This window comes from Camelus dromedarius, chromosome 9 (assembly GCF_036321535.1).
Source record: "Camelus dromedarius isolate mCamDro1 chromosome 9, mCamDro1.pat, whole genome shotgun sequence".
Classification (NCBI taxonomy): domain Eukaryota; kingdom Metazoa; phylum Chordata; class Mammalia; order Artiodactyla; family Camelidae; genus Camelus; species Camelus dromedarius.
Genome location: NC_087444.1, coordinates 17,483,394 through 17,626,523, shown reverse-complemented (window position 1 = coordinate 17,626,523; position 143,130 = coordinate 17,483,394). Strand labels below are relative to the sequence as shown.

Here is a 143,130-nt window from a genome sequence, read left to right as displayed (position 1 = left end):
CCCGGCCCTGCCAGGCCATCATTCAGCATGGGCAGGAGAGGCCAACATCCCCCACACGGATGGGCTGAGGTGAATGAATGGGACACATCAATGATGCTCGGGTCCATCCTATTTGTGGGCTCTGATCATGGCCTGTGAACAGTGTGGACGGCTGTGACTCCGGCAGTGGGGCCGCAGGAGACCTGCTCTTTCGCCCCATCCGCCCTGACCGGGGAGAAGTGCTGTAGGCACAGCACAAGCACTTGATCTTTAAGGACAACTTCAGATTTCATTGGAGGCTTTTCCCTACTTTCCTAAGTAATGCTATTGGGCATTCCTTGTGAAGTTTGATAAACTATTTTGCCTTTTCCCATGCAAATGCAGAGAATATTGAGCATAGTTTAATAAAAGCCATTAGTTGGGAAAAGAGAGATAAAACTACATGATGAAATTAACCTGTGATATTTTAAAATAATTTTACTGTGTGATTCAAAATAGCATTTGAGGGTGGGTTTACTGGTTTTGATCATTGTTTCACATACTAAAGTTTTTAATTTAAGAGGTGTTACCCTTCAGACCATGTGAATTATCAATAAATCTTATTAAGAATCCTAATGCAGTGATTAATGATGAAGAAACTCTGCCTGGAGAAAATGGGAAGGGCACACAAGGCAGAGAGCAGTGCTTAGGGAAAAAGCCCGACAAGCTCTACAAGGCGCAGGTGCAGGGCTGGGGTCAGGAGGGGCAGCCTGTGTCCAGGGAGGATTTGTTCAAGGGGGTTGTGGGAAGTGATGTGCTGAAGAAAGAGGGGCCAGAGGGAGCAGGAGTGTCAAGGCAAGGTGAGGATTTGAGTTCATGTAGGGAGGTTGAGGAGGACAAGTTTCCCCAAGCTGAGTAAGACTGGTGAGACCGCTGATAGTGTGGAGAGACAGGATCAGAGGAAGCCGTTAGAAGGAGGTCGGATGAATCACTGATGAGATTCAGACAGAGTGCTCTCTGTGGAAGACAACGTGGTAACAGACACAGGAGAGACACGTTTAAGAAACAGTTCAACAAAGCTTGTTGAGCAGGAGGGTCTTCAGGGGTAGTGAGGGGGCAGCCGCACAGCAATGTGCAGCAGGCCCCGTAGGCCGTGACCCCACCTGAGCCTGCCCTGGACTGGATGAGCTACTTGAGCTCTTTGGTTAGCCCACTCTCTGAGAATATGAACTCACTTCACAGTAGAATTGTAAACATGTGTGATTAGGAGCAGTGCCTGGTGCCCCTGGAGGGGGGTGTAATACAAGGAATGTGCACTGTGTCATCTCCCTGAAGAACCAGACGTCCTGATTCTGTAGCACTTCTGGACACTGAGCTTCCAGTAAGGCCCTCAGACCTCAGCTACACTACTTACAGGTGCCAGTACCCACCAGCCCACCCAGGACACATGTAGCCATGGGACGTATGCCTGTGTGCTGGGTGGACGGGTCATCAAAACACACGGGGAATGGAGTTGAAAAGGCTCCAGAAGTGGGAAGAGTTCTCATTACTTGGTCCATGTGCTATAGGCCCCAAGTCCCATTTCTAGTGGAATTTGCAGCCTTTGGGCCCCACTTCTCTTGTTATTTCTTTATTCTAATTAGACATCAACAATTCCTCGTCCTCCCTTCCCTGAGGCCTGGCCAGAATCTTGTCTCTAGGGTACAAGGAAGGGTCGCTAATAACTGAGTAATGGTCGTGACCTCACCTGCCTTCTAGTACCCTCTGGACCCAAGTGGGTGATTTTTTATCTCAGCGACGTTCACCAGGAACCTGCCATCTGGCGTCCGCAGGCACAGCCTTCAAAATGACATCTTCGTCATGTCCATGATGTCTGCCTCTGTTGTCTGGCTGATTAGGTGGTTTCCCTGATAGGCAGGAACAGCAGAAATGGGTGTTGTGTGAGGGGCTGACAAACGGAAAGTTGGATTGGTCCTGCTGAACTGTCCTCTGCTTTCAGGTGACTCCTGGGAGGACCGTCGCCAAGGGCCTTTGAGTTTCCAAGGGTCAGAGATGGAAGCTTCACAAGCACAACTGCAGACAAGCACCCAGGTGACCCATCACCTGCAGCTGCAGCGGGACCAGCAGTTTGACTGTGGTGACGGCAACGCCAGGCTCGGCCTTCCCTCCACCGTGTGGGGCTTCACAGCCAACACTGACCAAGGGCTGCCCCTGCAAGGTAAGTAAGAAAAGGGGTGTAGGGAGCTCTAGTCCATGAGCTGCTCGTGCCAGAGCTGGGGGTGGAGGAGACAGTGAGGCCTCTGCCATGCTCCTTTCAGGTCCACGGAAAATCCCCAACGCTCTAACAGAGGGAAGTGAGCAGGAGCCGCAGATTTAGGGCCAGCTCTGCCCCAGGTCCTGGGTTTGCAAATTCCTGGTTCTTTAACGGGACCAAGTTATTTATCTTGTGAGGTATTCCCTTGTCATTTCCCTTATCTGACCACCGGGAAGTTAAATCTACCTTCCGTGGTCGTTGGGAGTGTTAAGAAACATAGCTCCCAGGGTCCGTGATTCGGTAAAACCTGCGTCAGCACACCTGTGACTGTGTGATGTCTACCCGTGTATCCTGCTGGTGATGTAACACTTACACAATGATTGCACGTGCATTGTCTCAGCTGAAGTGCAGGACTTTTGATGGTCTCCACTTTCTCTAGACTCCGTCTCCCCTTGCTTTCTCAGAATGGCACGTTTGCCAGAGTTCTCTTCTCATCGCCCATCCTCAAGCCAGTTTTCCCCTGTCACGTGCTCTCAGTAACAGTGCATTAGTAATGTTTAGTAGCAATGTGAAAACTGCCCACACACTTCAATCGTCTGTTGACTTTTCACACGGAGGTAATTCTTCTGTTTTTAGCCCTTTATTTAAAATAAAGAACCACCTTCATAGATAAGGTGAGCCACTCAGTTTCTTCTATGATGCTCCATTTAATTTGTCCTCTCCACTCATCTCCATGGCCATGTCCTCGGTTTTCTTATCATGATCCGACTCTTCTCTGATTTTCTTCAATGAGCTTTCATACCCTCACATGCATTTCATCTGGGACGTATTCATCCTTACCCTCTACTCCTCTTAGTATCTCCACCCGGAGACTGGGGCCGCCTGGTGCTCATCTGTCAGGCGGTGGCCTCATCTGAGAAATAGGGAGAGTGGAGGTGAGAGAAGAAGGGGCACCACTGGCCACCGTGCAGAGAGCTCATGGGAAGTGCTCAGCGGGTGTTAGGGATGCGTGGCCCTGACAAGTGCCATTAGCCCTTGTGGGATTTCATTGTCTTGCCTTCCCTCTAGTCTCTTTTTCTTGACCTTGGCTTCCCACATTCTCGGCCAGGACTCAGCCCCACTGGCTCAGTCACTCTCTCTCCTGCACACTTACCCCAGAGGCCTGAGTTTGAATCCAGGCATCACGACAGATTTTGCTGCAAACGCTACTTTTAATGCCCTTTATTCTCATAATCCCCCGGATCTAATCGTTCATGTTACCACCAGAGATTCCCTCGCTTATTCCTCTGATGTCTATTTTTCCTTTTTCAATTTCAACTCATCGGAGGCTGTTAGAATGATCCATTCAATATCTCAACGCCATCATCCATTGCTTCCCCTGTACACACACACACGTGAGTGTTGTATTTTTATCACAGCTTCCAGGTCTTATTTAGCTTGAGTATGATAAACATTATATATAGTGTATGTACAAATATATGGGAAGCATATACTGATACACATCTGTAAACATTTCCAGTTTCAGACTTCCCCAGTTCTTTCTTTCCTGAAGTTTACTTTCAACATTGACTTTGCTTGCTTTCTGCAGTCACTTCTGTCCCAATAGTACAACCTCTGACTGCCCTGATTGCCTTGCCTTGTCTTTTCTACCTAGGAACTTTCCGTTTTCGTCAATTCTATTTTTCTTAAAAAACAGTTTTTTGGCAGTGAGAACATGTTTGCCTCCTGGCAGTCTTACCAGCACTGCACAGTTTGGGGACGGTCAACAAAAGAGAAAAATACCAAGGTGTCTCCACTGGCTTCACCTGGCAGGGACGTTCAGATGGCCTCTCTTGTTCCTGGACACGTTCCTTACTTGATGTTCCTCTTGGCTGGAGGAGGAAGTCATTGTAATATCCTGAATAACAATGCATCCTGTTTTCTGTGGTTTTATCTTCAGAGCTGGGTTTGGATGCTTCCATCGGAATGAAGATCCCTCCCAAGGTGGAGGGCGAGGGCTCAGCTGCCAGCCAGCATGAACGTCAAGTCTCTAGCAACAGTAATGCCTCCAGTGTCCTGAAGCAGAAGATTCTGCGAAGAAAACTGCTGCGCAGCAAGTGGAGAATAGCATGCAGGTTCCCTGGCCTTCAAGCGTAGGGGACAGAGGTAATCACATCTAGGCCTTCCATGCACGTCTTCCCTGTTGCTCCTCATCTAAGATTATACCTCAAACTCCACTAGTTTGTCCTCTTTGTTGTTCGTTCACTTAACAGTTGATCCTCCCTCTGTCTGCTCTTTCCTCTGTTTTCCGTGGGAGTTGCCACCCTGCCAGGCCCTTCCTTCCCCATTTGCTGTTTCTACTGTGAACTCTGCTGTGTTCCTGCCACTGCTGCCCTGGTATTCCTTCTCACCTCTACTCCTAGCTACAGGGAAGCCCGGCCCCGAGGTCCTCCTCATCAGAAGAGCATCATTTAGGCCCCTGAACACGGGGTTCTTTGCCTGAAATCACACACTGTCTTGGTTTCATTGCCTTTCTTTCCCGGCCCTCCCTCCCTCCACTCCACTGCCTCTTCCAGAATCATTGTCTTAACGATTCACATGCACATGGGTTGGCTTCTGCAGAACACACCTAGGACAACATTGACTCCTCGACGTCTCCACGTGAATAAAAAGTGATGTAACTGAGGAATGAGAACCCTGATTACAAAAACTAAATAAGAACCTCAGGCCTAGGTGGGAATGCTGCACTGGCCTGGGGTCAGGTTTCTCACCTCTGGTGGTCAGCTCTGGGTTAATGTCCATGGGGCTTCCAGGGCCTCAGTGGAGCCGGCATTAGGTGGAGGACAATAGATGGCAACCTAAAGGGACATTGACCTAAAGCAGAGACAGAGGCCAAGTGATTGCAGAATGCAAAGACAATGACGTGCCTAGGGTTTCAGACCTCTCTTCCTTTTACTCACATGACTCCTTCTACATGTTCAGTAAAGTGCAGAAAAAAATGAACTGAGTTGGAGTCTTAGGCCAAGGAGTCTAGGAAAGCATCATAGTGAATTAACTTGGGGCAGATTTATGAAGACAGAGATATACAGGACATAAGATCAGTGGCTCAGGCAAGGGAATTTCAGAAGGCAAGTGATTAACTCTAGACTATCCAAAGGAAGGTGAGAAAATGTTTATGGCCAGTGGGAAAGGGGTTCATGGTGGAAGTAATGAAGCGACGGAAAGAGAATGGTGTGAGGCAGTGCAGGGCTAGTGGGTGGCTGTAAATTCTGCCGTCACGAATAACCTGGGTGAGCTTGGATCTATGTAACACGAATGGCCTGACCCAACCCCTCGACACTGTGATTCTGAAGTTCTGGGGTGAGGTTTCGGCATCAGTATTTTTCAAAGCTCTGCTGACATGCATGTAGGGGTTAAATGGACTATGGATTTGGTGGGATATCAGGAACCAGGATAGGGGTGTCCCAAGGATCCTTGCTCCAGACAGCAGTCTGTTTCTGAATGTATATGAGGGATGCTCAGCACATCCCTCCTGGGACATGTAAGAAAGGTATCACTTCGGTCCAGATGAAGGGGAATCAAAAGTCAGTTGGCTGCTGAGGAACCAGTGGGGGGATCTGGCTAAGACTCTGCAGCAGCTTTGAGCTGGCGTATCCCCAAGCACAGGTGGGGTGAGGACAGGGGTCCCTAGATTCTGCACCACAGTCTGCACGTTTGCTTCAGGAGGTATTTCTTCTAACTCGTGGATCTCCCTTTTCCCTTCAGCACCAGCCTCGGGCTCCCCCTTCAGCCCCTCCTCTCAAGAGGATCCCAGCCTGCTCCTGACTCTTGTCACCATGTGGTCATCCCTCCAGGCTCAGCCGTCAGCAGAACCCAACGAAGACCCACATTTGATCCCTCTGTCTCTCTCTCTGTCCCTCTCTCTATCTCTCCTATGTCTCTCCATCTCTCCCCTGTCTCTCTTTCACAGTTAACGCATTATTTTCGGTACTCTGAAAAGATTTTGCCAATTTGAAGAAACCACATCATCAAATTTACCTTTCCCACTAGATGTAAACTATCTGCAACAGAAAATCCGGTTAAAGTCCAAACTGAACACTGCAGGGATGCTTTGCTGAGAATCAACATCACAATCACCAGCCACAATCCATGATTTTTACTCCAAAGGACTGATTTGATGGGAGAAATCCCAGGCATCAGTCCCCAAATGTGACCCAGTGCTAAGTAGACCAGTGCTTTGCTGGATGCACAGCTGTGAGAGACTTTAACGCTTGCTTCTGTGAATTGCCATCCTGCACACACTGGCATCTGGAGCAGCTGGAAGAAGGCAACATGTCAGCCTGGACAATCTTTGCCACCAGATGGGCTGTGCTCGGTGCAGGTGGCATTAACCATGCAGTGTCCGTGCTGAAAAGGTTTCGCTTGAGTTTCGTCATGAGGTAGTTATCAGACAACTGCAGAATCTACACCACTGAACAGGACAACTGGCCTGTGTTTTTCAAACAGGCAATGCCTCCACAAATTAGATGACAGAAAGGAGAAGAGATGTTCTGGGTTCCAAAGAACTAAAGAGATTTTGCTGCTATATTTCTTTAGTCCTTTTGAACCCAAACCCTCTCCTCACCTTTCTGTGGTTGTCTTTAATGGGTTTGACATTGACTTGTGTGCAGAACACAGGTCAGTCGTCTGGCTCAAAGGTCTACATTCTGCAGTTGTCTGACCCCTTCCTCATCATTAAACTCAGGCCAACCCGTCTGCCAATGATGCCACTTACTGAACGCTGTTTGCTTCCTGGCACAGCCCCTCTGGAGAGTAAGCACGTCCACTTTGCGTGTCACCACTCTTGTCCTCTTAGCATTGAACCCTTCGTCATGGAGGCAGGAGCCAGTGAGATCCGTTCATTGGAACACACGTTTCTCTGTGTAGAATCAGTGATTTGATGAGTAGTTCTCTGAGAGTGAATAAATATCTTAATCTATGATTGTCATTCTCTAAACTGTTGCCATCCCTGATCGATCCCCGATGTGTGTCAATTACCATATTTGTGTTTGTGAAGCAGAAATTTTCCAGTGCAGTCATTCTGTTCATTTGTACTGCTGGCGTTGTGCTGTGGAAAAGACAATCCCTACCCCTTCCATTTAATTAAAAGTTCTTTGGAGTTTTACTGTGACGGTGTGTATTTTTTAAATTCAGTGTTAATTTATTTCAGTGACTGATTTAGTAGACATGGATATAAATTAATAAAAACATTCGTTTTTCTCCTCTTCATTTTTATATCTTAAACTCTCCCACATCTTTTAAGTTGTATGTACCATTTGTAGTAGAGTGCATTTAATGTGTTTGTTTTCTCTCTGTTATTTGTGCATGCATGTGTGTGTGTGTGTGTATGTGTGTGTGTTTTGTTTGGTATGTTATAAGGACTGGATAGCTAGTGTTTAACACTGCACTAAAATATTTGTCATCTTAGTCCCTTAGTATGTTGTCACATAAGTTTAATTTGAAGTATAAATTTTGAATGATACCTCTCAACTTCAACTTTTTACCACTGTCACCATCAAGGACATTATTCTAGTTTTCTCCTTCCTTCTGTCTTTACCTGCCACTTCTGATAGTATTCTAGTAGTATTTCAACCTAGTCAAATGTATAACCTTTACGTACTATTTTTCCCACCTTGTCCCCGCCCCCTCCCCATTTGGTTTTAACTTCAGAAAAAAGGAGGGTATGTGCAAGAGCTGGAGGGGGCGCCCATGGGGCCCTTTAGGGACCCATAGGTTCACAGGAGGGCTGCCCCACCCCAGGAGTGTCAGCGGCCTCCTCGCAGAGGTCCCAGGGCCCAACCAGGCTGCCCTGAAAGCAGGGCCCATGACACACCGGCTTAAATCTTTATAGCATATATTCAGTGGTGACCAGGTCTTCATATCTCAGGGTTTCGTTGGTGACTTCTTGTCGTGTAAAGTTCATCCGTCAAGTTTCCTAATGGTGGAAATGAGGACTCTTCAACGTTGGCATATTTAGTTTTCATTTTCTCTTGCTTTGATACATGGACAGCTTGGCTGAATGTGAAGGACATGCCCACAGTGACTTCTATTGAGATTTAAAGAAACATTTTCCTCCTTGGGATGTTTTGTTGAGACATGGAATATAATTTGATTTTCTCTTTCACTGGGGTAAAGGGAGTTTGAGCGCTTCACAGGAATTTTTTTCTTTAAAAAAATTCTTTCAGCTCTAATACAATGGGACTTAGAATTGAACATTCCAGTCCTATTTCTCCCAGATATCTATGACTTTCTCTCTGACCCTTTCTCATCATCTTTTATCCATTTCCTTTCTGTTCAATGCTTTCATTTTTCAATTCAATGTGTCCTATGATTGTAGACAAATAAGTTCCTTTATACGTTTTCATTTAGACTATTTTCCAAGGAATGTTCTTTTTCTTCAGTGTTTTCCTAGTTTCTACCAATTCTCATTTGGTCTTTGTGTCTAATTTTGTGCTCTGAGTTCCTTTTGTTGTGTACGTGAGCCAGAGTGTTTGTGTGTTTGTGTGTGTGTATGTGTGTGTGTGTGTGTGTGTATCTAAAAAGGTTCTGTTTAGAATATTTAAGATATAGATAGTATTTTATATGTTTCCTACGTTTTTGATTGATTCTGAGGAGAATCTTTTCATCAGCTGAAATCTCTAAGTCTGTTTTTGTTTTTCTCTAATGTCACCTTAGAATAAATAAATGTCTGCTGTATGATTTTCCTTTCCAGCAGAGTAGGATTTATCTCTGAGAGAAATAGCAGATCTAGGTGGGAAGTGCTGAATCTTTAAGGAGCTTGGTCAATTTCTTTTGTCTAGATCTTTGTCTTGTGCAATTACTGTAGCAGATGTAAGGTTTTGGGGAAAGGCATGGTGTGTCTCCTGGTTCTGAGATTCTATTTCCTTCCAGTAGGACCTTTGACTTCTACCGGTTGCTTCATTCTTTCTCTTCAACACAAACATCCAAAGAACACTACCTTCATCTAGGTCTCACCGTGGCCCCAACAATTGTGCCTCACGAAGTTTGTCATCCTCTGGTCGTCTGCACTGCCGAACCCCTTCGTGGCCATTCCCCAGTCAACAGAGCTGTAGTCCACCAGGTCCCAGGCACGCTCTGAGTTTGTCCACATGCTCTTTTGTAGGGAATTTTACCTGGATTCCCTCCCTGCTGTCCTCTCCTCTTTGTGTGCAGTCTTGTCTGATCCCTCTACTGTTGTGTGGCTCCCAGGCCTGGCTAAATACAAACTACCTGGAGTCCACAGTGTTCTGTGGCCCCTGGTTTTCGGGGGAGCTGTCCTGTGTGGAGTCATTGACTCTCTAGCTTAATCCCTAGCCCTCTGAAATAGGTGTTGAGAGATTCAGCTGCCGTCATCCAGGTGGGCCTGTAATCTCTCGTCACTCATTTTCAAATGCAGAATTTCAATAGGACTCCAAAATGGACAGAAGTATATAACAGAACATCCCCATCCTTGTAAGTCATCTTCCACAATTATCAGCTTATGGCTGAACTTGTTTTCCTACAGTCCCACCCACTTACCTTTTCCTGTATTATTTAAGTAAATGCCAGACAACTCACTTCATCTGGAATTGTATCACTGTGTTCCCCTCAGTGAGGACTCTTACTGAGTAGTGCGTCATAGTATTACTGTTGTTGGTAAATGGACTTAAAATTTTTAATATCATAAAATAGGCAGTGTTCAAACCTCCCATGGTTGTTTTTAAGTTAGTTTCTTTATTGGGTTCCATAGAAAATCCACAAACTGTAATCAGTAGGATATGTGTTAAGTACCTGTATATATGTTTCTCCTCAGTTCCTTCCTTCCGCCTCCTTCCTTTCTTCTTTCCTTCTCTCTCTCTTGCTGCTCCTGCTCTCACTATGTTGCTTGGTCTCTCGCTCTCCTATGTTAGTTATTCATTTACTGAAGATACAGTCTTGTTTTTCTCTAGTAGCCCTCAGCCTGAATTTGTTTCCTAGGTGTACATCAACACAATCTCCTGTCCTCCATATTTCCTCCTTTTTGGTGGTGGAATTCAGAGCAGTGTTATCCTAATAGAGAGAAGGTACAAGCCACATATGTAATTAAAATTTTTCTAGTAACTACACTGAAAACTAATAAGTACAGCATAATTCAGAAATAATCTTATACATAAGACACTTAAGTGTGTATTGCAACATATTAAAGGAACTTTAATTCCAAAGTATTAAAGTTGCATTCAATAGAAAAATCTTTTATACCTTTGGTTTTTAAATTTACATTTAAATGAATTATAACTAAGTACAGTTAAAATCCAGTTCCTCAGTCCTGCCAGCCACATTCTATATATGCAGTAGCCACATGTGTCTTGTGGCCACAGTTTTGGACCTGGCAGATGTAGTTTCATGTTTCACCTGTTGGCAAGACCACCTGAAAAGTGACGTGTGCTCTCTGATCAGGAGGCACATCAAGTCCTGTGTGTTTCTTCAAGAATATTAGCAGCCCTTTGATTTCAAGGCCTAGATCCATTAACTGATTGTGTGGAGCAAAATGGTGCCATTCCATCATCGTGAATTATTTACCTGGACACTTGTATAAAGAGAACTTTCCCCTAAGTAGTAAATATTGTACACTTAGTGGTACAGCCTGTAGTTTAATGAGCTAATCCCTCAGCATTCTCTGTCATCACCAATTAGTTTCTTTGCTTTTTCTTTCTTTTTTTCCTGTGCTCGTATGAAATCAAGGTTTCAATCACACTGAAGTATTTCAATGCATTGCTACAGAGTCCTTCCTGATACTCCAATTGTCCTCTCTTTCAGCAGTGAAAGTGAATTTAAGCTGACCCCTTTCTCCCTTTGGTAAGATCCTCACAGGCTTTAAGACCTTTCCTGATATTAGTAGGACAAGGTGTTTCTTTTGCATCTTTAATATTTACTGCTCCTGACCTGGACTCAGTCCTTTCTTTAAGACTCTCCGATTTCTTTATGTCCAACACAGTATTCACAGAGCAAATTGAATATCCTTGACATACTCATTGGATTTGGTTTATTTAGGCCTTTCCAGTGAACAGAGCTAGGAAATACATATTCATAGTGTGTGTATTCATGTATTCACCTACAGTCACAAACATTACAAATCAAATTCAGAACTACAGGCTTTATATTGAACCTTCTTTGTCTGAAACCAAGCAATTTAGTTTTAAGGACTCTTTGAATAGTAGAAATAGAATATCCTAGAGAGTCTCATTGCATTTCCCCATATTATATGGACAAAAGATTAAAGATATAGCAAAAATTCTGCTAACACCACAATTGAGGAAAGCAGTTTCTGGTTTCGTTACTGCCATCGGGACACAAATTATTGTGTTTTAGTGTCTTGGCATAGTTCTTATCCATGTTGTAGTTCCACAAAAGGGGTGCACCAGCTCATTTTCAAAGGCTGGAGGTGACATTTACCAATTTAATTTACTGGGGGTGGGAAGGGATAAATTGGGAGTTTCAGATTGCAAATATTAAGTACTATATATAAAATAAACAAGTTACACGGAACTATATTCAATATCTTGTAGTAACCTATAATGAAAAAGAATATGAAAACGAATATACCTATGTATATGTATGACTGAAACATTAGGCTGTACACCAGAAATTGACACAACATTGTAAACTGACTATATGTCAATTAAAAACACAAAACAAAATTTAATTTACTTTTGTAATGATAAAGAAAAGAAATGTGGTTTCCAACTCAAATCTAACCAAACAAGGTATATTCGAGTATGGTCTAGCCGTCACTACAAGATCTGCAAGTGTCTCAAATGCCTGGGGGGGAGATGGATGAGGAAACCCTGATCTCTACAGACGCTGAAACCCATGGTCTATTCTCTTTCTGGCTGGGCTTTGGATGAAACGACAAGGTTTCAGCAGTGGATTTTCAAATTTTAGCCTAACAGCAGCTTTGTATGCAATGAGGACGCAAGACTAAGAAATTCTGAATAAAATCGGAAGAAGCTGGAATAGAATCAATTAAAATGCGGAATAAAACAGGGCATTTGAATGAAACCCAGGACTTCCAATTCAGGTCTGCAACCATCAAGCCGAAAACTGAGACACAGGCTTCTTCCTGCCTGATCAGGGACATCACAGCCCCTCACACAGACCGTTTACTCACAGGGACGGACAATCGGGCGGTTACAGGACGTGCGGTGTGAAGTCCCTTGCGGTGTAAGGCTCAGGGGGCGCAGCCTCTGCCCTTTACCCCCGAGACCCAGGGTGACCCGACGAGGGGGTGGCACTGGCGCTGTCTCTGCGCCCTCGGCGGCCGGGCCGGGGCCGCCGATGTCCGGCGACGGGCACAGTCGCCCTGGTCCAGCGGGGACACTCCAGGCTGGGTGCCCCCCATCTGCTCGCTGCCGGGACGCCGCAGCCCAGAGAAGCCCGATTCCGGGACCCCGACTCCTGAGGAGGAGCCGGCAAACCGCGGGGGACGCGGCTTTGAGGCGGCGGCGGGAGCCAGAGGGACTCTGGCCGCGCAGCTTCCTTCCTGGGACCGAAACCGTCGCGTCTGAGAGCTGCAGAAAGCGGGAGGCGGGAGCCGGAGAGCACGTCCACTCAGCACGTATCTGAGGCGCGGGTTCGCTTTCCAGCAGCGGCGGAGTTGGGGCTGCGGGATAAAAGACAGTTGGGCGCGGCCTAAAGGGAAGGTTCCACCGAGACTCGAACTCGGATCGCTGGATTCAGAGTCCAGAGTGCTCACCATTACACCATGGAACCGCTGGACGGCCCGACGACCCCCGCGGAGCCAGGCAGCGCGCAGCCCCGCGGGCCCAGGACCCGCCTCCTGCCGGGCGCTCGCTCACGCCGCCCCGAGCTCGCTTCCTCCGCGACGCTAGGGGGCGCCTCGCTCGCCTTCCCTCGGCGCGTCTCTGCGGGTTTGTACGTCGTGGAGGAGACGAAGCCCTCTCGGGGATGAGCCACAGGCACGGCTTTTAGACCTGCCCCAAATCCAGCTGCTCTGCCGGGATTGCTAGAGTTTTCTGCCCTGAGGTAAAATTCTCACCCGGAAAAAAAAAACATAACTAAATACAAAAAGTGTCTCTTTCCTCTTGTTTTCAACTGTCCTCTTCCCGCTGCGCTGAGAGCTCTGACTACCCTCAGAACAGCCCTCGGGGCCTCCTGGGATTGCCCTGCCCTGGCACCCGACGTGCAAAGGGTGCAAGCCCTGCCGGCTTCCCCTGGGGACAGATTCCTCTCTCTGTTGGGAGTCGTGTTCGAACCCCAGAGGCCCCTACGCGGCGCCCCGCCAGCAGCCTGGCCGCGCCCGCCCCGCGGGGGGACGTCGGGGAAAATCAGGTGACAGCGTTTCTTCTGGGCTCTTTCCTCCCTGGATTCTTTCTCCTCTTCAGCTTTCCAGGTCTCCCCTCTCCGGCCTCCCGCGTTCCCAAGACTGAAGGCCTGGCTCGGTACCGGGTGTGGAGCTCCGTGCGGTGCCGGACGGGCCTCTAGACGTTTCCACCCTCGGGACGTTTAAAGGCTTGAGTTGCCAGTTTGAATGTTTCCAAGAGCTGCCCGTTTGGAAAGCCTTTCACAGCCTCCCTTTCTGCGGAGGGTGCAGCGCGCCGGCGGAGCGCAGGGGAGGTGGCACATGGGGGACTTCAGCCCGAGAGGCGGGGTCGGCACCTGCGGGGGCTCCGGCGCGGCGGGGAGCAGGCGGCCAGGGCCGTGGGCCCCGGGCCCCGCCATGGGGCGTCCTGTGCCGCTCGCTCGTGTCAGGGCCCCAATGTGCCCCGTCAAGACCCGGTGTGTTCATGGCCTGCGGGTCCGAAGGAGCTTCCAGCCGAGGAGGCAGGGTTTGGGGAGCAGGTTCCCTCCGCTGGCTCTGAGCGCAACAGGAGCCTATGAGCCTAGGACTGCTGATTGGAAGACTTGTGCTTCAAGCCCAGCAGGGAACGTTCTGGTCTTACTTCCACTCATTTCCTGCTTCTGAGTCTCCCCCAATTCACCAAGCCTCCCTCCTGAGGTGCTTTTTTGCTTCAGGCAGCGACCTCCTCCTGTGGCTCATAGTTCTTGTCCTCACTTGCTTTGCTCCTGTGGTGGTGTGTTTGGTGGCTGTGGAAGCTCAGTTGCCCAGGGTATTGACGGAGTTCGGCCCGGCTCGATGGATTCTCGGGGTCTCACCAGATGCCACTGGTCCCTCTGCACCTTCTGGAGCGAAGAGGGCACCTTGACCTACTTGATCAGACATCTGGATTGTAGGGGAACTGCCAGGCTAGTGGAGGCTGAGAATCACCAACTGGTCAGACTCCCAGGTTGGTGCACCCAAAAACTCAGCATTAACTAGCAATTACAGGATGCCACTGACACCAAGATTTTAGGGTGCTGCATCCTTACTTAAAAAATTAATAAACACGATTTCTTAGAACAGTTTTAGGTTTACAGATAAATTGAGCAGATAGTGCACAGTTTCACATATGCTCTCTTCTCCCTAACAGAATTTCCCCTATTATCAGTGTTTTGTGCTAGTGGGGTACTAATACATGATCAGGATGGCAGTTTTCCCAGCATGAAGCTTATCTGTTGCACTCCAGGTGTGCTGACCCCTGTCACTTCCTCAAATGTGGGAAACACTGCGTAATTTGTGGTAGTTGGGGACGGCGTTCTCAGCCTCCTCTGACAATTAATGGTTAATAACACACTAGGTTAGTATAATCAGGAGTTTAGGTAAGTTCTTGGAGGGCGTTTCTGGGGCATTTTCCTGGAAGATAAACCTCCCTGCTCCCCTTCTAAGTCACTTTGGAAAAAACTGTTGCATTCCTTTCAAGTGCCAGACTGTGAGTTGAGGACCAGCAAGGTTTAATGAGGATTAAGGCCCTAGTCAACCAACTGGGAACATTTTCTTTGAAAACGGTCCCATTCCCTGATTTCCACTTGGACGGGAGTGGACTATGTTAGTCCTTCACTGCAGAAACACCACAGAGATTTTGAATTCAGAGAGACCTGTGTGGCCAGGTGACTGCCTCTCCCAGCCCAGGGATGACAGATGTTTCTGTTATATCACCTGGCTTCCTCTTTTTCTTCTTTCTTTCTTTCTTTTCCTTTCCTTTTCTTTTTTTCTAAATAATGCACCACTAGAGGCTGAAATCTGTCTGAGAAACCAGGGTTTCTGGCCCAGGACAGGTCACCCAGCTTTTGGGAAAAAAAGAAGGGGGACCGGCACCACGAGTGTGATCATCCCTAGGCAGCATCAGCCACTTTCTCCAGTGAAGCCATCACCACTACACTTCTCACCACTTCTGATTACTGGGCTGAGAGCTCTGTGAAAGTTGAGATATTTTGTTCATCCCTGCATTCATGACTCCTGGCACTGAGTCAAGCGCTAAGGAGGTTCTCAGCAATGATAATTCACTGTTTGAATAAAACTGGTTGCAACTTCCCAATTATCTTTACTATATTCCTGTTCCAGTGTCTTGTCAGGGATGCTCCTCTGCTTTTTCCCAGGATGTAGCAATCCCCTTCCTTGGAGGCGAGGCTGCCCTACACTATCCTTGCCCTATGACACTCATCGTGGTGTCTCAGAAGACAGGATTGTCCTCAGGGATTCTTCTCGATGGTTCACTCTGTCACCAGGAAGAAGTGTCCTCAGCCTACCCTCCCATCCTCTTGGCTGCCACAACACCCAACTGCAAAGAGCCACCACATTTTGTTGAAAGTATCCACTTGTGTTCTTCTCACTGCTTTTATTTCCTCAGAGAAATCTTATCGATATTTGAACTCCCAAGTTCAACATAAGAAATTTAACACAGCTTAAGAAAAAAGAAGCACTCAACAAATATTTAAGACATATTGTGTACAAAGCCTTTCAGACTGTAAATGCAGAAGATACCATTACTATCTCTGCTTCAGATCTAAGGTCTTCCTACCCTGGCCCCTTCTGGCCATAGTGCAGAACTGTTTAAAGCAAAAATGGACATCTCCAACCCTTCTCGAAACATCATTTATCCCTCTAAGCCCACACTTACTTGGAAGGCATCCACTGTGAGGGCAGCTCCAAGCTCGAGGTTGGGGGTCCAGGGCAGAGCCTCATGGCACCTCCTCCTTCTCTTGGAATTGGTGCTTCCCAGCAGTATAAACCATCCCTGGCCCAGCCTGTGGCTTTCCCTGGCAGGTGCACAAGTCACTGTGGAGTACGTTACCCTCCCAGTCCTCCCTGCTCCACTCAGGCTGCTCCTTCAGAGTTGGATGATGCTCTGTGCATCCCTCACTTTCCCTTGATTTTTATGAGCTTAGGTTGTCATTATTCTCACCTCCTCTGGCAACCACCTTCCTCCACCAGTACCTTGCCCTTCTTTGAATTATTCTGTCTCCAAACCTGCTGATTTTCTTCCTTTCATCTCCTCCCCTCAAGTTCTGTGTTTTCAGCGTGTAGGCTCAGCTCAGGCTCCTGTAGGAGATACACAGACAAGGGACCAAGGTCAGGTCTTGCCTGCATTTCTCAGGACACATTTAACATGAATCTCAGTCCCTCATGCACTCTGGAAAAACTGAGCAGGAAGGGACCTTGGAGAATCTGTATAACAACCTTATCTTACTGATGAGAAAACCCATCAGAAGATTTTCCCAAGCTCCTAAACCACTTACTGGCAGCAAAACCACCACAAAAGCCTTGATCAAAGCTTCCCTGTCCAAAGCACCCGACATACCCCTTAGAAACTCGCAGCTGAATTTCGGGGGACATTGGATCAAACATCAGTATTTCTACTTTTCAAACAAAAATATCTGAAAGACCTTTTCTGGGGCAATTCTTTTATCACAGTTCCTTAGTCCTATTATTTATACTCCGTCAGTTTTCTATCCTGGCTGACACAATGGGACAAAGGAATATATGAATACAAACAAAGTTTATCACAGATACAGTTAAATAGTATTTATGCCATTCCTTGTCAAATGTCTGGCTCCTGTGCTAGAAGATAGTCCTCCTGAGAGAAGGCACTTGTCTGCCTTGTTCATCCAGTCTCCTTGGTGCCTCCTCAAAAGCCTGCCAGGTTAAAAAAAAAAAAAAAGAATCCTGCCAGATAAAATATTACTAAATGTCAGGTGGATAAATAACAGTTTCCAGGAATAACTAATGTTTTACCAGTCTTCTAGTCCCAACCAGTCTAGTTCCAGTCAGATCCTATCCTGGGTCTGTGCTGAGACAATTAAAGCACAGACAGAGGAAAAGCAGTCCAAGATGCAAATACCAACTCCACCAGGTACCCTTTGCTTTACATGGTGATTTCATTACAGTCGAGCATATTGATCTCATGTGTAACAGAGAAAGACGTATAATGTAATAGAGAAAGTAGCATTAACCTTGGCTGAGTAAATGCAGTATGACGCAGCAGACAGGGTTCCCATCCCTGGGCACTAGCTACCCACCTACATCACAGTCACTGTGGTGCCTGTTAAAAATCTCTGGGGGTAAGGTCCAAGAAACTACTTTTAGGCAAAAATTCCAAGGAGATTCTCATGCAAGGGAAAGGCCTATACATTAAAGAAACAGCCTGGAACAGCAGCATTTGCCGAGCATGAGTGGTAAGTCTGCACTGCGCTTGGCTCAGATGATCTGAAAGAACAAAAGTCCTAGTGGCAATAAGAATGATTCAGTTGAACAGAGCAAGTCCCTTGCCCAAGGTGACCTGTCAGTAGGAAAGGTCCCTTTTTCCAGGAGGAGTGCCTTCCTGAGGTGGGACACAAAGGGACCTGGATCCCCCCATCTGGGCTTTTAGTGCCTCTATTGTCCTTTAGGTTTCCCCCTCTAGGGGATCTCAGCCCTCAGGGGGATCATTTCTCTGTGAAGACCTGTTATTTTTTTTTTTTTCTCCTCTTGGAAAAAGAGGTGGCAGAGATCATTTCTGGGGACCAGAGTTCTGGGCTTTCTCTAAGCTACCTTTCTTTCAGGTGAGCTGAAAGAAATCATGACTGATAGAAGTCAGGATAACAAAGAGGATCCCAGAGGAGCATGAGACCAGCAGGGCAGCACCCCATGAGAGATGATCAGAACCAGGACATGGTCAACATCAGCCCTATTCAGTGGGGAGGACAATCCTGTGAGCAGGGAACCCAGCCACATCCTTCTAGACTTCTATCTACAGAATTGTGAGATATATCCACATTGTTTTAAACCACTGTTCTTGTAATCTGTTAATATGCAGCAGTAAGTAACTACTTCAGAGGCTTATCTCTACTCTCCTAATTTTTAATTACCAGAAACCTGTATGCTAATCGCTGCAAAGCAAAAAACAAATCAAAGAATCACAGTAAAAATCTTATGCTCACCTTTATATGACTGTTTCCAAGCTCTTGTGATGTGAAGGACATCGTAAAGGGCATTTCAGGTATCAGAGGAATGTTTCTTTAATGTCATGAACCTAGCTGCTAAAGAATAAAGAGTGCAATACTTAACTCCACATAACATTATCCAAGAATCCATCATCTATCTCTGTTATCTGTGGCAGATTTTTTTAATGCTCCTTGTTCTCCTGAGCTGACCAGGCAAGGTTTTATGCTGAGCACCAGTTACCAGCATAGATGAAGGAACTCAAGGAGATCAATGGCTCCAGATTCCCCCAAACAAAGTACTCTGAATGCAATTTTTCCTCTTATTTTGGCTAAAATTAAAGATCTATCTTTAAAGTCCTATTCTAATGAAAATTTAAACTTGTATGTCTCTGTTTTCCAATTTTTCTTCTGCTCAAGCCGAGTCTTGGAGACCTCACTCGTCATGGTGAGTGATCTCTCATTTTACTGAAGCCTGGGCTCCCTGTCAAAGGAAGTCAAGTAAATCCAACCTCAAATCTCTTCTGTCAATCAGTCCCTCACCCTCAAAATTCAGAACAATGATCAAACCCAGCAGCCAGCAGCATTTCCCAGCATGAGTGATAGGTCTGCACTGCACTTGGCTCAGATGATCTGAAAGAACAGAGCAGTCATGAACTAGAATAGAGAAAAAGCATATGATTTCACCTTTTCCAGGATGTCAGTTAAGCCAATGATTGTGAACTCACTTGAAGAAATCTCTCAATAAGGAGTTAATTGTTGACAAAAATAAATGGTAGGCGCAGAGGCTATTCAGTGTTGGCAAGAGGGTGGAGAAGATATGCTCATAATTGATTGGGAATATGAATTGGTAAAGCATCTTTTCAAGGAAATAGGACAGGGATTAGCAAAATTAGATATGTATGTACAAATATATTTCTAAACTGAGCAATTTCCTCTACAGGAATATATACTAGGGAAATACTTACATAAGTGATGATGGAGAAACAGTTGGCCCTCTCTGTGGGTTGCATATCCAAAAATTCAATGAATCATGGATTAAAAATATTCAGATAAAAGTTACCAGAACGTTCCAAAAGCAAAACTTAAATTTGTCGGGTGTATTTGCATAGAATTTACATTGTGTTAGGTATTTGAATAACCTAGAGATGATCTGAAGTATGCAGGAGGACGTGCATAGGTTACATGCAAATACTACATCACTTTATATAAGGGACTTGAGCATCTGCAGATTTTAGTATCAATGTGGTTCCTAGAGCCGATCACCATAGTCTACAGAGATACGATTGCATAAGATACAGAAATATATAGATGTCCCCTGCAGTATTATGTGTATAAATAAATATTGGAGCCAATTTCATGTCCATCGATTGGAGAACATTTATAACAATCCATTCATACCTCTAAAGGGTCTGCAGTTGTTTAAAAGAACAAAGCAGATGATAGAAATGCTGACAGTGATGGACTGATAAAAGCTAATGTGTATTGAGTATTTACTGTGAGCTAAGGACTGGGCTCAATGCCTTATCTGCATATCTCATTTAAAACCTAGGACAACCCATGGAGGAAGAACTAATTGACCCAATTTTAAGTGAGAAATTGAGCTGCAGAAAATTCCAGAAACTTAGTCAAGTCACACTGTTAACCAGTCAGGTTTGCACCTACAGCCTGAGAGACCACAGTGCTCTCTTTTCCCTTCCTCTCTTTAAGGGATTTCCAGTGAGAAAGAAAAATACCAGCCTGCGATGCCCTACAATGACTGACCTGACACTCACACCCTGACTTGTTCTCATGTTGTAAATAAACAATCTCAGATACAGGATATCAACCTCAGAGAAGATTTTTCTGAGGTCTTGATAAAATCAGGTAAAACAGGGCTACCTCATAATTTTGTCAGATCACAGACAAAAGCAAGGTCACTGTGCAACCTACAAAATCTCAAACATCCTCATCTTTTCATAAGGAAATGACCGTTACTTCTTAACTCCAATCACAAAGTTGCCCATGCTAACAGTATTCAACATACAGCAAACCCGGCTTCCTCCCACCTTCCACCAAATCACCCAACCAAAGCCCAAATCCTATAATAGGATTATCATAGGATTACACCCAACCACACCCTGAAACTGAGTTCCCCCTAAAACCGAGTTAATCTGCCGGGTTTATGAGTAACCTCTCTATCTGAAACGTTACTCCCCTTATTGTCCAACACCTGTTCCCTTTAAGATGCGAGAGTATCAAAGAAAAGTGGGGAAGTGAAACCGGGCAGGACCCTGTGGGGCCCTCCCATGTACAAAAGCCTTTTCTGTGTCCCCCATTACTTGTCTGTAGGGGAAAGGTTTCAGCCTCGTAGGCCTTCCCTGAGTTACAAAAGGCAGATTTAAATACTAGTTAGAGGAGTGAGGAAATGCAGAAACACAGAAAAGGCGGTCGGGAATCAATAGTGCCGCAATGAGGCAGGGTCCTGATTCCTCCTCAAGGAATATACTTGACTCTCTGATACAAATTTCTGAGTTCTAGAGGAACTAAGGCCCCCATCCAGCTGGAGGATGGAACTTCAGGCCAAGTAGAAACACGTGGATCCCAGCCTGGCTGGAACAAGAAGGCTAATGACTGAGATCCCTGTTGCCTCACCACCAACCACTAGAGGAGGATTACACATTTCTGAAGACCTCCCCACAAATTTTGCCTATGAAAACTTTGCCCTGAATACCATCAGGGAACACCGGCCTTTTAAGCACCAGCTTCATTTATCCTTGCTGGGTCCCGCAATAAACTTTTCTCTCCTCCAAACGCCAATGATTTGGTTTATCTGGTCTCACTGTGCGTTGAGCAGGCAAACTCCTGTTAGGCAACTACCCACAGGGCGTGAGTGGCCTGGGTTCCAGCGACTTAGGGGCCCCTGCCGCTGCGGTTCGAACCCGATTCCCAACAAGAGGCATCTGTTCCCGACGGAAGCCGGCGGGATTTGTACGCTTTGCACCTCGGGTCCCAGGGCAGGGCAGTCCCAGGAAGTCCCGAGCTCCGAGGCGGGAGCAATGGGCCGGCCTGCGGTTCCGTGGTGTAATGGTGAGCACTCTGGACTCTGAATCCAGCGATCCGAGTTCGAGTCTCGGTGGGACCTTTCTTTTAAGCCGCGCCCAACGGTCTTTTATCCCGCAGCCCGAACTTTTCCCGCTGCTGCGGGAAAGCGAACTCGCGCTGAGTGGACGCGCTGAGGGGACGCGCTCTCCCGCTCCCGCCTCCCTCTCCGTCCTGCTCCTGGACCCGGACCTTCGCCGTCCTCGGAAGGAGGCTGTAAGCGCCAGGTGCTGACCCCGGGCCCGCGTACCCCGTACTCTGCTGTCTCCTCAAGAGTCGGGGTCCTGGAAACCGGCTTCTCAGGAAGGCGGGGTCCACACGGGCGTGGACAGGCGGGGGAGCCCTGTCCGGGGTTTCTCTGCTGGACCCCAGCGGCTCTGCACGTCGCGGGACATCGGAGGGCCTCGCTCGGCCGCCGAGGGCACAGAGACAGCGCCAGTGCCACCCCCTCGTCGGGTCACCCTGCGTCTCGGGGGTAAAGGGCAGAGGCTGCGCCCCCTGAACCCTGCATCACGAGGGGCTTCACACCGCACGTCTTGCAACCGCGCGATCGTCCCTGTAAGTAAATGGTCGGTGTGAGGGGCTGTGATGTCGCTCATCAGCCAGGGGGAAGCCTGTGTCTTGGTTTTCGGCTAGATGGTTGCAGACCTGAGTTGGAAGTCCTGGGTTTTATTCAGATATCCTATTTTATTCCGAATTTTAACTGATTCTATTCCAGCTCATTCCCATTTTATTCAGAATTTTTGGCTCCTAAATCCCCACTGGACACAAAAAGCTGCGGTTAGGCTGATTTGAAACCTGACTCCTAGAACTTGTCCTTTCATCCCAAGCTCAGCCAGGAAGAGGCGACCAGGCCATGGGTTTCAGTGTCTGTGGAGACAAGGGGTCCCTGAACCATTACCGCCCAGGCCTCTGAGACATTTGCAGGTCTTATAGTCAAGGCTAGACCATCCTTGAATATACCTTCTTTGGTTGGATTTGAGTTGGAAACCACATTCATTTTTTTTATCATCATAAAAGTAAATTGAATTTTTAAAATGTTGCCTCTAGCCATTGAAAACACATGTGACAAATGAACCTGCGTATCCCTTTTGTGGAACCGCCGTATGGATAAGAACTACCCCAAGAGACTAAAACACAATAATGTATGTGTACCCCATGACTATAACAAAACCAAAAACTGCTTTCCTCAATGGTGTTGTTAGTGGCATTGCTTGTATTTCTTTATTCTTTTGTCCATATGATGTGGGAGTGAAGGGGATACTGTATTTCTATCACTTCTATTGTTCCTAAGAACATAAATGCCATTATTAAAGACATTCAGATGAAAGACATTCAATAAAAAGCCTGAGTTTTGAATTTGAATTGTGAATGTATGAATACATAGAAATCTGAATGTGTTTTTCATAGTTCTGTCCACTGGATAGGCCTAGAAATAAACCAATTCCAATCAATATCGCTGGAATACATAATTTAATCTGGCAATAACATTTTGCACAACCCCTCACCCCCCGAAATTCGTAGAGAAATGACTGAGTCCAGGTCAGAGGCAGTAAATATTCGAGATGAGAACATAAGCACCTTATCATACTGGTATCAGATCAGGCAAGGCCTCAAAGATTATTAGGATCTCATCAAAAGGATGAAAGAGCCATCTTAAAGTCACTTTCACTGCTGAAGGAGAATAACTGGAGTATCAGTAAAGACTACATTGCAATGGATTGAAATACTTCAGTGTGGTTGAAACCTTGATTTCATATTAGCACAGGGGAGAGAAAAGGAATAAACTAATCGGTGACCACAGAGGATGCTACGGGATCTGCTCATTAAGCTAAAGTTTTCTCTACAGACTATACCACTAAGTAACTAAATAGTTTTTAGTTTTTAGGGGAAGTTTCTCTTTCTAAAAGTTTTCCAGGTAAATAATACATGATGATGGAATAGCAGCATTTTTCTCCAATTAGTGGCTCTAGGCCTTGAAGTTAAAGGGCTGCTAATATTATTAGAAGAAACACACAGGACTTGATGTGCCTCCTGGTCAGACAGCACACACCACTTTTGAGGTGGTCTCTCCAAAATCTCAAACATAAATCTGATAAGTGTCTATAGTTGCCAGGTTCAAAGTAGTGGCCACTAGACACACGTGGCTATTGAATACATAGGATATGGCTAGTAGGACTGAGGAATTTTAATTATAATTATTTAAATTCTTTTTTGTATTTATAATTCATTTAAATGTAACTTTAAAAACTGAAGATACAGAATATTTTCCTATTGAATACAACTTTAAAACTTTGCTGGAATTATGTTTCCTTTAATGTGTAGCATTAGGTAGCCGTGTAGAAGATGGTGTTTGTTTTCTTGTGTGCTTATATTTCTTAGTTTTCAGTGTAGCTACTAGAAAAATTTAAATTGCGTATGTGCCTTGCATTTTCTTTCTGTAAGAGCACTGCTCTAATTTCTACCAACAAAGAGAAAGTATGGAGCTCAGAAGAGTTTGTTAAAGTACAGCCAATTGTACACGTTAGACGGCGGGAATGCTACAGAGCAAGCTATTCAATTCTTCAAATTAATGATTTAGAAAAAAAAAAAAGAGGATGGCAAGAGACCAGGAGAGAGCTACCTTGAGTGTGAGAGAGAGAGAGCGCGCGCGCGCGAGAGAGAGCGGGAGTGAGAGAGAAAGGAAGGAAGCCAGAAACTGAGGGGAAACATATTTGCAAGAGATACAAACGCATATCCTACTGATTAAGTTTGTGGTTTTATTTGGATCCCAAGAAAAGAAACTAACTTAAAAATAGCACGGAGACACTGTTGAGAGATGTTGAGGGTAGGGGATTATATATGTGTGGGTGGAAGGGCATGTGGGAACTCTGTAGTTTCTGCTCAATTCTGCTGTAAACCTGAAAGTGCTCTTAAAAAACTAAAATCGATTAAAAAATAACAATGAGAAATTTGAACACTATTTTATGACATTAAAGATTTTACATTAATTTATGACTAACTGTAATGTTATAATGATAACACTTTCAATAACAGTCCTCATTTAGGGGAACATAAAATTACAGATGAAGAATGATGTCTGAGATTGACTTTAAATAATAGCGGAAAAGATAAGTGGGTAGGATTGTAGAGAAACAAGTTCAGCCACAAGGTGATAATTGTGGAACGTGACTGACAAAGAGGGGGGAATGTTCTGTTATATAATTCTGTTAATTTCTGTGTATTATTAAACTCTGTATTTCAAAAAGGATGATGAGAGAGTACAGGTCCACCTGGATGACAGCAGCTGAATCTCTCAACACCTATTTCAGAGGGCTAGGGATTAAGCTAGAGAGTCAATGACTCCACACAGGACAGCTCCCCCGAACAACCAGTGGCCACAGAACACTGTGGACTCCAGGTAGTTTGTATTTAGCCAGGCCTGGGAGCCACACAACAGTAGAGGGATCAGACAAGACTGCACACAAAGAGGAGAGGCCAGCAGGGAGGGAATCCTCAGGAGGGAATCCAGGTAAAATTCCCTACAAAAGAGCATGTGGACAAACTCAGAGCATGCCAGAGACCTGGTGGACTACAGCTCTGATGACTGGGGAATGGCCAGGAAGGGGTTCGGCAGTGCAGACGACCAGAGTATGACAATCTTCGTGAGGCACAATTGTCGGGGCCACGGTGAGACCTAGATGAAGGTAGTGTTCTTTGGATGTTTGTGTTGAAGAGAAAGAATGAAGCAACCAGTAGAAGTCAAAGGTCCTACTGGAAGGAAATACAATCTCAGAACCAGGAGACACACCATGCCTTTCCCCAAAACCTTACATCTGCTACAGTAATTGCACAAGACAAAGATCTAGACAAAAGAAATTGACCAAGCTCCTTAAAGATTCAGCACTTCCCACCTAGATCTGCTATTTCTCTCAGAGATAAATCCTACTCTGCTGGAAAGGAAAATCATACAGCAGACATTTATTTATTCTAAGGTGACATTAGAGAAAAACAAAAACAGACTTAGAGATTTCAGCTGATGAAAAGATTCTCCTCAGAATCAATCAAAAACGTAGGAAACATATAAAATACTATCTATATCTTAAATATTCTAAACAGAACCTTTTTAGATACACATACACACACACACACACACACACACACACACAAACACACACAAACACTCTGGCTCACGTACACAAGAAAAGGAACTCAGAGCAGAAAATTAGACACAAAGACCAAATGAGAATTGGTAGAAACTAGGAAAACACTGAAGAAAAAGAACATTCCCTGGAAAATAGTCTAAATGAAAACGTATAAAGGATCTTATTTGTCTACAATCATAGGACACATTGAATTGAAAAATGAAAGCATTGAACAGAAAGGAAATGGATAAAAGATAATGAGAAAGGGTCAGAGAGAAAGTCATAGATATCTGGGAGAAATAGGACTGGAATGTTCAATTCTAAGTCCCATTGTATTAGAGCTGAAAGAATTTTTTTAAAGAAAAAAATTCCTGTGAAGCGCTCAAACTCCCTTTACCCCAGTGAAAGAGAAAATCAAATTATATTCCATGTCTCAACAAAACATCCCAAGGAGGAAAATGTTTCTTTAAATCTCAATAGAAGTCACTGTGGGCATGTCCTTCACATTCAGCCAAGCTGTCCATGTATCAAAGCAAGAGAAAATGAAAACTAAATATGCCAACGTTGAAGAGTCCTCATTTCCACCATTAGGAAACTTGACGGATGAACTTTACACGTGAAGAAGTCACCAAGTAAACCCTGAGATATGAAGACCTGGTCACCACTGAATATATGTTATAAAGATTTAAGCCGGTGTGTCATGGGCCCTGCTTTCAGGGCAGCCTGGTTGGGCCCTGGGACCTCTGCGAGGAGGCCGCTGACACTCCTGGGGTGGGGCAGCCCTCCTGTGAACCTATGGGTCCCTAAAGGGCCCCATGGGCGCCCCCTCCAGCTCTTGCACATACCCTCCTTTTTTCTGAAGTTAAAACCAAATGGGGAGGGGGCGGGGACAAGGTGGGAAAAATAGTACGTAAAGGGTATACATTTGACTAGGTTGAAATACTACTAGAATACTATCAGAAGTGGCAGGTAAAGACAGAAGGAAGGAGAAAACTAGAATAATGTCCTTGATGGTGACAGTGGTAAAAAGTTGAAGTTGAGAGGTATCATTCAAAATTTATACTTCAAATTAAACTTATGTGACAACATACTAAGGGACTAAGATGACAAATATTTTAGTGCAGTGTTAAACACTAGCTATCCAGTCCTTCCTACATACCAAACAAAACACAGACACATACACACACACACACACATGCACGCACAAATAACAGAGAGAAAACAAACACATTAAATGCACTCTACTACAAATGGTACATACAACTTAAAAGATGTGGGAGAGTTTAAGATATAAAAATGAAGAGGAGAAAAACGAATGTTTCTATTAACTTATATCCGTGTCTACTAAATCAGTCGCTGAATTAAATTAACACTGAATTTAAAAAATACACACCGTCTCAGTAAAACCCCAAAGAACTTTTAATTAAATGGAAGGGGTAGGATTGACTTTTCCACAGCACAACGCCAGCAGTACAAATGAACAGAATGACTGCACTGGAAAATTTCTGCTTCACAAACACAAATATGGTAATTGACACACATCGGGGATCGATCAGGGATGGCAACAGTTTAGAGAATGACAATCATAGAATAAGATATTTATTCACTCTCAGAGAACTACTCATCAAATCACTGATTCTACACAGAGAAACGTGTGTTCCAATGAACGGATCTCACTGGCTCCTGCCTCCATGACGAAGTGTTCAATGCTAAGAGGACAAGAGTGGTGACACGCAAAGTGGACGTGCTTACTCTCCAGAGGGGCTGTGCCAGGAAGCAAACAGCGTTCAGTAAGTGGCATCATTGGCAGACGGGTTGGCCTGAGTTTAATGATGAGGAAGGGGTCAGACAACTGCAGAATGTAGACCTTTGAGCCAGACAAATGACCTGTGTTCTGCACACAAGTCAATGTCACCACCATTAAAGACAACCACAGAAAGGTGAGGAGAGGGTTTGGGTTCAAAAGGACTAAAGAAATATAGCAGCACAATCTCTTTAGTTCTTTGGAACCCAAAACATCTCTTCTCCTTTCTGTCATCTAATTTGTGGAGGCATTGCCTGTTTGAAAAACACAGGCCAGTTGTCCTGTTCAGTGGTGTAGATTCTGCAGTTGTCTGATAACTGCCTCATGACGAAACTCAAGCGAAACCTTTTCAGCACGGACACTGCATGGTTAATGCCACCTGCACCGAGCACAGCCCATCTGGTGGCAAAGATTGTCCAGGCTGACATGTTGCCTTCTTCCAGCTGCTCCAGATGCCAGTGTGTGCAGGATGGCAATTCAGAGAAGCAAGTGTTAAAGTCTCTCACAGCTGTGCATCCAGCAAAGCACTGGTCTCCTTAGCACTGGGTCACATTTGGGGACTGATGCCTGGGATTTCTCCCATCAAATCAGTCCTTTGGAGTAAAAATCATGGATTGTGGCTGGTGATTGTGATGTTGATTCTCAGCAAAGCATCCCTGCAGTGTTCAGTTTGGACTTTAACCGGATTTTCTGTTGCAGATAGTTTACATCTAGTGGGAAAGGTAAATTTGATGATGTGGTTTCTTCAAATTGGCAAAATCTTTTCAGAGTACCGAAAATAATGCGTTAACTGTGAAAGAGAGACAGGGGAGAGATGGAGAGACATAGGAGAGATAGAGAGAGGGACAGAGAGAGAGACAGAGGGATCAAATGTGGGTCTTCGTTGGGTTCTGCTGACGGCTGAGCCTGGAGGGATGACCACATGGTGACAAGAGTCAGGAGCAGGCTGGGATCCTCTTGAGAGGAGGGGCTGAAGGGGGAGCCCGAGGCTGGTGCTGAAGGGAAAAGGGAGATCCACGAGTTAGAAGAAATACCTCCTGAAGCAAACGTGCAGACTGTGGTGCAGAATCTAGGGACCCCTGTCCTCACCCCACCTGTGCTTGGGGATACGCCAGCTCAAAGCTGCTGCAGAGTCTTAGCCAGATCCCCCCACTGGTTCCTCAGCAGCCAACTGACTTTTGATTCCCCTTCATCTGGACCGAAGTGATACCTTTCTTACATGTCCCAGGAGGGATGTGCTGAGCATCCCTCATATACATTCAGAAACAGACTGCTGTCTGGAGCAAGGATCCTTGGGACACCCCTATCCTGGTTCCTGATATCCCACCAAATCCATAGTCCATTTAACCCCTACATGCATGTCAGCAGAGCTTTGAAAAATACTGATGCCGAAACCTCACCCCAGAACTTCAGAATCACAGTGTCGAGGGGTTGGGTCAGGCCATTCGTGTTACATAGATCCAAGCTCACCCAGGTTATTCGTGACGGCAGAATTTACAGCCACCCACTAGCCCTGCACTGCCTCACACCATTCTCTTTCCGTCGCTTCATTACTTCCACCATGAACCCCTTTCCCACTGGCCATAAACATTTTCTCACCTTCCTTTGGATAGTCTAGAGTTAATCACTTGCCTTCTGAAATTCCCTTGCCTGAGCCACTGATCTTCTTGTATCCTGTATATCTCCGTCTTCATAAATCTGCCCCAAGTTAATTCACTATGATGCTTTCCTAGACTCCTTGGCCTAAGACTCCAACTCAGTTCATTTTTTTCTGCACTTTACTGAACATGTAGACGGAGTCATGTGAGTAAAAGGAAGAGAGGTCTGAAACCCTAGGCACGTCATTGTCTTTGCATTCTGCAATCACTTGGCCTCTGTCTCTGCTTTAGGTCAATGTCCCTTTAGGTTGCCATCTATTGTCCTCCACCTAATGCCGGCTCCACTGAGGCCCTGGAAGCCCCATGGACATTAACCCAGAGCTGACCACCAGAGGTGAGAAACCTGACCCCAGGCCAGTGCAGCATTCCCACCTAGGCCTGAGGTTCTTATTTAGTTTTTGTAATCAGGGTTCTCATTCCTCAGTTACATCACTTTTTATTCACGTGGAGACGTCGAGGAGTCAATGTTGTCCTAGGTGTGTTCTGCAGAAGCCAACCCATGTGCATGTGAATCATTAAGACAATGATTCTGGAAGAGGCAGTGGAGTGGAGGGAGGGAGGGCCGGGAAAGAAAGGCAATGAAACCAAGACAGTGTGTGATTTCAGGCAAAGAACCCCGTGTTCAGGGGCCTAAATGATGCTCTTCTGATGAGGAGGACCTCGGGGCCGGGCTTCCCTGTAGCTAGGAGTAGAGGTGAGAAGGAATACCAGGGCAGCAGTGGCAGGAACACAGCAGAGTTCACAGTAGAAACAGCAAATGGGGAAGGAAGGGCCTGGCAGGGTGGCAACTCCCACGGAAAACAGAGGAAAGAGCAGACAGAGGGAGGATCAACTGTTAAGTGAACGAACAACAAAGAGGACAAACTAGTGGAGTTTGAGGTATAATCTTAGATGAGGAGCAACAGGGAAGACGTGCATGGAAGGCCTAGATGTGATTACCTCTGTCCCCTACGCTTGAAGGCCAGGGAACCTGCATGCTATTCTCCACTTGCTGCGCAGCAGTTTTCTTCGCAGAATCTTCTGCTTCAGGACACTGGAGGCATTACTGTTGCTAGAGACTTGACGTTCATGCTGGCTGGTAGCTGAGCCCTCGCCCTCCACCTTGGGAGGGATCTTCATTCCGATGGAAGCATCCAAACCCAGCTCTGAAGATAAAACCACAGAAAACAGGATGCATTGTTATTCAGGATATTACAATGACTTCCTCCTCCAGCCAAGAGGAACATCAAGTAAGGAACGTGTCCAGGAACAAGAGAGGCCATCTGAACGTCCCTGCCAGGTGAAGCCATTGGAGACACCTTGGTATTTTTCTCATTTGTTGACCGTCCCCAAACTGTGCAGTGCTGGTAAGACTGCCAGGAGGCAAACATGTTCACACTGCCAAAAAACTGTTTTTTAAGAAAAATAGAATTGACGAAAACGGAAAGTTCCTAGGTAGAAAAGAGAAGGCAAGGCAATCAGGGCAGTCAGAGGTTGTACTATTGGGACAGAAGTGACTGCAGAAAGTAAGCAAAGTCAATGTTGAAAGAAAAATTCAGGAAAAAAAGAACTGTGGAAGTCTGAAACTGGAAATTTTTACATATGTGTATCAGTATATGATTCCCATATATTTGTACATACACTATATATAATGTTTATCATACCCAAGCGAAATAAGGCCTGGAAGCTGTGATAAAAACACAACCACATTCACAAGTGTGTGTGTGTACAAGGGAAGAAATGGATGATGGCATTTAGATACTGAATGGATCATTCTAACAGCCTCTGATGAGTTGAAATTGAAAAAGGAAAAATAGACATAAGAAGAATAAGCAAGGGAAGCTCTGGTGGTAACATGAACGATTAGATCCGGGGGATTATGAGAATAAAGGGCATTAAAAGTAGCGTTTGCAGCAAAATCTGTCGTGATGCCTGGATTCAGACTCAGGCCTCTGGGGTAAGTGTGCAGGAGAGAGAGTGACTGAGCCAGTGGGGCTGAGTCCTGGCCGAGAATGTGGGAAGCCAAGGTCAAGAAAAAGAGACTAGAGGGAAGGCAAGACAATGAAATCCCACAAGGGCTAATGGCACTTGTCAGGGCCACGCATCCCTAACACACACTGAGCACTTCCCATGAGCTCTCTGCACGGTGGCCAGTGGTGCCCCTTCTTCTCTCACCTCCACTCTCTTCATTTCTCAGATGAGGCCATCGCCTGACAGATGGGCACCAGGCAGCCCCAGTCTCCAGGTGGACATACTGAGAGGAGTAGAGGGTAAGGATGAATACGTCCCAGATGAAATGCATGTGAGGGTATGAAAGCTCATTGAAGAAAATCAGAGAAGAGTCGGATCATGATAAGAAAACCGAGGACATGGCCATGGAGATGAGTGGAGAGGACAAATTAAATGGAGCATCATAGAAGAAACTGAGTGGCTCACCTTATCTATGAAGGTGGTTCTTTATTTTAAATAAAGGGCTAAAAACAGAAAAATTACCTCCGTGTGAAAAGTCAACAGACGATTGAAGTGTGTGGGCAGTTTTCACATTGCTACTAAACATTACTAATGCACTGTTACTGAGAGCACGTGACAGGGGAAAACTGGCTTGAGGATGGGCGATGAGAAGAGAACTCTGGCAAACGTGCCATTCTGAGAAAGCAAGGGGAGACGGAGTCTAGAGAAAGTGGAGACCATCAAAAGTCCTGCACTTCAGCTGAGACAATGCACGTGCAATCATTGTGTAAGTGTTACATCACCAGCAGGATACACGGGTAGACATCACACAGTCACAGGTGTGCTGACGCAGGTTTTACCGAATCACGGACCCTGGGAGCTATGTTTCTTAACACTCCCAACGACCACGGAAGGTAGATTTAACTTCCCGGTGGTCAGATAAGGGAAATGACAAGGGAATACCTCACAAGATAAATAACTTGGTTCCGTTAAAGAACCAGGAATTTGCAAACCCAGGACCTGGGGCAGAGCTGGCCCTAAATCTGCGGCTCCTGCTCACTTCCCTCTGTTAGAGCGTTGGGGATTTTCCGTGGACCTGAAAGGAGCATGGCAGAGGCCTCACTGTCTCTTCCTCCCCCAGCTCTGGCACGACCAGCTCATGGACTAGAGCTTCCTACTCCCCGTTTCTTTCTTACCTTGAAGGGGCAGCCCTTGGTCTCCAAACTCAGTGTTGGCTGTGAAGCCCCACACGGTGGAGGGAAGGCCGAGCCTGGCGTTGCCGTCACCACAGTCAAACTGCTGGTCCCGCTGCAGCTGCAGGTGATGGGTCACCTGGGTGCTTGTCTGCAGTTGTGCTTGTGAAGCTTCCATCTCTGACCCTTGGAAACTCAAAGGCCCTTGGGGACGGTCCTCCCAGGAGTCACCTGAAAGCAGAGGACAGTTCAGCAGGACCAATCCAACTTTCCGTTTGTCAGCCCCTCACACAACACCCATTTCTGCTGTTCCTGCCTATCAGGGAAACCACCTAATCAGCCAGACAACAGAGGCAGACATCATGGACATGACAGAGATGTCATTTTGAAGGCTGTGCCTGCGGACGCCAGATGGCAGGTTCCTGGTGAACGTCGCTGAGATAAAAAATCACCCACTTGGGTCCAGAGGGTACTAGAAGGCAGGTGAGGTCACGACCATTACTCAGTTATTAGCGACCCTTCCTTGTACCCTAGAGACAAGATTCTGGCCAGGCCTCAGGGAAGGGAGGACGAGGAATTGTTGATGTCTAATTAGAATAAAGAAATAACAAGAGAAGTGGGGCCCAAAGGCTGCAAATTCCACTAGAAATGGGACTTGGGGCCTATAGCACATGGACCAAGTAATGAGAACTCTTCCCACTTCTGGAGCCTTTTCAACTCCATTCCCCGTGTGTTTTGATGACCCGTCCACCCAGCACACAGGGATACGTCCCATGGCTACATGTGTCCTGGGTGGGCTGGTGGGTACTGGCACCTGTAAGTAGTGTAGCTGAGGTCTGAGGGCCTTACTGGAAGCTCAGTGTCCAGAAGTGCTACAGAATCAGGACGTCTGGTTCTTCAGGGAGATGACACAGTGCACATTCCTTGTATTACACCCCCCTCCAGGGGCACCAGGCACTGCTCCTAATCACACATGTTTACAATTCTACTGTGAAGTGAGTTCATATTCTCAGAGAGTGGGCTAACCAAAGAGCTCAAGTAGCTCATCCAGTCCAGGGCAGGCTCAGGTGGGGTCACGGCCTACGGGGCCTGCTGCACATTGCTGTGCGGCTGCCCCCTCACTACCCCTGAAGACCCTCCTGCTCAACAAGCTTTGTTGAACTGTTTCTTAAACGTGTCTCTCCTGTGTCTGTTACCACGTTGTCTTCCACAGAGAGCACTCTGTCTGAGTCTCATCAGTGATTCATCCGACCTCCTTCTAACGGCTTCCTCTGATCCTGTCTCTCCACACTATCAGCGGTCTCACCAGTCTTACTCAGCTTGGGGAAACTTGTCCTCCTCAACCTCCCTACATGAACTCAAATCCTCACCTTGCCTTGACACTCCTGCTCCCTCCGGCCCCTCTTTCTTCAGCACATCACTTCCCACAACCCCCTTGAACAAATCCTCCCTGGACACAGGCTGCCCCTCCTGACCCCAGCCCTGCACCTGCGCCTTGTAGAGCTTGCCGGGCTTTTTCCCTAAGCACTGCTCTCTGCCTCGTGTGCCCTTCCCATTTTCTCCAGGCAGAGTTTCTTCATCATTAATCACTGCATTAGGATTCTTAATAAGATTTATTGATAATTCACATGGTCTGAAGGGTAACACCTCTTAAATTAAAAACTTTAGTATGTGAAACAATGATCAAAACCAGTAAACCCACCCTCAAATGCTATTTTGAATCACACAGTAAAATTATTTTAAAATATCACAGGTTAATTTCATCATGTAGTTTTATCTCTCTTTTCCCAACTAATGGCTTTTATTAAACTATGCTCAATATTCTCTGCATTTGCATGGGAAAAGGCAAAATAGTTTATCAAACTTCACAAGGAATGCCCAATAGCATTACTTAGGAAAGTAGGGAAAAGCCTCCAATGAAATCTGAAGTTGTCCTTAAAGATCAAGTGCTTGTGCTGTGCCTACAGCACTTCTCCCCGGTCAGGGCGGATGGGGCGAAAGAGCAGGTCTCCTGCGGCCCCACTGCCGGAGTCACAGCCGTCCACACTGTTCACAGGCCATGATCAGAGCCCACAAATAGGATGGACCCGAGCATCATTGATGTGTCCCATTCATTCACCTCAGCCCATCCGTGTGGGGGATGTTGGCCTCTCCTGCCCATGCTGAATGATGGCCTGGCAGGGCCGGGCCACATCCCACACATCTCACTTCCCCTCTCTAGCCTGACTTAATACCAACAGCCTGCACTGGTGCGGGCGGTCCAGGTGACGTAGGGCGTCCTGGGACGAGGAGAAAGGAAAGTTGTCTTACCCACATGATGCCTTTTGCAAAGTAAATCCCACAGCCTGATTCAAAAGAACACAAGTCTCAGGGCCTGTTTACAGAAATCACTCTCGTAGTGTATACAGGTCATTGGCTACAAAGTCTGTGAGGATAACTGGGGACCCACTAGGAGCCGTGTGCTCTATTCGAGGGAGTACTCACCATGTACAGCAAGCGCTGAGAAGACTCCCTGTTGGTCCCAAGGGAATGAGGCACCTCTGTCAGGCCTACAGGAGTCTGACAGGTCATGGCCAACAGAACTGGTCAAATAACATTCATCCAGTGAGTCCTGTGGGCCTTCATTCTCTTCTACCACCGGCTGCTCACTACTGAGCCTTCTGGGGTCAGGTGCGCTGAGGATTAAACAAAACGGATGAGAGAACACAGGGTCCTAGCTGGGTTTGATGGGAGTGTTAAGGGACTGGTCGCAGAAAACAAATGGAAATTCTCCACAAAGCGAGATATAACAATCCTCCTCCATCTGGGGCCAGAGTGTGCTTACAATGGGAATAGGAGACAGACAGAGCAGGAGGTGGTCCCAGCACTGAGCAGAAATAGAGCTCAGGACGAAGGAGACTGAACTACCTCAGTACACGGTAGTCAGAAGACACACACTCAGAAACTACAAGGGAGGCTTCAACTCTTGCATGAGTTTTGTTGAAATTTACATGCAACAGCTGAGGGAACAAGACTCTGGCAGCATAATCCTGTGTCTCCAATGCCTTTTCTCTACCACTGAGATGTGATATGAATTTTGGTTTTCTAAGTACTTTTCTTGTTATGAAATACTTGTCAGTGGTAAGAACAAAGAGTGAAAGGCAGAAATGAATCTTATGCTGCTTTTAATAAAAACAGAGAAGGAGAGTCCGAGAAATCCTGGACTGATTAGCACCCCTGCATCAACTGAATGCACTTACTCCATTTGAGAGAGATTATCAAAGGGGCTTATAAACGTACAGTTAACATAGACAGCATTGTTAAAGGGACACATTGTGGTTGTCTGAATGGAAGAATTAGGCATATTCAGCAGTTTCTCATTTCCCTGGATCTGACCTCACCATACATCAACATTAAATTAAGAGCCATGATTCTTCATTATGCTGTAGAGCAGAAATTGACAGAACATTGTAAACTGACTATACTTTGAAATAAATAAATAAAGAGATGATAGATAGATAGACAGACAGATAGACAGATAGATAGACAGACAGACAGATAGCAGAAAGAAAACAAAAGACCCCTGAGGCTTCAGAATTACCTGGAACATATTTGGTCTTGTTCCTCTTCTTCCTCAAGAACAGTATGATTTTCTATGGATTAATTCAGACAGGGCAAGAAACATTAAGCACATCCCCCTACATATGTCAATAGTTAGGTATCCAATACTATCATGGGAAAAAAATATCACCAGTGGCACAGGAGGATAACGTAAGAATATTCCAGGAGGCCTCAGGCTGCGCCTTCTGGACCTGCCTGGGTTCGCTTTCTTGACCCCTGGGCAGTATCTCCTCACCACAATCACCTTTTCCAGGTCTGAGTCAGAAGTGAAATGTATCTTTTCCCCACATAGTCTGTGGAATAGCCCATCTGCATTCTAAAAAGAATACTGTAATATTCAGCCTTCCCTCACCGTATGCTGGCTGCTTTAGCAGAATTTGTACACTGAAAACAACATAATGGTTGGAATCTACAAACCCTAGCATGAAAATGAGCTTTGTGCTAAACAGAAACATCAGCCCTTCATGGAGTGGGGAAACGCTGGGGTCAGCCGCACTTCATGGAAAGATACATGCAAGGTGATAGTAGGGATGTTTGTGTCCTGGTGTTCAGGTGGCTCCTCCACTTAGAGGAGACGGACACTGGGGATGACAGCAGTGACCCCAGGGAAACAACAAATCCAGAGGTGTAGTTAACACTGTCAACATCTTTTGAAGGAAAGAAATTCCAGGGATATTTTAGGGGTATGAACATGAGAACCTTATAAGTAAAAACGACATTTGATGGGAATCATAAAAAAAAGACACCTCTGTACAACTGCACAGAGGTGAGTGACATTGTCACACTTGTCTTCGGTTCAGTGACCTATCTTGGGACCCAACACATAGGCTTCACCTGGGATGAGGAAGAGAGCACCGTTCCCTAACCCGCATGATGTCTGTGCTTAAAACTCAATTCTAGGACCTAAACCTTCTCGATATAAATATACAGAGTCTGCCCACATGGCTGTCATATCTCAGCACCGCCAGAGGTGTGAAGCGCAAAAGACACCAGCTCTACCTGGCAGTGCAGTTGGAGGTTTATCACATCGATAAGAGTACTCACGGGTGACATCCCGAGCATAAGAGAGTTCCAATCCCTCAAATGAGTAGATGGCGGTGCTCCTATAAGGCCAGAAGGAGTCTGACAGGTCAGGAAGAGCTGAGTAAGTCAAATAGGACTCCTCCACTGAGTGCCGTGGGATGTCATCCTCTACCATCTGCGGCAGCTCCGTGCTGAGCCTGGCGGGTAGAGAGACCGAAGATTAGCCTAATAGCAATCAGAAATCTAGAGTCCTATCTGCTTTAGATGAACCGTTTAAGGGAGTGGAGAAGGAAGCCAAGGGGGTGATCTTTTAAGCAGAAAAAACTGACTGTTTTGGTGAGACAGAGTGTGTGTCTTTGAGGAGCAGGAGACAGAAAGGAGAGGGGGTGCTTAGTGCTCTGGCCAAATAACAGCTGATGAAGAAAGAGACTGATTATCTCTAAACTGCAGAGTCATGACCCATAACATAGACTCATGTAAGAGTGGTTTTCACCCTTTCATTTAAGTTCCACTGACTGCTACATGGAGATTAAGTGTATACTATTGGGGGCACCCTAGTGCCCCAGAAATCTCATGCCGCTAAGGCCTCTTTCTCTCTTTATTGTGGCATGATATAATTATATCACTGTTTGTGTCCACTTCTTGCTATGAAACACATGCCAACAAGCTAACACAAAACAGGCTGAAACCAGATTTGCATCTCACTCTGTAAATGACACCAGAGAGAGCAAATGAGTGCACAAAAATCACTGTATCGTAGATCACTTGTTCAACTGAATTGGGTATACACTTGAGAAGTTAATGAGAAATAGGAAACAATATATGTATCCAAATGAAAGCAGAAAACATTACAAAAAAGATAATTCCTGGTTATCAAAGTGGATCATACGCTTGTATTCCTGCTGTTTCCTGGATTAGGGGACTGCAGAAGTCACATTTCATCAACAGCGCACAAATATTCAAAATTACCTGCAGATAGTTGGCTCTACTCCTTTCACCCCATCTTGATCATTTTGGTTTTCTGTAAATGAATTAACAGGACAGTTACACTGGGCAAAACTCATTTACGTATGATCAAAACCATGCCAAAATTAGCACTTTGGCAATGTGTGCAATGTGGTAACAGGGTACTGTGGGAGAAATCTTCCAGGAGGCCCTAGATAGAACCTCATAAGAAGGCACTGGATTTGCTTCTTGAGCCCCTAGATATGTCTCCTTAATATGACAGGATGTCCTCACACTATGTCCTGAGTCTCCGCAAACAGTAACCTCATCCTTTTACCCACAGATCCTGAGGGACTGCCGAGCTACCTCCTAGAAGGCTGCTGTAATATTCAGGATTTTTCAATCTGAAATGCTGTCTCTTATTGGGGTAGATGCATTCTCCATTGACATTAGACTGATGAGCAGAATCTAAACATAGTCTAAACACTCTTCCGTGCTACCAAGAAAGAGTGGGCATTTATAAGGCTGGGTGTTCCAGGACCCTACCTTGCTTCAGAGAACACACCAAAGATGGCAGTGGTGCTTCTGTTCTGGTTTCAGAAGCCTCTGCATAAGATAAGACAAATGGAAGGGACAGAATTGGGTTGACAGAAACAACCAAAGGAGTAATATCTCCAAAGACATAAAGTAAACTGCCAACAGCCTCAGACAAGTATAGAATCTCAGGGACATTGCTTAGGAATGAAAATTAGAGCATTAAATGCAAGATAAGAGATTCATTCAAAATTAGGAGACCGGAAAGTTACTTCCTATGACACAATTGGAGAGCTATATGGGAGTCTGGCAGGACCGTGATGGATCCAGTGATTTGCCAGTGCGACAAACATGACTAGGAGTTGAGCAAGTTCATGAACTCAGGGAATGTGTCACTTTAAAGGAAATTGTATGGAACAGAATAGAGAGCCCAGAAGTAAACCCGTAGAATTACAGTCACTTCATCTTCAACAAAGAAGGCAAGAACACACAATGGAGAAAAGACAGTCTCTTCAGCAAGTGGTGTTGGGGAACCTGGACAGCCACACAGACATCAATGAAGTGAGGACACTCCATCACACTATAAACAAAAATAAACTCACAATGGCTTAATCACTTAGATATATGACAAGACACGATAAACCTCCGAGAAGAAAACATAGGTGAAACATTTTTGACATAAATCTTAGCAATGTTCTCCTGGGGCAGTCTACTCAGGCAATAGAAATAAAAGCAAAAATTAACAAATGGGATGTAATTAAACTTATAAGCTTTTACACAGCAAAGGGAACCAGAAGCGGAAAAAAACAACAACCTACAGAATGGGAGAAAGTATTTGCAAATGATGCAGCTGACAAAGGTTTCATTTCCACACTATAGAAACAGCACATATAGCTTGATAACAGAAACAACAAAAAACCAAACATGGGCACACGAACTAAAAAGGAACTCTTCACGGAAGGCATACAAATGGCCAATAGGTACATGAAAAATTGCTGAATACTGCTAATTACCAGAGAAATGCAAATCAAAAGTACAGTGAGGTATCACCTCACATCAGTCAGAACGGGCTTTATTAAAAGTTCATAAACCCTAAATGCTGGAAAGGGTGTGGAGAAAAGGGAACCCTCCTACACTCTTGCTGGGCATGTAGTTTGGTGCAGACATTACAGACAACAGTATGGATATTCCTCAAAAAACGAAAAAGAGACTTACCATATGATCCAGGAATCTCACTCCTGGGCATACATCCAGAGGGAAGTCTAATTTGAAAAGACACACGCACCCCGATGTTAATAGCAGCACTGTATACAATAGCCAAGACATGGAAACAACCTTAATGTCCATCCACAGATGACTGGATAAAGAAACTGGTGTATTTATACAATGGAATACTACTCAGCCATAGAAAAGAATAAAATAGTGCCATTTGCAGCAACAAGGATGAATCTGGACATGGTCATTCTAAGTGAAGTAAGCCAGAAAGAGAGAGAAAAGGAACACATGATATCACGCATGTGTGGAATCTAAAAAAGAAAGAAGACACTAAGGAAGTTATCTACAAAACAGAGAGAAACTCACAGACATAGGAAAGAAATTATGGTTATTGGAGAGAAAGGGGTTGGGAAGGGATAAATTGGGAATTTGAGATGTGCAAATATTAACTATTATGTATATAAAAGAAAAACAACAAATTTCTTCTATATAGGACTGGGAACTACATTCAGTATCTTGTAGTAACCGACAATGGAAAAGGAATAAACGTATATAGATGTATGACTGAAATATTATGCTGTAACCCAAAAATTGACACATTGTAAACTGACTATGCTGCAAATAAATAAGTAAATAAGTAATTAAATAAAGGCAATTTTTGGGCCTGATTCAAAACGATATGTACGCATATAGTCTACACATGACAACGAATTCTCCGAGACAAGACAGATTGTGCGGAGCAAAGATCATGCAGACTACCTGGGAAGTCAGTTCCAATTGCATCTGCTTTAACATGCGAGGAACCACAGGCTACCTCCAGAGCACATAGCACTTTCTGTTCAGGAAATGCAAATTTTCCATCAATGCACTTCTCATAGCAGTCAGAACCTTCCTGGTGAATGGAAGGCGCCAAAACACATTCATCCCGGGACTCCTGGAGCATGTCGTCATTCTGAACCTCCAGTAGATCCATGCTGTGCCAGGTGGGAAAGGGATGACAGAAAATTAAACTCAGACGATTAGACACAGAGTCAGTATATTGATGTAAAGCGGAGATACGGTTCACAAAAAGCCAGGGGGCAGTCCCCTTAAAGAGGGAAATAACTATTCTCCTATGGGTCATGCAGAGTGTGGCCACCATGGGGTGGGAGAGGCAGAGAGCAGCAGGTGCTCCGAGCACTGACCATGCAACCAGCAGTTCAAGGGGCACTTGCACTCTCCCTGTGTGCTCCAGGCATGACACCCAGCAAACACAGACGACTAAAATCTTGGCTCCCACTTTATGCATACTTTGCGTTAAACAATACAGGCAGTGCCCAAGCAAATACAGCTTTTGGAGGAATTACAGACATGTAACTTCTAACTTCAAGGAGTATTATCTCAATATTTTGATATAATTTTGATTTTGATGTTTTTTGTTTGTTTGTTTTCTTCACTTGCCGTCAAATACTCATCACCATACTGACAGCAAACAGGCAAAAGCAGATGTGCATCTCACCCTGCTTTTATGCACGGAGGGCAGAACAGCTGACTACAGGGACCCCCAAGTCTGGCTAGTGCTCCTTGGTCAACTCACTGTCCATCACTCAACTTGAGAGATTGTGAAATTCAGACACACACAACTGACACAATGGAAAGAAACAACATTTCTCAGGTGCCTAGTTGGCTGTTGAGTGAATGGATGAAAGACTCATGTTCAGCACGTTCTCTTTTCCCACATCTGAGGTCTTCTGGTGTCACCATGGACATTAACAGCCCGGAAATCTTCAGAATTACCTGGGGGACACTGCCTCTTGTCCAGCTGCTTCGTCACACTCATTCTGATTTTCTGGTAAGAAATTCAGAGACAGCAGGTCAGAATAAACAAGTCATACCTCACACACACCAACTCGCTGAACACAGGTACCACGAGGACATTAATATTCTCAGGGCAACAACAGAATATTTTACGAACGGTATTTCAGGACACTGAAGTCTTCTGAGAATTAGACAGGACTGCTTCCAAGTGCTTGGGGGAAATTCTCTGGCTGATCTGGTTAAGCTTTCTCCCAATACCCCATCGGCTGAGTCTGTAGATTTCATACTTTATTTTCCCTCAAAGTCCTAGGAATCAGCTGAGTTTCTGTCTACAATTCTTTCTACAATAATGGTTCATCCCATCAGATAATGTGCTTGCTGATATTACGGAGACATTTCTATCTGAGGGAGGATGAATTCTACCGACCTTCAAATTAAAGAGAAAATTTGGGGCTACACAGAAACAATGGGCAATCAAGGCTGGAGGAACTGCCAGAGCCCAGCCGTACTTCATGGGAACATCCAAGCAAGGTAAAGGGACACTTGGTTCTTTCCTGGTTTTCAGATTCCAACTTAGCTAAGAGAAGCCAACATGAAGACGATGAAGACTCGGGCTGAGATCACTGACACCAGAGACACCACTACACCTAACATATAGGCAAGGCTACCAGTCTGTTTGGACAGGCCAAGGAAGGCCAGGGACATTGTCCAAAAAGAACAATTCAATCGTTGTAGCTTGCAAGAAACATTTGACCCAAACGTCTGACAGACACTTCCTGTGGATGATCAGCGAAGGTGGGTGACAGGTACTCACAGCTGATTTGGGTCCCATGGCCTAAGTTGGGGTCCAGTGAGTCAGATACAAGGACTGAGCCTAGAAAAGGACCAAGGCTCCCTGGCCAGAATGATGACTGTCTTTCATATCCATCCTTTTCTCTGGGTTAAACCAATATATGTCACTAGGGTCGACATTCAGGGGAGACTTTCTTCATTGTACACAGTGTGTGGGGAAGAAAAATAGAAAGGCTACCTGGGAGATCAGCTGGAATTTCATCTTCTACAACATGGGAGCAAGCACCAGCTACATCTGGAGCATGGCCGACTTTCTCTTCATCAAATGCCAAGTGGCCTTCACTGTCTAGCCGGTTGCAGTCAGGTCCTTCTTGGAGAACTGAAGCATTCAAAACACATTCGTCCTGGGACTCCTGGAGCAGTTCCTCCTTCTCAAATGCCTCGAGCTCCATGCTGTGCCAGGTGGGAAATTGATGACAGAAAATTTAACTAAGAGGATCAGACACCAACCTGTCCTAGCTGGTTCTGATAGGGGGGCCATAGGGAATGGACACAGAAATCCAGGGGCAGTCCCCATAAAGAGGGAAATATCTATCCTCCTATGTGTCAAGCAGAGTGTGGCCACAACAGGGTGGAACAGGGAGAGAGCGGCAGGTGCTCCGAGCACTGGCCATGCAAGCAGCTGTTCAAGAAGCAATTGGACTCTCTCTGTGTGCTCCAGGTATGATGCCCAGCAATCACACTCGACTAAAATCTTGGCTCCCACTATTTGCATACATTGCATTGAACTATACAGGCAGTGTCTAAGCAAAAAGAGCTTTTGGAGAAATTACAGACACATAACTTCTAACTTCAAGGAGTATTATCTCAATATTTTGATACAATTTTGATTTTTTTCCTGCTTTCTTCACTTGCAGTCAAATATTCATAACCATACTGACACCAAACAGGCACAAAGCAGATGTGCATCTCACCCTGCTTTTATGCACAGAGGGGACAGCAGCTGACTAGAGGGACCCCCAAGTTTGGCTAGTTCACCTCGGTCAAATCACTGTCCATGACTCAACTTGAGACATTCAGAAATTCAGACACACACAACTGACACAATGGAAAGAAACAACATTTTTCAAGTGCCTAGTTGGCTGTTGAGTGAATGGATGCAAGAGTCATATTCAGCACGTTGTCTTTTCCCTGGATCTGAGTTCTTCTGGGGTCACCACTGACATTAACAGCCCAGAAATCTTCAGAATTACCTGGCGGACACTGGATCTTCTCCAGTTGCTTCGTCACACTCATTCTGATTTTCTGGTAAGAAATTTGAGACAGCAGGTCACAATAAACAATTCACCCTCCCACAGGCCAACTCAGTGAACACAGGTAACATAGAAATGTTAATCTTCTCAGGGCAACAATAGAATATGCTATGAAAGGTATTTCAGGAAGCTGAAGTCTTAGGAGAATTAGGCAGGACTGCTTCCGAATGCTTGGGGCAAATTCTCTGGCTGATCTGGTTGAGCTCTCTCCTAATATCCCATCTGCTGAGTCTTTTGACTTAATAGTATATTTTCCCAAAAGGTCCTAAAAATCAGCTGAGGTGCTTCTAGAATTCTCTCTACAATATTGGTTTGTCCCATCAGATAATGTGGTTGCTGATGCTACGGAGGAATTTCTGCTTGAGACTAGATGAATCCTCCTGACATTCATATCAAGGGGACAATTTGGGGCTACACAGAAACAATGGGCATTCAAGGCTGGAGGGACTGCCAGAGCTCACCCTTACTTCATGGGAACATCCAAGCGAGGTAAAGGGACACTTGGTTCTTTCCTGGTTTTCAGATGGCTACTTAGCTAAGATAAGCCAACTTCACAAAGATGAAGTCTCGGGCTGAGTTCAGTGAAACCAGAGACACCACCTCACCTAACACAGAGGCAAGGCTACCAGTCTGTTTGGACAGACAAAGAAAGGCCAGGGACATTGTTCAAAAAGAAGAATCAGACCACTGTAGCTTGGAAGACAAATTTGACACAAACTATCTCTGACAGACACTTCCTGTGGATGTCCACCCAAGGTGGGTGACAGGTTCTCAACCCTGATTTCGGTCACGTGGCCTGACTTTGCGTCCAGGGTGACAGATACATGAAGTGGGCCTAGAAAGGGATCAAGGCTCCCTGGTACATACGATATCTGTGTTTCACAATCCATCCTTTTCTCTGGGTTAAACCAGGATGTGTCACTAAGGTCGACCTTCGGTGAAGACCTTCTTCAGTCTAGACAGTGTGTGGGGAACAAAACTAGAAAGGATACCTGGGAGGTCAGCTGGAATTGGATCTTCTGCAACATGGGAGCAAGCACCAGCTACATCCGGAGCACGGCTGACTTTCTCTTCATCAAATGGCAAGTTGCCTTCACTGTCTAGCCGGTTGCAGTCAGATCCTTCTTGGAGAACTGAGGGATTCAAAACACATTCATCCTGGGACTCTTGGAGCAACTCCTCCTCCAACTCCTCTTGCTCAATGCTGTTCCAGGTGGGAAAGGAATGACAGAAAATTCAACCATGAGCATCCGTCACCTTGTTGTCATTACTGATTTTGCTGCAGGGCATAGGAACTATTCATGAAATGCAAACTTATCATTCCTCATAAAGAGGGAAGTAACTATCCTTCTGTATGTGAAGCAGAGTCTGGCTGTCACGGGGTGCGAGAGGGAGAGAGCAGTAGTTGTTCCGTGCGCTGCCCACATGACATGTGATGAGAAATGACACCCAAACATCCCAGTGTGGTCCTTTCGTGATCATGAAGCACAAGTGAACTGCCACAGCATGTGCTACTGCCATGTGCCTCTGTCATATGCACTTTAAGTTAATGTAGCCAAGTGAGTATGAGCGTTAAGGTATTGTAGAGCCTCAGAGATATTCTGCCTTCAATTTACGAATAAAATTCCTCTAAAGCCTTTCTCATACTAGTGTCACGTGGCAACTACAGGTTTTTCTAGACACTTCTACTGGTGTTTAATTCTTTGAGTTACTTCTTTACTGATTCCGTTGCTATCTTCCTTCCTAACAAGCACCTAAGAACTGTGTACAAACAGTTCTTTATCTCATCTTGGTGTTCATTTAGGAGAGTATGCATATTCTCTGTGTGTGCAGGGAACCCTAAAGGTGGTACATTACCTTGGGCCATACCTACAAGTGCCACAGAGACAACAGACAGCCAAGTTAAAGGGCCACTTCCCTGTTGGTTGGGTTGAAGTCAATCGATGCAATCTGCAGGTTTTCTTTTCTCACATCTGGTACATGAGACTCTCTCGCCCTCATGGGTTCATCTTTCTTCTACCCTCTCCATACTTTACCTACCCATTACCGGCTCCTAAGACTTCATGATTACCTGGGGGTGAGTGTTTCTTCTTCTAGTTCATCTTCCTCATCTTCATGAATTTCTGCAAACAAATTCAGAAATATCCAGTCAGCTTTTCCCCACTTCACCAACCACAATCCTAATGGTTGTATGGCCACGGGGACATAAATCACTATGTATGTGTCAGTGCGGTGCTAAAGTTCTAGTGCACTGTCTTTAAATGATTGGCCTGGTCCACATGTCTGATCCATCATTCAGTGTGACCCCAAACTGCTGGATGGCCATCATGACCCCTCTGCCTGACAAGGGGCAAACATTCAAATGGTCTTCTGTTCCCTATATCACTGTACAAGTGTCCACCTGCCATCTCAACGTCTACAACTCTTTCATCCATCCGGCCACTAATTTCTCCCTAGACACAGGCTCTGCACCCCTTACGGCTCTCCCATACATCCCCTGCTTTGTCTAAGAAGAGAGAAACAACCGTGTCCCACATGCCTCCATCTGACCACATCATGGGACATTCCTAAGGCCTCTGAGTGTTACCAAGGGAAATTCTCTCCATGGAAAAGGTACAGTGAAACAAAGTTCCCAACACGAGTTCGACAACATTAAGTGCCCAATCCAACCCTACAAAGTGCAGGGCTTCCCTTTTTCTGAGCTGATTCATGAACATTCCCAGATTAGTCACTGCAGTACCATCAACAGATTATTTGACCCATTTTACAGAAGAGGAAACAGACAGTGAAATAGGAAAAGCCAATCACTCGCTCACAGTCAGGAAAGACAACACTCAGGCTGGGGTCAGGCCACTTTGATGCAAAGCCCAGGGCTCTTTCTGCTCCCACAAGCTATGCCCAGTCACATCTTCCTTTCTGTGCTTTAACCCTGGGGGATGCTGTCTCGCCCCGAAGGCTACCATCCATCAGAGGGGAAGCAGACAGTTGAAACACTGTGACCTCCAGCCTGCGCATTTCTCCTCTGTCCTCCCACTCAGCCAGTCCTGGTCCTGTCAGAGTCCCCAAAATGAAACATGGACACAAGACACTTGTTAAAATCATTCCTAGTGGAGGTGAGGAGTCTCTTATGGGCCAGGAAACTTTGCATGAGAGGCTCAGGGCTATCAGAGCCTGGGGCCACTTTACCTGGGCTGAGCTTGCGGGCAAGGCGCTCTGCCAGCCTGCATCCCTCGGTCAGCTGCTCTCGGAAGCCCTGGCCCGGGTTGTTGTCAAGGTCATTGTGGGTGAGGACGTCCCTGAGTTGTTGAATGAGCAGGATAGAGTCTTCTCTCCCGTCCCATAATTTCTGCCGTAACTGGGTCAGCTCTCGTGCCTGAGAGCAAATTAGGGTATCGTATTCCCTAACATGAGAAAGAAGAAATGATGTTAAAATGCATAGTTCGACGATAGACGATTAGAGGTTTCCAAGGCAATTCTGTGAGAACATCCCCGAGGCGCGAGCCCTCAGAGCAGAATTCTGGCACATATGGGGGACCTTCCTGTGGCAAAGAGGAGAAAAATGGTATAACTGAGGCATCCTCCGTATCAGAGATGCTCCTCTAGGATTCCGTCACATCCCATTCATCTTCTTCTGGAAACTAAATCTAATGTCTTCCTAAGCCTGCTTCATCAAGATGTCTGTTGAGTGTCTCACTGAGCCATGCCCACTTCCATATAAAGATCCACATGGGGCATACTGGGCAGTGAATGTCACAAAGTCATACATGGGGTGGACAGGCCCAGCTGGTGAGAAGTGGAAAGAACAGGAGAATAAGAGAGTCAAGGGAGGATGACAAGGTGTAGTCATCCAGGAAGGGACTGTGATTCAGAGGTAAATGAGGTACTGGTTGCACAACATGGTGAAGGTTCCAAAGGCCACTGAGTTGTTCACTGGATTTGAATCTGCTGAGTTTCACGTAATGTGATGAACATTTCTGCACTCTCCTGGCCCAAAGTTGCTCGTGGCCCCACTTCAGAGAGGCCTACACCTTCCACCAGCCTCCCTGCACAGAGCCCTCCTTACCTGAACCTCTCGTCAGCTAGCACTGGCTTCTCTGCCAGCTTCTCTGCCAGCTGCTCTGCCAACTTCACCACCCGGAACTGCAGCTTCTCCCCCAGCACGGATTCAATGATGTCCTTGTACTCTTCACACTCTGAGGAAACAGAGATGCTGCCTCAGGGGAAAGCTGCACCCCCTGCTGTGGTCACTGCCTTCAAGGGAGGAGCTAGGGTCCATCCCAAGGGCAGAGGTAACTGCGGTAGCAGGCTGTAGGCAGGGATTTCCACATCTGATTCCTCAGCCTCCCCACTGCGTGGCATTCAGTTACTCCCCATTTTAGAGCTGGGGAAAGAGAAGCTGCAAGGCACAGAAGGGAACTAGACAGACTAACTGCCATTAGGAAAGGTCAGAAGTCACAGTCCCTGAGACTGACCGTGAATCATGGGCCAGTCTAACAAGACTTGCAACCTCGGAGGTGAAACACTGAGCAGGGGCATGAGGCGGTGGCTTCTTGTGTGGTTGGGGTGGACCCTAGGACTAAGGGACTGATGGTTCCCTTGTGCAGGGATTTCAGTACTGAGGAAGTACCTCAGAGGTTAAAAAAAAAAATTCATCTGGATACACTTGTGTGAAATATGTTGCTTTAAACTGTGAGGACCTGAAAGACATGAGCCGAAATACTAGGATGATTTGTGTTAGTAGAAGCAGTAGTACTAGGACCTGCGTTTACAATGTACCAGGCAGTGTTGTAAGAGTTCTAGAACAATTTACTGACTATTTATTCCATCTCAAACATGCAGCAGCACTGGGTGGACAGAGAGGAAAACCGAGGCACAGAAAGACATGCAGCGTGGATGTGCGCCGAGGGAGCCTGGCCCAGAGTCTGTGTTCTTCATCTCTGCACTGTGTGACCTTGACACCAAGGTCCTGGGGGATACCCTTTTCCTTCTTCACCTTCACAACATGGTTCTTAAATTATGATAGGATGATAAGGAAAGATGTAAAGAAAACATAGTTTATCCTTTCCCCAAAGTGCACCTCTTCACTTTCTTAAATAGCAGGCTTCACATTTAGTTTCTCTGTTTCAGTCATTTTTCATTAAGTACACCCTAACCATTGGTTTACTGAAAATCAATTGTAAGCAAATGACCCAAACCCAGAGTTGTCCAGATTCCTCCAATCATCTTGTTGTGTGTTTCCCCCGAGTCCTCAGGATTCCTTTTGTCACTACACACCCCTCCTACTGAACAGGCAACTGTGCTTCCAAATACCAGGATGACTGTGGGAGCGAAGGGCCTGCCCCACATACCGGCGTGGGTTTTCCTAGCAATGGTGTTCTCTCCCACTTACCCTCATTCTCATTTTCGCCACATGTCTCATGATCCAACTCTCAGGGTCACCTGGATTTCCTGCTGACACACATCACTGAAGTTTCACCAGCACAGGAAGAGACAGATTGGGTGATGCAGATTATCTAATTTCCCCAGAGGACATCCGGAGTCTCCCCACAGGGTGTCGCATGACTTCCTGGGACTCAGGAAGGAGACCCTGCACCCAGGAAACACAGCTTTCCGCTCACCAGGGAGCCCCTGTCTTGATGGCATCACTCATGGAGACCATGGTTTCCATGAGGAGCTGACTCATCTTTAGTTCTTTCAAAGCAGGTACTATCACCTGCTTCCCCCAGAGTGTGCTGTCACCACGTGACCCCAGTGTAACTGGCACAGTAGTTTGCCACTGCGACCTCAGGGAAGCTTGTACTGAAGGAAGTCATTAGTCCCAGACGTTTAGCCAACAGTGATGCAGGACCAAATACAATTCAGAAAAGATTCCAATTGACAGGGTTTAGCTTGTTCTAGAGAGATATCAATAGGCATCAATAAGTGGAATGTTAGCTCTAGTCTCACACTACAGCTCACCACACGCCTGGACAATTTGCTCAATGCTTTATGCCTCAGTTTGCCCATCCTCAGTGACTTGAGTGTCAAATAGCTACTTCTGCCTTTCCTGCCTTGTTTGTGGTCAGCATGACACTTATACTGACAAAGGGGTGCAAGATAAAGTCTGGAGAGTTTCAGTTTCTGAGAGGAAAGGAAGTGATCAATCACCAGGTGGTGACCACGACCCTTAGGACTTACTGTATTTCTGCAGCTGGTTGGCCAGGCAGTAGGTAGTAGCTTGGCATACAAGGAATTTCTGGGTGAGATCTCGGAAGTCCTGCTTCTGTTTGGTCAGCTCTAAGTGCAGCTCCTGGTTGATCTCCAGCACTGTAAGTTCTGCCCTCGGACCACACGAAGCGCCAAGAGATCCTGCCATGATGACGTGTGGCAGAACAGGTAGAGCGGGGGACTGGGGAGAAGAAACCCAGCATATGATGGATTAATAACAAGTGAAATCACATAAGTTTAATCAGGATTGAGGCATGAGGAAAAGCAGGAGTACTCAACTTACTGTTGGGAACAACTTGATCACCAGCTCACAACACTTGAGGATGTGGAACCACAAAAACAACGTTCGAGAGCACAGAGCTCAGGGCCACAGGCACTGCCTGCTGCGCAGACTCTAACAGGAGTGATGGAGCGGGGCCCGGAGTGCCAGGTAACCGTCTGCAGTTGCAATAACAGAACTGGACGGTGGGGGGTGGCCATGGAATCCTGGGGGCCCCTGTGTTCTAGTTGCCTAGGCCACACTGCTTGGGGTCTCGTGAAGGTTGCCACAATGGGGACACCCCCTCTCCAGCCACTCTTAATGGCTTTCTATACTTGTGCTGATAGCACCAACCTCTCTCTTCCCAAAAGTTATCCAAGCATTGCTGTCATTTTCCTTCTCCTGTGTCTATAAAAATACCAAGAGACAAATTGTTTTCTCAAAAGTCTTATTTTCTTAAGGGCTGTCATGAAGTCACACCACCTTCTCTTTAAGTGGTAACAGGCCTTATGGCTTTTTCGCAAGTGAAAGATGTCAGACTTGTAGAATGTCATGGCGTCGTTCTCTGGGTCTTTGCCAGTTTTGTGTAACTCATAAAAACTGTAGGACAAAGAGCAGAATATAATGTTAAGTGAACGAATAATTAATTTATAAAAGTCTTCTCAGTCCTGACTCAAAATTCTGTTCACTGCATCCCTGTGTTAGTTCAGATCCTTATCTCACTGGGGCAGCTTGCTGGCTCCATAAATTTCTGTCACGTTTGACATGCCAGTGTTATAAACTCCTCCTCCAGATGTGGATTACTCTAGTTTTGTTTTTCTTAATGTCTCTAAACAGTGTATTTTATAATTGTCACGTATGAATTGCATTCTAGTCCCACGTAATCGTTTTCCAAGCTGTCAAATTGATGAAAACAAATTCTGCACATGTCGTTGTATAGAGACCATGTCTTTGGGAAAGACTTGTCAGCATGATGCTGTTGTTCTATATTCATCCAGTTCACCCACATACTGAACAGACAGGGATGCAGAGCCGTGTTCATGGAACTCTGCTTGATAGCTCTCTTTGAGTTTTCCTCACGCCATTGCCCTGGGCTCCACTCCACAAATAAAACATGGTAAGTTCAAGGTCATGGATCAGGGAGGGCTGATGATCCTTAGTGTTCGTGTGTCCTTGTGCTCAGGGACATAGAAGATTAGCTTGAGAGGAGAGGGGCAGGCAGGCGGGGGAAAGTGAGGTTCTAAAGGAAGTCCTCACTTGCTCAGCATCTGTCCCTTTCTGGGTCTGGTGACACTGAGACTTAGGAGACACTCTGCAGCATCGCTCTCTTCACTTTAGCTGCTGGACTAACCTGAATTGAGAGTGCAGTGGGTGTTCCCAAGTACCCCTGAGCATTTGTGTCAAGGTTAAAGATGGAGGACTACCTCAGCCACTTAGGAAAGCTTGTCTTCTCCCTGCCCCATGCCATCCTCCCGCCACAATGCTTAATGCCGTTGGTGTGTGAGATCCAGCAGAGGCTTTACAGAAATCTATTTTGTGGTGTCTGTGGGGCCGGAAATTCTCTGTGGGAAAAAAAATGTGTCAAATTCATTCACTTTACCCTGATGAACCCAAAGGCTCACAAAAGGTACCCGGCTTCCTTGAAGTCACAAGTAGCTCCACTCCTGGTACGATGTGCTCTTCTCTCAGGCCCTGACTTTTCTCCAAATAGTCACTGTTGGCTAGAGTCAAACTAGGCTGGTCACTCTATAAAGCGATTGGCAGCACATGGACTAAATATTCAACAGCCATTTTAATCAAATATATTGCCAAAGTATCTTCCAAAATCGCATACTGTCCTTTTATACATACCCATTTGCAACTGCAAAAGCCCAAAGTCATATTTTCCTGATAAGCTGTGGTCATTGTCATCACCTTCATTCACTTTAACCTGTAAACTGAAGGTCTCTGTATTATTACAGTACGTTAGAGGCACAGATGGGCCTACAGCTTGTTTAAGTGCATGAAGAGACTCCTGTGTCTCTGTGGACCAATGGAGTTGAGCAGCACTCTTTCTCCTACATAAGTCATCTCAGATTGTTTTAAGAGAATCCTGATTTTTCTATCCATGGTAACATTTCTCTAAAGAACATATGCTTTCTGGATTGAGTCTTAGTGAGAAAATGCTTCCCATTGCAGTAAGAACTATAAAATAAATCATCAGTCTGAATCCGGGCTTTCCTTCCTGAGCAAACTCTCCTGGGACTTTGAAGGTTTTCAATGAGCTGGTACTTACTTAACAAATGATATAGATAATGATTTTTTCATAGCACTTCAAATATTGCACTAGGATGCTATGCATGTCAGTGAAGTAATGAATTCGTTTTCAATCACCTCTGTGTAGGAAGAATTTGGACAACTATTTTTGACTGGACAGAATGTACTTGTGAGTTTCCTCACACAGTACTATCAGCCCTCAGTGTGAAGTGGGTTGTGATGGAGGTGGGTCTCGAGAGTTGAAAAGTAATCTGCTCTCTCCTTCCATCACTGAGTCATGAACGCTCAGTGGAACACGTGGAGGTTGTGGCCATTGTCACCCTTGTGAAACCACCAGCCCAGCCAATCCCAGCTATGTCCCAGTGACCCATCTCATGGGAACATCCCCCTTTTCAGGCTACAAAACCATGGGAAGGATGCGAGTTACAAGGTGACTCTCTCCTTCCCTGAGTGATCTTTGAGCTCATTCACCTGTTACTGCAATGGTTGCTGGTTCAAGTGCAACAGGGTTGTTTGTTTGTTTGTTTGGACAGATCCCAGGTCTATTAAAGCTCAGTTTGTACTGCATATTCTTCCTTAGTAACCTTCTCTCTGACCCTTATCCTCAATCTCTCTATTCAATAAGACATGGGAAAATCCTGTCTGAACTCCTGAGGTTCACATTAGTTATGAAAAGACTTCTTAGAAAGAAAATTTTTCTCTCTCTTTTCTTTTAAGGATAAAAACAAGTTCTGGATTTTGTAGTCTTGCTATCTCACGGATAATACCACGTTTCTTTCTGAAGCGGAGTTTTTGCAGCTGCTCGTTCTTGGAAAGCTGGTGTCGATTCACTTAAGCCAAACACCAGGAACACCCTTCTGATTAAACAACTTGGGTTTTAGTACTTTGCAGCTGGAAAGACACATTATGGTCTGAGCCAAAGGGTGTCAGAAAGAGTCTCCTATCAGATTTGGGCTTTGCTTGGATGATATGAAGGAGGATGGGAGGAAGCAGGGTTTGTTCCATACTCAATACTGTGAGTCAGCATGGGCAGGTCTGTGACTGAAGTAAAAAAGTAAAAAATATTCCCTTAAAAAAAAGAGGAAGTTTGGGGTTTTGTAGGTTGCACAGTGACATCGGTTTGTCTGTGCCTGGACAAAATTAGGAGGTAGCCTTATTTTGCTTGATTATTAAGGTCTCAGAGTAATCTTGTCTGAGTTTAATATTCTTTACCTGAGATTGTTTATTTCTAACATGAGAACAAATCAGTTTGGCTGGTAGCGTCAGCTCAATTCAGGCATCAATTCATGTACCTAATTATTTATGAGCATTTATGGGGTCCCTGTGGGTAAAGCATGGTGTTAATTCTACTGGGAGATTCAGACTGAGGGGACACATTCCCTTCTGAACGGAGCTTAAACGTGACTCTTCCCAGGACAGTGGGTTATCAGTAGGTGAGAACATCAAACTCCGAATGGCTCCACGTGGTGAGAGGGAGATGATGAGAAGGAACAATGACTCTCAGCTCATTGTCCTCGGCACAGTAAAATCCATGGGGCTTCTTTTCGGTTTCCTCTCTCTACTTTGCTGGAAACTCTCTCCAGGTGGGAAACCGGAGCGATTGTGGGGCCCACTTGTTTGTCTTTCGTTTCTCAGGGATCACTCACTAACCTTTATTGCCTGAAGCTCAGTCTCTTGAAAATATTTGTTTCCTGTATCCCATCCAGTTTGTTGTTATCATTTTCTTTGTTTGTTTCTCTCAGGAGAGTAAATCCAGCTTCCGTTACTCTGTATTCACGTGGCACCCTTTTAACAAATCCAAGCTGGAAAATGTCTCTCAAGATTCTGAAGTGACTTTTACACAATAAAGAGCACAGCCATGACCAGGGTGAAACTGTGAACCTAGGAAACCTCTTAAAGCTTGCATTTTAAAAGCACCCTACCAGATCCAAGGACAGAAGTGTCTGAGTCTGTATTAGAGGATGCAGAAGTCCCATAGGCCCCTGCCCAAGGACTGAGGGGATGTTCCTTTGAGGTCTGTGCTAAAAACCAGTTCTCCGTGAGTGGACATGCCCCTTGAGAAGCATGTCAGCCTTGGTTACTTTAATTCCCCAAAAGGTCCCTCAGCGAAGGATGAACATGACTACAAATTGCCCAAAGGGAACGTGTTGACTTTCATGAGGTGTCTCTAAGGAAACACTGGTCCAAGGCTGACTTACGTTCCCGAGGGAGCCAGGAAGAGACACCGGATGTTTAAAGTCCCTGGGCTGCAACCAGTCACTCAAGGAGGGGCAAAGGTTCCCAGACTCTCTCTCGGGAACCTCACTGTGTTGTTCCAATAGAGACCCCGGAAAGCACTCCACCCACAAGATCTTCTCCTCTTGTGGGTACAAAACGTTCCTGTGCCTGACTTGCTACGCACCGGACACGGTGCTAGATACTACTGCTTGTGAGTTGGGGGTATTGCCTGTCCGTTATAAAAGACAAAAATACAACTGAGGAAAGCCAGTTAAGCTATCAGAAACATCTGTCTTCCCTGGGCTGGGAGAGGCCGTCACCTGGCCACACAGGGCTCCCTGAGTTCAAGATCTCTGCTGGTGTTTCTGCAGTAAAGGGGTAAGCTGGCCAACTCTCTTTCCAACAGAAAATGGGAAGTGGAACTAGTCTCAAATAAAGTGTTCCTGTTTCACGGATTAGGGCCTTGATCCTCATTCACCTGGAGGGTTGTCGATGCACACAGTCTGGCACTTGAAAGAAATGCAGCACGTTTTTCCCCAGAGCAACTTAGAAGGGGAGCAGGAAGTTTTGCCCTCTGGGAAAAATGTGTCCCAGAAATGCCTTCCAAGAGTTTACCCCTACTACTAAATATATTAAAATGGTCTCTTATTAACCATAAATGGCAGTAAAGAGTTCAAACACAGTTCCCCAATAGTAGAATTTGTGTGCTCGAGATCCCAGATTCAGGGAAATGATAGGTTTCAGCACATTCGGGGTGCAATGGATAAGCCTCACTTTGGGAAAACTACCTTCCTTCGTGATCATGGTGTCCACCCGCCCTCGCACCACGCTAATGCAAGATACTAAAATTGAAGAAGTTGTGTGAGGGAGAACAGAGCATAACGGAGGACTGTGTAATATCTGCTCAATTGATGCGTAAACCTAAACCTGTGCAGAACGTGATGTCATGGGAGAAACCTAAATGTCCATTGACAGATGCCTGGATAAAGAAATTGTGGTGTACGTATATAATGGCATACAACTCGGCCATAAGAAAGAATAAAATAATGTCGTTTGGAGCAACGTGGATGGAGCAGGAGACTGTCATTCGAAGTGGAGTAAGCCAGAGAGAGAAAGAAAAGTAGCATATGCTATCACTTACATGTGGAATCTAAAAGAAAGAAAGACACAAAAGGACTTATTTATAAATCAGAAATCGTCTCACAGACATAGAAAACCAGCTATTGGTCAGCAGAGGGGGAAAGGGGATGGGAAAGGATTAATTGGGATTTGGGGATGTGCAGATGCTCATTACTATATATAAAATAGATAAGCAACAAGTTTAGTCTGCATAGCACAGGGAACTATATTCAATATCTTGTGGTAACCTATAAGGAAAAAGAATATATGTATGTATAACTGAAAAATTATGCTGTATACCAGAAATTGACACAGCATTGTAAACTGACTAGACATCAACTTAAAAGTCAAAACACTTAAAGAGCAAGGTTGTTAATTTTTTTTAGAAAGGTAAGGATGCAACCCCCTCAAATCAAAGTGTTGGTGGCACCCTGTAACGGCGAGTTATTACTGACTGTGGAGGTGCACCAACCTGGAGTCTGAGCAGCTGGGGATTTCCACGCCCTTCCTTCAGCCTCCATCAGCATGGCAGGTCCTGTAGAATCCACATACCCCACCATGAAGGTCAAGGTGGCCTCGGTGCTCCAGAAGGTCCAGAGGGACCCGTGGCATCTGGTGAGACCCCAGAATCCATCGCGCCAGGCCCAACTCCGTCTAGATCCAGGACAACGGAGCTGCCACAGCCGCCCCACCTGCGCCCACAGAGAAGAGCAAATGAGGACAAGAACTAAGAGCCACAGGGGGAGGTCGCTGCCTGAAGCATAAAAGCAGCTCAGGAGGGAGGCTTGGTGAATTGGGAGACTCAGAAGCAGGAGAATGAGTGGAAGTAAGACCAGAACGTTCCCTGCTGGGCTTCAAGCACAGGTCTTCCAATTAGGAGTCCTAGGCTCATAGGCTCCTGTTGTGCTCAGAGCCTGCGGAGGGAACCTGCTCCAGCGTCCCTGCCTCCTCGGCTGGAAGTTCATTCAGGGGCACACTGGGGCCCTGACACGAGCGAGCGGCACTGGACGCCCCATGGCGGGGCCCGGGGCCCACGGCCCTGGCCGCCTGCTCCCCGCCGCCCCGGAGCCCCCGCAGGTGCCGACCCCGCCTCTCGGGCTGAAGTCCCCCATGTGCCACCTCCCCTGCGCTCCGCCGGCACGCTGCACCCTCCGCAGAAAGGGAGGCTGTGAAAGGCTTTCCAAACGGGCCGCTCTTGGAAGCTTTCCAACCGGCAGCTGAGTCCCTTAAACGTCCCGAGGGTGGAAACGTCCAGAGGCCCGTCGGGCACCGCACGGAACTCCCCACCCGGGACCGAGCGAGGCCTTGAGTCTTGGGGATGCGGGAGGCCGTGAAGGGGGGACCCAGAAACCTGAAGAGGAGAAAGAAGCCAGGGAGGAAAGAGCCCAGAAGAAACGCTGTCACCTGCTTTTCCCCGACGTCCCCCCGCGGGGCGGGCGCGGCCAGGCTGCTGGCGGGGCGCCGCGTAGGGGCCTCTGGGGTTCGAACACGACTCCCAACAGAGAGAGGAGTCTGTCCCCAGGGGAAGCCGGCAGGGCTTGCACCCTTTGCACGTCGGGTGCCAGGGCAGGGCAATCCCAGGAAGCCCCGAGGGCTGTTCTGATGGTCCTCTGAGCTCCCAGGGCGGCGGGAGGAGGATACAAGAGGAAAGGAACACTTTTTGTTTATTGTGTTTCTCCTGGCGAGAATTTTTACCTCAGGGCAGAAAACTCTAGCAATCCCGGCAGAGCAGCTGGATTTGGGGCAGGTCTAAACGCCGTGCCTGTGGCTCATCCCCGAGAGGACTTCGTGTCCCTCACGACGTACAAACCCGCAGAGACGCGCCGAGGGAAGGCGAGCGAGGCGCCCCCTGGCGTCGCGGAGGAAGCGGGCTCGGGGCGGCGTGAGCGAGCGCCCGGCAGGAGGCGGGTCCTGGGCCCGCGGGGCTGCGCGCCGCCTGGCTCCGCGGGGGGCGTCGGGCCGTCCTGCGGTTCCAGGGCGTCTTGGTGAGCACTCTGGACTCTGAATCCAGACATCCGAGGTCGAGTCTTGGTGGGACCTTCCCTTTAGGCCGCGCTCAACCGACTCTTATCCCGCAGCCCCAACTCCGCGGCTGCCTGAAAGCGAACTCGCGCCTCAGATACGCGCTGAGTGGACGTGCTCTCCGGCTCCCGTCTCCGGCTTTCTGCTGCTCTCGGACCTACGGTCTGGGTCCCAGGAAGGAAGCTGCGCGGCCTACGAGCTCCCCGAGCCACAGTCCCTCTGGCTCCCGCCGCCGCCTCAAAGCCGCATCCCCCGCGTTTTGCCGGCTCCTCCTCAGGAGTCGGAGTCCCGGAATCGGGCTTCTCTGGGCTGCGGGGTTCAGGCAGCGAGCAGGTGGGGGCACCCAGCCCGGGGCGTCCCCGCTGGACCAGGGCGACTGTGCCCGTCGCCGGACATCGGCGGCCCCGGCCCGGCCGCCGAGGGCGCAGAGGCAGCGCCAGTGCCACCCCCTAGTCGGGTCACCCTGGGTCTCCGGGCGGGGGTGGGGGGAGAGTAAAGGGCAGACGCAGCGCCCCCCTGAACCGTCCACCGCAAGGGGCTTCACATCGCACGTCTTGCAACCGCGCGATCGTCTGTCCCTGTGAGTAAATAGTCCGTGTGAGGGGTTTGTGATGTCGCTGACCAGCCAGGAGGAAGGCTGTGTCTCAGTTTTCGGCTTGATGGTTGCAGGCCTGAATTGGAAGTCCTGGGTTTTATTCAGATGCCCTATTTTATTCCGAAGTTTAATTGATTCTATCCCAGCTTCTTCCGATTTTATTCAGAATTTCTTAGTCCTACGTCCTCATTGGATACAAAGCTGCTGTTAGGCTAAAATTTGAAAATCCGCTCCTGAAACCTTGTCGTTTCATCCAAAGCCCAGCCAGAAAGGGAACAGACCATGGGGTCCAGCGTTTCTCTGATCCTTCTCTCCCCAGGCATTTGAGACACTCGCAGGTCTTACACTCAAGCCTAGACCACACTAGAACATACCTTGTTTGGTTAGAGTTAAGTTGGAAACCACACGTCTTTTTTTTTTTTTTATTACCATTATTAAATTAAATTTTTTAAACGTCACCTCTAGGTATTGAAAACACAATGTAAGTAAAAAGGGAACCAGTGTATCCTTTTGTTGAAGCACCAAATGGATAAGAACTATCCCAAGAAACAAAAACAATAATTTATGTGTACTCCACGACAGTAACAAAACCAAAAACGGCTTTGCTCAATTGTGTGGTTAGTGGTACTTTTGCTGTTATCTTTGTTCTTTTGTCCATATAATAGGGGAAAAACCAAGGAGACTTTCTGAGACACTGTTTCTACTACTCCAAGAGTGCTTGAAAACAAAAATGCTTATTTGCAGAGAAAGCTTGAGATAAAAGAGAGACAGTCAATATAAAGCCTGTAGTTCTGAATTTGAATTGTGGTTTTTGTGGGTGTATGTGAGTACATAAATACACAAAACTATGAATATGTGTTTCCTAGATTTGTCCACTGGAAAGGCCTAGAAATAAACCAGTTCCAATAAGTATGCCTAGGATATTCAAGTTGTTCTGTGAATACTGTTTTGCACAGAAACAAACCAGAGATTCTTAAAGAAATTACTGAATCCAGGTCGGGGTAGTGAATACTCAAGCTGAAAAAGAAACACCTTGTCCTAGTGATACCAGGAAAGGTCTCAAAGACTGCTGTGATCTTATCAAAGGGACGAAGGAGTCAGCTTAAAGTCACTCTCGCTGAAAGAGATGATGGAGTATCAGTAAGAACTATGGTGTTTTGTTTTGTTTTGTTTACTTTGCTACAGTTTCGTTCTTTTTTTTAAAATTGAAGTATACTCAGTTACAATGTATCAGTTTCTGGTGTACAGCACAGGGTCCCAGCCATATATGTATATCCATCCATGTATTTGTTTTCATATTCTTTTTCATCAAAGGTTATTATAAGATACTGAACATATTTCCCGGTGCTATATAGAAGAAATTTGTTCTTTTAATCTATTTTTATATGTAGTGGCTAACATTTGCAAATCTCAAACTCCCACATTGATCCTTTCCTACCTCCTTTCCCCCAGTAACCATAAGCCTGTTGACTATGTCTGTGGCTCTATTTCTGTTTTGTAGATGAGCTCATTAGTGTCCTCCTGTTCTTCTTTTTTTCAGGTTCCACATATGAGTGACATCATATGGCATTTTTCTTTCTCTTTCTGGTTTACTTCACTTAGAATGATAATCTCCAGGTCCGTCCATGTTCTGCAAATGGCACTATTTTATTCTTTTCTATGGCTGAGTAGTAGTCCATTGTATAAATGTACCAGGACTTCTTTATCCAGTCATTTGTCGATGGACATGTAGGTTGCTTCCGTGTCTTTGCTGTTGTATATAGTGCTGCTTTGAACGTTGGGGTCCATATAGCTTTTCAAATTAGAGTTCCCTCTGTTTATATGCCAGGAGTGGGACTGCTGGATCATATGGTAAGTCTGTTTTTAGTTTTTTGAGGAATCCCTGTACTGTTTTCCATAATGGCTGCACCAAACTACATGCCCACCAATAGTGTAGGCGGGTTCCCTTTTCTCCACACCCTCTCCAGCAATTTATCACCTGTGGAACTTTTAATGATGACCATTCTGACTGCTATGAGGTGATACCTCATGGTAGTCTTGACTTGCGTTTCTGTGATAATTAGTGATACTGAGCATTTTTTCATGTGCCTGTTGGCCACTTGCATGTCTTCATTGGAGAACGTCTTGTTTTGGTCTTCTGCCCGTGCTTGGATTGGGTTGTTTGTGTCTTTGCTTGTTAAGTTGTATGAGCTATTTAAATATTATGGAAATTAAACCTTTGTCAATCACATCATTTGCAAGTATTTTCTCCCATTCCATAGGTTGTCGTTTTACTTTGCTGATGGCTTCCTTGGCTGTGCAAAAGCTTGTAAGTTTAATTAGGTCCCATTTGTTAATTTTTGCTTTTATTTGTGTTGCCTGGGTAGACTGCCATAGGAGAACATTGGTAAGATTTATGTCAGAGAATGTTTTTGCCTATGTTTTCTTCCAGGAGGTTCATAGTGTCTTGTCTTATATTTATGTCTTTAAGCCTTTTGGAGTTTATTTTTGTGTATGGTGTGAGGGAGTGCTCTAACTTCATTGATTTACATGAGCTGTGCAGTTTTCCCAACACCGCTTGCTGAAGAGACTGTCTTTTCTCCGTTGTATATTTTGCGTCCTTCGTTGAAGATGAAGTGGCTGTAGGTCTGTGGGTTTATTTCTGGTCTCTCTATTCTGTTCCTTTGATCCGTATGTCTGTTTTTATGCCACTACCATGCTGTTTTGATTGCTGTAGCTCTGTAGTAGTATCTGAAGTTTGGGAGGGTTATTCCTTCCACTTCATTCTTCTTCCTTAGTATTGCAATTCTGGGTCTTTTGTGATTCCATATACATTTTAGGATTATTTGTTTTACCTCTTCTTTACCAATTTGAATTTTTAAGTTGCTTTTTCTTGCCTGATTTCTGTGGCTAGGACTCCCGTAACTGTGTTGAATAGAAGTGGTGAGAGTGGGTATCCTTGTCTTGTTCCAGATTTTAGTGGAAAGGCTTTCTGAGTTTCATCATTAGGTTTTACGCTGGCTGTGGCTTTGCCATAAATAGCTTTTATTATGTTGAAATATGTTCCCTCTGTAGCTACTTTGCTGAGAGGGTATTTTTTTTCTCATAAATGGGTGTTGAATTTTATCAAATGCTTTTTTCTGCATCTATTGAGATTATCATGTGATTTTTGTCCTTTCTTTTGTTGATGCCGTGTATCACATTGATTGATATGCATATGTTGAACCATTCTTATGTCCTTGGGATGAATCCAACTTGATCATGGTGTATGGTGTTTTTATGTGTTGTTGGATTCTGTTTGCTAATATTTTGTTGAAGATTTATACATCTATGTTCATCAGTGATATTGGCCTCTGATTTTAGTTTTTGGTAGTGTCTTTATCTGATTTTGGTATCAGCGTGATGGTGCCTTCATAGAATGGGTTTGGGAGTGTTCCCTCCTGTTCAGTCTTTTAGTAGAGTTTGAGATGATCGGTATGAGTAATTCTTTGTATGTTAGGTTAAATTCCCCAGTGAAGCCATCTGCTTCTGGACTTTTGTTTTCGTTTGTAGGGAGGTTGTTTTTATTGCTAATTCTGTCTCCTTTCCAGTGAACAGTCTGTTCAAGTGGTCTGTTCCTCCTTGATTCACTCTTGGTGAACCGTATGTTTCCAGAAAACGTGTCCATTTCCTCGTGGCTATCCAGTTTGCATCCATATAGTTGTTGATAGTATTCTCTCTCTCTCTTTTTTTTAATTTTTGTTTTGTTTGTATCTCTGTAGTATTGGTTGTAATTTCTCCACTTTCCTTTCTCTTATTTTGTTTACTTGTGTTCTCTTTTCTTCTTGGTGAACCTGGCCAGAAGTTTCTCAATTTTGTTTACCCTTTCAAAACGTCAGCTCTTGGTTTGCTTGATTCTTTTCCTGTTTTTTCTCTCTCTTTTATTTGTTTCCTCCCTGGTCTTTATTGTTTCCTTCTCTCTGCTGACTTTAGGTTGTGATCTTCTTTCCCTAATACATTGAGGTGATAGGTTAGCTTCTTTACTTGAGACTGTTCTTGTTTTTGGAGGATGGCCTGTATCTCAATGAACTTCCCTCTTAAGACTGCTTAGTTCTGTCGTGCCCCTCAGAGGAGAATGGGCCTGGGCAGAGCTGAGCACCCTGTGTGGAAAAGCAGATATTTGTCCAGAGGGGGTAGTTGAACAAGGGACTTGATTTGATCCCGGTGAGTCCTTTCAGTTGTCAACAGGTATTTGGAATGTCCTTTCTAGGACGTTTGCTTCATGGGTGGGCCTCTTCCTTGCATGAAAATCTCCTTGGAATTTTCATCTGAAACACACTTCCTTGGGCCTTATCCCAGGGGTTTTCAACCAGCCCCACAGTGACTGTGACGTGTGTGTTCTTTAGCTGCGCAGCCAGCCCCCAGGGATTGGAGACTGTCTGCTGCGTGATATCACGTTCACTTATCCAACAGTCTAGCGGTTATCGCTGCCTTCTCTGTTTTACATTATATATTCTTTTGTATTATAAACAAGATCAATATGATTGAAAAGGGTAATGAAATCAGCGTGAAGAGCAAACACGGTACACGGTGGGGTTGGTATCTGCATCTTGGGCTGCTTTTCCTAGGGCTGTGCTTTCATTGCTTTAGCACAGACCTGGGATAGGATCTGATTGGAAATGTGACAGAGACTGGAAGACACTGGTCAAATTTAGTGACTCCTGCTAACTGCTATTTTTCTTGCTTGACGAGTATTTATTGACTGTTCTATCTGGCAGGCTCTTGAGGAGACACTGGGGAGAAGGGGCGAACAAGGCAGACAGAGTACCTGCTCTCAGGAAGGTGATCGTGTGGCAGAGGAGCCAGATGTTTTACAGAGAATCGCATGGATATGTATTTCAGTAGTGTCTGTGACATATTTAATACTTATGTGTTCCTTGGTCCCATTGTGTCAGCCAGATTTGAGAACTGACTGAGTATAAATACTGGACTATTGAACAGTGGTAAAAGTTTTCCTCAGGAGAGGTCCTTCAGGTATTTTTGTTTTGACACTGGAAATCCATTTGTTTGATCCAATGTGCCCTGAAATGCAGCTGTGGGTTCCCAGACTGTTTGGGCAGAAACGCTTGTGGCCAAGGGTTTTGTGTTGGCTCTGCTGCCACCACATGGTGTGGAAACTTAGGAAAGTCTCCTTATCTCTCCAGGCTTCAGTTTCCTTATCAGTAAGAGAAGTTTATTCAAATTCTCCAAATTCCCTTCCTGCTGAGGCTTTTTTTTTTTTGTCTGAATGCATGATGGACTGAGACACATGTTAAATGCCCCCTGGGAACTGCAGCCAAGACCTGCCCTTGGTCCCTTGTCTGTGTATCTCCTGTGTGTCCGCGTGTCTCCTAGGAGCCTGAGCCGAGCCCACATGCTGAAGACATAGAACTGAGGGGAGGAGCTGGAAGAAAGAAAATCACTAGGCTTGGAGGATGTGAATAACACAAAGAAGGAAAAGGTAATGGTGGAGGAAGGTGGTTGCCAGAGGACCTGAGAATATGGACAAGTTGAGTTCAGGCAAGTGAAGGGAAACTGAAGAATGCACACAGCACCGTCTAGTTCTTCAAGTAGCAGCCTGAGCTAATCACGGAAGACCAGGAGGGTAACTTACTCCACAGTGAACTTGGGCACCTGCCAAGGAGATCCACAGGCTGAATCAGGGCTGGTTTATACTGCTGGGAAGCACCAGTTCCAAGAGGAAGAAATGTACATGATGCTCTGCTCCAGACCCCAGCCTTGACCTTGAAGCTGGCCTCACAGTGGATGCCATCCAAGTAAGTGTGAGCTTAGAGGCATAAATGCTGTTTGGAAAAACATTAGAGGTGTCCATCTTTACCTTAAACAGTTCTGCCCTATGGCCAGAAGGGGCCAGGGTAGGGAGACCTTCATCTGAAGCAGAGATAGTCATGGTATTCTGCATTTACAGCTTGGAAGGCTTTATACAAAACAACCTCGCAAATATACATTGAGTGCTTACTTTCCCTTATGCAGTGCCAAGAATGTGGATTTCAAATATCAGGAAGATTTTCGAGATGAAATCAAAGCACTGAGAGGAAAATCCAAGTGGATAATTTCAACAAAACGTGGTTGTTCTCTCCGTTGGGGTGTTGCGGCAGCCCAGAGGATCGGGGGGTACACCAAGGACATCTCCTCCTAATGACAGAGTGAAGCATTGGGAGGAATCCCTGAGGATAGGCAAGACTTCATCAGAGTCACCACAGGTGAGTGTCATAGGGCAAGAGAAGTACAGGACATGTTCCTCTCTAAGAAAGGGGATTTGCTACATCCTGGGAGAAGGCAGAGCATCCCTGAAAGGACAGTTGCACAGGAATGTAGTTGAGATGATGGGAGACTTGCAACCATTTTTATTCAATCAGTGAACGAATGTAGCTGAGAACATCCTCAGTGGTTGACTTAGTGCCAGGAGTCACGAACACAGAGGTGAGTAAAATATTACCCCAAATATCACAGAGCTCTCCGTCTAGTAACAATGAAATCACGAGAGTGTAGTGGTAGTTGGTTCAATGGAGGAAGTGGCCAGCGCTGGCTAGGCATGACCTCAGGGGTGGTGCTGGCCCCTCTTCTGTTTTTTGCCAACAGCTATATGACCTGTCCTGGCTCAACAACCCTGCTTATCAGCCAGATTTCAGATTTCAGCAACTCACGATACAATAACACATGGGCTCCATCTTGGCTCAACGTAGTCAACACCGCCAAGGTCTCCAGAGAACGCTGCTAGCACCGGTAGCTACTGCTGTGCCCTGGCCAGCTGGAGAAGTCAGGAGGTAATTTTAATGCGGCTTATAGATTCGTCCTTGCTGTAACGATTAGCGGTTAGCGGTTTTCTCTCTGATAAGTTAATTATTTCCCAGACTTCAAGATTCTCTCTCCATATCAAAAATAACTTAAATAGCAGTCATATTCCTAGGTTCGAAAAACTTGGTATTTTATCCTCAGTTTTAGATCAGTTTGACACAACACTGTAAAATGACTATAATTCAATTTAAAAAATGTTAAAAAAAAACTAAAAAAAATTTAGATCAAATAACTAAAGTAAAAAAAGGAGATTCCAAGTTTACAGTGAGACTGTCGGGTGGTCTGGGACTAAACTCCCGACTTTTGATATTACAGTGGTTGATAAACCCAATGACTATTGTTTCCTTAAAAACAGAACAACACTCTGTAATCCCATCCTCTGCTTATCTTGTCATGTTCCATAAAATATAAGATTTCTCCTCATGTGGAAAACCTGGATTCTAAAACAGTTGAGCTCCATGAAAGCACTGAGTGAGCCCTTGTCGGTAAATCACTGCGCTAATTGCACTGAGAGATACAGAAGGAGGGTGTATAAATGTTCACTGAAAAGAGTTTTAAAACGACAGTTCTCAGCCCTGGTTCGGCGTCGGTAGGTGAGAACAACAGCAGACATGAATAGGCTCATCCTAGTGAAAGCAAGACACGAAGATTAATGACAGCCCCTGGTACTTACGAGCTGAAGAGTCAGGGCAGAAAGCAGCCAGAGGATCTGCTCCAGAAGGTGTGCAGGGTGCCAACTATCACCGTTCACATCACAGATACTTGTCATGGGCTCCCTCCTGGTGTTCCATTTCTGCTCCTGTTTAAACTGCAGCAAATTCAAGAGAAAAGGCAGAGGGATGTACTTGAAAAGACTGAACCGTGTGGTTGGGCAATGAATCTCAACATTTTTAAGATCCCACTCACAGAGTTCACTTTTAGGGAAATTAGAGCATGGGTGAGGTTTAGTGTCGTATAGTGGGAGAAAAATTATTGCATTTAACAGCATGTAATGATTTGTGAAGGCAGTATGTACCTAGAGGGACCCCAATAATGGCCCTACCGACCTAGTAACTAAAATACCCTCCTCACTTCCATTTGGTTTTACGGAAACAGGAGGCTCTTAATGCACTTCCATTAAAGAAGCTGGAAAATGGCTCTTCCTCTAAGGCCATGGAATAAAACAGATCCCACGGTAGGTGACCTAAGGGAAGGCAGAGAAGATTTTATGACAATGGCCACAAGGCGGTGGAGGAAAATGGCTTGAAGCTTTTGTAGCTGCAAATGAGTTGGCTCCGAAAAACATCACATCTAGGAAAAACATGTTTAGCCAAATCTTGGACCTCATGGACACGAGACATTTAGCCCATGATCTGCGGTCATTCTGTACTCAATTAATCTGTATCGTCTTGGACCGACAACAACTTTTTGGAGGAGGTCAGGAATCTGCATATGAGCACACACACCTGAAATGGAAACAGTATTTTTTTTTAAAGGTGAAAATAATAAAGAAGTTATTTCTCATTTTCAAATGTTAGTCTTTCACCTTACTGAAGACTCGAATACCAAGATATTAACTATTAATGATGCTCGCCAATATGCAGATTTAAACACAGCCTAAGATGACTTTGGTAAACAACAACGTAAAGCAATTCTTCATACCGATAGCAACAATGCCATTCGAGAATGTCAATGGAAGTAGTGAGTGAAATTCGACCACGTGTCAGACACCTAACAGGAAACAGGTAAAAGAAGGAAAGGAACCGTCAGCCCGCTGTATACAGTGATATGTAACGTACTTAACTATCAAGTTCGTTGATCCCAGTTAATAAGAATAAATCTATGCTTCTACTGACTTTTGGGTCTAATCAAAAGGGCAGAGCATTAGGAAACAAGTATTTGAAGTATAAAAGGAATGGAAGCAAATTCTTTGTTCTTGGCTCAGAAGGCTCACTGTTTTTGAGATGTCAATATTCCCCAGCTTGATTCAATGCAATGCAACTAAAACTTGCAGTCCGTAGCTTTGATAGAAACTGATTGGCTGATTCTAAAATCAACGAATACGGAAATAAAAAGACCAAGCGTAGTCAAAACATTTTCTGTAAAATGAGGAGCAAAGTTGGATGGCTAGCTCTACCTGATTTCAAGAACTATTATAAAGGTGTAGTATCAAATCAGTGTGATATAACTGTAATGACAGGTCAGTAGATACAGAACAGAATAAAGAGTCCAAAAGTAAATCCATATGTATAAAGTGACTGATTTCTGGCCAATGCACAAAGGAAACCCAGTGAGGATGTTCTCAGCTACATTCGTTCACTGATTGAATAAAAATGGTTGCAAGTCTCCCATCATCTCAACTACATTCCTGTGCAACTGTCCTTTCAGGGATGCTCTGCCTTCTCCCAGGATGTAGCAAATCCCCTTTCTTAGAGAGGAACATGTCCTGTACTTCTCTTGCCCTATGACACTCACCTGTGGTGACTCTGATGAAGTCTTGCCTATCCTCAGGGATTCCTCCCAATGCTTCACTCTGTCATTAGGAGGAGATGTCCTTGGTGTACCCCCGATCCTCTGGGCTGCCGCAACACCCCAACGGAGAGAACAACCACGTTTTGTTGAAATTATCCACTTGGATTTTCCTCTCAGTGCTTTGATTTCATCTCGAAAATCTTCCTGATATTTGAAATCCACATTCTTGGCACTGCATAAGGGAAAGTAAGCACTCAATGTATATTTGCGAGGTTGTTTTGTATAAAGCCTTCCAAGCTGTAAATGCAGAATACCATGACTATCTCTGCTTCAGATGAAGGTCTCCCTACCCTGGCCCCTTCTGGCCATAGGGCAGAACTGTTTAAGGTAAAGATGGACACCTCTAATGTTTTTCCAAACAGCATTTATGCCTCTAAGCTCACACTTACTTGGATGGCATCCACTGTGAGGCCAGCTTCAAGGCCAAGGCTGGGGTCTGGAGCAGAGCATCATGTACATTTCTTCCTCTTGGAACTGGTGCTTCCCAGCAGTATAAACCAGCCCTGATTCAGCCTGTGGATCTCCTTGGCAGGTGCCCAAGTTCACTGTGGAGTAAGTTACCCTCCTGGTCTTCCGTGATTAGCTCAGGCTGCTACTTGAAGAACTAGATGGTGCTGTGTGCATTCTTCAGTTTCCCTTCACTTGCCTGAACTCAACTTGCCCATATTCTCAGGTCCTCTGGCAACCACCTTCCTCCACCATTACCTTTTCCTTCTTTGTGTTATTCACATCCTCCAAGCCTAGTGATTTTCTTTCTTCCAGCTCCTCCCCTCAGTTCTATGTCTTCAGCATGTGGGCTCGGCTCAGGCTCCTAGGAGACACGCGGACACACAGGAGATACACAGACAAGGGACCAAGGGCAGGTCTTGGCTGCAGTTCCCAGGGGGCATTTAACATGTGTCTCAGTCCATCATGCATTCAGACAAAAAAAAAAAAAGCCTCAGCAGGAAGGGAATTTGGAGAATTTGAATAACCTTCTCTTACTGATAAGGAAACTGAAGCCTGGAGAGATAAGGAGACTTTCCTAAGTTTCCACACCATGTGGTGGCAGCAGAGCCAACACAAAACCCTTGGCCACAAGCGTTTCTGCCCAAACAGTCTGGGAACCCACAGCTGCATTTCAGGGCACATTGGATCAAACAAATGGATTTCCAGTGTCAAAACAAAAATACCTGAAGGACCTCTCCTGAGGAAAACTTTTACCACTGTTCAATAGTCCAGTATTTATACTCAGTCAGTTCTCAAATCTGGCTGACACAATGGGACCAAGGAACACATAAGTATTAAATATGACACAGACACTACTGAAATACATATCCATGCGATTCTCTGTAAAACATCTGGCTCCTCTGCCACACGATCACCTTCCTGAGAGCAGGTACTCTGTCTGCCTTGTTCGCCCCTTCTCCCCAGTGTCTCCTCAAGAGCCTGCCAGATAGAACAGTCAATAAATACTCGTCAAGCAAGAAAAATAGCAGTTAGCAGGAGTCACTAGATTTGACCAGTGTCTTCCAGTCTCTGTCACATTTCCAATCAGATCCTATCCCAGGTCTGTGCTAAAGCAATGAAAGCACAGCCCTAGGAAAAGCAGCCCAAGATGCAGATACCAACCCCACCGTGTACCGTGTTTGCTCTTCACGCTGATTTCATTACCCTTTTCAATCATATTGATCTTGTTTATAATACAAAAGAATATATAATGTAAAACAGAGAAGGCAGCGATAACTGCTAGACTGTTGGATAAGTGAACGTGATATCACGCAGCAGACAGTCTCCAATCCCTGGGGGCTGGCTGCACAGCTAAAGAACACACACGTCACAGTCACTGTGGGGCTGGTTGAAAACCCCTGGGATAAGGCCCAAGAAAGTGTGTTGCAGATGAAAATTCCAAGGAGATTTTCATGCAAGGAAGAGGCCCACCCATTAAGCAAACGTCCTAGAAAGGACATTCCAAATACCTGTTGACAACTGAAAGGACTCACCGGGATCAAATCAAGTCCCTTGTTCAACTACCCCCTCTGGACAAATATCTGCTTTTCCACACAGGGTGCTCAGCTCTGCCCAGGCCCATTCTCCTCTGAGGGGCACGACAGAACTAAGCAGTCTTAAGAGGGAAGTTCATTGAGATACAGGCCATCCTCCAAAAACAAGAACAATCTCAAGTAAAGAAGCTAACCTATCACCTCAAAGTATTAGGGAAAGAAGATCACAACCTAAAGTCAGCAGAGAGAAGGAAACAATAAAGACCAGGGAGGAAACAAATAAAAGAGAGAGAAAAAACAGGAAAAGAATCAAGCAAACCAAGAGCTGACGTTTTGAAAGGGTAAACAAAATTGAGAAACTTCTGGCCAGGTTCACCAAGAAGAAAAGAGAACACAAGTAAACAAAATAAGAGAAAGGAAAGTGGAGAAATTACAACCAATACTACAGAGATACAAACAAAACAAAAATTAAAAAAAAGAGAGAGAGAGAATACTATCAACAACTATATGGATGCAAACTGGATAGCCACGAGGAAATGGACAAGTTTTCTGGAAACATACGGTTCACCAAGAGTGAATCAAGAAGAAACAGACCACTTGAACAGACTGTTCACTGGAAAGGAGACAGAATTAGCAATAAAAACAACCTCCCTACAAACAAAAACAAAAGTCCAGAAGCAGATGGCTTCACTGGGGAATTTAACCTAACATACAAAGAATTACTCATACCGATCATCTCAAACTCTACTAAAAGACTGAACAGGAGGGAACACTCCCAAACCCATTCTATGAAGGCACCATCACGCTGATACCAAAATCAGATAAAGACACTACCAAAAACTAAAATCAGAGGCCAATATCACTGATGAACATAGATGTATAAATCTTCAACAAAATATTAGCAAACAGAATCCAACAACACATAAAAACACCATACACCATGATCAAGTTGGATTCATCCCAAGGACATAAGAATGGTTCAACATATGCATATCAATCAATGTGATACACGGCATCAACAAAAGAAAGGACAAAAATCACATGATAATCTCAATAGATGCAGAAAAAAGCATTTGATAAAATTCAACACCCATTTATGAGAAAAAAAATACCCTCTCAGCAAAGTAGCTACAGAGGGAACATATTTCAACATAATAAAAGCTATTTATGGCAAAGCCACAGCCAGCGTAAAACCTAATGATGAAACTCAGAAAGCCTTTCCACTAAAATCTGGAACAAGACAAGGATACCCACTCTCACCACTTCTATTCAACACAGTTACGGGAGTCCTAGCCACAGAAATCAGGCAAGAAAAAGCAACTTAAAAATTCAAATTGGTAAAGAAGAGGTAAAACAAATAATCCTAAAATGTATATGGAATCACAAAAGACCCAGAATTGCAATACTAAGGAAGAAGAATGAAGTGGAAGGAATAACCCTCCCAAACTTCAGATACTACTACAGAGCTACAGCAATCAAAACAGCATGGTAGTGGCATAAAAACAGACATACGGATCAAAGGAACAGAATAGAGAGACCAGAAATAAACCCACAGACCTACAGCCACTTCATCTTCAACGAAGGACGCAAAATATACAACGGAGAAAAGACAGTCTCTTCAGCAAGCGGTGTTGGGAAAACTGCACAGCTCATGTAAATCAATGAAGTTAGAGCACTCCCTCACACCATACACAAAAATAAACTCCAAAAGGCTTAAAGACATAAATATAAGACAAGACACTATGAACCTCCTGGAAGAAAACATAGGCAAAATCATTCTCTGACATAAATCTTACCAATGTTCTCCTATGGCAGTCTACCCAGGCAACACAAATAAAAGCAAAAATTAACAAATGGGACCTAATTAAACTTACAAGCTTTTGCACAGCCAAGGAAGCCATCAGCAAAGTAAAGCGACAACCTATGGAATGGGAGAAAATACTTGCAAATGATGTGATTGACAAAGGTTTAATTTCCATAATATTTAAATAGCTCATACAACTTAACAAGCAAAGACACAAACAACCCAATCCAAGCACGGGCAGAAGACCAAAACAAGACGTTCTCCAATGAAGACATGCAAGTGGCCAACAGGCACATGAAAAAATGCTCAGTATCACTAATTATCACAGAAACGCAAGTCAAGACTACCATGAGGTATCACCTCATAGCAGTCAGAATGGTCATCATTAAAAGTTCCACAGGTGATAAATTGCTGGAGAGGGTGTGGAGAAAAGGGAACCCGCCTACACTATTGGTGGGCATGTAGTTTGGTGCAGCCATTATGGAAAACAGTACAGGGATTCCTCAAAAAACTGAAAACAGACTTACCATATGATCCAGCAGTCCCACTCCTGGCATATAAACAGAGGGAACTCTAATTTGAAAAGGTATATGGACCCCAACGTTCAAAGCAGCACTATATACAACAGCAAAGACACGGAAGCAACCTACATGTCCATCGACAAATGACTGGATAAAGAAGTCCTGGTACATTTATACAATGGACTACTACTCAGCCATAGAAAAGAATAAAATAGTGCCATTTGCAGAACATGGACGGACCTGGAGATTATCATTCTAAGTGAAGTAAACCAGAAAGAGAAAGAAAAATGCCATATGATGTCACTCATATGTGGAACCTGAAAAAAAGAAGAACAGGAGGACACTAATGAGCTCATCTACAAAACAGAAATAGAGCCACAGACATAGTCAACAGGCTTATGGTTACTGGGGGAAAGGAGGTAGGAAAGGATCAATGTGGGAGTTTGAGATTTGCAAATGTTAGCCACTACATATAAAAATAGATTAAAAGAACAAATTTCTTCTATATAGCACCGGGAAATATGTTCAGTATCTTATAATAACCTTTGATGAAAAAGAATATGAAAACAAATACATGGATGGATATACATATATGGCTGGGACCCTGTGCTGTACACCAGAAACTGATACATTGTAACTGAGTATACTTCAATTTTAAAAAAAAGAACGAAACTGTAGCAAAGTAAACAAAACAAAACAAAACACCATAGTTCTTACTGATACTCCATCATCTCTTTCAGCGAGAGTGACTTTAAGCTGACTCCTTCGTCCCTTTGATAAGATCACAGCAGTCTTTGAGACCTTTCCTGGTATCACTAGGACAAGGTGTTTCTTTTTCAGCTTGAGTATTCACTACCCCGACCTGGATTCAGTAATTTCTTTAAGAATCTCTGGTTTGTTTCTGTGCAAAACAGTATTCACAGAACAACTTGAATATCCTAGGCATACTTATTGGAACTGGTTTATTTCTAGGCCTTTCCAGTGGACAAATCTAGGAAACACATATTCATAGTTTTGTGTATTTATGTACTCACATACACCCACAAAAACCACAATTCAAATTCAGAACTACAGGCTTTATATTGACTGTCTCTCTTTTATCTCAAGCTTTCTCTGCAAATAAGCATTTTTGTTTTCAAGCACTCTTGGAGTAGTAGAAACAGTGTCTCAGAAAGTCTCCTTGGTTTTTCCCCTATTATATGGACAAAAGAACAAAGATAACAGCAAAAGTACCACTAACCACACAATTGAGCAAAGCCGTTTTTGGTTTTGTTACTGTCGTGGAGTACACATAAATTATTGTTTTTGTTTCTTGGGATAGTTCTTATCCATATGGTGCTTCAACAAAAGGATACACTGGTTCCCTTTTTACTTACATTGTGTTTTCAATACCTAGAGGTGACGTTTAAAAAATTTAATTTAATAATGGTAAAAAAAAAAAAAAAAGACGTGTGGTTTCCAACTTAACTCTAACCAAACAAGGTATGTTCTAGTGTGGTCTAGGCTTGAGTGTAAGACCTGCGAGTGTCTCAAATGCCTGGGGAGAGAAGGATCAGAGAAACGCTGGACCCCATGGTCTGTTCCCTTTCTGGCTGGGCTTTGGATGAAACGACAAGGTTTCAGGAGCGGATTTTCAAATTTTAGCCTAACAGCAGCTTTGTATCCAATGAGGACGTAGGACTAAGAAATTCTGAATAAAATCGGAAGAAGCTGGGATAGAATCAATTAAACTTCGGAATAAAATAGGGCATCTGAATAAAACCCAGGACTTCCAATTCAGGCCTGCAACCATCAAGCCGAAAACTGAGACACAGCCTTCCTCCTGGCTGGTCAGCGACATCACAAACCCCTCACACGGACTATTTACTCACAGGGACAGACGATCGCGCGGTTGCAAGACGTGCGATGTGAAGCCCCTTGCGGTGGACGGTTCAGGGGGGCGCTGCGTCTGCCCTTTACTCTCCCCCCACCCCCGCCCGGAGACCCAGGGTGACCCGACTAGGGGGTGGCACTGGCGCTGCCTCTGCGCCCTCGGCGGCCGGGCCGGGGCCGCCGATGTCCGGCGACGGGCACAGTCGCCCTGGTCCAGCGGGGACGCCCCGGGCTGGGTGCCCCCACCTGCTCGCTGCCTGAACCCCGCAGCCCAGAGAAGCCCGATTCCGGGACTCCGACTCCTGAGGAGGAGCCGGCAAAACGCGGGGGATGCGGCTTTGAGGCGGCGGCGGGAGCCAGAGGGACTGTGGCTCGGGGAGCTCGTAGGCCGCGCAGCTTCCTTCCTGGGACCCAGACCGTAGGTCCGAGAGCAGCAGAAAGCCGGAGACGGGAGCCGGAGAGCACGTCCACTCAGCGCGTATCTGAGGCGCGAGTTCGCTTTCAGGCAGCCGCGGAGTTGGGGCTGCGGGATAAGAGTCGGTTGAGCGCGGCCTAAAGGGAAGGTCCCACCAAGACTCGACCTCGGATGTCTGGATTCAGAGTCCAGAGTGCTCACCAAGACGCCCTGGAACCGCAGGACGGCCCGACGCCCCCCGCGGAGCCAGGCGGCGCGCAGCCCCGCGGGCCCAGGACCCGCCTCCTGCCGGGCGCTCGCTCACGCCGCCCCGAGCCCGCTTCCTCCGCGACGCCAGGGGGCGCCTCGCTCGCCTTCCCTCGGCGCGTCTCTGCGGGTTTGTACGTCGTGAGGGACACGAAGTCCTCTCGGGGATGAGCCACAGGCACGGCGTTTAGACCTGCCCCAAATCCAGCTGCTCTGCCGGGATTGCTAGAGTTTTCTGCCCTGAGGTAAAAATTCTCGCCAGGAGAAACACAATAAACAAAAAGTGTTCCTTTCCTCTTGTATCCTCCTTCCGCCGCCCTGGGAGCTCAGAGGACCATCAGAACAGCCCTCGGGGCTTCCTGGGATTGCCCTGCCCTGGCACCCGACGTGCAAAGGGTGCAAGCCCTGCCGGCTTCCCCTGGGGACAGACTCCTCTCTCTGTTGGGAGTCGTGTTCGAACCCCAGAGGCCCCTACGCGGCGCCCCGCCAGCAGCCTGGCCGCACCCGCCCCGCGGGGGGACGTCGGGGAAAAGCAGGTGACAGCGTTTCTTCTGGGCTCTTTCCTCCCTGGCTTCTTTCTCCTCTTCAGGTTTCTGGGTCCCCCCTTCACGGCCTCCCGCATCCCCAAGACTCAAGGCCTCGCTCGGTCCCGGGTGGGGAGTTCCGTGCGGTGCCCGACGGGCCTCTGGACGTTTCCACCCTCGGGACGTTTAAGGGACTCAGCTGCCGGTTGGAAAGCTCCCAAGAGCGGCCCGTTTGGAAAGCCTTTCACAGCCTCCCTTTCTGCGGAGGGTGCAGCGCGCCGGCGGAGCGCAGGGGAGGTGGCACATGGGGGACTTCAGCCCGAGAGGCGGGGTCGGCACCTGCGGGGGCTCCGGGGCGGCGGGGAGCAGGCGGCCAGGGCCGTGGGCCCCGGGCCCCGCCATGGGGCGTCCAGTGCCGCTCGCTCGTGTCAGGGCCCCAGTGTGCCCCTGAATGAACTTCCAGCCGAGGAGGCAGGGACGCTGGAGCAGGTTCCCTCCGCAGGCTCTGAGCACAACAGGAGCCTATGAGCCTAGGACTCCTAATTGGAAGACCTGTGCTTGAAGCCCAGCAGGGAACGTTCTGGTCTTACTTCCACTCATTCTCCTGCTTCTGAGTCTCCCAATTCACCAAGCCTCCCTCCTGAGCTGCTTTTATGCTTCAGCCAGCGACCTCCCCCTGTGGCTCTTAGTTCTTGTCCTCATTTGCTCTTCTCTGTGGGCGCAGGTGGGGCGGCTGTGGCAGCTCCGTTGTCCTGGATCTAGACGGAGTTGGGCCTGGCGCGATGGATTCTGGGGTCTCACCAGATGCCACGGGTCCCTCTGGACCTTCTGGAGCACCGAGGCCACCTTGACCTTCATGGTGGGGTATGTGGATTCTACAGGACCTGCCATGCTGATGGAGGCTGAAGGAAGGGCGTGGAAATCCCCAGCTGCTCAGACTCCAGGTTGGTGCACCTCCACAGTCAGTAATAACTCGCCGTTACAGGGTGCCACCAACACTTTGATTTGAGGGGGTTGCATCCTTACCTTTCTAAAAAAAATTAACAACCTTGCTCTTTAAGTGTTTTGACTTTTAAGTTGATGTCTAGTCAGTTTACAATGCTGTGTCAATTTCTGGTATACAGCATAATTTTTCAGTTATACATACATATATTCTTTTTCCTTATAGGTTACCACAAGATATTGAATATAGTTCCCTGTGCTATGCAGACTAAACTTGTTGCTTATCTATTTTATATATAGTAATGAGCATCTGCACATCCCCAAATCCCAATTAATCCTTTCCCATCCCCTTTCCCCCTCTGCTGACCAATAGCTGGTTTTCTATGTCTGTGAGACGATTTCTGATTTATAAATAAGTCCTTTTGTGTCTTTCTTTCTTTTAGATTCCACATGTAAGTGATAGCATATGCTACTTTTCTTTCTCTCTCTGGCTTACTCCACTTCGAATGACAGTCTCCTGCTCCATCCACGTTGCTCCAAACGACATTATTTTATTCTTTCTTATGGCCGAGTTGTATGCCATTATATACGTACACCACAATTTCTTTATCCAGGCATCTGTCAATGGACATTTAGGTTTCTCCCATGACATCACGTTCTGCACAGGTTTAGGTTTACGCATCAATTGAGCAGATATTACACAGTCCTCCGTTATGCTCTGTTCTCCCTCACACAACTTCTTCAATTTTAGTATCTTGCATTAGCGTGGTGCGAGGGCGGGTGGACACCATGATCACGAAGGAAGGTAGTTTTCCCAAAGTGAGGCTTATCCATTGCACCCCGAATGTGCTGAAACCTATCATTTCCCTGAATCTGGGATCTCGAGCACACAAATTCTACTATTGGGGAACTGTGTTTGAACTCTTTACTGCCATTTATGGTTAATAAGAGACCATTTTAATATATTTAGTAGTAGGGGTAAACTCTTGGAAGGCATTTCTGGGACACATTTTTCCCAGAGGGCAAAACTTCCTGCTCCCCTTCTAAGTTGCTCTGGGGAAAAACGTGCTGCATTTCTTTCAAGTGCCAGACTGTGTGCATCGACAACCCTCCAGGTGAATGAGGATCAAGGCCCTAATCCGTGAAACAGGAACACTTTATTTGAGACTAGTTCCACTTCCCATTTTCTGTTGGAAAGAGAGTTGGCCAGCTTACCCCTTTACTGCAGAAACACCAGCAGAGATCTTGAACTCAGGGAGCCCTGTGTGGCCAGGTGACGGCCTCTCCCAGCCCAGGGAAGACAGATGTTTCTGATAGCTTAACTGGCTTTCCTCAGTTGTATTTTTGTCTTTTATAACGGACAGGCAATACCCCCAACTCACAAGCAGTAGTATCTAGCACCGTGTCCGGTGCGTAGCAAGTCAGGCACAGGAACGTTTTGTACCCACAAGAGGAGAAGATCTTGTGGGTGGAGTGCTTTCCGGGGTCTCTATTGGAACAACACAGTGAGGTTCCCGAGAGAGAGTCTGGGAACCTTTGCCCCTCCTTGAGTGACTGGTTGCAGCCCAGGGACTTTAAACATCTCGTGTCTCTTCCTGGCTCCCTCGGGAACGTAAGTCAGCCTTGGACCAGTGTTTCCTTAGAGACACCTCATGAAAGTCAACATGTTCCCTTTGGGCAATTTGTAGTCATGTTCATCCTTCGCTGAGGGACCTTTTGGGGAATTAAAGTAACCAAGGCTGACATGCTTCTCAAGGGGCATGTCCACTCACGGAGAACTGGTTTTTAGCACAGACCTCAAAGGAACATCCCCTCAGTCCTTGGGCAGGGGCCTATGGGACTTCTGCATCCTCTAATACAGACTCAGACACTTCTGTCCTTGGATCTGGTAGGGTGCTTTTAAAATGCAAGCTTTAAGAGGTTTCCTAGGTTCACAGTTTCACCCTGGTCATGGCTGTGCTCTTTATTGTGTAAAAGTCACTTCAGAATCTTGAGAGACATTTTCCAGCTTGGATTTGTTAAAAGGGTGCCACGTGAATACAGAGTAACGGAAGCTGGATTTACTCTCCTGAGAGAAACAAACAAAGAAAATGATAACAACAAACTGGATGGGATACAGGAAACAAATATTTTCAAGAGACTGAGCTTCAGGCAATAAAGGTTAGTGAGTGATCCCTGAGAAACGAAAGACAAACAAGTGGGCCCCACAATCGCTCCGGTTTCCCACCTGGAGAGAGTTTCCAGCAAAGTAGAGAGAGGAAACCGAAAAGAAGCCCCATGGATTTTACTGTGCCGAGGACAATGAGCTGAGAGTCATTGTTCCTTCTCATCATCTCCCTCTCACCACGTGGAGCCATTCGGAGTTTGATGTTCTCACCTACGGATAACCCACTGTCCTGGGAAGAGTCACGTTTAAGCTCCGTTCAGAAGGGAATGTGTCCCCTCAGTCTGAATCTCCCAGTAGAATTAACACCATGCTTTACCCACAGGGACCCCATAAATGCTCATAAATAATTAGGTACATGAATTGATGCCTGAATTGAGCTGACGCTACCAGCCAAACTGATTTGTTCTCATGTTAGAAATAAACAATCTCAGGTAAAGAATATTAAACTCAGACAAGATTACTCTGAGACCTTAATAATCAAGCAAAATAAGGCTACCTCCTAATTTTGTCCAGGCACAGACAAACCGATGTCACTGTGCAACCTACAAAACCCCAAACTTCCTCTTTTTTTTAAGGGAATATTTTTTACTTTTTTACTTCAGTCACAGACCTGCCCATGCTGACTCACAGTATTGAGTATGGAACAAACCCTGCTTCCTCCCATCCTCCTTCATATCATCCAAGCAAAGCCCAAATCTGATAGGAGACTCTTTCTGACACCCTTTGGCTCAGACCATAATGTGTCTTTCCAGCTGCAAAGTACTAAAACCCAAGTTGTTTAATCAGAAGGGTGTTCCTGGTGTTTGGCTTAAGTGAATCGACACCAGCTTTCCAAGAACGAGCAGCTGCAAAAACTCCGCTTCAGAAAGAAACGTGGTATTATCCGTGAGATAGCAAGACTACAAAATCCAGAACTTGTTTTTATCCTTAAAAGAAAAGAGAGAGAAAAATTTTCTTTCTAAGAAGTCTTTTCATAACTAATGTGAACCTCAGGAGTTCAGACAGGATTTTCCCATGTCTTATTGAATAGAGAGATTGAGGATAAGGGTCAGAGAGAAGGTTACTAAGGAAGAATATGCAGTACAAACTGAGCTTTAATAGACCTGGGATCTGTCCAAACAAACAAACAAACAACCCTGTTGCACTTGAACCAGCAACCATTGCAGTAACAGGTGAATGAGCTCAAAGATCACTCAGGGAAGGAGAGAGTCACCTTGTAACTCGCATCCTTCCCATGGTTTTGTAGCCTGAAAAGGGGGATGTTCCCATGAGATGGGTCACTGGGACATAGCTGGGATTGGCTGGGCTGGTGGTTTCACAAGGGTGACAATGGCCACAACCTCCACGTGTTCCACTGAGCGTTCATGACTCAGTGATGGAAGGAGAGAGCACATTACTTTTCAACTCTCGAGACCCACCTCCATCACAACCCACTTCACACTGAGGGCTGATAGTACTGTGTGAGGAAACTCACAAGTACATTCTGTCCAGTCAAAAATAGTTGTCCAAATTCTTCCTACACAGAGGTGATTGAAAACGAATTCATTACTTCACTGACATGCATAGCGTCCTAGTGCAATATTTGAAGTGCTATGAAAAAGTCATTATCTATATCATTTGTTAAGTAAGTACCAGCTCATTGAAAACCTTCAAAGTCCCAGGAGAGTTTGCTCAGGAAGGAAAGCCCGGATTCAGACTGATGATTTATTTTATAGTTCTTACTGCAATGGGAAGCATTTTCTCACTAAGACTCAATCCAGAAAGCATATGTTCTTTAGAGAAATGTTACCATGGATAGAAAAATCAGGATTCTCTTAATACAATCTGAGATGACTTATGTAGGAGAAAGAGTGCTGCTCAACTCCATTGGTCCACAGAGACACAGGAGTCTCTTCATGCACTTAAACAAGCTGTAGGCCCATCTGTGCCTCTAACGTCTTGTAATAATACAGAGACCTTCAGTTTACAGGTTAAAGTGAATGAAGGTGATGACAATGACCACAGCTTATCAGGAAAATATGACTTTGGGCTTTTGCAGTTGCAAATGGGTATGTATAAAAGGACAGTATGCGATTTTGGAAGATACTTTGGCAATATATTTGATTAAAATGGCTGTTGAATATTTAGTCCATGTGCTGCCAATCGCTTTATAGAGTGACCAGCCTAGTTTGACTCTAGCCAACAGTGACTATTTGGAGAAAAGTCAGGGCCTGAGAGAAGAGCACATCGTACCAGGAGTGGAGCTACTTGTGGCTTCAAGGAAGCCGGGTACCTTTTGTGAGCCTTTGGGTTCATCAGGGTAAAGTGAATGAATTTGACACATTTTTTTTCCCACAGAGAATTTCCGGCCCCACAGACACCACAAAATAGATTTCTGTAAAGCCTCTGCTGGATCTCACACACCAACGGCATTAAGCATTGTGGCGGGAGGATGGCATGGGGCGGGGAGAAGACAAGCTTTCCTAAGTGGCTGAGGTAGTCCTCCATCTTTAACCTTGACACAAATGCTCAGGGGTACTTGGGAACACCCACTGCACTCTCAATTCAGGTTAGTCCAGCATCTAAAGTGAAGAGAGCGATGCTGCAGAGTGTCTCCTAAGTCTCAGTGTCACCAGACCCAGGAAGGGACAGATGCTGAGCAAGTGAGGACTTCCTTTAGAACCTCACTTTCCCCCGCCTGCCTGCCCCTCTCCTCTCAAGCTAATCTTCTATGTCCCTGAGCACAAGGACACACGAACACTAAGGATCATCAACCCTCCCTGATCCACGACCTTGAACTTACCATGTTTTATTTGTGGAGTGGAGCCCAGGGCAATGGCGTGAGGAAAACTCAAAGAGAGCTATCAAGCAGAGTTCCATGAACACGGCTCTGCATCCCTGTCTGTTCAGTATGTGGGTGAACTGGATGAATATAGAACAACAGCATCATGCTGACAAGTCTTTCCCAAAGACATGGTCTCTATACAACGACATGTGCAGAATTTGTTTTCATCAATTTGACAGCTTGGAAAACGATTACGTGGGACTAGAATGCAATTCATACGTGACAATTATAAAATACACTGTTTAGAGACATTAAGAAAAACAAAACTAGAGTAATCCACACCTGGAGGAGGAGTTTATAACACTGGCATGTCAAACGTGACAGAAATTTATGGAGCCAGCAAGCTGCCCCAGTGAGATAAGGATCTGAACTAACACAGGGATGCAGTGAACAGAATTTTGAGTCAGGACTGAGAAGACTTTTATAAATTAATTATTCGTTCACTTAACATTATATTCTGCTCTTTGTCCTACAGTTTTTATGAGTTACACAAAACTGGCAAAGACCCAGAGAACGACGCCATGACATTCTACAAGTCTGACATCTTTCACTTGCGAAAAAGCCATAAGGCCTGTTACCACTTAAAGAGAAGGTGGTGTGACTTCATGACAGCCCTTAAGAAAATAAGACTTTTGAGAAAACAATTTGTCTCTTGGTATTTTTATAGACACAGGAGAAGGAAAATGACAGCAATGCTTGGATAACTTTTGGGAAGAGAGAGGTTGGTGCTATCAGCACAAGTATAGAAAGCCATTAAGAGTGGCTGGAGAGGGGGTGTCCCCATTGTGGCAACCTTCACGAGACCCCAAGCAGTGTGGCCTAGGCAACTAGAACACAGGGGCCCCCAGGATTCCATGGCCACCCCCCACCGTCCAGTTCTGTTATTGCAACTGCAGACGGTTACCTGGCACTCCGGGCCCCGCTCCATCACTCCTGTTAGAGTCTGCGCAGCAGGCAGTGCCTGTGGCCCTGAGCTCTGTGCTCTCGAACGTTGTTTTTGTGGTTCCACATCCTCAAGTGTTGTGAGCTGGTGATCAAGTTGTTCCCAACAGTAAGTTGAGTACTCCTGCTTTTCCTCATGCCTCAATCCTGATTAAACTTATGTGGTTTCAATTGTTTTTAATCCATCATATGCTGGGTTTCTTCTCCCCAGTCCCCCGCTCTACCTGTTCTGCCACACGTCATCATGGCAGGATCTCTTGGCGCTTCGTGTGGTCCGAGGGCAGAACTTACAGTGCTGGAGATCAACCAGGAGCTGCACTTAGAGCTGACCAAACAGAAGCAGGACTTCCGAGATCTCACCCAGAAATTCCTTGTATGCCAAGCTACTACCTACTGCCTGGCCAACCAGCTGCAGAAATACAGTAAGTCCTGAGGGTCGTGGTCACCACCTGGTGATTGATCACTTCCTTTCCTCTCAGAAACTGAAACTCTCCAGACTTTATCTTGCACCCCTTTGTCAGTATAAGTGTCATGCTGACCACAAACAAGGCAGGAAAGGCAGAAGTAGCTATTTGACACTCAAGTCACTGAGGATGGGCAAACTGAGGCATAAAGCATTGAGCAAATTGTCCAGGCGTGTGGTGAGCTGTAGTGTGAGACTAGAGCTAACATTCCACTTATTGATGCCTATTGATATCTCTCTAGAACAAGCTAAACCCTGTCAATTGGAATCTTTTCTGAATTGTATTTGGTCCTGCATCACTGTTGGCTAAACGTCTGGGACTAATGACTTCCTTCAGTACAAGCTTCCCTGAGGTCGCAGTGGCAAACTACTGTGCCAGTTACACTGGGGTCACGTGGTGACAGCACACTCTGGGGGAAGCAGGTGATAGTACCTGCTTTGAAAGAACTAAAGATGAGTCAGCTCCTCATGGAAACCATGGTCTCCATGAGTGATGCCATCAAGACAGGGGCTCCCTGGTGAGCGGAAAGCTGTGTTTCCTGGGTGCAGGGTCTCCTTCCTGAGTCCCAGGAAGTCATGCGACACCCTGTGGGGAGACTCCGGATGTCCTCTGGGGAAATTAGATAATCTGCATCACCCAATCTGTCTCTTCCTGTGCTGGTGAAACTTCAGTGATGTGTGTCAGCAGGAAATCCAGGTGACCCTGAGAGTTGGATCATGAGACATGTGGCGAAAATGAGAATGAGGGTAAGTGGGAGAGAACACCATTGCTAGGAAAACCCACGCCGGTATGTGGGGCAGGCCCTTCGCTCCCACAGTCATCCTGGTATTTGGAAGCACAGTTGCGTGTTCAGTAGGAGGGGTGTGTAGTGACAAAAGGAATCCTGAGGACTCGGGGGAAACACACAACAAGATGATTGGAGGAATCTGGACAACTCTGGGTTTGGGTCATTTGCTTACAATTGATTTTCAGTAAACCAATGGTTAGGGTGTACTTAATGAAAAATGACTGAAACAGAGAAACTAAATGTGAAGCCTGCTATTTAAGAAAGTGAAGAGGTGCACTTTGGGGAAAGGATAAACTATGTTTTCTTTACATCTTTCCTTATCATCCTATCATAATTTAAGAACCATGTTGTGAAGGTGAAGAAGGAAAAGGGTATCCCCCAGGACCTTGGTGTCAAGGTCACACAGTGCAGAGATGAAGAACACAGACTCTGGGCCAGGCTCCCTCGGCGCACATCCACGCTGCATGTCTTTCTGTGCCTCGGTTTTCCTCTCTGTCCACCCAGTGCTGCTGCATGTTTGAGATGGAATAAATAGTCAGTAAATTGTTCTAGAACTCTTACAACACTGCCTGGTACATTGTAAACGCAGGTCCTAGTACTACTGCTTCTACTAACACAAATCATCCTAGTATTTCGGCTCATGTCTTTCAGGTCCTCACAGTTTAAAGCAACATATTTCACACAAGTGTATCCAGATGAATTTTTTTTTTTAACCTCTGAGGTACTTCCTCAGTACTGAAATCCCTGCACAAGGGAACCATCAGTCCCTTAGTCCTAGGGTCCACCCCAACCACACAAGAAGCCACCGCCTCATGCCCCTGCTCAGTGTTTCACCTCCGACGTTGCAAGTCTTGTTAGACTGGCCCATGATTCACGGTCAGTCTCAGGGACTGTGACTTCTGACCTTTCCTAATGGCAGTTAGTCTGTCTAGTTCCCTTCTGTGCCTTGCAGCTTCTCTTTCCCCAGCTCTAAAATGGGGAGTAACTGAATGCCACGCAGTGGGGAGGCTGAGGAATCAGATGTGGAAATCCCTGCCTACAGCCTGCTACCGCAGTTACCTCTGCCCTTGGGATGGACCCTAGCTCCTCCCTTGAAGGCAGTGACCACAGCAGGGGGTGCAGCTTTCCCCTGAGGCAGCATCTCTGTTTCCTCAGAGTGTGAAGAGTACAAGGACATCATTGAATCCGTGCTGGGGGAGAAGCTGCAGTTCCGGGTGGTGAAGTTGGCAGAGCAGCTGGCAGAGAAGCTGGCAGAGAAGCCAGTGCTAGCTGACGAGAGGTTCAGGTAAGGAGGGCTCTGTGCAGGGAGGCTGGTGGAAGGTGTAGGCCTCTCTGAAGTGGGGCCACGAGCAACTTTGGGCCAGGAGAGTGCAGAAATGTTCATCACATTACGTGAAACTCAGCAGATTCAAATCCAGTGAACAACTCAGTGGCCTTTGGAACCTTCACCATGTTGTGCAACCAGTACCTCATTTACCTCTGAATCACAGTCCCTTCCTGGATGACTACACCTTGTCATCCTCCCTTGACTCTCTTATTCTCCTGTTCTTTCCACTTCTCACCAGCTGGGCCTGTCCACCCCATGTATGACTTTGTGACATTCACTGCCCAGTATGCCCCATGTGGATCTTTATATGGAAGTGGGCATGGCTCAGTGAGACACTCAACAGACATCTTGATGAAGCAGGCTTAGGAAGACATTAGATTTAGTTTCCAGAAGAAGATGAATGGGATGTGACGGAATCCTAGAGGAGCATCTCTGATACGGAGGATGCCTCAGTTATACCATTTTTCTCCTCTTTGCCACAGGAAGGTCCCCCATATGTGCCAGAATTCTGCTCTGAGGGCTCGCGCCTCGGGGATGTTCTCACAGAATTGCCTTGGAAACCTCTAATCGTCTATCGTCGAACTATGCATTTTAACATCATTTCTTCTTTCTCATGTTAGGGAATACGATACCCTAATTTGCTCTCAGGCACGAGAGCTGACCCAGTTACGGCAGAAATTATGGGACGGGAGAGAAGACTCTATCCTGCTCATTCAACAACTCAGGGACGTCCTCACCCACAATGACCTTGACAACAACCCGGGCCAGGGCTTCCGAGAGCAGCTGACCGAGGGATGCAGGCTGGCAGAGCGCCTTGCCCGCAAGCTCAGCCCAGGTAAAGTGGCCCCAGGCTCTGATAGCCCTGAGCCTCTCATGCAAAGTTTCCTGGCCCATAAGAGACTCCTCACCTCCACTAGGAATGATTTTAACAAGTGTCTTGTGTCCATGTTTCATTTTGGGGACTCTGACAGGACCAGGACTGGCTGAGTGGGAGGACAGAGGAGAAATGCGCAGGCTGGAGGTCACAGTGTTTCAACTGTCTGCTTCCCCTCTGATGGATGGTAGCCTTCGGGGCGAGACAGCATCCCCCAGGGTTAAAGCACAGAAAGGAAGATGTGACTGGGCATAGCTTGTGGGAGCAGAAAGAGCCCTGGGCTTTGCATCAAAGTGGCCTGACCCCAGCCTGAGTGTTGTCTTTCCTGACTGTGAGCGAGTGATTGGCTTTTCCTATTTCACTGTCTGTTTCCTCTTCTGTAAAATGGGTCAAATAATCTGTTGATGGTACTGCAGTGACTAATCTGGGAATGTTCATGAATCAGCTCAGAAAAAGGGAAGCCCTGCACTTTGTAGGGTTGGATTGGGCACTTAATGTTGTCGAACTCGTGTTGGGAACTTTGTTTCACTGTACCTTTTCCATGGAGAGAATTTCCCTTGGTAACACTCAGAGGCCTTAGGAATGTCCCATGATGTGGTCAGATGGAGGCATGTGGGACACGGTTGTTTCTCTCTTCTTAGACAAAGCAGGGGATGTATGGGAGAGCCGTAAGGGGTGCAGAGCCTGTGTCTAGGGAGAAATTAGTGGCCGGATGGATGAAAGAGTTGTAGACGTTGAGATGGCAGGTGGACACTTGTACAGTGATATAGGGAACAGAAGACCATTTGAATGTTTGCCCCTTGTCAGGCAGAGGGGTCATGATGGCCATCCAGCAGTTTGGGGTCACACTGAATGATGGATCAGACATGTGGACCAGGCCAATCATTTAAAGACAGTGCACTAGAACTTTAGCACCGCACTGACACATACATAGTGATTTATGTCCCCGTGGCCATACAACCATTAGGATTGTGGTTGGTGAAGTGGGGAAAAGCTGACTGGATATTTCTGAATTTGTTTGCAGAAATTCATGAAGATGAGGAAGATGAACTAGAAGAAGAAACACTCACCCCCAGGTAATCATGAAGTCTTAGGAGCCGGTAATGGGTAGGTAAAGTATGGAGAGGGTAGAAGAAAGATGAACCCATGAGGGCGAGAGAGTCTCATGTACCAGATGTGAGAAAAGAAAACCTGCAGATTGCATCGATTGACTTCAACCCAACCAACAGGGAAGTGGCCCTTTAACTTGGCTGTCTGTTGTCTCTGTGGCACTTGTAGGTATGGCCCAAGGTAATGTACCACCTTTAGGGTTCCCTGCACACACAGAGAATATGCATACTCTCCTAAATGAACACCAAGATGAGATAAAGAACTGTTTGTACACAGTTCTTAGGTGCTTGTTAGGAAGGAAGATAGCAACGGAATCAGTAAAGAAGTAACTCAAAGAATTAAACACCAGTAGAAGTGTCTAGAAAAACCTGTAGTTGCCACGTGACACTAGTATGAGAAAGGCTTTAGAGGAATTTTATTCGTAAATTGAAGGCAGAATATCTCTGAGGCTCTACAATACCTTAACGCTCATACTCACTTGGCTACATTAACTTAAAGTGCATATGACAGAGGCACATGGCAGTAGCACATGCTGTGGCAGTTCACTTGTGCTTCATGATCACGAAAGGACCACACTGGGATGTTTGGGTGTCATTTCTCATCACATGTCATGTGGGCAGCGCACGGAACAACTACTGCTCTCTCCCTCTCGCACCCCGTGACAGCCAGACTCTGCTTCACATACAGAAGGATAGTTACTTCCCTCTTTATGAGGAATGATAAGTTTGCATTTCATGAATAGTTCCTATGCCCTGCAGCAAAATCAGTAATGACAACAAGGTGACGGATGCTCATGGTTGAATTTTCTGTCATTCCTTTCCCACCTGGAACAGCATTGAGCAAGAGGAGTTGGAGGAGGAGTTGCTCCAAGAGTCCCAGGATGAATGTGTTTTGAATCCCTCAGTTCTCCAAGAAGGATCTGACTGCAACCGGCTAGACAGTGAAGGCAACTTGCCATTTGATGAAGAGAAAGTCAGCCGTGCTCCGGATGTAGCTGGTGCTTGCTCCCATGTTGCAGAAGATCCAATTCCAGCTGACCTCCCAGGTATCCTTTCTAGTTTTGTTCCCCACACACTGTCTAGACTGAAGAAGGTCTTCACCGAAGGTCGACCTTAGTGACACATCCTGGTTTAACCCAGAGAAAAGGATGGATTGTGAAACACAGATATCGTATGTACCAGGGAGCCTTGATCCCTTTCTAGGCCCACTTCATGTATCTGTCACCCTGGACGCAAAGTCAGGCCACGTGACCGAAATCAGGGTTGAGAACCTGTCACCCACCTTGGGTGGACATCCACAGGAAGTGTCTGTCAGAGATAGTTTGTGTCAAATTTGTCTTCCAAGCTACAGTGGTCTGATTCTTCTTTTTGAACAATGTCCCTGGCCTTTCTTTGTCTGTCCAAACAGACTGGTAGCCTTGCCTCTGTGTTAGGTGAGGTGGTGTCTCTGGTTTCACTGAACTCAGCCCGAGACTTCATCTTTGTGAAGTTGGCTTATCTTAGCTAAGTAGCCATCTGAAAACCAGGAAAGAACCAAGTGTCCCTTTACCTCGCTTGGATGTTCCCATGAAGTAAGGGTGAGCTCTGGCAGTCCCTCCAGCCTTGAATGCCCATTGTTTCTGTGTAGCCCCAAATTGTCCCCTTGATATGAATGTCAGGAGGATTCATCTAGTCTCAAGCAGAAATTCCTCCGTAGCATCAGCAACCACATTATCTGATGGGACAAACCAATATTGTAGAGAGAATTCTAGAAGCACCTCAGCTGATTTTTAGGACCTTTTGGGAAAATATACTATTAAGTCAAAAGACTCAGCAGATGGGATATTAGGAGAGAGCTCAACCAGATCAGCCAGAGAATTTGCCCCAAGCATTCGGAAGCAGTCCTGCCTAATTCTCCTAAGACTTCAGCTTCCTGAAATACCTTTCATAGCATATTCTATTGTTGCCCTGAGAAGATTAACATTTCTATGTTACCTGTGTTCACTGAGTTGGCCTGTGGGAGGGTGAATTGTTTATTGTGACCTGCTGTCTCAAATTTCTTACCAGAAAATCAGAATGAGTGTGACGAAGCAACTGGAGAAGATCCAGTGTCCGCCAGGTAATTCTGAAGATTTCTGGGCTGTTAATGTCAGTGGTGACCCCAGAAGAACTCAGATCCAGGGAAAAGACAACGTGCTGAATATGACTCTTGCATCCATTCACTCAACAGCCAACTAGGCACTTGAAAAATGTTGTTTCTTTCCATTGTGTCAGTTGTGTGTGTCTGAATTTCTGAATGTCTCAAGTTGAGTCATGGACAGTGATTTGACCGAGGTGAACTAGCCAAACTTGGGGGTCCCTCTAGTCAGCTGCTGTCCCCTCTGTGCATAAAAGCAGGGTGAGATGCACATCTGCTTTGTGCCTGTTTGGTGTCAGTATGGTTATGAATATTTGACTGCAAGTGAAGAAAGCAGGAAAAAAATCAAAATTGTATCAAAATATTGAGATAATACTCCTTGAAGTTAGAAGTTATGTGTCTGTAATTTCTCCAAAAGCTCTTTTTGCTTAGACACTGCCTGTATAGTTCAATGCAATGTATGCAAATAGTGGGAGCCAAGATTTTAGTCGAGTGTGATTGCTGGGCATCATACCTGGAGCACACAGAGAGAGTCCAATTGCTTCTTGAACAGCTGCTTGCATGGCCAGTGCTCGGAGCACCTGCCGCTCTCTCCCTGTTCCACCCTGTTGTGGCCACACTCTGCTTGACACATAGGAGGATAGATATTTCCCTCTTTATGGGGACTGCCCCTGGATTTCTGTGTCCATTCCCTATGGCCCCCCTATCAGAACCAGCTAGGACAGGTTGGTGTCTGATCCTCTTAGTTAAATTTTCTGTCATCAATTTCCCACCTGGCACAGCATGGAGCTCGAGGCATTTGAGAAGGAGGAACTGCTCCAGGAGTCCCAGGACGAATGTGTTTTGAATGCTTCAGTTCTCCAAGAAGGACCTGACTGCAACCGGCTAGACAGTGAAGGCCACTTGGCATTTGATGAAGAGAAAGTCGGCCATGCTCCAGATGTAGCTGGTGCTTGCTCCCATGTTGTAGAAGATGAAATTCCAGCTGATCTCCCAGGTAGCCTTTCTATTTTTCTTCCCCACACACTGTGTACAATGAAGAAAGTCTCCCCTGAATGTCGACCCTAGTGACATATATTGGTTTAACCCAGAGAAAAGGATGGATATGAAAGACAGTCATCATTCTGGCCAGGGAGCCTTGGTCCTTTTCTAGGCTCAGTCCTTGTATCTGACTCACTGGACCCCAACTTAGGCCATGGGACCCAAATCAGCTGTGAGTACCTGTCACCCACCTTCGCTGATCATCCACAGGAAGTGTCTGTCAGACGTTTGGGTCAAATGTTTCTTGCAAGCTACAACGATTGAATTGTTCTTTTTGGACAATGTCCCTGGCCTTCCTTGGCCTGTCCAAACAGACTGGTAGCCTTGCCTATATGTTAGGTGTAGTGGTGTCTCTGGTGTCAGTGATCTCAGCCCGAGTCTTCATCGTCTTCATGTTGGCTTCTCTTAGCTAAGTTGGAATCTGAAAACCAGGAAAGAACCAAGTGTCCCTTTACCTTGCTTGGATGTTCCCATGAAGTACGGCTGGGCTCTGGCAGTTCCTCCAGCCTTGATTGCCCATTGTTTCTGTGTAGCCCCAAATTTTCTCTTTAATTTGAAGGTCGGTAGAATTCATCCTCCCTCAGATAGAAATGTCTCCGTAATATCAGCAAGCACATTATCTGATGGGATGAACCATTATTGTAGAAAGAATTGTAGACAGAAACTCAGCTGATTCCTAGGACTTTGAGGGAAAATAAAGTATGAAATCTACAGACTCAGCCGATGGGGTATTGGGAGAAAGCTTAACCAGATCAGCCAGAGAATTTCCCCCAAGCACTTGGAAGCAGTCCTGTCTAATTCTCAGAAGACTTCAGTGTCCTGAAATACCGTTCGTAAAATATTCTGTTGTTGCCCTGAGAATATTAATGTCCTCGTGGTACCTGTGTTCAGCGAGTTGGTGTGTGTGAGGTATGACTTGTTTATTCTGACCTGCTGTCTCTGAATTTCTTACCAGAAAATCAGAATGAGTGTGACGAAGCAGCTGGACAAGAGGCAGTGTCCCCCAGGTAATTCTGAAGATTTCCGGGCTGTTAATGTCCATGGTGACACCAGAAGACCTCAGATGTGGGAAAAGAGAACGTGCTGAACATGAGTCTTTCATCCATTCACTCAACAGCCAACTAGGCACCTGAGAAATGTTGTTTCTTTCCATTGTGTCAGTTGTGTGTGTCTGAATTTCACAATCTCTCAAGTTGAGTGATGGACAGTGAGTTGACCAAGGAGCACTAGCCAGACTTGGGGGTCCCTGTAGTCAGCTGTTCTGCCCTCCGTGCATAAAAGCAGGGTGAGATGCACATCTGCTTTTGCCTGTTTGCTGTCAGTATGGTGATGAGTATTTGACGGCAAGTGAAGAAAACAAACAAACAAAAAACATCAAAATCAAAATTATATCAAAATATTGAGATAATACTCCTTGAAGTTAGAAGTTACATGTCTGTAATTCCTCCAAAAGCTGTATTTGCTTGGGCACTGCCTGTATTGTTTAACGCAAAGTATGCATAAAGTGGGAGCCAAGATTTTAGTCGTCTGTGTTTGCTGGGTGTCATGCCTGGAGCACACAGGGAGAGTGCAAGTGCCCCTTGAACTGCTGGTTGCATGGTCAGTGCTCGGAGCACCTGCTGCTCTCTGCCTCTCCCACCCCATGGTGGCCACACTCTGCATGACCCATAGGAGAATAGTTATTTCCCTCTTTAAGGGGACTGCCCCCTGGCTTTTTGTGAACCGTATCTCCGCTTTACATCAATATACTGACTCTGTGTCTAATCGTCTGAGTTTAATTTTCTGTCATCCCTTTCCCACCTGGCACAGCATGGATCTACTGGAGGTTCAGAATGACGACATGCTCCAGGAGTCCCGGGATGAATGTGTTTTGGCGCCTTCCATTCACCAGGAAGGTTCTGACTGCTATGAGAAGTGCATTGATGGAAAATTTGCATTTCCTGAACAGAAAGTGCTATGTGCTCTGGAGGTAGCCTGTGGTTCCTCGCATGTTAAAGCAGATGCAATTGGAACTGACTTCCCAGGTAGTCTGCATGATCTTTGCTCCGCACAATCTGTCTTGTCTCGGAGAATTCGTTGTCATGTGTAGACTATATGCGTACATATCGTTTTGAATCAGGCCCAAAAATTGCCTTTATTTAATTACTTATTTACTTATTTATTTGCAGCATAGTCAGTTTACAATGTGTCAATTTTTGGGTTACAGCATAATATTTCAGTCATACATCTATATACGTTTATTCCTTTTCCATTGTCGGTTACTACAAGATACTGAATGTAGTTCCCAGTCCTATATAGAAGAAATTTGTTGTTTTTCTTTTATATACATAATAGTTAATATTTGCACATCTCAAATTCCCAATTTATCCCTTCCCAACCCCTTTCTCTCCAATAACCATAATTTCTTTCCTATGTCTGTGAGTTTCTCTCTGTTTTGTAGATAACTTCCTTAGTGTCTTCTTTCTTTTTTAGATTCCACACATGCGTGATATCATGTGTTCCTTTTCTCTCTCTTTCTGGCTTACTTCACTTAGAATGACCATGTCCAGATTCATCCTTGTTGCTGCAAATGGCACTATTTTATTCTTTTCTATGGCTGAGTAGTATTCCATTGTATAAATACACCAGTTTCTTTATCCAGTCATCTGTGGATGGACATTAAGGTTGTTTCCATGTCTTGGCTATTGTATACAGTGCTGCTATTAACATCGGGGTGCGTGTGTCTTTTCAAATTAGACTTCCCTCTGGATGTATGCCCAGGAGTGAGATTCCTGGATCATATGGTAAGTCTCTTTTTCGTTTTTTGAGGAATATCCATACTGTTGTCTGTAATGTCTGCACCAAACTACATGCCCAGCAAGAGTGTAGGAGGGTTCCCTTTTCTCCACACCCTTTCCAGCATTTAGGGTTTATGAACTTTTAATAAAGCCCGTTCTGACTGATGTGAGGTGATACCTCACTGTACTTTTGATTTGCATTTCTCTGGTAATTAGCAGTATTCAGCAATTTTTCATGTACCTATTGGCCATTTGTATGCCTTCCGTGAAGAGTTCCTTTTTAGTTCGTGTGCCCATGTTTGGTTTTTTGTTGTTTCTGTTATCAAGCTATATGTGCTGTTTCTATAGTGTGGAAATGAAACCTTTGTCAGCTGCATCATTTGCAAATACTTTCTCCCATTCTGTAGGTTGTTGTTTTTTTCCGCTTCTGGTTCCCTTTGCTGTGTAAAAGCTTATAAGTTTAATTACATCCCATTTGTTAATTTTTGCTTTTATTTCTATTGCCTGAGTAGACTGCCCCAGGAGAACATTGCTAAGATTTATGTCAAAAATGTTTCACCTATGTTTTCTTCTCGGAGGTTTATCGTGTCTTGTCATATATCTAAGTGATTAAGCCATTGTGAGTTTATTTTTGTTTATAGTGTGATGGAGTGTCCTCACTTCATTGATGTCTGTGTGGCTGTCCAGGTTCCCCAACACCACTTGCTGAAGAGACTGTCTTTTCTCCATTGTGTGTTCTTGCCTTCTTTGTTGAAGATGAAGTGACTGTAATTCTACGGGTTTACTTCTGGGCTCTCTATTCTGTTCCATACAATTTCCTTTAAAGTGACACATTCCCTGAGTTCATGAACTTGCTCAACTCCTAGTCATGTTTGTCGCACTGGCAAATCACTGGATCCATCACGGTCCTGCCAGACTCCCATATAGCTCTCCAATTGTGTCATAGGAAGTAACTTTCCGGTCTCCTAATTTTGAATGAATCTCTTATCTTGCATTTAATGCTCTAATTTTCATTCCTAAGCAATGTCCCTGAGATTCTATACTTGTCTGAGGCTGTTGGAAGTTTACTTTATGTCTTTGGAGATATTACTCCTTTGGTTGTTTCTGTCAACCCAATTCTGTCCCTTCCATTTGTCTTATCTTATGCAGAGGCTTCTGAAACCAGAACAGAAGCACCACTGCCATCTTTGGTGTGTTCTCTGAAGCAAGGTAGGGTCCTGGAACACCCAGCCTTATAAATGCCCACTCTTTCTTGGTAGCACGGAAGAGTGTTTAGACTATGTTTAGATTCTGCTCATCAGTCTAATGTCAATGGAGAATGCATCTACCCCAATAAGAGACAGCATTTCAGATTGAAAAATCCTGAATATTACAGCAGCCTTCTAGGAGGTAGCTCGGCAGTCCCTCAGGATCTGTGGGTAAAAGGATGAGGTTACTGTTTGCGGAGACTCAGGACATAGTGTGAGGACATCCTGTCATATTAAGGAGACATATCTAGGGGCTCAAGAAGCAAATCCAGTGCCTTCTTATGAGGTTCTATCTAGGGCCTCCTGGAAGATTTCTCCCACAGTACCCTGTTACCACATTGCACACATTGCCAAAGTGCTAATTTTGGCATGGTTTTGATCATACGTAAATGAGTTTTGCCCAGTGTAACTGTCCTGTTAATTCATTTACAGAAAACCAAAATGATCAAGATGGGGTGAAAGGAGTAGAGCCAACTATCTGCAGGTAATTTTGAATATTTGTGCGCTGTTGATGAAATGTGACTTCTGCAGTCCCCTAATCCAGGAAACAGCAGGAATACAAGCGTATGATCCACTTTGATAACCAGGAATTATCTTTTTTGTAATGTTTTCTGCTTTCATTTGGATACATATATTGTTTCCTATTTCTCATTAACTTCTCAAGTGTATACCCAATTCAGTTGAACAAGTGATCTACGATACAGTGATTTTTGTGCACTCATTTGCTCTCTCTGGTGTCATTTACAGAGTGAGATGCAAATCTGGTTTCAGCCTGTTTTGTGTTAGCTTGTTGGCATGTGTTTCATAGCAAGAAGTGGACACAAACAGTGATATAATTATATCATGCCACAATAAAGAGAGAAAGAGGCCTTAGCGGCATGAGATTTCTGGGGCACTAGGGTGCCCCCAATAGTATACACTTAATCTCCATGTAGCAGTCAGTGGAACTTAAATGAAAGGGTGAAAACCACTCTTACATGAGTCTATGTTATGGGTCATGACTCTGCAGTTTAGAGATAATCAGTCTCTTTCTTCATCAGCTGTTATTTGGCCAGAGCACTAAGCACCCCCTCTCCTTTCTGTCTCCTGCTCCTCAAAGACACACACTCTGTCTCACCAAAACAGTCAGTTTTTTCTGCTTAAAAGATCACCCCTTTGGCTTCCTTCTCCACTCCCTTAAACGGTTCATCTAAAGCAGATAGGACTCTAGATTTCTGATTGCTATTAGGCTAATCTTCGGTCTCTCTACCCGCCAGGCTCAGCACGGAGCTGCCGCAGATGGTAGAGGATGACATCCCACGGCACTCAGTGGAGGAGTCCTATTTGACTTACTCAGCTCTTCCTGACCTGTCAGACTCCTTCTGGCCTTATAGGAGCACCGCCATCTACTCATTTGAGGGATTGGAACTCTCTTATGCTCGGGATGTCACCCGTGAGTACTCTTATCGATGTGATAAACCTCCAACTGCACTGCCAGGTAGAGCTGGTGTCTTTTGCGCTTCACACCTCTGGCGGTGCTGAGATATGACAGCCATGTGGGCAGACTCTGTATATTTATATCGAGAAGGTTTAGGTCCTAGAATTGAGTTTTAAGCACAGACATCATGCGGGTTAGGGAACGGTGCTCTCTTCCTCATCCCAGGTGAAGCCTATGTGTTGGGTCCCAAGATAGGTCACTGAACCGAAGACAAGTGTGACAATGTCACTCACCTCTGTGCAGTTGTACAGAGGTGTCTTTTTTTTATGATTCCCATCAAATGTCGTTTTTACTTATAAGGTTCTCATGTTCATACCCCTAAAATATCCCTGGAATTTCTTTCCTTCAAAAGATGTTGACAGTGTTAACTACACCTCTGGATTTGTTGTTTCCCTGGGGTCACTGCTGTCATCCCCAGTGTCCGTCTCCTCTAAGTGGAGGAGCCACCTGAACACCAGGACACAAACATCCCTACTATCACCTTGCATGTATCTTTCCATGAAGTGCGGCTGACCCCAGCGTTTCCCCACTCCATGAAGGGCTGATGTTTCTGTTTAGCACAAAGCTCATTTTCATGCTAGGGTTTGTAGATTCCAACCATTATGTTGTTTTCAGTGTACAAATTCTGCTAAAGCAGCCAGCATACGGTGAGGGAAGGCTGAATATTACAGTATTCTTTTTAGAATGCAGATGGGCTATTCCACAGACTATGTGGGGAAAAGATACATTTCACTTCTGACTCAGACCTGGAAAAGGTGATTGTGGTGAGGAGATACTGCCCAGGGGTCAAGAAAGCGAACCCAGGCAGGTCCAGAAGGCGCAGCCTGAGGCCTCCTGGAATATTCTTACGTTATCCTCCTGTGCCACTGGTGATATTTTTTTCCCAATGATAGTATTGGATACCTAACTATTGACATATGTAGGGGGATGTGCTTAATGTTTCTTGCCCTGTCTGAATTAATCCATAGAAAATCATACTGTTCTTGAGGAAGAAGAGGAACAAGACCAAATATGTTCCAGGTAATTCTGAAGCCTCAGGGGTCTTTTGTTTTCTTTCTGCTATCTGTCTGTCTGTCTATCTATCTGTCTATCTGTCTGTCTATCTATCTATCATCTCTTTATTTATTTATTTCAAAGTATAGTCAGTTTACAATGTTCTGTCAATTTCTGCTCTACAGCATAATGAAGAATCATGGCTCTTAATTTAATGTTGATGTATGGTGAGGTCAGATCCAGGGAAATGAGAAACTGCTGAATATGCCTAATTCTTCCATTCAGACAACCACAATGTGTCCCTTTAACAATGCTGTCTATGTTAACTGTACGTTTATAAGCCCCTTTGATAATCTCTCTCAAATGGAGTAAGTGCATTCAGTTGATGCAGGGGTGCTAATCAGTCCAGGATTTCTCGGACTCTCCTTCTCTGTTTTTATTAAAAGCAGCATAAGATTCATTTCTGCCTTTCACTCTTTGTTCTTACCACTGACAAGTATTTCATAACAAGAAAAGTACTTAGAAAACCAAAATTCATATCACATCTCAGTGGTAGAGAAAAGGCATTGGAGACACAGGATTATGCTGCCAGAGTCTTGTTCCCTCAGCTGTTGCATGTAAATTTCAACAAAACTCATGCAAGAGTTGAAGCCTCCCTTGTAGTTTCTGAGTGTGTGTCTTCTGACTACCGTGTACTGAGGTAGTTCAGTCTCCTTCGTCCTGAGCTCTATTTCTGCTCAGTGCTGGGACCACCTCCTGCTCTGTCTGTCTCCTATTCCCATTGTAAGCACACTCTGGCCCCAGATGGAGGAGGATTGTTATATCTCGCTTTGTGGAGAATTTCCATTTGTTTTCTGCGACCAGTCCCTTAACACTCCCATCAAACCCAGCTAGGACCCTGTGTTCTCTCATCCGTTTTGTTTAATCCTCAGCGCACCTGACCCCAGAAGGCTCAGTAGTGAGCAGCCGGTGGTAGAAGAGAATGAAGGCCCACAGGACTCACTGGATGAATGTTATTTGACCAGTTCTGTTGGCCATGACCTGTCAGACTCCTGTAGGCCTGACAGAGGTGCCTCATTCCCTTGGGACCAACAGGGAGTCTTCTCAGCGCTTGCTGTACATGGTGAGTACTCCCTCGAATAGAGCACACGGCTCCTAGTGGGTCCCCAGTTATCCTCACAGACTTTGTAGCCAATGACCTGTATACACTACGAGAGTGATTTCTGTAAACAGGCCCTGAGACTTGTGTTCTTTTGAATCAGGCTGTGGGATTTACTTTGCAAAAGGCATCATGTGGGTAAGACAACTTTCCTTTCTCCTCGTCCCAGGACGCCCTACGTCACCTGGACCGCCCGCACCAGTGCAGGCTGTTGGTATTAAGTCAGGCTAGAGAGGGGAAGTGAGATGTGTGGGATGTGGCCCGGCCCTGCCAGGCCATCATTCAGCATGGGCAGGAGAGGCCAACATCCCCCACACGGATGGGCTGAGGTGAATGAATGGGACACATCAATGATGCTCGGGTCCATCCTATTTGTGGGCTCTGATCATGGCCTGTGAACAGTGTGGACGGCTGTGACTCCGGCAGTGGGGCCGCAGGAGACCTGCTCTTTCGCCCCATCCGCCCTGACCGGGGAGAAGTGCTGTAGGCACAGCACAAGCACTTGATCTTTAAGGACAACTTCAGATTTCATTGGAGGCTTTTCCCTACTTTCCTAAGTAATGCTATTGGGCATTCCTTGTGAAGTTTGATAAACTATTTTGCCTTTTCCCATGCAAATGCAGAGAATATTGAGCATAGTTTAATAAAAGCCATTAGTTGGGAAAAGAGAGATAAAACTACATGATGAAATTAACCTGTGATATTTTAAAATAATTTTACTGTGTGATTCAAAATAGCATTTGAGGGTGGGTTTACTGGTTTTGATCATTGTTTCACATACTAAAGTTTTTAATTTAAGAGGTGTTACCCTTCAGACCATGTGAATTATCAATAAATCTTATTAAGAATCCTAATGCAGTGATTAATGATGAAGAAACTCTGCCTGGAGAAAATGGGAAGGGCACACGAGGCAGAGAGCAGTGCTTAGGGAAAAAGCCCGGCAAGCTCTACAAGGCGCAGGTGCAGGGCTGGGGTCAGGAGGGGCAGCCTGTGTCCAGGGAGGATTTGTTCAAGGGGGTTGTGGGAAGTGATGTGCTGAAGAAAGAGGGGCCGGAGGGAGCAGGAGTGTCAAGGCAAGGTGAGGATTTGAGTTCATGTAGGGAGGTTGAGGAGGACAAGTTTCCCCAAGCTGAGTAAGACTGGTGAGACCGCTGATAGTGTGGAGAGACAGGATCAGAGGAAGCCGTTAGAAGGAGGTCGGATGAATCACTGATGAGACTCAGACAGAGTGCTCTCTGTGGAAGACAACGTGGTAACAGACACAGGAGAGACACGTTTAAGAAACAGTTCAACAAAGCTTGTTGAGCAGGAGGGTCTTCAGGGGTAGTGAGGGGGCAGCCGCACAGCAATGTGCAGCAGGCCCCGTAGGCCGTGACCCCACCTGAGCCTGCCCTGGACTGGATGAGCTACTTGAGCTCTTTGGTTAGCCCACTCTCTGAGAATATGAACTCACTTCACAGTAGAATTGTAAACATGTGTGATTAGGAGCAGTGCCTGGTGCCCCTGGAGGGGGGTGTAATACAAGGAATGTGCACTGTGTCATCTCCCTGAAGAACCAGACGTCCTGATTCTGTAGCACTTCTGGACACTGAGCTTCCAGTAAGGCCCTCAGACCTCAGCTACACTACTTACAGGTGCCAGTACCCACCAGCCCACCCAGGACACATGTAGCCATGGGACGTATGCCTGTGTGCTGGGTGGACGGGTCATCAAAACACACGGGGAATGGAGTTGAAAAGGCTCCAGAAGTGGGAAGAGTTCTCATTACTTGGTCCATGTGCTATAGGCCCCAAGTCCCATTTCTAGTGGAATTTGCAGCCTTTGGGCCCCACTTCTCTTGTTATTTCTTTATTCTAATTAGACATCAACAATTCCTCGTCCTCCCTTCCCTGAGGCCTGGCCAGAATCTTGTCTCTAGGGTACAAGGAAGGGTCGCTAATAACTGAGTAATGGTCGTGACCTCACCTGCCTTCTAGTACCCTCTGGACCCAAGTGGGTGATTTTTTATCTCAGCGACGTTCACCAGGAACCTGCCATCTGGCGTCCGCAGGCACAGCCTTCAAAATGACATCTCTGTCATGTCCATGATGTCTGCCTCTGTTGTCTGGCTGATTAGGTGGTTTCCCTGATAGGCAGGAACAGCAGAAATGGGTGTTGTGTGAGGGGCTGACAAACGGAAAGTTGGATTGGTCCTGCTGAACTGTCCTCTGCTTTCAGGTGACTCCTGGGAGGACCGTCCCCAAGGGCCTTTGAGTTTCCAAGGGTCAGAGATGGAAGCTTCACAAGCACAACTGCAGACAAGCACCCAGGTGACCCATCACCTGCAGCTGCAGCGGGACCAGCAGTTTGACTGTGGTGACGGCAACGCCAGGCTCGGCCTTCCCTCCACCGTGTGGGGCTTCACAGCCAACACTGAGTTTGGAGACCAAGGGCTGCCCCTTCAAGGTAAGAAAGAAACGGGGAGTAGGAAGCTCTAGTCCATGAGCTGGTCGTGCCAGAGCTGGGGGAGGAAGAGACAGTGAGGCCTCTGCCATGCTCCTTTCAGGTCCACGGAAAATCCCCAACGCTCTAACAGAGGGAAGTGAGCAGGAGCCGCAGATTTAGGGCCAGCTCTGCCCCAGGTCCTGGGTTTGCAAATTCCTGGTTCTTTAACGGGACCAAGTTATTTATCTTGTGAGGTATTCCCTTGTCATTTCCCTTATCTGACCACCGGGAAGTTAAATCTACCTTCCGTGGTCGTTGGGAGTGTTAAGAAACATAGCTCCCAGGGTCCGTGATTCGGTAAAACCTGCGTCAGCACACCTGTGACTGTGTGATGTCTACCCGTGTATCCTGCTGGTGATGTAACACTTACACAATGATTGCACGTGCATTGTCTCAGCTGAAGTGCAGGACTTTTGATGGTCTCCACTTTCTCTAGACTCCGTCTCCCCTTGCTTTCTCAGAATGGCACGTTTGCCAGAGTTCTCTTCTCATCGCCCATCCTCAAGCCAGTTTTCCCCTGTCACGTGCTCTCAGTAACAGTGCATTAGTAATGTTTAGTAGCAATGTGAAAACTGCCCACACACTTCAATCGTCTGTTGACTTTTCACACGGAGGTAATTTTTCTGTTTTTAGCCCTTTATTTAAAATAAAGAACCACCTTCATAGATAAGGTGAGCCACTCAGTTTCTTCTATGATGCTCCATTTAATTTGTCCTCTCCACTCATCTCCATGGCCATGTCCTCGGTTTTCTTATCATGATCCGACTCTTCTCTGATTTTCTTCAATGAGCTTTCATACCCTCACATGCATTTCATCTGGGACGTATTCATCCTTACCCTCTACTCCTCTTAGTATCTCCACCCGGAGACTGGGGCCGCCTGGTGCTCATCTGTCAGGCGGTGGCCTCATCTGAGAAATAGGGAGAGTGGAGGTGAGAGAAGAAGGGGCACCACTGGCCACCGTGCAGAGAGCTCATGGGAAGTGCTCAGCGGGTGTTAGGGATGCGTGGCCCTGACAAGTGCCATTAGCCCTTGTGGGATTTCATTGTCTTGCCTTCCCTCTAGTCTCTTTTTCTTGACCTTGGCTTCCCACATTCTCGGCCAGGACTCAGCCCCACTGGCTCAGTCACTCTCTCTCCTGCACACTTACCCCAGAGGCCTGAGTTTGAATCCAGGCATCACGACAGATTTTGCTGCAAACGCTACTTTTAATGCCCTTTATTCTCATAATCCCCCGGATCTAATCGTTCATGTTACCACCAGAGATTCCCTCGCTTATTCCTCTGATGTCTATTTTTCCTTTTTCAATTTCAACTCATCGGAGGCTGTTAGAATGATCCATTCAGTATCTAAATGCCATCATCCATTTCTTCCCTTGTACACACACACACTTGTGAATGTGGTTGTGTTTTTATCACAGCTTCCAGGCCTTATTTCGCTTGGGTATGATAAACATTATATATAGTGTATGTACAAATATATGGGAATCATATACTGATACACATATGTAAAAATTTCCAGTTTCAGACTTCCACAGTTCTTTTTTTCCTGAATTTTTCTTTCAACATTGACTTTGCTTACTTTCTGCAATCACTTCTGTCCCAATAGTACAACCTCTGACTGCCTTGATTGCCTTGCCTTCTCTTTTCTACCTAGGAACTTTCCGTTTTCGTCAATTCTATTTTTCTTAAAAAACAGTTTTTTGGCAGTGTGAACATGTTTGCCTCCTGGCAGTCTTACCAGCACTGCACAGTTTGGGGACGGTCAACAAATGAGAAAAATACCAAGGTGTCTCCAATGGCTTCACCTGGCAGGGACGTTCAGATGGCCTCTCTTGTTCCTGGACACGTTCCTTACTTGATGTTCCTCTTGGCTGGAGGAGGAAGTCATTGTAATATCCTGAATAACAATGCATCCTGTTTTCTGTGGTTTTATCTTCAGAGCTGGGTTTGGATGCTTCCATCGGAATGAAGATCCCTCCCAAGGTGGAGGGCGAGGGCTCAGCTGCCAGCCAGCATGAACGTCAAGTCTCTAGCAACAGTAATGCCTCCAGTGTCCTGAAGCAGAAGATTCTGCGAAGAAAACTGCTGCGCAGCAAGTGGAGAATAGCATGCAGGTTCCCTGGCCTTCAAGCGTAGGGGACAGAGGTAATCACATCTAGGCCTTCCATGCACGTCTTCCCTGTTGCTCCTCATCTAAGATTATACCTCAAACTCCACTAGTTTGTCCTCTTTGTTGTTCGTTCACTTAACAGTTGATCCTCCCTCTGTCTGCTCTTTCCTCTGTTTTCCGTGGGAGTTGCCACCCTGCCAGGCCCTTCCTTCCCCATTTGCTGTTTCTACTGTGAACTCTGCTGTGTTCCTGCCACTGCTGCCCTGGTATTCCTTCTCACCTCTACTCCTAGCTACAGGGAAGCCCGGCCCCGAGGTCCTCCTCATCAGAAGAGCATCATTTAGGCCCCTGAACACGGGGTTCTTTGCCTGAAATCACACACTGTCTTGGTTTCATTGCCTTTCTTTCCCGGCCCTCCCTCCCTCCACTCCACTGCCTCTTCCAGAATCATTGTCTTAATGATTCACATGCACATGGGTTGGCTTCTGCAGAACACACCTAGGACAACATTGACTCCTCGACGTCTCCACGTGAATAAAAAGTGATGTAACTGAGGAATGAGAACCCTGATTACAAAAACTAAATAAGAACCTCAGGCCTAGGTGGGAATGCTGCACTGGCCTGGGGTCAGGTTTCTCACCTCTGGTGGTCAGCTCTGGGTTAATGTCCATGGGGCTTCCAGGGCCTCAGTGGAGCCGGCATTAGGTGGAGGACAATAGATGGCAACCTAAAGGGACATTGACCTAAAGCAGAGACAGAGGCCAAGTGATTGCAGAATGCAAAGACAATGACGTGCCTAGGGTTTCAGACCTCTCTTCCTTTTACTCACATGACTCCGTCTACATGTTCAGTAAAGTGCAGAAAAAAATGAACTGAGTTGGAGTCTTAGGCCAAGGAGTCTAGGAAAGCATCATAGTGAATTAACTTGGGGCAGATTTATGAAGACGGAGATATACAGGATACAAGAAGATCAGTGGCTCAGGCAAGGGAATTTCAGAAGGCAAGTGATTAACTCTAGACTATCCAAAGGAAGGTGAGAAAATGTTTATGGCCAGTGGGAAAGGGGTTCATGGTGGAAGTAATGAAGCGACGGAAAGAGAATGGTGTGAGGCAGTGCAGGGCTAGTGGGTGGCTGTAAATTCTGCCGTCACGAATAACCTGGGTGAGCTTGGATCTATGTAACACGAATGGCCTGACCCAACCCCTCGACACTGTGATTCTGAAGTTCTGGGGTGAGGTTTCGGCATCAGTATTTTTCAAAGCTCTGCTGACATGCATGTAGGGGTTAAATGGACTATGGATTTGGTGGGATATCAGGAACCAGGATAGGGGTGTCCCAAGGATCCTTGCTCCAGACAGCAGTCTGTTTCTGAATGTATATGAGGGATGCTCAGCACATCCCTCCTGGGACATGTAAGAAAGGTATCACTTCGGTCCAGATGAAGGGGAATCAAAAGTCAGTTGGCTGCTGAGGAACCAGTGGGGGGATCTGGCTAAGACTCTGCAGCAGCTTTGAGCTGGCGTATCCCCAAGCACAGGTGGGGTGAGGACAGGGGTCCCTAGATTCTGCACCACAGTCTGCACGTTTGCTTCAGGAGGTATTTCTTCTAACTCGTGGATCTCCCTTTTCCCTTCAGCACCAGCCTCGGGCTCCCCCTTCAGCCCCTCCTCTCAAGAGGATCCCAGCCTGCTCCTGACTCTTGTCACCATGTGGTCATCCCTCCAGGCTCAGCCGTCAGCAGAACCCAACGAAGACCCACATTTGATCCCTCTGTCTCTCTCTCTGTCCCTCTCTCTATCTCTCCTATGTCTCTCCATCTCTCCCCTGTCTCTCTTTCACAGTTAACGCATTATTTTCGGTACTCTGAAAAGATTTTGCCAATTTGAAGAAACCACATCATCAAATTTACCTTTCCCACTAGATGTAAACTATCTGCAACAGAAAATCCGGTTAAAGTCCAAACTGAACACTGCAGGGATGCTTTGCTGAGAATCAACATCACAATCACCAGCCACAATCCATGATTTTTACTCCAAAGGACTGATTTGATGGGAGAAATCCCAGGCATCAGTCCCCAAATGTGACCCAGTGCTAAGTAGACCAGTGCTTTGCTGGATGCACAGCTGTGAGAGACTTTAACGCTTGCTTCTGTGAATTGCCATCCTGCACACACTGGCATCTGGAGCAGCTGGAAGAAGGCAACATGTCAGCCTGGACAATCTTTGCCACCAGATGGGCTGTGCTCGGTGCAGGTGGCATTAACCATGCAGTGTCCGTGCTGAAAAGGTTTCGCTTGAGTTTCGTCATGAGGCAGTTATCAGACAACTGCAGAATCTACACCACTGAACAGGACAACTGGCCTGTGTTTTTCAAACAGGCAATGCCTCCACAAATTAGATGACAGAAAGGAGAAGAGATGTTTTGGGTTCCAAAGAACTAAAGAGATTGTGCTGCTATATTTCTTTAGTCCTTTTGAACCCAAACCCTCTCCTCACCTTTCTGTGGTTGTCTTTAATGGTGGTGACATTGACTTGTGTGCAGAACACAGGTCATTTGTCTGGCTCAAAGGTCTACATTCTGCAGTTGTCTGACCCCTTCCTCATCATTAAACTCAGGCCAACCCGTCTGCCAATGATGCCACTTACTGAACGCTGTTTGCTTCCTGGCACAGCCCCTCTGGAGAGTAAGCACGTCCACTTTGCGTGTCACCACTCTTGTCCTCTTAGCATTGAACACTTCGTCATGGAGGCAGGAGCCAGTGAGATCCGTTCATTGGAACACACGTTTCTCTGTGTAGAATCAGTGATTTGATGAGTAGTTCTCTGAGAGTGAATAAATATCTTATTCTATGATTGTCATTCTCTAAACTGTTGCCATCCCTGATCGATCCCCGATGTGTGTCAATTACCATATTTGTGTTTGTGAAGCAGAAATTTTCCAGTGCAGTCATTCTGTTCATTTGTACTGCTGGCGTTGTGCTGTGGAAAAGTCAATCCTACCCCTTCCATTTAATTAAAAGTTCTTTGGGGTTTTACTGAGACGGTGTGTATTTTTTAAATTCAGTGTTAATTTAATTCAGCGACTGATTTAGTAGACACGGATATAAATTAATAGAAACATTCGTTTTTCTCCTCTTCATTTTTATATCTTAAACTCTCCCACATCTTTTAAGTTGTATGTACCATTTGTAGTAGAGTGCATTTAATGTGTTTGTTTTCTCTCTGTTATTTGTGCGTGCATGTGTGTGTGTGTGTGTATGTGTCTGTGTTTTGTTTGGTATGTAGGAAGGACTGGATAGCTAGTGTTTAACACTGCACTAAAATATTTGTCATCTTAGTCCCTTAGTATGTTGTCACATAAGTTTAATTTGAAGTATAAATTTTGAATGATACCTCTCAACTTCAACTTTTTACCACTGTCACCATCAAGGACATTATTCTAGTTTTCTCCTTCCTTCTGTCTTTACCTGCCACTTCTGATAGTATTCTAGTAGTATTTCAACCTAGTCAAATGTATACCCTTTACGTACTATTTTTCCCACCTTGTCCCCGCCCCCTCCCCATTTGGTTTTAACTTCAGAAAAAAGGAGGGTATGTGCAAGAGCTGGAGGGGGCGCCCATGGGGCCCTTTAGGGACCCATAGGTTCACAGGAGGGCTGCCCCACCCCAGGAGTGTCAGCGGCCTCCTCGCAGAGGTCCCAGGGCCCAACCAGGCTGCCCTGAAAGCAGGGCCCATGACACACCGGCTTAAATCTTTATAACATATATTCAGTGGTGACCAGGTCTTCATATCTCAGGGTTTACTTGGTGACTTCTTCACGTGTAAAGTTCATCCGTCAAGTTTCCTAATGGTGGAAATGAGGACTCTTCAACGTTGGCATATTTAGTTTTCATTTTCTCTTGCTTTGATACATGGACAGCTTGGCTGAATGTGAAGGACATGCCCACAGTGACTTCTATTGAGATTTAAAGAAACATTTTCCTCCTTGGGATGTTTTGTTGAGACATGGAATATAATTTGATTTTCTCTTTCACTGGGGTAAAGGGAGTTTGAGCGCTTCACAGGAATTTTTTTCTTTAAAAAAATTCTTTCAGCTCTAATACAATGGGACTTAGAATTGAACATTCCAGTCCTATTTCTCCCAGATATCTATGACTTTCTCTCTGACCCTTTCTCATTATCTTTTATCCATTTCCTTTCTGTTCAATGCTTTCATTTTTCAATTCAATGTGTCCTATGATTGTAGACAAATAAGATCCTTTATACGTTTTCATTTAGACTATTTTCCAGGGAATGTTCTTTTTCTTCAGTGTTTTCCTAGTTTCTACCAATTCTCATTTGGTCTTTGTGTCTAATTTTCTGCTCTGAGTTCCTTTTCTTGTGTACGTGAGCCAGAGTGTTTGTGTGTGTTTGTGTGTGTGTGTGTGTGTGTGTGTGTGTGTATGTGTATCTAAAAAGGTTCTGTTTAGAATATTTAAGATATAGATAGTATTTTATATGTTTCCTACGTTTTTGATTGATTCTGAGGAGAATCTTTTCATCAGCTGAAATCTCTAAGTCTGTTTTTGTTTTTCTCTAATGTCACCTTAGAATAAATAAATGTCTGCTGTATGATTTTCCTTTCCAGCAGAGTAGGATTTATCTCTGAGAGAAATAGCAGATCTAGGTGGGAAGTGCTGAATCTTTAAGGAGCTTGGTCAATTTCTTTTGTCTAGATCTTTGTCTTGTGCAATTACTGTAGCAGATGTAAGGTTTTGGGGAAAGGCATGGTGTGTCTCCTGGTTCTGAGATTGTATTTCCTTCCAGTAGGACCTTTGACTTCTACTGGTTGCTTCATTCTTTCTCTTCAACACAAACATCCAAAGAACACTACCTTCATCTAGGTCTCACCGTGGCCCCGACAATTGTGCCTCACGAAGATTGTCATACTCTGGTCGTCTGCACTGCCGAACCCCTTCCTGGCCATTCCCCAGTCATCAGAGCTGTAGTCCACCAGGTCTCAGGCATGCTCTGAGTTTGTCCACATGCTCTTTTGTAGGGAATTTTACCTGGATTCCCTCCTGAGGATTCCCTCCCTGCTGGCCTCTCCTCTTTGTGTGCAGTCTTGTCTGATCCCTCTACTGTTGTGTGGCTCCCAGGCCTGGCTAAATACAAACTACCTGGAGTCCACAGTGTTCTGTGGCCACTGGTTGTTCGGGGGAGCTGTCCTGTGTGGAGTCATTGACTCTCTAGCTTAATCCCTAGCCCTCTGAAATAGGTGTTGAGAGATTCAGCTGCTGTCATCCAGGTGGACCTGTACTCTCTCATCATCCTTTTTGAAATACAGAGTTTAATAATACACAGAAATTGACAGAATTATATAACAGAACATTCCCCCCTCTTTGTCAGTCACGTTCCACAATTATCACCTTGTGGCTGAACTTGTTTCTCTACAATCCTACCCACTTATCTTTTCCGCTATTATTTAAAGTCAATCTCAGACATCATTCTTCATCTGTAATTTTATGTTCCCCTAAATGAGGACTGTTATTGAAAGTGTTATCATTATAACATTACAGTTAGTCATAAATTAATGTAAAATCTTTAATGTCATAAAATAGTGTTCAAATTTCTCATTGTTATTTTTTAATCGATTTTAGTTTTTTAAGAGCACTTTCAGGTTTACAGCAGAATTGAGCAGAAACTACAGAGTTCCCACATGCCCTTCCACCCACACATATATAATCCCCTACCCTCAACATCTCTCAACAGTGTCTCCGTGCTATTTTTAAGTTAGTTTCTTTTCTTGGGATCCAAATAAAACCACAAACTTAATCAGTAGGATATGCGTTTGTATCTCTTGCAAATATGTTTCCCCTCAGTTTCTGGCTTCCTTCCTTTCTCTCTCACTCCCGCTCTCTCTCGCGCGCGCGCGCTCTCTCTCTCTCACACTCAAGGTAGCTCTCTCCTGGTCTCTTGCCATCCTCTTTTTTTTTTTTCTAAATCATTAATTTGAAGAATTGAATAGCTTGCTCTGTAGCATTCCCGCCGTCTAACGTGTACAATTGGCTGTACTTTAACAAACTCTTCTGAGCTCCATACTTTCTCTTTGTTGGTAGAAATTAGAGCAGTGCTCTTACAGAAAGAAAATGCAAGGCACATACGCAATTTAAATTTTTCTAGTAGCTACACTGAAAACTAAGAAATATAAGCACACAAGAAAACAAACACCATCTTCTACACGGCTACCTAATGCTACACATTAAAGGAAACATAATTCCAGCAAAGTTTTAAAGTTGTATTCAATAGGAAAATATTCTGTATCTTCAGTTTTTAAAGTTACATTTAAATGAATTATAAATACAAAAAAGAATTTAAATAATTATAATTAAAATTCCTCAGTCCTACTAGCCATATCCTACGTATTCAATAGCCACGTGTGTCTAGTGGCCACTACTTTGAACCTGGCAACTATAGACACTTATCAGATTTATGTTTGAGATTTTGGAGAGACCACCTCAAAAGTGGTGTGTGCTGTCTGACCAGGAGGCACATCAAGTCCTGTGTGTTTCTTCTAATAATATTAGCAGCCCTTTAACTTCAAGGCCTAGAGCCACTAATTGGAGAAAAATGCTGCTATTCCATCATCATGTATTATTTACCTGGAAAACTTTTAGAAAGAGAAACTTCCCCTAAAAACTAAAAACTATTTAGTTACTTAGTGGTATAGTCTGTAGAGAAAACTTTAGCTTAATGAGCAGATCCCGTAGCATCCTCTGTGGTCACCGATTAGTTTATTCCTTTTCTCTCCCCTGTGCTAATATGAAATCAAGGTTTCAACCACACTGAAGTATTTCAATCCATTGCAATGTAGTCTTTACTGATACTCCAGTTATTCTCCTTCAGCAGTGAAAGTGACTTTAAGATGGCTCTTTCATCCTTTTGATGAGATCCTAATAATCTTTGAGGCCTTGCCTGATCTGATACCAGTATGATAAGGTGCTTATGTTCTCATCTCGAATATTTACTGCCTCTGACCTGGACTCAGTCATTTCTCTACGAATTTCGGGGGGTGAGGGGTTGTGCAAAATGTTATTGCCAGATTAAATTATGTATTCCAGCGATATTGATTGGAATTGGTTTATTTCTAGGCCTATCCAGTGGACAGAACTATGAAAAACACATTCAGATTTCTATGTATTCATACATTCACAATTCAAATTCAAAACTCAGGCTTTTTATTGAATGTCTTTCATCTGAATGTCTTTAATAATGGCATTTATGTTCTTAGGAACAATAGAAGTGATAGAAATACAGTATCCCCTTCACTCCCACATCATATGGACAAAAGAATAAAGAAATACAAGCAATGCCACTAACAACACCATTGAGGAAAGCAGTTTTTGGTTTTGTTATAGTCATGGGGTACACATACATTATTGTGTTTTAGTCTCTTGGGGTAGTTCTTATCCATACGGCGGTTCCACAAAAGGGATACGCAGGTTCATTTGTCACATGTGTTTTCAATGGCTAGAGGCAACATTTTAAAAATTCAATTTACTTTTATGATGATAAAAAAAATGAATGTGGTTTCCAACTCAAATCCAACCAAAGAAGGTATATTCAAGGATGGTCTAGCCTTGACTATAAGACCTGCAAATGTCTCAGAGGCCTGGGCAGTAATGGTTCAGGGACCCCTTGTCTCCACAGACACTGAAACCCATGGCCTGGTCGCCTCTTCCTGGCTGAGCTTGGGATGAAAGGACAAGTTCTAGGAGTCAGGTTTCAAATCAGCCTAACCGCAGCTTTTTGTGTCCAGTGGGGATTTAGGAGCCAAAAATTCTGAATAAAATGGGAATGAGCTGGAATAGAATCAGTTAAAATTCGGAATAAAATAGGATATCTGAATAAAACCCAGGACTTCCAACTCAGGTCTGCAACCATCTAGCCGAAAACCAAGACACAGGCTTCCCCCTGGCTGATGAGCGACATCACAGCCCCTCACACCGACCATTTACTTACAGGGACGATCGCGCGGTTGCAAGACGTGCGGTGTGAAGCCCCTCGTGATGCAGGGTTCAGGGGGCGCAGCCTCTGCCCTTTACCCCCGAGACGCAGGGTGACCCGACGAGGGGGTGGCACTGGCGCTGTCTCTGTGCCCTCGGCGGCCGAGCGAGGCCCTCCGATGTCCCGCGACGTGCAGAGCCGCTGGGGTCCAGCAGAGAAACCCCGGACAGGGCTCCCCCGCCTGTCCACGCCCGTGTGGACCCCGCCTTCCTGAGAAGCCGGTTTCCAGGACCCCGACTCTTGAGGAGACAGCAGAGTACGGGGTACGCGGGCCCGGGGTCAGCACCTGGCGCTTACAGCCTCCTTCCGAGGACGGCGAAGGTCCGGGTCCAGGAGCAGGACGGAGAGGGAGGCGGGAGCGGGAGAGCGCGTCCCCTCAGCGCGTCCACTCAGCGCGAGTTCGCTTTCCCGCAGCAGCGGGAAAAGTTCGGGCTGCGGGATAAAAGACCGTTGGGCGCGGCTTGAAAGAAAGGTCCCACCGAGACTCGAACTCGGATCGCTGGATTCAGAGTCCAGAGTGCTCACCATTACACCACGGAACCGCAGGCCGGCCCATTGCTCCCGCCTCGGAGCTCGGGACTTCCTGGGACTGCCCTGCCCTGGGACCCGAGGTGCAAAGCGTACAAATCCCGCCGGCTTCCGTCGGGAACAGATGCCTCTTGTTGGGAATCGGGTTCGAACCGCAGCGGCAGGGGCCCCTAAGTCGCTGGAACCCAGGCCACTCACGCCCTGTGGGTAGTTGCCTAACAGGAGTTTGCCTGCTCAACGCACAGTGAGACCAGATAAACCAAATCATTGGCGTTTGGAGGAGAGAAAAGTTTATTGCGGGACCCAGCAAGGATAAATGAAGCTGGTGCTTAAAAGGCCGGTGTTCCCTGATGGTATTCAGGGCAAAGTTTTCATAGGCAAAATTTGTGGGGAGGTCTTCAGAAATGTGTAATCCTCCTCTAGTGGTTGGTGGTGAGGCAACAGGGATCTCAGTCATTAGCCTTCTTGTTCCAGCCAGGCTGGGATCCACGTGTTTCTACTTGGCCTGAAGTTCCATCCTCCAGCTGGATGGGGGCCTTAGTTCCTCTAGAACTCAGAAATTTGTATCAGAGAGTCAAGTATATTCCTTGAGGAGGAATCAGGACCCTGCCTCATTGCGGCACTATTGATTCCCGACCGCCTTTTCTGTGTTTCTGCATTTCCTCACTCCTCTAACTAGTATTTAAATCTGCCTTTTGTAACTCAGGGAAGGCCTACGAGGCTGAAACCTTTCCCCTACAGACAAGTAATGGGGGACACAGAAAAGGCTTTTGTACATGGGAGGGCCCCACAGGGTCCTGCCCGGTTTCACTTCCCCACTTTTCTTTGATACTCTCGCATCTTAAAGGGAACAGGTGTTGGACAATAAGGGGAGTAACGTTTCAGATAGAGAGGTTACTCATAAACCCGGCAGATTAACTCGGTTTTAGGGGGAACTCAGTTTCAGGGTGTGGTTGGGTGTAATCCTATGATAATCCTATTATAGGATTTGGGCTTTGGTTGGGTGATTTGGTGGAAGGTGGGAGGAAGCCGGGTTTGCTGTATGTTGAATACTGTTAGCATGGGCAACTTTGTGATTGGAGTTAAGAAGTAACGGTCATTTCCTTATGAAAAGATGAGGATGTTTGAGATTTTGTAGGTTGCACAGTGACCTTGCTTTTGTCTGTGATCTGACAAAATTATGAGGTAGCCCTGTTTTACCTGATTTTATCAAGACCTCAGAAAAATCTTCTCTGAGGTTGATATCCTGTATCTGAGATTGTTTATTTACAACATGAGAACAAGTCAGGGTGTGAGTGTCAGGTCAGTCATTGTAGGGCATCGCAGGCTGGTATTTTTCTTTCTCACTGGAAATCCCTTAAAGAGAGGAAGGGAAAAGAGAGCACTGTGGTCTCTCAGGCTGTAGGTGCAAACCTGACTGGTTAACAGTGTGACTTGACTAAGTTTCTGGAATTTTCTGCAGCTCAATTTCTCACTTAAAATTGGGTCAATTAGTTCTTCCTCCATGGGTTGTCCTAGGTTTTAAATGAGATATGCAGATAAGGCATTGAGCCCAGTCCTTAGCTCACAGTAAATACTCAATACACATTAGCTTTTATCAGTCCATCACTGTCAGCATTTCTATCATCTGCTTTGTTCTTTTAAACAACTGCAGACCCTTTAGAGGTATGAATGGATTGTTATAAATGTTCTCCAATCGATGGACATGAAATTGGCTCCAATATTTATTTATACACATAATACTGCAGGGGACATCTATATATTTCTGTATCTTATGCAATCGTATCTCTGTAGACTATGGTGATCGGCTCTAGGAACCACATTGATACTAAAATCTGCAGATGCTCAAGTCCCTTATATAAAGTGATGTAGTATTTGCATGTAACCTATGCACGTCCTCCTGCATACTTCAGATCATCTCTAGGTTATTCAAATACCTAACACAATGTAAATTCTATGCAAATACACCCGACAAATTTAAGTTTTGCTTTTGGAACGTTCTGGTAACTTTTATCTGAATATTTTTAATCCATGATTCATTGAATTTTTGGATATGCAACCCACAGAGAGGGCCAACTGTTTCTCCATCATCACTTATGTAAGTATTTCCCTAGTATATATTCCTGTAGAGGAAATTGCTCAGTTTAGAAATATATTTGTACATACATATCTAATTTTGCTAATCCCTGTCCTATTTCCTTGAAAAGATGCTTTACCAATTCATATTCCCAATCAATTATGAGCATATCTTCTCCACCCTCTTGCCAACACTGAATAGCCTCTGCGCCTACCATTTATTTTTGTCAACAATTAACTCCTTATTGAGAGATTTCTTCAAGTGAGTTCACAATCATTGGCTTAACTGACATCCTGGAAAAGGTGAAATCATATGCTTTTTCTCTATTCTAGTTCATGACTGCTCTGTTCTTTCAGATCATCTGAGCCAAGTGCAGTGCAGACCTATCACTCATGCTGGGAAATGCTGCTGGCTGCTGGGTTTGATCATTGTTCTGAATTTTGAGGGTGAGGGACTGATTGACAGAAGAGATTTGAGGTTGGATTTACTTGACTTCCTTTGACAGGGAGCCCAGGCTTCAGTAAAATGAGAGATCACTCACCATGACGAGTGAGGTCTCCAAGACTCGGCTTGAGCAGAAGAAAAATTGGAAAACAGAGACATACAAGTTTAAATTTTCATTAGAATAGGACTTTAAAGATAGATCTTTAATTTTAGCCAAAATAAGAGGAAAAATTGCATTCAGAGTACTTTGTTTGGGGGAATCTGGAGCCATTGATCTCCTTGAGTTCCTTCATCTATGCTGGTAACTGGTGCTCAGCATAAAACCTTGCCTGGTCAGCTCAGGAGAACAAGGAGCATTAAAAAAATCTGCCACAGATAACAGAGATAGATGATGGATTCTTGGATAATGTTATGTGGAGTTAAGTATTGCACTCTTTATTCTTTAGCAGCTAGGTTCATGACATTAAAGAAACATTCCTCTGATACCTGAAATGCCCTTTACGATGTCCTTCACATCACAAGAGCTTGGAAACAGTCATATAAAGGTGAGCATAAGATTTTTACTGTGATTCTTTGATTTGTTTTTTGCTTTGCAGCGATTAGCATACAGGTTTCTGGTAATTAAAAATTAGGAGAGTAGAGATAAGCCTCTGAAGTAGTTACTTACTGCTGCATATTAACAGATTACAAGAACAGTGGTTTAAAACAATGTGGATATATCTCACAATTCTGTAGATAGAAGTCTAGAAGGATGTGGCTGGGTTCCCTGCTCACAGGATTGTCCTCCCCACTGAATAGGGCTGATGTTGACCATGTCCTGGTTCTGATCATCTCTCATGGGGTGCTGCCCTGCTGGTCTCATGCTCCTCTGGGATCCTCTTTGTTATCCTGACTTCTATCAGTCATGATTTCTTTCAGCTCACCTGAAAGAAAGGTAGCTTAGAGAAAGCCCAGAACTCTGGTCCCCAGAAATGATCTCTGCCACCTCTTTTTCCAAGAGGAGAAAAAAAAAAAAATAACAGGTCTTCACAGAGAAATGATCCCCCTGAGGGCTGAGATCCCCTAGAGGGGGAAACCTAAAGGACAATAGAGGCACTAAAAGCCCAGATGGGGGGATCCAGGTCCCTTTGTGTCCCACCTCAGGAAGGCACTCCTCCTGGAAAAAGGGACCTTTCCTACTGACAGGTCACCTTGGGCAAGGGACTTGCTCTGTTCAACTGAATCATTCTTATTGCCACTAGGACTTTTGTTCTTTCAGATCATCTGAGCCAAGCGCAGTGCAGACTTACCACTCATGCTCGGCAAATGCTGCTGTTCCAGGCTGTTTCTTTAATGTATAGGCCTTTCCCTTGCATGAGAATCTCCTTGGAATTTTTGCCTAAAAGTAGTTTCTTGGACCTTACCCCCAGAGATTTTTAACAGGCACCACAGTGACTGTGATGTAGGTGGGTAGCTAGTGCCCAGGGATGGGAACCCTGTCTGCTGCGTCATACTGCATTTACTCAGCCAAGGTTAATGCTACTTTCTCTATTACATTATACGTCTTTCTCTGTTACACATGAGATCAATATGCTCGACTGTAATGAAATCACCATGTAAAGCAAAGGGTACCTGGTGGAGTTGGTATTTGCATCTTGGACTGCTTTTCCTCTGTCTGTGCTTTAATTGTCTCAGCACAGACCCAGGATAGGATCTGACTGGAACTAGACTGGTTGGGACTAGAAGACTGGTAAAACATTAGTTATTCCTGGAAACTGTTATTTATCCACCTGACATTTAGTAATATTTTATCTGGCAGGATTCTTTTTTTTTTTTTTTAACCTGGCAGGCTTTTGAGGAGGCACCAAGGAGACTGGATGAACAAGGCAGACAAGTGCCTTCTCTCAGGAGGACTATCTTCTAGCACAGGAGCCAGACATTTGACAAGGAATGGCATAAATACTATTTAACTGTATCTGTGATAAACTTTGTTTGTATTCATATATTCCTTTGTCCCATTGTGTCAGCCAGGATAGAAAACTGACGGAGTATAAATAATAGGACTAAGGAACTGTGATAAAAGAATTGCCCCAGAAAAGGTCTTTCAGATATTTTTGTTTGAAAAGTAGAAATACTGATGTTTGATCCAATGTCCCCCGAAATTCAGCTGCGAGTTTCTAAGGGGTATGTCGGGTGCTTTGGACAGGGAAGCTTTGATCAAGGCTTTTGTGGTGGTTTTGCTGCCAGTAAGTGGTTTAGGAGCTTGGGAAAATCTTCTGATGGGTTTTCTCATCAGTAAGATAAGGTTGTTATACAGATTCTCCAAGGTCCCTTCCTGCTCAGTTTTTCCAGAGTGCATGAGGGACTGAGATTCATGTTAAATGTGTCCTGAGAAATGCAGGCAAGACCTGACCTTGGTCCCTTGTCTGTGTATCTCCTACAGGAGCCTGAGCTGAGCCTACACGCTGAAAACACAGAACTTGAGGGGAGGAGATGAAAGGAAGAAAATCAGCAGGTTTGGAGACAGAATAATTCAAAGAAGGGCAAGGTACTGGTGGAGGAAGGTGGTTGCCAGAGGAGGTGAGAATAATGACAACCTAAGCTCATAAAAATCAAGGGAAAGTGAGGGATGCACAGAGCATCATCCAACTCTGAAGGAGCAGCCTGAGTGGAGCAGGGAGGACTGGGAGGGTAACGTACTCCACAGTGACTTGTGCACCTGCCAGGGAAAGCCACAGGCTGGGCCAGGGATGGTTTATACTGCTGGGAAGCACCAATTCCAAGAGAAGGAGGAGGTGCCATGAGGCTCTGCCCTGGACCCCCAACCTCGAGCTTGGAGCTGCCCTCACAGTGGATGCCTTCCAAGTAAGTGTGGGCTTAGAGGGATAAATGATGTTTCGAGAAGGGTTGGAGATGTCCATTTTTGCTTTAAACAGTTCTGCACTATGGCCAGAAGGGGCCAGGGTAGGAAGACCTTAGATCTGAAGCAGAGATAGTAATGGTATCTTCTGCATTTACAGTCTGAAAGGCTTTGTACACAATATGTCTTAAATATTTGTTGAGTGCTTCTTTTTTCTTAAGCTGTGTTAAATTTCTTATGTTGAACTTGGGAGTTCAAATATCGATAAGATTTCTCTGAGGAAATAAAAGCAGTGAGAAGAACACAAGTGGATACTTTCAACAAAATGTGGTGGCTCTTTGCAGTTGGGTGTTGTGGCAGCCAAGAGGATGGGAGGGTAGGCTGAGGACACTTCTTCCTGGTGACAGAGTGAACCATCGAGAAGAATCCCTGAGGACAATCCTGTCTTCTGAGACACCACGATGAGTGTCATAGGGCAAGGATAGTGTAGGGCAGCCTCGCCTCCAAGGAAGGGGATTGCTACATCCTGGGAAAAAGCAGAGGAGCATCCCTGACAAGACACTGGAACAGGAATATAGTAAAGATAATTGGGAAGTTGCAACCAGTTTTATTCAAACAGTGAATTATCATTGCTGAGAACCTCCTTAGCGCTTGACTCAGTGCCAGGAGTCATGAATGCAGGGATGAACAAAATATCTCAACTTTCACAGAGCTCTCAGCCCAGTAATCAGAAGTGGTGAGAAGTGTAGTGGTGATGGCTTCACTGGAGAAAGTGGCTGATGCTGCCTAGGGATGATCACACTCGTGGTGCCGGTCCCCCTTCTTTTTTTCCCAAAAGCTGGGTGACCTGTCCTGGGCCAGAAACCCTGGTTTCTCAGACAGATTTCAGCCTCTAGTGGTGCATTATTTAGAAAAAAAGAAAAGGAAAGGAAAAGAAAGAAAGAAAGAAGAAAAAGAGGAAGCCAGGTGATATAACAGAAACATCTGTCATCCCTGGGCTGGGAGAGGCAGTCACCTGGCCACACAGGTCTCTCTGAATTCAAAATCTCTGTGGTGTTTCTGCAGTGAAGGACTAACATAGTCCACTCCCGTCCAAGTGGAAATCAGGGAATGGGACCGTTTTCAAAGAAAATGTTCCCAGTTGGTTGACTAGGGCCTTAATCCTCATTAAACCTTGCTGGTCCTCAACTCACAGTCTGGCACTTGAAAGGAATGCAACAGTTTTTTCCAAAGTGACTTAGAAGGGGAGCAGGGAGGTTTATCTTCCAGGAAAATGCCCCAGAAACGCCCTCCAAGAACTTACCTAAACTCCTGATTATACTAACCTAGTGTGTTATTAACCATTAATTGTCAGAGGAGGCTGAGAACGCCGTCCCCAACTACCACAAATTACGCAGTGTTTCCCACATTTGAGGAAGTGACAGGGGTCAGCACACCTGGAGTGCAACAGATAAGCTTCATGCTGGGAAAACTGCCATCCTGATCATGTATTAGTACCCCACTAGCACAAAACACTGATAATAGGGGAAATTCTGTTAGGGAGAAGAGAGCATATGTGAAACTGTGCACTATCTGCTCAATTTATCTGTAAACCTAAAACTGTTCTAAGAAATCGTGTTTATTAATTTTTTAAGTAAGGATGCAGCACCCTAAAATCTTGGTGTCAGTGGCATCCTGTAATTGCTAGTTAATGCTGAGTTTTTGGGTGCACCAACCTGGGAGTCTGACCAGTTGGTGATTCTCAGCCTCCACTAGCCTGGCAGTTCCCCTACAATCCAGATGTCTGATCAAGTAGGTCAAGGTGCCCTCTTCGCTCCAGAAGGTGCAGAGGGACCAGTGGCATCTGGTGAGACCCCGAGAATCCATCGAGCCGGGCCGAACTCCGTCAATACCCTGGGCAACTGAGCTTCCACAGCCACCAAACACACCACCACAGGAGCAAAGCAAGTGAGGACAAGAACTATGAGCCACAGGAGGAGGTCGCTGCCTGAAGCAAAAAAGCACCTCAGGAGGGAGGCTTGGTGAATTGGGGGAGACTCAGAAGCAGGAAATGAGTGGAAGTAAGACCAGAACGTTCCCTGCTGGGCTTGAAGCACAAGTCTTCCAATCAGCAGTCCTAGGCTCATAGGCTCCTGTTGCGCTCAGAGCCAGCGGAGGGAACCTGCTCCCCAAACCCTGCCTCCTCGGCTGGAAGCTCCTTCGGACCCGCAGGCCATGAACACACCGGGTCTTGACGGGGCACATTGGGGCCCTGACACGAGCGAGCGGCACAGGACGCCCCATGGCGGGGCCCGGGGCCCACGGCCCTGGCCGCCTGCTCCCCGCCGCGCCGGAGCCCCCGCAGGTGCCGACCCCGCCTCTCGGGCTGAAGTCCCCCATGTGCCACCTCCCCTGCGCTCCGCCGGCGCGCTGCACCCTCCGCAGAAAGGGAGGCTGTGAAAGGCTTTCCAAACGGGCAGCTCTTGGAAACATTCAAACTGGCAACTCAAGCCTTTAAACGTCCCGAGGGTGGAAACGTCTAGAGGCCCGTCCGGCACCGCACGGAGCTCCACACCCGGTACCGAGCCAGGCCTTCAGTCTTGGGAACGCGGGAGGCCGGAGAGGGGAGACCTGGAAAGCTGAAGAGGAGAAAGAATCCAGGGAGGAAAGAGCCCAGAAGAAACGCTGTCACCTGATTTTCCCCGACGTCCCCCCGCGGGGCGGGCGCGGCCAGGCTGCTGGCGGGGCGCCGCGTAGGGGCCTCTGGGGTTCGAACACGACTCCCAACAGAGAGAGGAATCTGTCCCCAGGGGAAGCCGGCAGGGCTTGCACCCTTTGCACGTCGGGTGCCAGGGCAGGGCAATCCCAGGAGGCCCCGAGGGCTGTTCTGAGGGTAGTCAGAGCTCTCAGCGCAGCGGGAAGAGGACAGTTGAAAACAAGAGGAAAGAGACACTTTTTGTATTTAGTTATGTTTTTTTTTTCCGGGTGAGAATTTTACCTCAGGGCAGAAAACTCTAGCAATCCCGGCAGAGCAGCTGGATTTGGGGCAGGTCTAAAAGCCGTGCCTGTGGCTCATCCCCGAGAGGGCTTCGTCTCCTCCACGACGTACAAACCCGCAGAGACGCGCCGAGGGAAGGCGAGCGAGGCGCCCCCTAGCGTCGCGGAGGAAGCGAGCTCGGGGCGGCGTGAGCGAGCGCCCGGCAGGAGGCGGGTCCTGGGCCCGCGGGGCTGCGCGCTGCCTGGCTCCGCGGGGGTCGTCGGGCCGTCCAGCGGTTCCATGGTGTAATGGTGAGCACTCTGGACTCTGAATCCAGCGATCCGAGTTCGAGTCTCGGTGGAACCTTCCCTTTAGGCCGCGCCCAACTGTCTTTTATCCCGCAGCCCCAACTCCGCCGCTGCTGGAAAGCGAACCCGCGCCTCAGATACGTGCTGAGTGGACGTGCTCTCCGGCTCCCGCCTCCCGCTTTCTGCAGCTCTCAGACGCGACGGTTTCGGTCCCAGGAAGGAAGCTGCGCGGCCAGAGTCCCTCTGGCTCCCGCCGCCGCCTCAAAGCCGCGTCCCCCGCGGTTTGCCGGCTCCTCCTCAGGAGTCGGGGTCCCGGAATCGGGCTTCTCTGGGCTGCGGCGTCCCGGCAGCGAGCAGATGGGGGGCACCCAGCCTGGAGTGTCCCCGCTGGACCAGGGCGACTGTGCCCGTCGCCGGACATCGGCGGCCCCGGCCCGGCCGCCGAGGGCGCAGAGACAGCGCCAGTGCCACCCCCTCGTCGGGTCACCCTGGGTCTCGGGGGTAAAGGGCAGAGGCTGCGCCCCCTGAGCCTTACACCGCAAGGGACTTCACACCGCACGTCCTGTAACCGCCCGATTGTCCGTCCCTGTGAGTAAACGGTCTGTGTGAGGGGCTGTGATGTCCCTGATCAGGCAGGAAGAAGCCTGTGTCTCAGTTTTCGGCTTGATGGTTGCAGACCTGAATTGGAAGTCCTGGGTTTCATTCAAATGCCCTGTTTTATTCCGCATTTTAATTGATTCTATTCCAGCTTCTTCCGATTTTATTCAGAATTTCTTAGTCTTGCGTCCTCATTGCATACAAAGCTGCTGTTAGGCTAAAATTTGAAAATCCACTGCTGAAACCTTGTCGTTTCATCCAAAGCCCAGCCAGAAAGAGAATAGACCATGGGTTTCAGCGTCTGTAGAGATCAGGGTTTCCTCATCCATCTCCCCCCCAGGCATTTGAGACACTTGCAGATCTTGTAGTGACGGCTAGACCATACTCGAATATACCTTGTTTGGTTAGATTTGAGTTGGAAACCACATTTCTTTTCTTTATCATTACAAAAGTAAATTAAATTTTGTTTTGTGTTTTTAATTGACATATAGTCAGTTTACAATGTTGTGTCAATTTCTGGTGTACAGCCTAATGTTTCAGTCATACATATACATAGGTATATTCGTTTTCATATTCTTTTTCATTATAGGTTACTACAAGATATTGAATATAGTTCCGTGTAACTTGTTTATTTTATATATAGTACTTAATATTTGCAATCTGAAACTCCCAATTTATCCCTTCCCACCCCCAGTAAATTAAATTGGTAAATGTCACCTCCAGCCTTTGAAAATGAGCTGGTGCACCCCTTTTGTGGAACTACAACATGGATAAGAACTATGCCAAGACACTAAAACACAATAATTTGTGTCCCGATGGCAGTAACCAAACCAGAAACTGCTTTCCTCAATTGTGGTGTTAGCAGAATTTTTGCTATATCTTTAATCTTTTGTCCATATAATATGGGGAAATGCAATGAGACTCTCTAGGATATTCTATTTCTACTATTCAAAGAGTCCTTAAAACTAAATTGCTTGGTTTCAGACAAAGAAGGTTCAATATAAAGCCTGTAGTTCTGAATTTGATTTGTAATGTTTGTGACTGTAGGTGAATACATGAATACACACACTATGAATATGTATTTCCTAGCTCTGTTCACTGGAAAGGCCTAAATAAACCAAATCCAATGAGTATGTCAAGGATATTCAATTTGCTCTGTGAATACTGTGTTGGACATAAAGAAATCGGAGAGTCTTAAAGAAAGGACTGAGTCCAGGTCAGGAGCAGTAAATATTAAAGATGCAAAAGAAACACCTTGTCCTACTAATATCAGGAAAGGTCTTAAAGCCTGTGAGGATCTTACCAAAGGGAGAAAGGGGTCAGCTTAAATTCACTTTCACTGCTGAAAGAGAGGACAATTGGAGTATCAGGAAGGACTCTGTAGCAATGCATTGAAATACTTCAGTGTGATTGAAACCTTGATTTCATACGAGCACAGGAAAAAAAGAAAGAAAAAGCAAAGAAACTAATTGGTGATGACAGAGAATGCTGAGGGATTAGCTCATTAAACTACAGGCTGTACCACTAAGTGTACAATATTTACTACTTAGGGGAAAGTTCTCTTTATACAAGTGTCCAGGTAAATAATTCACGATGATGGAATGGCACCATTTTGCTCCACACAATCAGTTAATGGATCTAGGCCTTGAAATCAAAGGGCTGCTAATATTCTTGAAGAAACACACAGGACTTGATGTGCCTCCTGATCAGAGAGCACACGTCACTTTTCAGGTGGTCTTGCCAACAGGTGAAACATGAAACTACATCTGCCAGGTCCAAAACTGTGGCCACAAGACACATGTGGCTACTGCATATATAGAATGTGGCTGGCAGGACTGAGGAACTGGATTTTAACTGTACTTAGTTATAATTCATTTAAATGTAAATTTAAAAACCAAAGGTATAAAAGATTTTTCTATTGAATGCAACTTTAATACTTTGGAATTAAAGTTCCTTTAATATGTTGCAATACACACTTAAGTGTCTTATGTATAAGATTATTTCTGAATTATGCTGTACTTATTAGTTTTCAGTGTAGTTACTAGAAAAATTTTAATTACATATGTGGCTTGTACCTTCTCTCTATTAGGATAACACTGCTCTGAATTCCACCACCAAAAAGGAGGAAATATGGAGGACAGGAGATTGTGTTGATGTACACCTAGGAAACAAATTCAGGCTGAGGGCTACTAGAGAAAAACAAGACTGTATCTTCAGTAAATGAATAACTAACATAGGAGAGCGAGAGACCAAGCAACATAGTGAGAGCAGGAGCAGCAAGAGAGAGAGAAGGAAAGAAGAAAGGAAGGAGGCGGAAGGAAGGAACTGAGGAGAAACATATATACAGGTACTTAACACATATCCTACTGATTACAGTTTGTGGATTTTCTATGGAACCCAATAAAGAAACTAACTTAAAAACAACCATGGGAGGTTTGAACACTGCCTATTTTATGATATTAAAAATTTTAAGTCCATTTACCAACAACAGTAATACTATGACGCACTACTCAGTAAGAGTCCTCACTGAGGGGAACACAGTGATACAATTCCAGATGAAGTGAGTTGTCTGGCATTTACTTAAATAATACAGGAAAAGGTAAGTGGGTGGGACTGTAGGAAAACAAGTTCAGCCATAAGCTGATAATTGTGGAAGATGACTTACAAGGATGGGGATGTTCTGTTATATACTTCTGTCCATTTTGGAGTCCTATTGAAATTCTGCATTTGAAAATGAGTGACGAGAGATTACAGGCCCACCTGGATGACGGCAGCTGAATCTCTCAACACCTATTTCAGAGGGCTAGGGATTAAGCTAGAGAGTCAATGACTCCACACAGGACAGCTCCCCCGAAAACCAGGGGCCACAGAACACTGTGGACTCCAGGTAGTTTGTATTTAGCCAGGCCTGGGAGCCACACAACAGTAGAGGGATCAGACAAGACTGCACACAAAGAGGAGAGGACAGCAGGGAGGGAATCCAGGTAAAATTCCCTACAAAAGAGCATGTGGACAAACTCAGAGCGTGCCTGGGACCTGGTGGACTACAGCTCTGTTGACTGGGGAATGGCCACGAAGGGGTTCGGCAGTGCAGACGACCAGAGGATGACAAACTTCGTGAGGCACAATTGTCGGGGCCACGGTGAGACCTAGATGAAGGTAGTGTTCTTTGGATGTTTGTGTTGAAGAGAAAGAATGAAGCAACCGGTAGAAGTCAAAGGTCCTACTGGAAGGAAATAGAATCTCAGAACCAGGAGACACACCATGCCTTTCCCCAAAACCTTACATCTGCTACAGTAATTGCACAAGACAAAGATCTAGACAAAAGAAATTGACCAAGCTCCTTAAAGATTCAGCACTTCCCACCTAGATCTGCTATTTCTCTCAGAGATAAATCCTACTCTGCTGGAAAGGAAAATCATACAGCAGACATTTATTTATTCTAAGGTGACATTAGAGAAAAACAAAAACAGACTTAGAGATTTCAGCTGATGAAAAGATTCTCCTCAGAATCAATCAAAAACGTAGGAAACATATAAAATACTATCTATATCTTAAATATTCTAAACAGAACCTTTTTAGATACACACACACACACACACACATACACACACACAAACACACAAACACTCTGGCTCACGTACACAACAAAAGGAACTCAGAGCACAAAATTAGACACAAAGACCAAATGAGAATTGGTAGAAACTAGGAAAACACTGAAGAAAAAGAACATTCCTTGGAAAATAGTCTAAATGAAAACGTATAAAGGAACTTATTTGTCTACAATCATAGGACACATTGAATTGAAAAATGAAAGCATTGAACAGAAAGGAAATGGATAAAAGATGATGAGAAAGGGTCAGAGAGAAAGTCATAGATATCTGGGAGAAATAGGACTGGAATGTTCAATTCTAAGTCCCATTGTATTAGAGCTGAAAGAATTTTTTTAAAGAAAAAAATTCCTGTGAAGCGCTCAAACTCCCTTTACCCCAGTGAAAGAGAAAATCAAATTATATTCCATGTCTCAACAAAACATCCCAAGGAGGAAAATGTTTCTTTAAATCTCAATAGAAGTCACTGTGGGCATGTCCTTCACATTCAGCCAAGCTGTCCATGTATCAAAGCAAGAGAAAATGAAAACTAAATATGCCAACGTTGAAGAGTCCTCATTTCCACCATTAGGAAACTTGACGGATGAACTTTACACGACAAGAAGTCACCAACGAAACCCTGAGATATGAAGACCTGGTCACCACTGAATATATGCTATAAAGATTTAAGCCGGTGTGTCATGGGCCCTGCTTTCAGGGCAGCCTGGTTGGGCCCTGGGACCTCTGCGAGGAGGCCGCTGACACTCCTGGGGTGGGGCAGCCCTCCTGTGAACCTATGGGTCCCTAAAGGGCCCCATGGGCGCCCCCTCCAGCTCTTGCACATACCCTCCTTTTTTCTGAAGTTAAAACCAAATGGGGAGGGGGCGGGGACAAGGTGGGAAAAATAGTACGTAAAGGTTATACATTTGACTAGGTTGAAATACTACTAGAATACTATCAGAAGTGGCAGGTAAAGACAGAAGGAAGGAGAAAACTAGAATAATGTCCTTGATGGTGACAGTGGTAAAAAGTTGAAGTTGAGAGGTATCATTCAAAATTTATACTTCAAATTAAACTTATGTGACAACATACTAAGGGACTAAGATGACAAATATTTTAGTGCAGTGTTAAACACTAGCTATCCAGTCCTTATAACATACCAAACAAAACACACACACATACACACACACACACACATGCATGCACAAATAACAGAGAGAAAACAAACACATTAAATGCACTCTACTACAAATGGTACATACAACTTAAAAGATGTGGGAGAGTTTAAGATATAAAAATGAAGAGGAGAAAAACGAATGTTTTTATTAATTTATATCCGTGTCTACTAAATCAGTCACTGAAATAAATTAACACTGAATTTAAAAAATACACACCGTCACAGTAAAACTCCAAAGAACTTTTAATTAAATGGAAGGGGTAGGGATTGTCTTTTCCACAGCACAACGCCAGCAGTACAAATGAACAGAATGACTGCACTGGAAAATTTCTGCTTCACAAACACAAATATGGTAATTGACACACATCGGGGATCGATCAGGGATGGCAACAGTTTAGAGAATGACAATCATAGATTAAGATATTTATTCACTCTCAGAGAACTACTCATCAAATCACTGATTCTACACAGAGAAACGTGTGTTCCAATGAACGGATCTCACTGGCTCCTGCCTCCATGACGAAGGGTTCAATGCTAAGAGGACAAGAGTGGTGACACGCAAAGTGGACGTGCTTACTCTCCAGAGGGGCTGTGCCAGGAAGCAAACAGCGTTCAGTAAGTGGCATCATTGGCAGACGGGTTGGCCTGAGTTTAATGATGAGGAAGGGGTCAGACAACTGCAGAATGTAGACCTTTGAGCCAGACGACTGACCTGTGTTCTGCACACAAGTCAATGTCAAACCCATTAAAGACAACCACAGAAAGGTGAGGAGAGGGTTTGGGTTCAAAAGGACTAAAGAAATATAGCAGCAAAATCTCTTTAGTTCTTTGGAACCCAGAACATCTCTTCTCCTTTCTGTCATCTAATTTGTGGAGGCATTGCCTGTTTGAAAAACACAGGCCAGTTGTCCTGTTCAGTGGTGTAGATTCTGCAGTTGTCTGATAACTACCTCATGACGAAACTCAAGCGAAACCTTTTCAGCACGGACACTGCATGGTTAATGCCACCTGCACCGAGCACAGCCCATCTGGTGGCAAAGATTGTCCAGGCTGACATGTTGCCTTCTTCCAGCTGCTCCAGATGCCAGTGTGTGCAGGATGGCAATTCACAGAAGCAAGCGTTAAAGTCTCTCACAGCTGTGCATCCAGCAAAGCACTGGTCTACTTAGCACTGGGTCACATTTGGGGACTGATGCCTGGGATTTCTCCCATCAAATCAGTCCTTTGGAGTAAAAATCATGGATTGTGGCTGGTGATTGTGATGTTGATTCTCAGCAAAGCATCCCTGCAGTGTTCAGTTTGGACTTTAACCGGATTTTCTGTTGCAGATAGTTTACATCTAGTGGGAAAGGTAAATTTGATGATGTGGTTTCTTCAAATTGGCAAAATCTTTTCAGAGTACCGAAAATAATGCGTTAACTGTGAAAGAGAGACAGGGGAGAGATGGAGAGACATAGGAGAGATAGAGAGAGGGACAGAGAGAGAGACAGAGGGATCAAATGTGGGTCTTCGTTGGGTTCTGCTGACGGCTGAGCCTGGAGGGATGACCACATGGTGACAAGAGTCAGGAGCAGGCTGGGATCCTCTTGAGAGGAGGGGCTGAAGGGGGAGCCCGAGGCTGGTGCTGAAGGGAAAAGGGAGATCCACGAGTTAGAAGAAATACCTCCTGAAGCAAACGTGCAGACTGTGGTGCAGAATCTAGGGACCCCTGTCCTCACCCCACCTGTGCTTGGGGATACGCCAGCTCAAAGCTGCTGCAGAGTCTTAGCCAGATCCCCCCACTGGTTCCTCAGCAGCCAACTGACTTTTGATTCCCCTTCATCTGGACCGAAGTGATACCTTTCTTACATGTCCCAGGAGGGATGTGCTGAGCATCCCTCATATACATTCAGAAACAGACTGCTGTCTGGAGCAAGGATCCTTGGGACACCCCTATCCTGGTTCCTGATATCCCACCAAATCCATAGTCCATTTAACCCCTACATGCATGTCAGCAGAGCTTTGAAAAATACTGATGCCGAAACCTCACCCCAGAACTTCAGAATCACAGTGTCGAGGGGTTGGGTCAGGCCATTCGTGTTACATAGATCCAAGCTCACCCAGGTTATTCGTGACGGCAGAATTTACAGCCACCCACTAGCCCTGCACTGCCTCACACCATTCTCTTTCCGTCGCTTCATTACTTCCACCATGAACCCCTTTCCCACTGGCCATAAACATTTTCTCACCTTCCTTTGGATAGTCTAGAGTTAATCACTTGCCTTCTGAAATTCCCTTGCCTGAGCCACTGATCTTATGTCCTGTATATCTCTGTCTTCATAAATCTGCCCCAAGTTAATTCACTATGATGCTTTCCTAGACTCCTTGGCCTAAGACTCCAACTCAGTTCATTTTTTTCTGCACTTTACTGAACATGTAGAAGGAGTCATGTGAGTAAAAGGAAGAGAGGTCTGAAACCCTAGGCACGTCATTGTCTTTGCATTCTGCAATCACTTGGCCTCTGTCTCTGCTTTAGGTCAATGTCCCTTTAGGTTGCCATCTATTGTCCTCCACCTAATGCCGGCTCCACTGAGGCCCTGGAAGCCCCATGGACATTAACCCAGAGCTGAGCACCAGAGGTGAGAAACCTGACCCCAGGCCAGTGCAGCATTCCCACCTAGGCCTGAGGTTCTTATTTAGTTTTTGTAATCAGGGTTCTCATTCCTCAGTTACATCACTTTTTATTCACGTGGAGACGTCGAGGAGTCAATGTTGTCCTAGGTGTGTTCTGCAGAAGCCAACCCATGTGCATGTGAATCGTTAAGACAATGATTCTGGAAGAGGCAGTGGAGTGGAGGGAGGGAGGGCCGGGAAAGAAAGGCAATGAAACCAAGACAGTGTGTGATTTCAGGCAAAGAACCCCGTGTTCAGGGGCCTAAATGATGCTCTTCTGATGAGGAGGACCTCGGGGCCGGGCTTCCCTGTAGCTAGGAGTAGAGGTGAGAAGGAATACCAGGGCAGCAGTGGCAGGAACACAGCAGAGTTCACAGTAGAAACAGCAAATGGGGAAGGAAGGGCCTGGCAGGGTGGCAACTCCCACGGAAAACAGAGGAAAGAGCAGACAGAGGGAGGATCAACTGTTAAGTGAACGAACAACAAAGAGGACAAACTAGTGGAGTTTGAGGTATAATCTTAGATGAGGAGCAACAGGGAAGACGTGCATGGAAGGCCTAGATGTGATTACCTCTGTCCCCTACGCTTGAAGGCCAGGGAACCTGCATGCTATTCTCCACTTGCTGCGCAGCAGTTTTCTTCGCAGAATCTTCTGCTTCAGGACACTGGAGGCATTACTGTTGCTAGAGACTTGACGTTCATGCTGGCTGGCAGCTGAGCCCTCGCCCTCCACCTTGGGAGGGATCTTCATTCCGATGGAAGCATCCAAACCCAGCTCTGAAGATAAAACCACAGAAAACAGGATGCATTGTTATTCAGGATATTACAATGACTTCCTCCTCCAGCCAAGAGGAACATCAAGTAAGGAACGTGTCCAGGAACAAGAGAGGCCATCTGAACGTCCCTGCCAGGTGAAGCCAGTGGAGACACCTTGGTATTTTTCTCTTTTGTTGACCGTCCCCAAACTGTGCAGTGCTGGTAAGACTGCCAGGAGGCAAACATGTTCTCACTGCCAAAAAACTGTTTTTTAAGAAAAATAGAATTGACGAAAACGGAAAGTTCCTAGGTAGAAAAGACAAGGCAACGCAATCAGGGCAGTCAGAGGTTGTACTATTGGGACAGAAGTGACTGCAGAAAGTAAGCAAAGTCAATGTTGAAAGTAAACTTCAGGAAAGAAAGAACTGGGGAAGCCTGAAACTGGAAATGTTTACAGATGTGTATCAGTATATGCTTCCCATATATTTGTACATACACTATATATAATGTTTATCATACTCAAGCTAAATAAGACCTGGAAGCTGTGATAAAAATACAACACTCACGTGTGTGTGTGTACAAGGGAAGCAATGGATGATGGCGTTGAGATATTGAATGGATCATTCTAACAGCCTCCGATGAGTTGAAATTGAAAAAGGAAAAATAGACATCAGAGGAATAAGCGAGGGAATCTCTGGTGGTAACATGAACGATTAGATCCGGGGGATTATGAGAATAAAGGGCATTAAAAGTAGCGTTTGCAGCAAAATCTGTCGTGATGCCTGGATTCAAACTCAGGCCTCTGGGGTAAGTGTGCAGGAGAGAGAGTGACTGAGCCAGTGGGGCTGAGTCCTGGCCGAGAATGTGGGAAGCCAAGGTCAAGAAAAAGAGACTAGAGGGAAGGCAAGACAATGAAATCCCACAAGGGCTAATGGCACTTGTCAGGGCCACGCATCCCTAACACCCGCTGAGCACTTCCCATGAGCTCTCTGCACGGTGGCCAGTGGTGCCCCTTCTTCTCTCACCTCCACTCTCCCTATTTCTCAGATGAGGCCACCGCCTGACAGATGAGCACCAGGCGGCCCCAGTCTCCGGGTGGAGATACTAAGAGGAGTAGAGGGTAAGGATGAATACGTCCCAGATGAAATGCATGTGAGGGTATGAAAGCTCATTGAAGAAAATCAGAGAAGAGTCGGATCATGATAAGAAAACCGAGGACATGGCCATGGAGATGAGTGGAGAGGACAAATTAAATGGAGCATCATAGAAGAAACTGAGTGGCTCACCTTATCTATGAAGGTGGTTCTTTATTTTAAATAAAGGGCTAAAAACAGAAAAATTACCTCCGTGTGTAAAGTCAACAGACGATTGAAGTGTGTGGGCAGTTTTCACATTGCTACTAAACATTACTAATGCACTGTTACTGAGAGCACGTGACAGGGGAAAACTGGCTTGAGGATGGGCGATGAGAAGAGAACTCTGGCAAACGTGCCATTCTGAGAAAGCAAGGGGAGACGGAGTCTAGAGAAAGTGGAGACCATCAAAAGTCCTGCACTTCAGCTGAGACAATGCACGTGCAATCATTGTGTAAGTGTTACATCACCAGCAGGATACACGGGTAGACATCACACAGTCACAGGTGTGCTGACGCAGGTTTTACCGAATCACGGACCCTGGGAGCTATGTTTCTTAACACTCCCAACGACCACGGAAGGTAGATTTAACTTCCCGGTGGTCAGATAAGGGAAATGACAAGGGAATACCTCACAAGATAAATAACTTGGTCCCGTTAAAGAACCAGGAATTTGCAAACCCAGGACCTGGGGCAGAGCTGGCCCTAAATCTGCGGCTCCTGCTCACTTCCCTCTGTTAGAGCGTTGGGGATTTTCCGTGGACCTGAAAGGAGCATGGCAGAGGCCTCACTGTCTCCTCCACCCCCAGCTCTGGCACGAGCAGCTCATGGACTAGAGCTCCCTACACCCCTTTTCTTACTTACCTTGCAGGGGCAGCCCTTGGTCAGTGTTGGCTGTGAAGCCCCACACGGTGGAGGGAAGGCCGAGCCTGGCGTTGCCGTCACCACAGTCAAACTGCTGGTCCCGCTGCAGCTGCAGGTGATGGGTCACCTGGGTGCTTGTCTGCAGTTGTGCTTGTGAAGCTTCCATCTCTGACCCTTGGAAACTCAAAGGCCCTTGGCGACGGTCCTCCCAGGAGTCACCTGAAAGCAGAGGACAGTTCAGCAGGACCAATCCAACTTTCCGTTTGTCAGCCCCTCACACAACACCCATTTCTGCTGTTCCTGCCTATCAGGGAAACCACCCAATCAGCCAGACAACAGAGGCAGACATCATGGACATGACGGAGATGTCATTTTGAAGGCTGTGCCTGGGGACGCTGAGATGGCAGGTGCCTGGCAGGAACGTCGCTGAGATCAAAAATCACCCACTTGGGTCCAGAGGGTACTGGATGGCAGCTGAGGTCACGACCATGACTCAGTTATTAGCGACCTTTCCTTGTAGCCTAGAGACAAGATTCTGGCCAGGCCTCAGGGAAGGGAGGACGAGGAATTGTTGATGTCTAATTAGAATAAAGAAACAACAGGAGAAGTAGGGCCCAAAGGCTGCAAATTCCACTAGAAATGGGACTTGGGGACTATAGCACATGGACCAAGTAATGAGAACTCTTCCCACTTCTGGAGCCTTTTCAACTCCATTCCCTGTGTGTTTTGACGACTCGTCCACCCACCACACAGGGATACGTCCCATGACTACGTGTGTCCTGGGTGGGCTGGTGGGTACTGGCACCTGTAAGTAGTGTAGCTGAGGTCTGAGGGCCTTACTGGAAGCTCAGTGTCCAGAAGTGCTACAGAATCAGGACATCTGGTTCTTCAGGGAGATGACACAGTGCACATTCCTTGTATTACACCCCCCTCCAGGGGCACCAGGCACTGCTCCTAATCACACATGTTTACAATTCTACTGTGAAGTGAGTTCATATTCTCAGAGAGTGGGCTAACCAAAGAGCTCAAGTAGCTCATCCAGTCCAGGGCAGGCTCAGGTGGGGTCACGGCCCACGGGGCCTGCTGCACATTGCTGTGGGGCTCCCCTCTCACTACCCCCTGTAGACCCTCCGGCTGAACAAACTTTGTTGAACTGTTTCTTAAACGTGTCTCTCCTGTGTCTTTTACCACGTTGTCTTCCACAGAGAGCACTCTGTCTGAATCTCATCAGTGATTCACCCGACCTCCTTCTAACGGCTTCCTCTGATCCTGTCTCTCCACACTATCAGCGGTCTCACCAGTCTTACTCAGCTTGGGGAAACTTGTCCTCCTCAACCTCCCTACATGAACTCAAATCCTCACCTTGCCTTGACACTCCTGCTTCCTCTGGCCCCTCTTTCTTCAGCACATCACTTCCCACAACCCCCTTGAACAAATCCTCCCTGGACGCAGGCTGCCCTCCTGACACCAGCCCTGCACCTGCGCCTTGTAGAGCTTGCCGGGCTTTTTCCCTAAGCACTGCTCTCTGCCTCGTGTGCCCTTCCCACTTCCTCCAGGCAGAGTTTCTTCATCATTACTCACTGCATTAGGATTCCTAATAAGATTTATTGATAATTCACATGGTCTGAAGGGTAACACCTCTTAAATTAAAAACTTTAATGTGTGAAACAATGCTCAAAACCAGTAAACCCACCCTCAAATGCTATTTTGAATGACAGACTTAAATTATTTTAAAATATCACATCTTAATTTCATCATTTAGTTTCATCTCTCTTTTCCCAACTAATGGCTTTTATTAAACTATGCTCAATATTCTCTGCATTTGCATGGGAAAAGGCAAAATAGTTTATCAAACATCACAAGGAATGCCCAATAGCATTACTTAGGAAAGTAGGGAAAAGCCTCCAATGAAATCTGAATTTGTCCTTAAAGATCAAGTGCTTGTGCTGTGCCTACAGCACTTCTCCCCGGTCAGGGCGGATGGGGCGAAAGAGCAGGTCTCCTGCGGCCCCACTGCCAGAGTCACAGCCGTCAACACTGTTCACAGGCCATGATCAGAGCCCACAAATAGGATGGACCCGAGCATCATTGATGTGTCCCATTCATTCACCTCAGCCCATCCGTGTGGGGGAGGTTGGCCTCTCCTGCCCATGCTGAATGATGGCCTGGCAGGGCCGGGCCACATACCACACATCTCACTTCCCCTCTCTAGCCTGGCTTAATACCAACAGCCTGCACTGGTGCGGGCGGTCCAGGTGACGTAGGGCGTCCTGGGACGAGGAGAAAGGAAAGTTGTCTTACCCACATGATGCCTTTTGCAAAGTAAAGCCCACAGCCTGATTCAAAAGAACACAAGTCTCAGGGCCTGTTTACAGAAATCACTCTCGTAGTGTATACAGGTCATTGGCTACAAAGTCTGTGAGGATAACTGGGGACCCACTAGGAGCCGTGTGCTCTATTCGAGGGAGTACTCACCATGTACAGCAAGCGCTGAGAAGACTCCCTGTTGGTCCCAAGGGAATGAGGCACCTCTGTCAGGCCTACAGGAGTCTGACAGGTCATGGCCAACAGAACTGGTCAAATAACATTCATCCAGTGAGTCCTGTGGGCCTTCATTCTCTTCTACCACCGGCTGCTCACTACTGAGGCTTCTGGGGTCAGGTGCGCTGAGGATTAAACAAAACGGATGAGAGAACACAGGGTCCTAGCTGGGTTTGATGGGAGTGTTAAGGGACTGGTCGCAGAAAACAAATGGAAATTCTCCACAAAGCGAGATATAACAATCCTCCTCCATCTGGGGCCAGAGTGTGCTTACAATGGGAACAGGAGACAGACAGAGCAGGAGGTGGTCCCAGCACTGACCAGAAAAAGAGCTCAGGACGAAGGAGACTGAACTACCTCAGTACACAGTAGTCAGAAGACACACACTCAGAAACTACAAGGGAGGCTTCAACTCTTGCATGAGTTTTGTTGAAATTTACATGCAACAGCTGAGGGAACAAGACTCTGGCAGCATAATCCTGTGTCTCCAATGCCTTTTCTCTACCACTGAGATGTGATATGAATTTTGGTTTTCTAAGTACTTTTCTTGTTATGAAATACTTGTCAGTGGTAAGAACAAAGAGTGAAAGGCAGAAATGCATCTTATGCTGCTTTTAATAAAAACAGAGAAGGAGAGTCCGAGAAATCCTGGACTGATTAGCACCCCTGCATCAACTGAATGCACTTACTCCATTTGAGAGAGATTATCAAAGGGGCTTATAAACGTACAGTTAACATAGACAGCATTGTTAAAGGGACACATTGTGGTTGTCTGAATGGAAGAGTTAGGCATATTCAGCAGTTTCTCATTTCCCTGGATCTGACCTCACCATACATCAACATTAAATTAAGAGCCATGATTCTTCATTATGCTGTAGAGCAGAAATTGACAGAACATTGTAAACTGACTATACTTTGAAATAAATAAATAAAGAGATGATAGATAGATAGACAGACAAATAGATAGATAGATAGATAGACAGACAGATAGATAGCAGAAAGAAAACAATAGACCCCTGAGGCTTCAGAATTACCTGGAACATATTTGGTCTTGTTCCTCTTCTTCCTCAAGAACAGTATGATTTTCTATGGATTAATTCAGACAGGGCAAGAAACATTAAGCAGATCCCCCTACATATGTCAATAGTTAGGTATCCAATACTATCATGGGGAAAAAAATATCACCAGTGGCACAGGAGGATAACGTAAGAATATTCCAGGAGGCCTCAGGCTGCGCCTTCTGGACCTGCCTGGGTTCGCTTTCTTGACCCCTGGGCAGTATCTCCTCACCACAATCACCTTTTCCAGGTCTGAGTCAGAAATGAAATGTATCTTTTCCCCACATAGTCTGTGGAATAGCCCATCTGCATTCTAAAAAGAATACTGTAATATTCAGCCTTCCCTCACCGTATGCTGGCTGCTTTAGCAGAATTTGTACACTGAAAACAACATAATGGTTGGAATCTACAAACCCTAGCATGAAAATGAGCTTTGTGCTAAACAGAAACATCAGCCCTTCATGGAGTGGGGAAATGCTGGGGTCAGCCGCACTTCATGGAAAGATACATGCAAGGTGATAGTAGGGATGTTTGTGTCCTGGTGTTCAGGTGGCTCCTCCACTTAGAGGAGACGGACACTGGGGATGACAGCAGTGACCCCAGGGAAACAACAAATCCAGAGGTGTAGTTAACACTGTCAACATCTTTTGAAGGAAAGAAATTCCAGGGATATTTTAGGGGTATGAACATGAGAACCTTATAAGTAAAAACGACATTTGATGGGAATCATAAAAAAAGACACCTCTGTACAACTGCACAGAGGTGAGTGACATTGTCACACTTGTCTTTGGTTCAGTGACCTATCTTGGGACCCAAGACATAGGCTTCACCTGGGATGAGGAAGAGAGCACCGTTCCCTAACCCGCATGATGTCTGTGCTTAAAACTCAATTCTAGGACCTAAACCTTCTCGATATAAATATACAGAGTCTGCCCACATGGCTGTCATATCTCAGCACCGCCAGAGGTGTGAAGCGCAAAAGACACCAGCTCTACCTGGCAGTGCAGTTGGAGGTTTATCACATCGATAAGAGTACTCACTGGTGACATCCCGAGCATAAGAGAGTTCCAATCCCTCAAATGAGTAGATGGCGGTGCTCCTATAAGGCCAGAAGGAGTCTGACAGGTCAGGAAGAGCTGAGTAAGTCAAATAGGACTCCTCCACTGAGTGCCGTGGGATGTCATCCTCTACCATCTGCGGCAGCTCCGTGCTGAGCCTGGCGGGTAGGGAGACCGAAGATTAACCTAATAGCAATCAGAAATCTAGAGTCCTATCTGCTTTAGATGAACCGTTTAAGGGAGTGGTGAAGGAAGCCAAAGGGTGATCTTTTAAGCAGAAAAAACTGACTGTTTTGGTGAGACAGAGTGTGTGTCTTTGAGGAGCAGGAGACAGAAAGGAGAGGGGGTGCTTAGTGCTCTGGCCAAATAACAGCTGATGAAGAAAGAGACTGATTATCTCTAAACTGCAGAGTCATGACCCATAACATAGACTCATGTAAGAGTGGTTTTCACCCTTTCATTTAAGTTCCACTGACTGCTACATGGAGATTAAGTGTATACTATTGGGGGCACCCTAGTGCCCCAGAAATCTCATGCCGCTAAGGCCTCTTTCTCTCTTTATTGTGGCATGATATAATTATATCACTGTTTGTGTCCACTTCTTGCTATGAAACACATGCCAACAAGCTAACACAAAACAGGCCGAAACCAGATTTGCATCTCACTCTGTAAATGACACCAGAGAGAACAAATGAGTGCACAAAAATCACTGTATCGTAGATCACTTGTTCAACTGAATTGGGTATACACTTGAGAAGTTAATGAGAAATAGGAAACAATATATGTATCCAAATGAAAGCAGAAAACATTACAAAAAAGATAATTCCTGGTTATCAAAGTGGATCATACGCTTGTATTCCTGCTGTTTCCTGGATTAGGGGACTGCAGAAGTCACATTTCATCAACAGCGCACAAATATTCAAAATTACCTGCAGATAGTTGGCTCTACTCCTTTCACCCCATCTTGATCATTTTGGTTTTCTGTAAATGAATTAACAGGACAGTTACACTGGGCAAAACTCATTTACGTATGATCAAAACCATGCCAAAATTAGCACTTTGGCAATGTGTGCAATGTGGTAACAGGGTACTGTGGGAGAAATCTTTCAGGAGGCCCTAGATAGGACCTCATAAGAAGGCACTGGATTTGCTTCTTGAGCCCCTAGATATGTCTCCTTAATATGACAGGATGTCCCCACACTATGTCCTGAGTCTAGGCAAACAGTAACCTCATCCTTTTACCCACAGATCCTGAGGGACTGCCGAGCTACCTCCTAGAAGGCTGCTGTAATATTCAGGATTTTTCAATCTGAAATGCTGTCTCTTATTGGGGTAGATGCATTCTCCATTGACATTAGACTGATGAGCAGAATCTAAACATAGTCTAAACACTCTTCCGTGCCACCAAGAAAGAGTGGGCATTTATAAGGCTGGGTGTTCCAGGACCCTACCTTGCTTCAGAGAACACACCAAAGATGGCAGTGGTGCTTCTGTTCTGGTTTCAGAAGCCTCTGCATAAGATAAGACAAATGGAAGGGACAGACTTGGGTTGACAGAAACAACCAAAGGAGTAATATCTCCAAAGACATAAAGTAAACTGCCAACAGCCTCAGACAAGTATAGAATCTCAGGGACATTGCTTAGGAATGAAAATTAGAGCATTAAATGCAAGATAAGAGATTCATTCAAAATTAGGAGACCGGAAAGTTACTTCCTATGACACAATTGGAGAGCTATATGGGAGTCTGGCAGGACTGTGATGGATCCAGTGATTTGCCAGTGCGACATACATGACTAGGAGTTGAGCCAAGTTCACGAACTCAGGGAATGTGTTACTTTAAAGGAAATTGTATGGAACAGAATAGAGAGCCCAGAAGTAAACCCGTAGAATTACAGTCACTTCATCTTCAACAAAGAAGGCAAGAACACACAATGGAGAAAAGACAGTCTCTTCAGCAAGTGGTGTTGGGGAACCTGGACAGCCACACAGACATCAATGAAGTGAGGACACTCCATCACACTATAAACAAAAATAAACTCACAATGGCTTAATCACTTAGATATATGACAAGACACGATAAACCTCCAAAAAGAAAACATAGGTGAAATATTTTTGACATAAATCTTAGCAATGTTTTCCTGGGGCAGCCTACTCAGGCAATAGAAATAAAAGCAAAAATTAACAAATGGGATGTAGTTAAACTTATAAGCTTTTACACAGCAAAGGGAACCATAAGTGGAAAAAAAACAACAACCTACAGAATGGGAGAAAGTATTTGCAAATGATGCAGCTGACAAAGGTTTCATTTCCACACTATAGAAACAGCACATATAGCTTGATAACAGAAACAACAAAAAACCAAACATGGGCACACGAACTAAAAAGGAACTCTTCACGGAAGGCATACAAATGGCCAATAGGTACATGAAAAAATGCTGAATACTGCTAATTACCAGAGAAATGCAAATCAAAAGTACAGTGAGGTATCACCTCACATCAGTCAGAACGGGCTTTATTAAAAGTTCATAAACCCTAAATGCTGGAAAGGGTGTGGAGAAAAGGGAACCCTCCTACACTCTTGCTGGGCATGTAGTTTGGTGCAGACATTACAGACAACAGTATGGATATTCCTCAAAAAACGAAAAAGAGACTTACCATATGATCCAGGAATCTCACTCCTGGGCATACATCCAGAGGGAAGTCTAATTTGAAAAGACACACGCACCCCGATGTTAATAGCAGCACTGTACACAATAGCCAAGACATGGAAACAACCTTAATGTCCATCCACAGATGACTGGATAAAGAAACTGGTGTATTTATACAATGGAATACTACTCAGCCACAGAAAAGAATAAAATAGTGCCATTTGCAGCAACAAGAATGAATCTGGACATGGTCATTCTAAGTGAAGTAAGCCAGAAAGAGAGAGAAAAGGAACACATGATATCACGCATGTGTGGAATCTAAAAAAGAAAGAAGACACTAATGAAGTTATCTACAAAACAAAGAGAAACTCACAGACATAGGAAAGAAATTATGGTTATTTTAGAGAAAGGGGTTGGGAAGGGATAAATTGGGAATTTGAGATGTGCAAATATTAACTATTATGTATATAAATGAAAACAACAAATTTCTTCTATATAGGACTGGGAACTACATTCAGTATCTTGTAGTAACCGACAATGGAAAAGAATATAAAAAGGAATAAACGTATATAGATGTATGACTGAAATATTATGCTGTAACCCAAAAATTGACACATTGTAAACTGACTATGCTGCAAATAAATAAGTAAATAAGTAATTAAATAAAGGCAATTTTTGGGCCTGATTCAAAACGATATGTACGCATATAGTCTACACATGACAACGAATTCTCCGAGACAAGACAGATTGTGCGGAGCAAAGATCATGCAGACTACCTGGGAAGTCAGTTCCAATTGCATCTGCTTTAACATGCGAGGAACCACAGGCTACCTCCAGAGCACATAGCACTTTCTGTTCAGGAAATGCAAATTTTCCATCAATGCACTTCTCATAGCAGTCAGAACCTTCCTGGTGAATGGAAGGCGCCAAAACACATTCATCCCGGGACTCCTGGAGCACGTCGTCATTCTGAACCTCCAGTAGATCCATGCTGTGCCAGGTGGGAAAGGGATGACAGAAAATTAAACTCAGACGATTAGACACAGAGTCAGTATATTGATGTAAAGCGGAGATACGGTTCACAAAAAGCCAGGGGGCAGTCCCCTTAAAGAGGGAAATAACTATTCTCCTATGGGTCATGCAGAGTGTGGCCACCATGGGGTGGGAGAGGCAGAGAGCAGCAGGTGCTCCGAGCACTGACCATGCAACCAGCAGTTCAAGGGGCACTTGCACTCTCCCTGTGTGCTCCAGGCATGACACCCAGCAAACACAGACGACTAAAATCTTGGCTCCCACTTTATGCATACTTTGCGTTAAACAATACAGGCAGTGCCCAAGCAAATACAGCTTTTGGAGGAATTACAGACATGCAACTTCTAACTTCAAGGAGTATTATCTCAATATTTTGATATAATTTTGATTTTGATGTTTTTTGTTTGTTTGTTTTCTACACTTGCCGTCAAATACTCATCACCATACTGACAGCAAACAGGCAAAAGCAGATGTGCATCTCACCCTGCTTTTATGCACGGAGGGCAGAACAGCTGACTACAGGGACCCCCAAGTCTGGCTAGTGCTCCTTGGTCAACTCACTGTCCATCACTCAACTTGAGAGATTGTGAAATTCAGACACACACAACTGACACAATGGAAAGAAACAACATTTCTCAGGTGCCTAGTTGGCTGTTGAGTGAATGGATGAAAGACTCATGTTCAGCACGTTCTCTTTTCCCACATCTGAGGTCTTCTGGTGTCACCATGGACATTAACAGCCCGGAAATCTTCAGAATTACCTGGGGGACACTGCCTCTTGTCCAGCTGCTTCGTCACACTCATTCTGATTTTCTGGTAAGAAATTCAGAGACAGCAGGTCAGAATAAACAAGTCATACCTCACACACACCAACTCGCTGAACACAGGTACCACGAGGACATTAATATTCTCAGGGCAACAACAGAATATTTTACGAACGGTATTTCAGGACACTGAAGTCTTCTGAGAATTAGACAGGACTGCTTCCAAGTGCTTGGGGGAAATTCTCTGGCTGATCTGGTTAAGCTTTCTCCCAATACCCCATCGGCTGAGTCTGTAGGTTTCATACTTTATTTTCCCTCAAAGTCCTAGGAATCAGCTGAGTTTCTGTCTACAATTCTTTCTACAATAATGGTTCATCCCATCAGATAATGTGCTTGCTGATATTACGGAGACATTTCTATCTGAGGGAGGATGAATTCTACCGACCTTCAAATTAAAGAGAAAATTTGGGGCTACACAGAAACAATGGGCAATCAAGGCTGGAGGAACTGCCAGAGCCCAGCCGTACTTCATGGGAACATCCAAGCAAGGTAAAGGGACACTTGGTTCTTTCCTGATTATCAGATTCCAACTTAGCTAAGAGAAGCCAACATGAAGAAGATGAAGACTCGGGCTGAGATCACTGACACCAGAGACACCACTACACCTAACATATAGGCAAGGCTACCAGTCTGTTTGGACAGGCCAAGGAAGGCCAGGGACACTGTCCAAAAAGAACAATTCGATCGTTGTAGCTTGCAAGAAACATTTGACCCAAATGTGTGACAGACACTACCTGTGGATGATCAGCGAAGGTGGGTGACAGGTACTCACAGCTGATTTGGGTCCCATGGCCTAAGTTGGGGTCCAGCGAGTCAGATACAAGGACTGAGCCTTGAAAAGGACCAAGGCTCCCTGGCCAAAATGATGACTGTCTTTCATATCCATCCTTTTCTCTGGGTTAAACCATTATGTGTCACTAGGGTTGACCTTCAGGGGATACTTTCTTCATTGTAGACAGTGTGTGGGGAAGAAAAATAGAAAGGCTACCTAGGAGGTCAGCTGGAATTTCATCTTCTACAACATGGGAGCAAGCACCAGCTACATCTGGAGCATGGCCGACTTTCTCTTCATCAAATGCCAAGTGGCCTTCACTGTCTAGCCGGTTGTAGTCAGGTCCTTCTTGGAGAACTGAAGCATTCAAAACACATTCGTCCTGGGACTCCTGGAGCAGTTCCTCCTTCTCAAATGCCTCGAGCTCCATGCTGTGCCAGGTGGGAAATTGATGACAGAAAATTTAACTAAGAGGATCAGACACCAACCTGTCCTAGCTGGTTCTGATAGGGGGGCCATAGGGAATGGACACAGAAATCCAGGGGCAGTCCCCATAAAGAGGGAAATAACTATCCTCCTATGTGTCAAGCAGAGTGTGGCCACCACGGGGTGGAACAAGGAGAGAGCGGCAGGTTCTCCGAGCACTGGCCATGCAAGCAGCTGTTGAAGAAGCAATTGGACTCTCTCTGTGTGCTCCAGGTATGATGCCCAGCAATCACACTGGACTAAAATCTTGGCTCCCACTATTTGCATACATTGCATTGAACTATATAGGCAGTGTCTAAGCAAAAAGAGCTTTTGGAGAAATTACAGACACATAACTTCTAACTTCAAGGAGTATTATCTCAATATTTTGATATAATTTTGATTTTTTTCCTGCTTTCTTCACTTGCAGTCAAATATTCATAACCATACTGACACCAAACAGGCACAAAGCAGATGTGCATCTCACCCTGCTTTTATACACAGAGGGGACAGCAGCTGACTAGAGGGACCCCCAAGTTTGCTAGTTCACCTCGGTCAAATCACTGTCCATGACTCAACTTGAGACATTCAGAAATTCAGACACACACAACTAACACAATGGAAAGAAACAACATTTTTCAAGTGCCTAGTTGGCTGTTGAGTGAATGGATGCAAGAGTCATATTCAGCACGTTGTCTTTCCCTTGGATCTGAGTTCTTCTGGGGTCACCACTGACATTAACAGCCCAGAAATCTTCAGAATTACCTGGCTGACACTGGCTCTTGTCCAGTTGCTTCGTCACACTCATTCTGATTTTCTGGTAAGAAATTTGAGACAGCAGGTCACAATAAACAATTCACCCTCCCACAGGCCAACTCAGTGAACACAGGTAACATAGAAATGTTAATCTTCTCAGGGCAACAATAGAATATGCTATGAAAGGTATTTCAGGAAGCTGAAGTCTTAGGAGAATTAGGCAGGACTGCTTCCGAATGCTTGGGGGAAATTCTCTGGCTGATCTGGTTGAGCTCTCTCCTAATATCCCATCTGCTGAGTCTTCGAGTTAATAGTATATTTTCCCAAAAGGTCCTAAAAATCAGCTGAGGTGCTTGTAGAAGTCTTTCTACAATATTGATTCGTCCCATCAGATAATGTCGTTGCTGATGCTATGGAGGAATTTCTGCTTGAGACTAGATGAACGCTACCGACATTCATATCGAGGAGACGATTTGGGGCTACACAAAAACAATGGGCATTCAAGGCTGGAGGGATTGCCAGAGCTCACCCTTACTTCATGGGAACATCCAAGCTAGGTAAAGGGACACTTGGTTCTTTCCTGGTTTTCAGATTCCAACTTAGCTAAGAGAAGGCAACATGAAGAAGATGAAGACTCGGGCTGAGATCACTGACACCAGAGACACCACTTCACCTAACATATAGGCAAGGCTACCAGTCTGTTTGGACAGGCCAAGGAAGGCCAGGGACATTGTCCAAAAAAACAATTCGATCGTTGTAGCCTGCAAGAAACATTTGACCCAAACGTCTGACAGACACTTCCTGTGGATGATCAGCGAAAGTGGGTGACAGTTAGTCACAGCTGATTTGAGTCCCATGGCCTAACTTTGGGTCTAGCGAGTCAGATACAAGGACTGAGCCTCGAAAAGGACCAAGGCTCCCTGGCCAAAATGATGACTGTCTTTCATATCCATCCTTTCTTCTGGGTTAAACCATTATGTGTCACTAGGGTCAACCTTCAGGGGAGACTTTCTTCATTGTAGACAGTGTGTGGGGAAGAAAAATAGAAAGGCTACCTGGTAGGTCAGCTGGAATTTCATCTTCTGCAACATGGGAGCAAGCACCAGCTATTAGCGGAGCATGGCCGACTTTCTCTTCATCAAATGCCAAGTGGCCTTCACTGTCTAGCCGGTTGCAGTCAGATCCCTCTTGGAGAACTGAAGGATTCAAAACACATTCATCCTGGGACTCCTGGAGCACTTCCTCCTTCTCAAACGCCTCGAGCTCCATGCTGTGCCAAGTTGGAAAGGGATGACAGAAAATTAAACTAAGTGGATCAGAGACCAAGCTGTCCTAGGTGGTTCTGAGAGGGGAGGCAAAGGGAATGGACACAGAAAGCCAGGGGGCAGTCCCCTTAAAGCGGGAAATAACTATCCTCCTATGTGTCAAGCAGAGTGTGGCCACCATGGGGTAGGAGTGGGAGAGAGCAGCAGGTGCTCCGAGCACTGCCCATGCAAGAAGCTGTTCAAGAAGCACTTCGATTCTCCCTGTGTGCTCCAGGCATGATGCCCAGCAAACAAACAGGACTAAAATCTTGGCTCCCAATTTTGCATACATTGCATTGAACTATACAGGCGGTGCCCAAGCAAGTAGAGCTCTTGGAGGATTTACAGGCATGTAACTTCTAACTTCAAGGAGTATTATCTCAATATTTTGAAATAATTTTGATTTTTTTTTTATGTTTTCTTCACTCGCAGCCAAATACTCATCACCATACTGAGGTCAAACTGGCACAAAACATATGTGCATCTCACCCTGTATTATCCACAGAGGGGACAGCAGCTGACTACAGGGACCCACAAGTCTGGCTAGTGCACCTTGGTCAAATCACTCCATGACTCAACTTGAGACATTCAGAAATTCAGACACACACAACTAACACAATGGAAAGAAACAACATTTTTCAAGTGCCTAGTTGGCTGTTGAGTGAATGGATGCAAGAGTCATATTCAGCACATTGTCTTTCCCTTGGATCTGAGTTCTTCTGGGGTCACCACTGACATTAACAGCCCGGAAATCTTCAGAATTACCTGGCGGACACTGGCTCTTGTCCAGTTGCTTCGTCACACTCATTCTGATTTTCTGGTAAGAAATTTGAGACAGCAGGTCACAATAAACAATTCACCCTCCCACAGGCCAACTCAGTGAACACAGGTAACATAGAAATGTTAATCTTCTCAGGGCAACAATAGAATATGCTATGAAAGGTATTTCAGGAAGCTGAAGTCTTAGGAGAATTAGGCAGGACTGC

General features: G+C 45.6%; 3 protein-coding genes and 4 non-coding genes across 9 annotated transcripts; 3 read left to right on the top strand and 4 right to left on the bottom strand.

Moving 5' to 3' along the window:
* Positions 1 to 12,886: 12,886 nt before the first annotated feature.
* Positions 12,887 to 12,958, bottom strand: TRNAQ-CUG (transfer RNA glutamine (anticodon CUG)). Its single transcript has one exon. It is a non-coding gene; the product is annotated as a tRNA-Gln (tRNA).
* An 8,596-nt stretch (positions 12,959 to 21,554) lies between these two features.
* TRNAQ-CUG (transfer RNA glutamine (anticodon CUG)) lies at positions 21,555 to 21,626 on the top strand. Its single transcript has one exon. It is a non-coding gene; the product is annotated as a tRNA-Gln (tRNA).
* Positions 21,627 to 27,159: 5,533 nt separating this feature from the next.
* On the bottom strand, positions 27,160 to 49,919 carry LOC135322012 (neuroblastoma breakpoint family member 6-like protein). 2 transcript variants are annotated; one of them, XM_064488841.1, is made up of 10 exons: positions 49,688 to 49,919; positions 47,574 to 47,703; positions 46,697 to 46,911; positions 45,582 to 45,633; positions 44,503 to 44,714; positions 41,385 to 41,436; positions 40,368 to 40,582; positions 39,609 to 39,655; positions 37,884 to 37,935; positions 36,986 to 37,111 (listed from the first exon to the last, which is right to left on the bottom strand). In XM_064488841.1, exons 1-9 carry the CDS (start codon positions 49,863 to 49,865, stop codon positions 37,909 to 37,911), a joined length of 1,128 nt encoding a protein of 375 aa, XP_064344911.1. In that variant the 5' UTR covers positions 49,866 to 49,919; the 3' UTR covers positions 36,986 to 37,111; positions 37,884 to 37,908. The 2 variants fall into 2 exon arrangements, with proteins under 2 accessions (XP_064344912.1, XP_064344911.1); XM_064488842.1 differs by lacking the exons at positions 41,385 to 41,436; positions 44,503 to 44,714; positions 45,582 to 45,633; ... (1 more) ...; positions 47,574 to 47,703; positions 49,688 to 49,919 and adding exons at positions 27,160 to 28,506; positions 30,109 to 30,314; positions 32,295 to 32,522; positions 34,776 to 34,966; positions 35,872 to 35,923 and having other exon boundaries at positions 36,936 to 37,111; positions 40,368 to 40,429.
* A 32,045-nt stretch (positions 49,920 to 81,964) lies between these two features.
* On the top strand, positions 81,965 to 104,702 carry LOC135322010 (neuroblastoma breakpoint family member 6-like protein). 2 transcript variants are annotated; one of them, XM_064488837.1, is made up of 10 exons: positions 81,965 to 82,173; positions 84,158 to 84,287; positions 84,950 to 85,164; positions 86,228 to 86,279; positions 87,147 to 87,358; positions 90,425 to 90,476; positions 91,279 to 91,493; positions 92,206 to 92,252; positions 93,926 to 93,977; positions 94,750 to 94,875. In XM_064488837.1, exons 1-9 carry the CDS (start codon positions 81,996 to 81,998, stop codon positions 93,950 to 93,952), a joined length of 1,128 nt encoding a protein of 375 aa, XP_064344907.1. In that variant the 5' UTR covers positions 81,965 to 81,995; the 3' UTR covers positions 93,953 to 93,977; positions 94,750 to 94,875. The 2 variants fall into 2 exon arrangements, with proteins under 2 accessions (XP_064344907.1, XP_064344908.1); XM_064488838.1 differs by lacking the exons at positions 81,965 to 82,173; positions 84,158 to 84,287; positions 84,950 to 85,164; ... (1 more) ...; positions 87,147 to 87,358; positions 90,425 to 90,476 and adding exons at positions 95,939 to 95,990; positions 96,896 to 97,086; positions 99,340 to 99,567; positions 101,548 to 101,753; positions 103,356 to 104,702 and having other exon boundaries at positions 91,432 to 91,493; positions 94,750 to 94,925.
* Positions 104,703 to 110,235: 5,533 nt separating this feature from the next.
* On the bottom strand, positions 110,236 to 110,307 carry TRNAQ-CUG (transfer RNA glutamine (anticodon CUG)). The gene has a single exon. It is a non-coding gene; the product is annotated as a tRNA-Gln (tRNA).
* An 8,596-nt stretch (positions 110,308 to 118,903) lies between these two features.
* On the top strand, positions 118,904 to 118,975 carry TRNAQ-CUG (transfer RNA glutamine (anticodon CUG)). Its single transcript has one exon. It is a non-coding gene; the product is annotated as a tRNA-Gln (tRNA).
* Positions 118,976 to 125,150: 6,175 nt separating this feature from the next.
* LOC135322011 (neuroblastoma breakpoint family member 4-like) lies at positions 125,151 to 137,829 on the bottom strand. The gene is made up of 9 exons (XM_064488839.1): positions 137,768 to 137,829; positions 136,999 to 137,045; positions 135,272 to 135,323; positions 134,325 to 134,500; positions 133,261 to 133,312; positions 132,161 to 132,351; positions 129,686 to 129,904; positions 127,505 to 127,710; positions 125,151 to 125,905 (listed from the first exon to the last, which is right to left on the bottom strand). Exons 2-8 carry the CDS (start codon positions 137,027 to 137,029, stop codon positions 127,514 to 127,516), a joined length of 918 nt encoding a protein of 305 aa, XP_064344909.1. The 5' UTR covers positions 137,030 to 137,045; positions 137,768 to 137,829; the 3' UTR covers positions 125,151 to 125,905; positions 127,505 to 127,513.
* Between the last annotated feature and the right edge of the window lie 5,301 nt (positions 137,830 to 143,130).

Excerpts from the sequence above, each read along its gene's own strand:
- LOC135322011 (XM_064488839.1), bottom strand. The coding sequence starts at position 137,029 with ATGCCCAGGAGTGAGATTCCTGGATCATATG. Across the intron at positions 134,501-135,271 it reads GTAGAGCCAACTATCTGCAG|GCTCAGCACGGAGCTGCCGC; the intron begins GTAATTTTGAAT and ends CCTACCCGCCAG. Across the intron at positions 127,711-129,685 it reads CCAAGGGCTGCCCCTGCAAG|AGCTGGGTTTGGATGCTTCC; the intron begins GTAAGTAAGAAA and ends TTTTATCTTCAG.
- LOC135322010 (XM_064488837.1), top strand. The coding sequence starts at position 81,996 with ATGGCAGGATCTCTTGGCGCTTCGTGTGGTCCGAGGGCAGAACTTACA. Across the intron at positions 84,288-84,949 it reads CTAGCTGACGAGAGGTTCAG|GGAATACGATACCCTAATTT; the intron begins GTAAGGAGGGCT and ends TTCTCATGTTAG. Across the intron at positions 87,359-90,424 it reads AATTCCAGCTGACCTCCCAG|AAAATCAGAATGAGTGTGAC; the intron begins GTATCCTTTCTA and ends ATTTCTTACCAG.
- LOC135322012 (XM_064488841.1), bottom strand. The coding sequence starts at position 49,865 with ATGGCAGGATCTCTTGGCGCTTCGTGTGGTCCGAGGGCAGAACTTACA. Across the intron at positions 39,656-40,367 it reads AATTGGAACTGACTTCCCAG|ACTTCCCTCTGGATGTATGC; the intron begins GTAGTCTGCATG and ends TTTTCAAATTAG. Across the intron at positions 37,936-39,608 it reads TGAGATTCCTGGATCATATG|AAAACCAAAATGATCAAGAT; the intron begins GTAAGTCTCTTT and ends ATTCATTTACAG.